The following is a 144,179-nucleotide window of genomic DNA, read 5'->3' as shown; positions in this document are numbered from 1 at the left end:
AAAAAAAAAAAGGGAGGCAAACATAGAAAATAAGGGTTGAACCTATTGTTAGCCCCTGAACAAATGCCAAGGATGGAAAAAAATGCCTTGTTTCAGAATCAATAAAAATAGGTTGATTTTTGAGCTATCAGAAAAAAATAATCCAGGATTCCTTGTACTTTATACATTATTAGTCTTGGGAATACTTTTCTTCAATATGTATTGATCATGCATATTAGTCAAAGGCTCAATTTATTATTAAGCACTTGTGTAATGAAAGCAAGAGCTTCACAAGAACAAAGACTCAAGAAAAAATCCATGCATAAAAGGTGTATCATGTTTGCCCTGTAAATTTTAGCTTATCCTACTAAATGTTATGTCTCAGCTCCAAACACCTTGAAGCATGGTCTTCATGATGTTGCACATGGGAAATCACCTCCAATATTTATGACCAACCTTGAATTGTTCACAATGCACTTAACACTCCCACCCCCCAAAAAAGATCATAAATCATGTACTTGATGCTTCAGATCACCTGTCTAAGGGCTAAAATGAATCACAGATTACCCTATACCATAAAAAAGTTGAACTCTTTCAGTAATTGATTGAGAATTGTCTGCCTTTTTTCTGAGATTCTCTGTACTTACTGGTGGCAAAAAGAAAAGAAAGAATTTGCAAGAACTGCAGGAAGTTAAAACTGGTGGATTGTGGGATTGCAGCTGATCGATTTCTAGTGCTTACAGATTGTGTGCCCAGATAATTTCAAAGCACATGGTATGAAGGGGTCACATCAACCTCATGCCAACATTTTTTTCAGCATCAGGCAAGACTGTCACTTAAGACCTAGCCAAAAGATTTACAATGTAAATGGTTAGTGCATATGGGCATTAGATTGCCTAAAGTCCCCAGCTGCCAGTGCAGACAAAGCTTTAATTAGACAGTAATGCAGGAAAAATTGTGCTAGTATGGAAGTTTTCTTTATTCAGTAGGCAGTTTTTCAAGTACTACTGAGTTGAAATCAACAACCAGCTTGACAAGTAACAGTGGCACATGGTTGTAGATCAGTATTTATTAACTATATTCAAACAGTTAGCTAAAGGTAAAAGTTTATCATTATATCTCAAGAGGCATTTGATACAGTAAACAAGTGAGAACAAGTTTCCTTTAAAAGATTAGATACATATATTTAGAGATCTAATTAGGGAGAAACCTGCTTACATGGCCAGCTTTTAGAGATTCAGAAAACAATGCTCATGAGAGAAATAAGTAATTTTAAGCACTTGTTCTGCAGACAGTTATACCACTTGTGTACTCTAGGCTGATAAATTAAAGAGGCCCTAGGAGTTTAGAAATAGTTCTCAGTAAATGGTATTAAAAATATTAGCTTGTATATTCAACTTTAGTCAAAGCCACCAAAGCAGACAAACCATCTTCAGTATTTTATTTTATTAATTGTGTGCCTTATCCCTTATTTCTTTAATGTGTGAAATGAGGAAGCTGCAAAGAATGCTAAAACTTAAACAAACAACCTTTACCTTACATTCCTAATTCTGGAATACAATGCAAAAGGAAAGTTTGGTGTTTTTGTTTGGTTGGTTGGTTTTGGCAGAAGTATAACCAAGTTGTTTCCAAAAGCCCAAGGTTTCTGAACTATCTGATGCACTGGAACACGTAGTCTAAAGTAGTAGTAAGCTACCCAAGATGGTAAAATCTACACTAGGAACATGGAAATCTGAATCTGATGGCACCAATCAATTATGAAAGTTAATTTTCTGCATCAACTATAAGCAAGAATTTTAGCTGTCCTTAGGTGAAGTAGAAATGGGACACTAAGACAAAGGAAGAATAGGAAAAGATGAAGAAGAACCTTCCTTTCAAAATAATATAGTCTACCTCATAAGACTCTGAGCATTGGTAAGAGAATTCAGGAAAGGGTCAAGGTTTATTGTGGTTCATACAAAAAGCTCTACAGGTGAATCACCCTAAAATACAGAGTCAGATTCTCATATTCACAAAGTCTTTGCAATGCAAACAAGTGTCATAAGATTGTTGCAATACATTTGCTCACATTCTAAGTCCCCTTTTGGCTGTCAAAGCAGATCAAAGAAACCTTGGTATAAATGGAAGTTGGATTTATGTGTTTAATGTACATGTAGGCACGCAAGTAGAAACAGCTTATTGTTGATACGGATATTTGAGGGGTTTCCATTTATGTTATTTTGAAACACTTGCTTTGTCCCATTTATATGTCATTCTCTTTAATTCTGGAGATGATTGAATGGATTAATGTTTTTTCCTTGACAAGAGCAAGAAAACTTTCCTACTTGGTACGGTCTGTACTTTTCCTATGGTAAAAATCCCTATTTTGCAAGTACACATACCTCGTGATCTTCCTCTTTAGAGGCGTGGTTTGATGAAACCTAAAACTTTAAATTTAATGGAAAAACAACATCCAGGACAGTGGTGGGATAAGAATCCCAGGTACTACTTAGCTATAAAATTATGCTACACTGGGAGAACCAACCTTTTGCTGTGTAGCACTGCCAAATGGCAGTAGTATCTACCAATGCTGTGCCAACCTCTTATTACTTTAAAACAGGTAAACACTGAAAATTATGGCTACTAGTACATGTGCCCCATTTCAGAACCTATTAAATTTCACTACTGTTAAGTTCTTCATACAACAGATAAGGCTGGGGAAATAAGTGTGACCAGTGTTTATCTGCCAGTCCTAGAACTTTTAAAAGTTGTAATCCACTTTACTGAAAATTAGATGAATACTAGATATCACAACAGCCTTCAGCTGCCACTCAAAGTTTGATTAAATCAGCACTAAAATTCCAGATAGCTCCAGAACTGCCACCAAAAGCCAATGGTTGCTTGCTCAGGGTCACTCTGCTGCAGTCAGCCAGTCATGCCATGCATTTAAACACAGAAGCAAGCAGTGCCTCTGCAGGTGCTAAATATTTCCCCCTCTGGGCAGTAGTTGCAGCACCAGAGAGTAAGGTTTCCTGTCTTCTTTGGAATAAATACGAAGAAAATATTTTGTTTCATGCTAGGTCATTTGAAAATCTCAGAGGAAATTTAACAGGCTCTACCTATACACCTTACCAAAAGGAATCCCCTATATACACTGTATGCACACGTGCAACAATGGACTGTGTGGTAAGTGAATAGATGAAAGCAATACTTGTCAAGATTTTGTGGGGGTTTGGTAATGTTGAGTTAGCTAATCCAGTCCATGTTCAGTCAAGGGGATTTGACTTGTATGTTTGCCTTAAACAATACGTAATTGTATTACAGAATATTTTCACATCCAGTATGTAATTAACTACTTGCAATGGTACCCAAAATGGGATTAACTGTTATGGTCTTTTAAATTCAGAACAAATATGAGTAAATTAGTGTGAATATTATCTGTCATGGATAATGGGTCAACGTAGTCAATAGAGCATTACACCTGTTTTACCCACATGGAACAAAAAATTGTACCTCAGTTTTAGACTATGGAAGAATTTTGAGTCTTGTAACCATGTCTTTCAATGCATATCATCATGATCTTAGTCTCTTGAATACAGATACACTTGTAAGGGTGAGATCAAACTCATCTGATTTTAAAGGTATTAATCTCTGGTTAGTTGTAGATTTGAGTATCTACAAAGTAGTGTGTACTTCTGAGCAAAGTGACCAGGTTACTGTTGTTACCAATGGAGAACAGTGACAGGATTAAATATATGCAAGTAATGTCATTTTAAGTGCTCAGAATTGTATTACCTAGCATCCAGCTGCTGTTCTAGAAAGTTCTGGATCTTCTGTAGGCCTCCTTTCCTTGCCAGTGCCATGGGTGTCTTAGATGCCCCAAGGCATCTCAGATGGTTCTAGATGCCTAAGTATGGACAAGGACCTCTGTCCACAGTGTTCATGTCTTCACCTAAGATAGTCTTGACCATGGCTAAAGCTGATGAAGAGCAATAGGCACATCTTCCCTGGTATAGATGCATCTTAAAATGACTTGACACTTGTCAAGCCACTGTTCTCTGTTGTCTTTTAAAGGAGAATGAAGCTTACCATGTGAGGCATGGGCATCTATATTCTAGTCATCCAAATATAAGCAAGTGAGTCCTATTCTCCTCTTTCTGGAAGAGGCATCCATGACAAAGGATCAGCTCCTTTTATATCTCTGGATAGTCTTATTATTATGGGACTATCCTCACTAATCTCAATGAGCAGATGCAAAAGAAGAGTGCAGCCACTCACTCACTCATCCCATGTTTGGTGATGTGCTGGATCAATGCATCTGTGTCTGTGAATATGATATTGTTTGATTCAAATGTCAAGAAATAAAAAGCAGGGAGAAAGGACATAATGCTTTGTTTATATCACTTAAAAAGAAAAAAAAAAAAAAAAGGCTAAGTAGTAAATAATATACCTGGGACTTCACAATGTCCAAAGGTAATTTTACAAAATCAGGGTCAAATAAGCTGATATCACTGGAACAGCTGCAGACATTTTGGCTAGTGAGGTTGGCAGAACAGAATTTCATGACTTAATTGAGTAGCTGGTAAAGCTTGAAGAAGGAAGAGAAGAAGGAAACCAGGCTCTTGTTGAGCAAGAGCTGGAAATGCCAAACCCTTTTTTTGCCTTTTTCTTTCAGCACTTGTTATCTGACACTGCCCTTTACCTTGAAACACACAGAAACACCATTCCAAGACAACCAGTTCTTAACATGTCCAGTGACATCCACGCACAGTTCCCTTACTAAATGAAAGCATCAGTAAGACAGACTGGGTTTATGGCACCATTCCTCCAGGACACAATGATTTAACAGCCCTGCACACCTACCATGGACATAACCCTTAAAATAAGGATGCTAAATCAGTCATCTTTCTCTTCAGTGCAATGTGATTAATGGGAATACGTATGACACCTCTGTTGGGTACCTATAGAGAGACCTGAGCCTGTGTGAAGATGTTGGTATGATAAATGTAGTCCTGCTACAAATTAAGTGTATCAATGCAGACAGAAAAGAAGCGGAGTGGGAAAAAAAAAGTTTATCAAAATGAGAGAAATAATTCATAAGAAAAAAATATCATCATCGTGTGGTAAGCAATAAAAGCTGGACTGCTCAGTCACCCAAATGAAGACCTGAAACAGGAACTCACTTAACATGGCCACGTTTCATATCACCTGTCAAACCTGTGAGCCCAGATCCTATCATAAGCCATTTACACTACTGCTGGGTTCATGAAGCTTTTCGTAACTGCTCTGACATTCATTCAGAAGAAATCCCAAATTAAGAAACACATACTCAGTATGATCCACAGAGAGTACCATCAGTCTTCTTACCAGGGTGCTTTCCCCCCCGCATGTTGGAAAAGAGAGGAAGCAGTTCAGCCTAGGTAGTCTGGCTGAACAGCTTTTTGTGTAAGAGACAAAATATTTATCCAATCAAATCGTACATAAGCCTTCTTGAACAAGTGTTAATATCACCTGTTCTGGGAGCAATAGAGTGAAGATGTGTCAGCACAGCCTTCAGGAAGGGACAGCCAGTTGTGTAAGCCTGTAGTTTTCTGAGGGAACTCACCCTAGAATATGCTCCTCCACATCAAAGCCCCGACTGTAACCCAAACCAAACAAATAAAAATCATCTCAGGTATTCCTGCCTAAGTTGTGAACATAGCCCTGAACAAAAGCCTGGGTTTCAGGAAAGACACAACCTTAGAGACTTAAACTACATACCTGATGCTAACTGCAGAGTAATCCGTACTAACTACATATCCTCTTTCCTTAAAGCCAGCTTTTGCAAGTATGAGGATACTGGGTCACAGCATAATCTTGTTTTTCTCAGCACTATTTGCCTTACTGCAGTTTGAAAAAAAAAAAAAAAAAAATCAGGAAAGATACTATTTTTGCAAAGTTGCTTCATTTTTTTTCATTACCAATATAATTATCAGAGAACCTGCAGTCTGATTTTCTATACATTCATACAAAAAAATAATTTATTTATTTATTTATTAATCAAGGTATCTTAAGGTATCTTGCCTAGCCCTAGGCCTCTGAACTATAAGGATCTGATCCGGTATAGTCTGTGTATTACCACTGAATAAAATGAATATCTTTCAGACAATGTCTTAATCCACTTTTCAGAGACAAACCTGTAATGCATAGCCCTCTTACAGGTCTCCATCTTCATCTGTCTTCTACACAGGAAACCTACATAACCTGTTAGAGTAGATCCTTTAGGTGAGAAGATTAAATTAAGTCAGATGAATTCTACCCTCTGTTACACTAATTTACAATTTCATTTTCAATGAAGCAAATACAAGATGAAAACCAAAAAAAAAAAAAAAAAAAAAAAGAAAAAGAAAAAAAAAAAGTAATGAGATCCAATTTCTCAAACATTTTCTTTTCATATCTACCACTTCAATTCTATCATATCACTTCAATTGTATCATGTTCTTTTCATATCACCACTTCAATTCTAGAGGAACCAAATTAAGGAAATTTCTTATCATATGTGCAAATGTTATGCAGAAGCACACTCTTAACTTTTGCTCAGGCAACAATTCAAGGATTTGAACTACAGAAAAAAAAAAAAAGAAGCCTGACATTTAAGCAAACTGACATCTGTTTCATTAACAGACAACCTGGATAATTTGATTCTTGTGTAAAAGCTTTTCTGTCATAACTCTATGAACTGAAGAAACTGTTTAACCAGCTTTAGCAGAATATAATCCCTTAAGTTCAATGTTTTTTCCCTCACTGCACTTAGCAGTGTAAACAATATTATGCTATAATGCTTCCACCTGGAAGCATGGCAGCAGATCCACAATAGCAACCTGTTATAGTCTGCACATGTGAAATTGTTTCTGACAGGAACAAAAAAAAAAAAAAAAAAAAAAAAAAGTAAGGGGGAATGATCAGGAGAAAATTTTGGAAAATATAGGAAATTTGTCAGCTAGACTAATTTGATATATGAATATGATATTATATATATACAATATATATATTATATATTCGTCAGCTATAGCTATAGTCAATGTCAACTGACTCAGCAAGGAATATTTAACATTAAGGTTTGAGTAGTCCTCAGAATATCAACTTCACTGTTTGTCAGTTGCACACTGTGACAACTGGTGGAACAGGTTTTTCAGTAAGTAATTTGTCCCATTGGTTCGGAAATGAAAATATTTAAGATTTACATAGAATAGAGGTGGGCACAGCTTAGAAATGTTAACTGTAGGAATTTTCAGCAACATAAACCTGTAGTCTCCATCATGGACTATATGTGCACCACTAAAAGCCACTGCAGGATAGGTTACCTTGTATAACTAAAGCTATTACAGACCGTCAGTAAACAAGGCAGAAAAATGAAGAGTATATTCTCACAATGTAAAAACCATTAAAAATGACTTTCTCTTAGCCTCACCTCATCAACCCACCTTGATTTACAATTCATGCCCATTCCATTATGTGTTTTTGCTGGCACCTCTGAGAAGAGTTTGAATCTGTCTTTTCTATAACCCCTACTGAAACAGTAAATGGATCCTCCTCACTGGCCTTCTACTCTCCAGGCTAACAAATGCAGCTCTGTCAGTAACTCTAGTTGTGTCATGCATTCCAGCCCCAAGTCATCTTCTTGGACTTCTGCTGAATTTGCTGTAATTTGCAAGTATCTTTCTTGTAATGTGTGCACCAAGTCAACAAGCACTCATACTGAGAAAATACAGGATAGACAGAAATTCTGTGCTAAAAAAAATCAAGTTGAAAACTCACACACACCTGCACTCATGCATACAGATACATACGTGTATATATATATATATGTATATAGTGGTGCCTATTTATTCTTCATTCCATGCCTAAAAATACTTCTCTGTATGTTCTAAGTAGAAAACAGACATATTATATACACACATTTCATTTTTCCTGTTGCACCATTTGCTGGATGAATCAGCAGGAGTCTTCAATCAGTACTTGGTGTTCTAGTTACATATTAATTTTCTGTATGAGTTTCTTAACGGTTTATACTGATGAGAACACAGTGGTCATGAACCCAGATGCTTAGGGTCACACTCTTTAACCTTTTTTTTATAGGTTGTTCTGAGTCTTGGTCTGTTTATTTTTGGTCAACAATGTTTTACACAGATTAAAGCCAAAATAGCCTGGAAGTCCTCCAGTTTTGCTTGGTAGCTTACTCTGTCTTCAGTATCTTACAAATAAATTCAACTATTTGTCAATTGCTTCAGTGGGGATTTTATATCTACTGTATATAGTAGCTAACTGTGGTATTTTTACTTGGGTGGGCAGCCGAGTTCCACCACAGCCACTCTCTCACTCCCCCTCCTCAACGGGAAAGGGGGAGAAAATAGGACACAAAAGGCTCAAAGGCTGAGGTAAGGATAGGGAGATCACTCAACAATTATCACGACAGGCAAAACAGACTCAAAACAGAGAGACGCTAAGATTTATTGCCTATTACTAATAAGCTAGAGAAGTGAGAAACAAAAAAAAAAAAAAAAAAAAACCACTTTCCCCCCATCCACCCTCTTCCACGTCTTCCCCCCAAGTAGCACAGGTGGACAGAGGAATGGGGGTTAAGGTCAGTCTATAGCACTTTGTCTCCGCCACTCCTTCTACATTCTTTCTCTGCCCCTGCTCCATGTGGGGTCCCTCCCACAGGATGTCATCTTTCCTGAATTGATCCAGCAAGGGCTGCCCACAGGCAGCAGCTCTTCAAGAACTTCTCCCATATGGGTCCATACCACAGGGTCCATCCATCAGGAGCAAACTGCTCCAGCACAGGTCCCCCATGGGTGGCAGATCCCCCCGGACCCCTTGCTCCTGCGTGGGCTCCTCTCCATGGGCTGCAGCCTCCTCCAGGCCACATCCACCTGCTCCACCGGGAGCTCGTCCACGGACTGCAGCGTGGAGATCTGCTCCATGTGGGACCCATGGGCTGCAGGGGGACAGCCTGCTCCACCAGGGGCCTCTCCACAGGCTGCAGGAGAACTTCTGTTTTGCTGCCTGAAGTACCTCTTCCCGTTCCTTCTTCACTGACCTTGGTGTCTGCAAGGCTGTTTCTCACTCCTCTCTCTCTCTCCCAGCTGCTGGTGAGCAGCAGATTTTTTTTCCCTTTCTTAAATATGTGCTCACAGAGGCACAAACAACATCGCTTATTGGCCTGGCTCTGGCCAGTGGCTGGGCCCTTATCTAACATGGGGCAGTTTCTGGATTCTTCTTGCAGAAGCCACACCTATGCCACCCCCCCACCCCCCCAAAACTTTGTCATGCAATCCCAATACACAAATGAATCCTAATGAAGCTTATAATGTATCATACACATCAATTTGAAAATATTTTTAGTGGCTATCTATACATATTTATAAATATGCACATGCACACATACATATGTTTATTTGTATAGAGGGCTGCACGTGCAACATCAGCTTGGCTCACATTCATCTTTACAGAACTTGGTGCAGCTATCTAAATAAAAGTTACCTCTTGGTGAAATGTTCTGGGAGAATTTAAAAGTTTGAAAATCTCTGAAGTTTTGTTTGCTGAACATAGTTTTAATACCTGTCTTCTATGCCTCATGACTAAGAAACATCTAAAATACATCTAGATTTTGCCTTTTCCTAACAAACAGCGTAACCATACAAGCAAATGAGAAGGTGAGCCAATGATATCTGTTTAGATAGTCATAGTCATTTCCTGCAAAAGTTAAAGATAAAAGGCCATGTTTGAGCAGTCTGCTGTAAATAGGCAATACTGTTGCAAAAGTAGAAAAGGAAAAGAAAAAAAAAAGTATGCAACACCATGTTGTACAGGCCTGCCAGACTCAGCTTTCTGCTATGAACAGGGAGAAGTATGTCCAGTTTAAGCAGGACCTCTACAATAGATGCAGATACACTGTTTAAATTATAATCCATTATGATTACAGCGTCCAGGTTAGGTACATGTAGTCAGTAGGTATAAAGACAAATTCATGCTGATTGTAGTAAAGTAAGAGAGATCTGTTACTTTGTGTGTATTAAAATCAACAGAAGACTTCATTGGTGCAGGATGAATACCAGTAGGAGTGGAAAAGCACAGATTTTAAATGCACTACATTACTTTTGGGTTTTGGAAGTACCTGCTTCTTCTGTTCGGAGAGTTTCTACATTGTCTTTTAATATTGTTCTATTGTTAGAGAACATTCAAAATAGCCTGTTAAAATTTCTATTTTTCAAGAATAAATTACACGTGGAAAAGATTCATTTAGAAAACTCTTTACAAGTCTAAGCAAATCAACCTACCCATGAGTTTTCAACTTTTATAATTGTCTTCAGAGAACTGAAGTGCAATTCAACTTATCCGCATTTGAGCATACATACAGAAGTATCTATTATCAAGTGAGATACCTAGGTTACCATTACAGTGAGTGAGGGTCAAGTAAGCATAGCCAAAATGAATAGCTCTGCAGACTTTGGTTCACTCAGCAGTATTTGTTTTACAGTTGTAAAATAAAAATTGATCTTCCTTGAAGATATCCAAAAGCCATCTGGACATGGTCCTGAGCAACTTTCTGTAGGTGTCCCTGCCTGAGCAGAGGAGTTGGACCAGATGACCTTCAGAGATCACTTCCTACCTCAGCTATTCAGTGGTTCTGTGAACCCTGGGCAATGCTGGCATTTCCAGGCACTAGTATTGCATGAGTTCAGGAGGATTATTTTTAGTAGCTTAGGGAGACTTAAAATATGTCCACACAGTAAACAAACAATGCCAGGGTATGGACACTGGAAACCGTTTGTTTATGACATTTAACAGGTGGAACAACACCTGTTCCAAAAACCCTGTCCCAAACAATGTCCAGGTATACATCAAGTGTTATCATGGGTCAGAGACCATCCCCAGGAGGCAATTTAAATGTAGTCACCCAGTCTGAAGGCTGAGCAAGCTACCAAACTATCTCAGAGGCAGAGAACAGGCCCTGGCACAGATTTATTTGCTACATTTACATTTACATGCATGTAAATGTAAATATGTATATAGACATATATATTTATGTATGTATACACAGAGAGAGGGAGTGGGAATTGATAGTCTGAGTGCTTATATATGCAAACATACAGTAGATATTTGTAGAAGATAAAGACTCAGAGGATAGACAGATGAGGCCTTAACTCCAGCTCTTCCATTTAGAAATTTCTGTTTACTTTGTCTTTCTTACAATATCCAGTGTCCTGATGCTGGGGTTGATGCGCAAGGAACGCTGTGTCAAGCTGTGAACATTGAAGATAGCCTAGTCTATGGACTGAGATAACCCCTTAAACTTTTAATCTCCTAAAACTTTTGTTTACATTCTGATTAGGTCACAAGTGAAATCCATTTGGTCATGTCAATCTACAGATGACAGGTTGATCATAAAAGTCATCACAGAGCTAAGTACAATTGGTAATAGCAGGCAAATATACTCTAAATTAGAAGTGTATGGGTGGGTAATGCATCTCTGCTATCTGTCTTCAGTAATATATCCTCTAACATTTATGTTTGTTTGTTTGTTTAATTATTCTTAAGGGAATATATGAGCAACCTGCTCGGGGTTTCCCTGCTTGAGCAAGGGGCTTGGACAAGATGACCTCCAGACTTCTTTTCAATCTCAAGCCTTCTCAGATTCTGTAATTCTGTAGACATGTAACAGCGTAATTTATCTGTAAGCACTTAAGGTTCGTATTTGTCTGTTTACCATATTTGCGCCTTTCTTCTGGGCTTACTGTGCAAAACCAAAATTTGTAAATTACATTTAGTATTCATTTTACACATTGGGAAAATGCCATGCTTTTAAACATTTAGATGTTCCTGTGTAGAGACAGGAGTTGGGCTCAATGATCTTTGTAGGATCCTTCCAACTCAGAATATTCTATGATTCTATGATTCTATAATTCTAAACACAAACTAGCTGTTTGAGAGGAGGAAAATACTGTATAAGGAGCTAGCATATAGCTCACAAGTTTATAAACAAAATTAACAGTACTTTCTCCAGACTACTTTCCAGGCTCCATTTGGGATCATTCTTTATGAGAAGTCTACAGCTGCAAAAATTCCAGGTGCTATGGGAGTCAATAAAGAATCAATGATAATTACTGAGATTTGACTGGATATCGAAGGAATTACTCATCTGAAGATGGTGTAACACCAAGTACGTTCTCTTTGACATATCACACCTTATTTAGATTTATCTTACTGAAACAGTAAACTATTTCCTAGCAGAGTCATTGCTTCTTAAAATGAGCCTTAAAATGTTTGGGGAGGTTAGGGGTATTTTTTTTCTTTTATGTACACATTTTTATATAACCTTGTTTAAAGTTTTATTTAATTAGCCAGTTGCTTAATAAATAAATAAATAAATAAATAATCTACACCTGTTTTCAAAATTAATTAATTAATTATTTAATGCTTAAATAAATCTGAGCTGACCACCTGTAGGAACAAAAATCATCATTGAAAATTCAGAAACTTTTGAGTGTTCAGAAGAATTTAAGTTCCTTTACTTTAGTGATTTGTAAGACAGATGTCTGTCTTAGATCTCTGTAATCAATGGAGCAGTACAAGCATTTCCAGAATGCAATGCATCTTGTCCTAAGTTACTCAGCTGGGATAAATCATGCTCCGTTAGTGTCTTTTTCACTTTAATCACAATATAGGGCATCTATACCATTAGTTATATAGACAACAGACTTCAATACACAAAAACTGTAAAAAAATAATCTCACCATTCAAATCTAAATACAGTTATACAAAAAAAAAGGAAAATACCATCTGCTTTGTATAATCCTGAACAATAACAGGCCCTAGTTCTTTTAGAAATTGAGTGAAAATATAAGGAAACATTTTTAATACAACTGTAACTTCCTTTGAGGAAGGTAATTTGGGGCTTTGCAGATCTAGTGAATACAAAGAAGCTATTGAGCGGTGAGACAATGGCAACTTCTTGGGATTACAAGAAATAATAGAGAGAGAACCCACCTTTGTCTATAATTTAATTCCCAGATGTACGGTCTTGTAGCAGCACTAGGGCATAATGAATCTGCTCTGCTATTTGCTTTGCTGCGGGCTTCAAGCCAGGGAGTCATTCTGCTTGAGAGACAAAAGACACTCTGTCTGCATAGAGATCCCTGCATCTTCCCAACATGTTTCCTCATACATTTTGTGAACCGTCTTTCCCCTCCCCTCTCCCTCTGTTATGTTAGCTGCGAACTGCAGTGAAAATCTGTCTGTAACAGACACTCTCAGTACTTGGTCAGCTGTCAGACAAGCATGAGGTGAAAGACTTCAAATATGGCACTGGGCTCACAAACACACATTTACAGAGAGAGAGAGAGAGGGATTGAGAGAGAGAGACATCACTGACTACTGCTCAAGTCCAAGTACAGAAAAAAATAAATAAGAGAGCACTCCTATATAAGCCTGAATTCGCACATACAAATACATGTTTAATGGTTTCATTAAAATTAACTGTATAACATCTAAACTCAAAGGGATGTTTCTTAACCTCTATCTGCAAAGCTAGTAGTATCTCTGTTTTATACCCAGAACTCGTCTCTGATAGTATTCACTGGGGTGGAGATTTTCACTTTAGAAACTATTTCCATTAATACTACTGATGAGACAACTATAATGGAAGACTAGATCACAGAATCACAGAATATCCTGAGTTGGAAGGGACACACAAGGATCATGGAGTCCAGCTCCTGTCTCCACACAGAACCATCCCAAAACCAGATCATGTCTGAGAGCATTGTCCAAATGCTTCTTGAACTCCAGCAGCTCAGTGCCATGACCACTGCCCTGGGGAGCCTGTCCCAGTGCCTGACCACCTCTGGGTGCAGAACCTTTCCCTAACCCCCAGCCTGACCCTCCCCTGTCCCAGCTCCATGCCATTCCCTTGGGCTGGTCCTTTCACTGTCCCCAGAGAGCAGAGCTCAGCTCCTGTCCCTCCACTTCCCTCATGAGGGAGCTGCAGGCCGCCGTGAGGCCTCCCTTCAGCCTGCCCTGCTCTGGGCTGAAAAAAACAAGGCACCTCAGCCGCTCCTCATACTTCTTGCCCTCTAGACCCTTCACCACCTTTGGTTCCCTCTTTTAGATGCTCTCTAATAGTTTAATAAATGAGAAGCCTATGAATGATGAGTAGCCCAAGCTCACTCAATGAGTATGAACTTCAAGTCATCCCAGCATAATCTCCCTCATTCACGTAATTACAAAGCACCTGGATTTTCATAACTTTAGCATGGTTAGCACCATGCTGTTGGGATGTTGCAAAGTTACCACATCAATCTAAGACACATTGCTGTGAAGTCACAGTATTTATCCAACCTGCTAGTGCTCCAAGTGAAATAGCCTCTTTGGGTCTTCTACCATAACAAGAAGGTGTTATCTCCTACCAACACTAGCTGAATCCTTCCTGCAAACACAATGCAGCATTCAGGGAAATTAATGGAAACATCTCAGCTGGTCCAGTCTGAGATTAGGTTTTGACAAGACTTGTTTGTTTCAAGAAACTTTGACCAGTTTAAACTTCTGGACTGCAGCATGCAAATGACAAGAAATTCCTTGGTTTCCTTGTGACTCAGACATATTTTGGATCCACTAGGTTTCATAACTCTATTACTGCTGATTTAAACAAACAAAATGTCTCACACGAATATCTCTTTGATATCTCTATCAAAGGTACTTTTAATGCCTCTGGACCCCTGTGGACAACAGCCAGCTACAAGAGCCAGAACACTCAGGTCAAATGTGGATACCTCCAATTAGGTGTGTGAAAGTGAATCTGGCCTTATTGTCAGTAACTGAAGATACACAAACACCTGTAACTGGAGATACACAAACACCTGTAGAGGCTTGTTCATATTTTTCTAAGTCTAAGAGAAAAAAGGTATTAAAGAAAAATTGGATAAAAGAGTCTGGCTTTTTATCTTTGTTGAGTATGGAGTGAGTGCTAAGGTGTAAACTGGATTAAATGCCTGATGTTTACCCAGCTGAGTCTCCATTTCTTTCCCTCAGGTTAGCTATTCTTGGCCGAGTAAAATGTCCTGGCAAATCTGAGATGCGCAAGGCTGTCAGATATAACAAAAGATCAATGTGAACCTCAAACTTTGTGAACCAGTAGCTAAAGTTAAGGCAGGATATCTTGCAGCATCGCAAGACAGTGTCAGACACTGAAGTTGAGACAACATCTGAAGGAAAGTGACTGAATAAGACAGCCAAATATTCAGCTGCCTAAACTTCAGTATTTAGTGTCATTTGAGAAGCCATGCAGATATGAAAGATAACTTTTAGGAAATCCACAGTTTTGAAGCACAGCTGAAGCCAGGCAAGATAACTCACAATGTCTGATATAATAGGAATGTGATCCATTTGCCTATATATGGATATTTAGGGCTATTTTACAGGATGCCCCACCTAGCATCCCTCTGACATTCCAGAAGGATGCTGTCCCCTAAGTGCTGTGTAATACCTGTCAGCACCATGCATATGTTTCAGATATACTTTATCATAAGCGGCAACAGAGATCCACGTTTCAGCAAGAAAATCCTCTCCTCTTCGTCTTCACTTCAAACTTCCCTGATTGTGTGTAGATACAACCTTGCAAGTCATCACCCACATAGCACAGAACTGCAAGTATCAGCAGTCTGAGACACAGGCCAATATAATCACATCCATGTAGTACAGTGTGCAATCCAAGGCAGATAACCTTCATTCCCAGGCAGTGCCAATGTCTCCAAGAACAGAGATGTGTTTCTTCATGTATATAATCCAAGCTTACTCAACTTTATCCATATTTGTTACTGATGATATCTCAAATAGAATTGTCAGACCATGCTGGTGGATCATACAAGTAAAATCTGGATAATGCAGGCCTCTCCCAAATATTTTTCTTTAAGGGAAAAATAAAATAAATTAATTAAATTAAATTAAATTAAATAATTAAATTAAATTAAAATAAAAATAAATAAAAAGAGAAGGGCTGGCTTTGTGATATAGAAATTAAGTTCCAATTGTGACTGAGCCACAAACTCCCTGCATTTGACAAACAACTGTTTTCCTCATTTCCTATTATATCCTGTAATTAATATTATGTTACTTTTTCTGAGATGATATGGGTGGACACATACATAGGTGTTTATCAAAGAGGTCTGGAAATATCTTTACCACTGAAATTTTTAAAATCCTCGCAGGTCCTTGCCAAAAAGATAACAATTAGCAAGATAGTTACCTCCTGACAATACTGAACTTTTTCACTTTTCTTCAGCCCCTTTGGTCCCTTTTAGTTTCTCCCTGATGAGAGACACTGATAATCTGCAAATATTCATCCTTCTTCTAATGACAAAGACTTTATTTTCACTTCCATATTTTGGCATTATCTTCCCCTTGTCCTGATTCTGTCTGGATTCTGCCTTTTCTCACTCTATTTTCGTAAGGGTAATTTTTTTTTGCCAGCATGAGAAATCAGAGAAAATTGCACATAAAACATAGAGAAACTATACAAATTCCCTGTAAAGAGAAGAAAAGGACAGGTTTATTAAATTAACTCTTCATGACTGTACCAACACACATATGAAGATGCTAGTGCACACCTTCATAGTTCCTTTCCCATGAAGGAAGGAAACTTCCTTTACCCATATCTATTAGTTTATTTCTATTATCTCGACAACAACACTAATTTTATATAACTTTAATTAATTAGTAAAAATAAAAGTAAATAAATAAGAAATAAAGAAATAAGAAATGTATGAGATTTTAATATGGACATCCAAAAGCTGTGAGAGATGTAAGTATTCAATATGATTTTGTTTAGATGTTAGCTTTGAGATGAAATGAGTCTTATCCCAAAGATACCCCTTAATTTTCAAAGTCTATGAAAGGAGCATTGCTCAAATGTAGATGCTTGTGCACATCCTTCAATTAAATCCATTTCTTGTACATAAATGCCTTGGTGAATGCAGTCTAATAGTTTTTGTAATATTTTCTTCAGCACTGGTCATCTTCCTTAATAAACTTTGCGTTTAAGTGAATTCAAAAGCAGTGTAGTTATACAAGCCACTAATACACAAGTTGACCATATTTGTAATGTTGAGTGCAAATAATTCTTAAAAAGAAACACAATGCACAGCTCAGTAACATTGTCTATATCTCTTTCTTAGGCTGTCATCACATTTGACTTAATTTTGGCATGGCAGTTCATCAGATGTGCAGGTAGATATGTAAAGTTTCCAGTATTCTGTATGTCTATTACAATAAAATATGGGGAAAAAAAAAGTTCAGCTTCTATTACCTTTATGTGCATAGGAGTTAGTGTGCTGATGGACAAAATGTTACTTCAGAAGCTGTTTGGAATCATGCCCAGGTACTTGATAGTACTATATTTTTAACCCATAGAATTAAAAGAAATTATTCCCAAGGATTTTGAGTTTTCTTAATAAAACTGGAAGCACATTATTGATAGAAATGATTACTAAGGTTTATGACTGTGGTAAGTTCTTGCCTGAACATTGCCTGTTCATGGTATTAAGACAGAGCCTTTTTCTGGGAGGCAGGTAAAAAAGATTTGGGGGCTTCTCCCTTGCTGTGAAAGGCCAGGAGTCATAAATGCACAGACACTGCACATAGGATGTTGTGATTCAGGCTTGAATGAAGACTCTGGCTTTGGCTTTGAGACAGTCTCAGTCTCAATCCCTTCATGTGTTAACATGTTTACCACCACAGCCAAAGAGATAATGACTGAATTTCCAATGAAGTTGTCTCGAATCAGCACAAAAGACCTGAAAATTTGATCTAGCATTGCAGTGTCTGGGGAACCACAGATGCAGGAGCAAAAAACACTGGCACTGTGATCGCAAAACTCTCCTTGACCACTTCTTTATTCAGAGCCATGGAGATATAAACAAACTTATGCAGGGATATAGAGAAAGAAAAATACAGTTTTGCAATAAAAATTTCTTCCACTCAGATTCTTTGATATAATTATTTTTAAGTCCAAATCTATGTTCTTAACTAGGCTAGTACATTACTAGTCTTAAATGATACACAAGATCTGGTGATATGAAGCTGCACCAGGGCTAGGTCAGGCTGGATGTTAAGAAAACGTTCTTCACCCAGACTGTGGTCGGACACTGGGACAGGCTCCTCAGGGCAGTGGCCACAGCACTGAGCCTGCTGGAGTTCAGGAAGTATTTGGACAATGCTCTTAGACATAGGGTCTGATTTTCTGAGTGGTCCTATGCAGACCCAGGAGTTGGACTTGATGACTCTTGTGGGTCCTTTCCAACTCAGGATATTTTGTGTATCTGTGATTCTAAGATTCTATGATCTTTCTATTTCAGGTACAGACACTCCCTTTAGACTACCTCAGGATTTGATAAAGCCAAAGAGTAGACTGAACCTAAAAAAAAAAAAAAAAAAAAAAAAACTTTGAGAAGAAAGGAAATGTAGCAGACACTGAATTTTGGAACAATCCTTTGAACCTACTGTTTCCTTAAAGTGTTCCATGTTCAGTGAAGGATAACAAATATTCATAAGACTTTGGTAAAGACACATGTCAGCAGAGATATGGAAAATCTTCTTTCAGATAAACCATGGAAATTTGATTTCATTTTCAGTTGCATTTTTCTGTGTAAATGCCTAATAGATTACATCCTTGAAACATGCTTCCAAATAACTGCTGCCAAATGCATTTGCTATGGCAGAGCTCTAAAGTTACTAAATAAAGGAGTTGTTTAACTTTCTAAGTTATGCTTATTTAGAGTTATTGACTTTATTACTCTGGGAAGAACTACAGAAGAGCCTGTGTTTTGTGCTCTCCATGCATAAGTTAGGGATGATGAGGAAGGAAGAAAGATATAATGGCTCGTAAAAGAACCAGTATCTTCTCTAGGATGGAATCACTGTGTCTTGGTGATTGACTGTGCAACCAACCTATTCCTAGAGATACATAGTGGACCCTTCAGGCTGCGGTTTCCCAAAGTTTGTGCTTAATGGGACACTATTGCCACCAGTTTATCATTAACACTGAGGCCTTGGGAAGCGAGGCAAAAATGAAAACTGAGGCATCATATTTCTTTCAGGAGTATTAATATACCTTGTAATCTCAATCATGGCCTCAAAATATGTATCAGGCATGTGATCTGAGGTTATGCTGATCACTAATTGCCTTCTTGAGATAAATGTAGATGATACATAGAAAAGAACATACTTTTGTTCAGGGTTATTAAAAAAAAAAAAATTATATCCTTGAATAATTGAGGTCTTTTTAGTCATATTGAGCATGAGAAAAGAATAGGGCTGATTGTGTCTAAAATACTAGTGGGAAAACTGCCAGAAAGCCTCTTTGCCCTTAAAAATCACTGCATTTATTGAATTTTCCATCTGTGCAACAGGCATGAAGCTCCAGATGAGTATTTGGGCTTTCACTTTGTGTCATGCAAAAAAATGAGACAACTCCAGCCATTCATGATGCCGGACTGCTGAACAGAAGTGGTTGTATGACCAGGCAAGTGAAATTTCTCTCTCAGATGTTTTACCATCTCTGTGTGTCTGCTTTAATCAGGGAGTAGGAATGTTTAGTATTTTCATTGGTGATAGGCACAGTGAGATTGAGGGCACCCTCAGCAAGTTTGCAGTTGACACCAAGCTGGATGGTGCAGCTGACACTTCAGAGGGAAGGGATTCAGAGCGACCTTGACAGCCCTGAGAGGTGGACAAATGTGAACCTCATGAAGTTCACAAGGCCAAGTGCAAAGTCCTGCACCTGGGTGAGGACAATGACAAATGTGGATACAGACTAGGCAACAAGTAGATAGAGAGCAGCCCTATGGAGAAGGACATAGGGACATTGTCTGATGAAAAACTCAACATGACCCTGCAGTGCATGCTTACAGCCCAGAAGGCCAACCTTATCCTGGGCTGTGCCAAAAGCAGTGTGGCCATCAGGGCAAGGGAGGGGATTCTGCTCCTCTTCTCCACTCTTGTGAGAATCCCCCCTGCAGCCCTGAACTCAGCTCCGGGCCCAGCACCAGGAGAATGTGGAGCTGCTGGAGCAGGCCCAGAGGAGGCCCCGAGGATGAACAGAGGCTGGAGCCCCCCTGCTCTGGAGCCAGGCTGAGGGAGCTGGGGGTGGTGGGCCTGGAGAGGAGAACCTCCAGGAGACCTTATAGTGACCTTCCAGTACTTGAAGAGGGCCTACAAGAAAGATGGGGAGGAAGTCTTTACCAGAGTGTGTAGTGATAGGACAGGGGGTAACAGCTTTAAACTAAAGAAGAGAAGATTTAAATTAGATATTTGGAAGAAATTCCTTGCTATGAACATGGCAAGGACCTGGAACAAGTTTCCCAGAGAGTCTATAAATCCCTTGTCCCTATGTATTGGGCTTACATGGCAAGGTTTTCATAGCAAGAGGATGCAGGGTTGGCTCCAAAAGGGGTCCACTGGTGGCCAAAGCTGAGCCAATGAGCAGTGTTGTTTGCACCTCTTTCAGAAACATCTTTAGAATAAAACAGGCTGTGCAGGCACCCGGGAGAGGGTGATGCTCAGCCACATCTTAGGAAACAGGTCATCAATATGCAGCAGTTGCATGGGAACATAGACACTTTCATAACAAGAGTACCCCTCCTTCTCCTTCTGCTCCCCCAGTTTTTATTGGTGAATTTAACATCTTAATATAAGAAATGAGCATGGCAGTAAGAAATGTCCTTTTGGTTGGTTTAGGTCAGCTGCCCTGGCAATGTCCCCTCCCCACCTCTTGCCCACCCCCAGCCTACTGGCTTTGGTGGAGTTTGGAGAGAGTTTGGATGTTGTGCTAACACTGCTCAGCAATAGACAAAACATGGGTGTGATATCAACACTGTTCTAACTAAAAGCTTAAAGCACGGCACTATATGGGCCTCTGTGGGGAAAGTTAACTTCATCCCAGCCAGACCCTGTACACGCTGGAAGTGTTAAAGGTCAGATTGGATGGGACTTTGAACAACCTGATCTAGTAGAAGATGTCCCTGCCCATGGCAGGGGATTACACTGAGGTGATCTTTTAAGGTCCCTTCCAACTCAAACCTTTCTATCGTTCTATGTCAGCCTAGGTTGGTCTCTAGGATGAAAGTGGAGGTACCTGTCTCTTTAAAGACTAAAAACTAAATTTTAAACTGATAAATTTAGCTGAGATTAATCCTAATCTATGGTAGCAATGGTTATTTTCCTCCACTGGTTCCTTATCTATTTTTTTCTAGAAACACGAGTTGACACAAAAACAGGAGCATCCAGATATTTGGAGACTGTCTTCCACACAGAGGAATATTCTGGTGTCAGAGTGAGGTTTGGAGGTTTTTCGTTTGTTTGTTTTGTTTTGTTTTTCCTACAACCTCCTCTCAGAGCTGTGGCGCCAGTGTTCTGCAGCCAAGATGCCATTCCTGTCACATATCTAATACCTGTGAACTTCATGTCCTAAGATGATAAGTGCACATAGATCCAAAAATCAGGTAGATTCAAAAGGCAACTCTATGCTCTCCTTCCAAATTTGGGCCCAGGGTCTTAGTGAAGATAAAATACTGATATTGAAAATAGCAGTTCTCCATAGGTGAGCTACAATGATGTTGGGAACATGCTACAGATACATCTCTTTCCTTGGTTTCCTCACTCTGTGCAACCACTCTCAGTTCTTCCCTGCATGTATAAGGTTCATGTACCTTGTGCATACAATGCCCAAAAATGACAACCCAGCCTGCAGAAACTCTGAATTAAGAGCTACTGAAGATTTCATCTACTGTACCTCCTATTAGGTATTACATAGAGAGAAATGTGTAAGCACAGGTAATAGAGTGATCTCACAGTCCATAGGTGTGCCACAATATATTGTTTCAGGAAAATTACTAAGATATTTTGCAATACTCCTGCAAAGTATACAATTGGTGACCTAAGCAACATCTAGACCGAGCCAACAGAACAATGCTTTCAGAAGGTAATTTAATTATGGTAGGTGTCTAATATAGGAAAGGAGAAAGGTCTCTGTGTTGACTATTGAGACTCCAGGAACCTATTTTGTGCTAGATATGCATTATCTGGACATCTAAAGACACAGAATCACAGCATCACAGAAAGATTAAGGTTGGAAAGGACCTCCAGGTACATCTGTTCCAACACCCTTGGTCAAGCAGGGATACCCAAAGCAGTTTGTCCTGGACCACATCTAGATGGTTTTTGAAGATCTCCAAGGAAAGGGACTCCACAACCTCTCATGGCAGCCTGTCAGGGATTTGCTTTATATAGCTTATTAGTGTTCATACTGTGATGGTTTCTGGGACTCTGTTCTGGGCAGAGAGACCATTTTAGAAATTTCTGTACAAATGAGAACAAATGAATTATTTTCCTCCTAGAGGAAGTATGCTAGCTATCAGACAAGAAAAAAAAAAAAAAAAAAAAGATAAATATGGAGAATAAATGGAATTATTAAATACAAAATATTTTGTAAAACAATACCTATAGACTAAAGTTACCTCCCTGCCATGAAACGTTTTGTAGGCATCAGAGAAAAGAAGAGATTACACAGAAGATCCAGAGATAACTCTGCAAATGTTTACTAGCTACCTTCCTTCAACAAAACTGAAGAGGTGAAAAGGTGAAAAGGTAAAAGTCAGCGCTGGAGGCTGAGGAAATCAAAGTCAGGATCCAAAAACTGGTTGAAAGACAGGTGTCAGGTGACAAAGAGGAACTCTACATATTTTTAAAAATGAAAACAAGTACCCTTCGGCTGATGAGATGGAGTTGGCAAGAAAATTTTAAAAATGATAAGAAATTTAACAATGCCATACATACAGACCCATTATAAATGCCAGATACTTAATGCAATGTACAAGAGAAGTGAAGTTTAGATAATCGTGTTTTCTGTGTGTGTGACCATTTTGCTTTTTCAGTGGATGTGATTTATTTAATCTCCATTTAGACATCTTCACTATAGAAGTCTACAGCTGAGTTAGTTGCTCTGGGCTTTATGTAGAGAAAATGAAGTACAACAAACATAATTTATTTTGGATAAGCAATAGATAATGAAATGTTTTGCATCCTGGAAGTGTCCATTTTTCTCCATATGCCACCAAGGGAGCTGCACCTGACTAGCGTCAAGGACATCACAGAATTCATTTTCCCCATATTTAATGAAAATAAACAGCCAGACATAAAAAATTAGATATTTTCAAGGGGGTGGGGAAAGAGGAAAATCAACTTTTATTAAACATTCAAGAATGCATATATCTTTCATAAATATTTTTTGTAACAGTAAGACTAATACTGGATTTTCTGATTAGGAATAACAAGGCATTTCAGTTGAGTGTAATACTAACATAAATACCAAGAACAGAACAGTGGAAAGAAGTAATATTATAGAAGTGCTTCAGTACTTATCACACTACAGACTGAAGTACAAAAAAGCTCAATATTAATTAGCACCATAATAGAAGTCCAATAGTTAACATAAAAGTTAAAAAAAAAAAAAAAAAAAAAGGAGATTGGGACAAAAGATTGAATACAAGGAGCTCATAGAAAGAGAAGGCACACAATATTTATGGGCATCCTGCAGTGTTTGAATAGTGATTGTTTCATGAGATAAGGCTATAAAGGTCACTGCATGAACAGAGTGACAGAGACTCAGTCCTTATCCTATTCATTTGTTTTCTCCATTCTTTCTGAGCAGAGAGTGTGAGAGTAAGGGCACGTGGACTGAAATATCTTCATTAATCTGGGTGATAAGTCAGAGTACACTGGCAACAAGTTTGCATATGATGGAAATCTGAGAGGAGTGGCTCATGCACCAGCTGGTTGTGCTGCCATTTAGAGGGACCTCAACAGGCTGGAGAAATGGGTTAGCTGGAACCTCATGAATTTAAGCAAGGGGAAATGTCTAGCCATGCACTGAGGAAAAATAACCTCATACATCAGTACATATTTGGGATCATCTGTCTGGAAAACAGCCTTGCAGAGAAAGACTGGGTGGTCCTGGTGGACATCAAGTTGAATATGAGCCAACAGTGTGCCCTTGTGGCAAAGGTGGCCAACAACATCCTGGGCTGTAGTAGGCAAAGCGTTGCCAGCAGGTCAAGGGAGGTGATATTTCCCCTCTGCTCTACTACCTGTAGTGCTGTGCCGTGTTCAGGTCTGCCCAGTGTGGCCTGAGAAGATAATGCAGATAATGCTTGGGAAAGATCTTATCAGTATATACAAATGCCTGATGGGGACATGCAAAGAACATGGAGACAGATTCCATCCTGTGGTATTGAGGGAAAGGATGAGAGGCAGTCATCACAAACTGAAATACTGGAAATTCCATTTAAACCTGAGGGGGAAAAATAAATAAATAAATAAATAAATAAAAACCTTTTTTACAGTAAGGGTAGTCAAACACTGGAACAGCTTACTCAAATAGGTTGTCAATAAAAACCCAAGAGGACATGGCACTGAGCAAACCACTGTAGGAATAGGACTGAATTAGATGATCTCATTAGGTTCCATTCCAACCTCAGTTTTTTTGTGATCCTGAGATGAACATATCTAAGGCTTCCACCAAAAACCATATGCTCTGAGACAGAAAAATTTAGCTGAAGATGAATGAGATCCGAGGCCTGGAAATGGGAGGCATGGAAATGCAAACTAGAACTCTTATGAAAATAAATGAAAATCTTCTATTAGGAGATTGAACTCTAGAGCAAGAGAGTTACTTTCTAAGCCTATAATTATGAAATGTATGTTTTTGACTGTTAAGATAACAGTTTAATTTATAGGAATATATGAAATAACATGACAGAATTTCTATTCAGATAAATGTTATAATAAGGTTATTTTGAATCATACACTCATGTTTATAGGCAGCTGTTACACTTGAAGTTTATTCAGGAGTTCTCAGTGTATTAGGCAGAGAGATTAGAGACATGAGCATAACAGCTAGTCTTAGTCTTAGGATCCACAGTTCACTGATCACCTGAGTGAAACTTTTTTCACTAGCACTGATTATAATTTCCTTACTGTGAGGATGGTCAAACAGTGGAACAGGCTTCCTAGAGAGGTGATTGATGCCTCTCATGTGCTAGAGAGGTGACTGATGCCCTATGCCCCATGCCTCTTAGTGTTCAAAAGTCATTTAGAAAATGCCCTCAAAAAAAAAAGCTTTAACTTTTGATTAGCCCTGAAGTGGCCAGGCAGTTGGACTTGATTATCTTTGTAGGTCCCTTATTCTATTCTATTCTATTCTATTCTATTCTATTCTATTCTATTCTATTCTATTCTATTCTATTCTATTCTATTCTATTCTATTCTATTCTATTCTATTCTATTCTATTCTATCCTATTCTATCCTATCCTATCCTATCCTATCCTATCCTATTTTATCCTATCCTATCCTAGATTTGAGTCAATTTGAGTCGATGTGATTCAATTCAAAAACAAAATTTCCATGGTTATTAATTAAACTGTCATATTAGTTAACAAGTAAAACAAGACAAGTCTCATTCGATGCCTTTGCAAAGTAAGCAAAATAAAATCACACAATCATAGAATATTTTTGGTTATACAGGACCCCTGAATTTCATCTGCTCTAAACTCATCACAAGCTTGAAGGATAGATTACATTGATCATCACCTCATTCAAGTTCGTAGCAAAATTCAGTGTAAAGAGTATATACATTTTTATTACCTGGTCAGAGTCGCAAATTGTGATCTTTACTTCACGTTCATGTCGCAAAATAGTCTGGATCTGTCTTTCCCTTTGCCAACATAATGGCCCTTTGCTATGCTTACTGCCATTTGCCAATGTCTTAATTGTACTTAGGAGCCCAAAACTGGACACAGTAGTCCAGATACAGCCTCAGAAGTGCTGAAAAGTTGGGTATAATCACTGCTCTCAGTACTCTTACTACATAGTGGCTAATGCAGTGCAGTACATGGTTAGCCCTCACTGTTGCAAGTGCACAACATTGACTCATATGCAACTTGTCACCCAAGAGCAGTAGCTTTTTGTTAGAGCTGCTCCCTAGCAAATTGGTCTCTCCCAATTGTTTACTTTCAGATAATTTCTGTCACATCACTTCTCCAGTTTGTCAAGATCTGAATGACAGCTTTATTACCTATCATATTGACTGCTCCCTCCAATTTGGTGTCAACCACAAACTTGCTGACAGCATGTTCTTTCCCATGTAATTGCCAGGCAGCTAATCACAACACTACCATTTTGTCTGGTATTGCAAATATACTGTCTTTCCAGGTAATGCAAGGCAAAAGATCAATTTGAAGACTTACTTCACAAGGGACTAATTTATGTGACTTTATGGAAACCATGAATTTAAATAGAAAGCTAATAATATTTATATATAAATGCAGACAATGGCAGCTGCTGTGGTCAGTACTCTCTCCAGACTGAATGTGAATAGAAACAGTCAAATACACAAATACCCTTCTGATCCAGCGGTATTTCCACCCGTTCTCATCTTACCTAATGTACCAGGAAATGTCGCTACTATGTATTATTTAATATTAGTGTAGACAATAATCTTTTATTCTTTATTCAATACTAGGTAAAACTATAATTTGAAGAAATATTCTTTTCTCTTTCTTTGAATTTTACATTATTGGATTGATATAAAGAAGCTATAGCACAAACGGGAAATTGGCCCGAGATATTTTTACTTCCATGGAAAAATTAATGGGCAAGATTCCAACTTGGTTACAACAATGTCAATCTAGAGACAAGTCAGTAGCTAACTTAGTGTAATTTCATTGCTGGGAATTAAGATCAAGTGTTTCTACAACTGGATGTGTCAAGGCAGAGAGCCTTTGTACCTGGTATTCGCATTGACTTCAAATTTCATATCTAAGTAGCAATACATAGAAATACTCATTTCAGAGTATTTCATCTGTTCCAACACAAGAAGTTGAAGGAAATAAATAAACAATTAAAGAAACAAATAAATAAATGAAACCTCCTTCTTAGAAGTGCACATGATAAATGCACTGCTCCTTCTGGTCACCATTTAGATTTTATAATACCTGTGACACTGAGTCACCTGGTCCTATCAGGAAACAGAAGGACTATAAATCATGCTCCAGTGAAGAACTCCAGTCACTTCCAGAACCACCTGCAGAAGGACAGAAGAAGCTTCCAGTCTTCCTGGAAACCAAAGGTAGGATTTATAATGAATTATTTGCTTAAATTATTACAATTCTAATAATGTATTAATATGCAACCTACTATCAAAAAGCTTCTGGTCTCTTCAACCATTTAGGGCAGTTATAGAAATAGGATTTTATTCAATGAAAAGTTGTCATTCAATAGGCAATACTGTAATACAAGTTGAAAAAAAAAAAAAAAAGTAAAAGAGTGAAAAAAATGAGAAAAAAATAAAAAAGGTGAACAGATGAACAACCAAAAAGAAGTGTAGCTACCATCACTTATTTTCAGAGTGGGGAAATAACCTCCTTGTACATTACCACTTTTGTGCACAGTGGCTGCTAATCATATAATCATTGAATATTCTGGGTTGGAAGGGACCTGTGATGATCATTGAGTCCATCCCCTGACACCACACAGGGCAGCCTAGGAGTTAAATCATATATCTAAGAGCATGGTTCAAACACTTCTTGAACACATGCAGGCTTGGTGCCATGACCACTTCCCTGGGGAGCTTGTTCCAGTGCTTGAACACCTTCTCTGTGATGAACTTTTTACTAATGTCCGATCTGAACTTCTCTGTTCAGATAGACAGAGAAGTCTATCTTTAGGGCTTTAAGGCTTTCCCCTGTGTCCTGTCACTGGTCTCTAGTCAGACTTTATGCAGTAATGCTGTACAAGTGAAATGACAGCTTGTGTTAGTCCATTTCAGGCCTTTTTCAAGGATAATAAAAATTAATGGGGATGTTATTTTGTAATATAAATTCATTTATATGAATAATTTAGGATATAACAGTTTTATTATTTCATGAAGTGAACACTTAGAGAAGGGATGGAAAAAACATATCCACACAAGTTTCTTTCAGTGTCAGGTCTCTGTACACAGATGGAGTTGCAGAAAAGTCAGTAAGACTTGGCACATGTCCTGATTTATGTCTGATTGAGGGGGAGCAGGGGAGAGGGATGGAGAGACTGATTTTAGGACCAGTGCCTAGAAATTAATGCAGAGCAATTAAATTTACATCTCTCAAGCTATAAGCATTTGGTTGAAACCAGTGGGATTGCCAAAAGTATGTTGGTATCTTGGAGCAATCAATCCACTGCTTCTTAAAAAATATTCTAATAGCATTTTGAAAACTGTATCATGCATTAAATTACCAATTATATTTAACTGTGACTTAATTCATTGGAAATATTACAGTGAATTAATATTTTGGCAATCTTTTTAAGTTAGCTTCTTCAGTTTGTTCACAAAATAGAAAGGTTTGCAATTTAAATGAATGGTTATTTTTCCATTGAAACAAAATGTTTAATATAGCATGTTTTACATGCAAAAAGGTTTGTTCTCTATTTGCATACCAGCACGGTTTTCACTAAAAATAAAATAAAATAAAAATGTATTTTTGCTTTTAACTTGAGTAGAGATGAAAATAATTTCCATATCTATTTACTTTTAGTTAGAAATCAAGGGAAAAGGATCACTTTGCATGTTATTGGTACTATAATGTTCTGTTGTTAAACTTACAGGTTAGATGCACTGCAAAGTTTTGTAAAGGTTCTGAGAAATAACTTGTTTAACAAAAAAAAAAAAAATTCAAAAAAAAAAAAAAAAACAACCTTCAGTGATCCTAAAGAGCTTTGAGGAGTCATGCGTTATGTCAAAATTAAACAATGCATAAACAAATACCAAGAATAAGAAATCAATAACTTATACTGTTGATTATCAGAATAGTTCTCATAGATTTCCCAGATCAGCTGGATCTTTCCTAAATTATAAGCACTTGGACAAAGCCACACTGCTTTGGAGACTGTGAATTTGAATGTACAGAAGTGGTTATTCCACCTGCATTTTGTCCTCTGAGCTACAGAGCAGCTCCTTAGTTTCCCAGTGCAGACATGGCCACTGAGCCCACTCTGAGAGGCTTTGCTCTTCAGCAGAGCTGGTGCAGGTCCCCTGCCTGCAGGCTAGGGACAGCATGTCTCCTTCTGTGCAAGGTAAGCAAACTGGTGAGGAAAATGGGTCTTGCTGTACCATTCGGAAAAGGGCAGTGTTTTCTCACATCATGTTCTCCATGAGCAGGAGCACCTTGTGTTTTATATAAAGCAGTTGCCTCAAGGTAAAGGGGCTTTGCTGAGTATGGAAAGATCAGCAAACCCAGCTGGCCTTTCTCCAGGGATAAATTAAAACTAAACCCAGCAGCCCCTCAAGACCAAATAAGAAGTTAACCTAATAAAACATCTCTGTGGCAACACGCCTATAAACTCTCTTGGAGTTCTAAGATGGGAAAACTGCCAAAATAAGTAAATTCCACTCTAGTCACCTGCTTGCCTGCCCAAGGTAGCTAAGTAGAAGCCGGCTCAACATAACTCTTATGACTGATTGCAATCAGACAACAAAATTTTAAAGTAACCTTATTACCCTCTGGATCACTGTCATGGGACAGAATGAAGCCTTTACCCTCCCTCCTAAGCAAGTAGTTTTGGTCAATCCAAAGTCTGGTGACTTTTTTCACTTAGAGAAAGCTCCCATTTCTTTTGTGATTACACACTACATGCACTCAGATTGAATGTTTTCTTAGATAATTACTAAAGTAAGCAAAAATCTTTCTGAAACAACTCTTCCCCAGGATGGTAGTGCTGTTCCATTTCTGGTCCAGCCAGTTCTGTCCCAGCTCATGTGAGTTTTTGAAGTGCTTTGAAGTCATTTAGGAAGGGTTTTGACTCCAGACCTGGAAACCTGAATGTAGAGGTCTGCACATGGGCTGTGTCTAATGACCCTTTCCACCAATGCAGTCCAATCAAAGCAGACAAAGGGGAGAAGGGGGTTTCAGACTAACACAGCCACATACAAGCCAAAAGCAGCATCCAAGCAGGGTGCTTTGCAGAAGTTTTTCTACAGAAAGGGAAGCATGAATGTCCTCTTGTACTGTGAATTTATTTGGAGGTATTCAACTAGGATTAGTCCAGAAAGTATGAGACACAAAGCAGCTGATTCACAGAAATTCTGAAAATGAGAGGAGAAGAGAAGGAAGAAAGAAAGAATCCATTACCTTTCTAGTTGCGGAAAAGCTTGGAGACACACAGGAGAAAAATATGTTATATGTTCAGAGAAATAAAAGCTCCGTAAAGAGAAGAAAAACATAAAAATCCTGTTTTCTCTTTTCAGAGATGATTCTGCCAATATTGTTCCTGTGTCTTGCAGCTGTGCTGTCTCCATCCACTGGACAGGTAGGATATGTTCTTTGTACTGGGAAAATCTGGATGGGGCCTGAGGGACTACAGATCTGACTGAATTATTTTTTTCCTCTACACACCAATCATATGCAGAAAAAGTCTGATGAGATATATAGGATCTGGAAAGCATTTATCCTCAAAGTCAAATTTTCAAAGCAGCAGAGTGCATCCATGCTTGCATAGGCTTGCCGTCACCTAGGAGCTGGATCATCAAGAACTGCATGTCCTGGAATCTCCCACACACTTTCCAAAGATCCAGCCCTCTTCCAGTTAATTCCCCTTGATTTTAAAGACAACAACTGCTTAACAATCTCCGTTTCTCATCCCACAGGACCTGAGCTATGTGCCTCTCCCTTTGCTCACAGTCCCATCCTCTCAACAGGTATCACTGATATCCCTCAAGTGGCTAAATGGACTAACATACTCAACACCCACTTAGCAGTTCCTCCCCACCCACGCTTAATCTGAAGTTGGAAGTTTGATATTTCTACTTCAGAGATATAGATGTGACTGAAGGCTTGACTATGTTTTTTCTATCTGTAACAGCTCAACTAAAACTACTACTTCTTTCTACAAATCTTGCTTCTCTAAAAGCTATGTAAACACTAAAACTTTTTTTAACTACATGAAGTGGAGAGAGCAAATAATGTGCTTTGTTCATGATTAGTCCCTCTGGAGTTAAACAAAAGAGTAAGTTATCACAGGATCAAGACCTTATGGCTGAACGAGATTTAATAGAATATAAATAAAAAACATTAATAGGAAATGTCTTTTAAATTTTGGTGTCTAGAAGAACTACTAGATGCTGGAAAGATAATATTGAATATGATTGGATTATCTTGATCAGTGAAAATAAATACATACAAAGGAGCTTTTGTTACAACTATTGGCAGTGCTATTATACCGCTAAAAATATCGTCAATAATAAACACATTGTGGGTGTTCACCCATGGGCTCAGTTCACTAGTTACCTCATCAAGTTAGTCACTGGTGAGTATGAAGTGCTGTATGACAGAAACAGCATAAGCAAGTAAGACATCATAACACATAATACAGAACAGCCTAAAAAATATGATGGAAATTTTTAATTTCTGCTTTCCATGATGCTATCTAGAAGACTAATGGCAAGGATTGTAAAGAAGAGTCAGAGTTGTTTATATGGCTATTTTTAATACATACAAGAAAATCTACAGCATGAAAAATATTAACACAGTATTTTTTATGCTCTAGGATTGCCTGATAAAATACCACAAGAGGTCTGTGATGATCCTGTGGTTAAACAGAAAATAAATAAATAAATAAACAATCAAACGCAAAAGCCATCAAAGGGCTAGTTTAAAATGCTGAAGAAGAGGAACACGTATATAGAGTCATGTGTTCATATGATTTTTAGATCCTGTTTCCCCAAAACATTATGAAGTACAAATGGTACAAGAGATCTTCCAGGATATTCTAGCCAACCCAGAGGGCTGGCAGATAGGAACCAGTGGTATTTTTATTACTGCTAACCACACAAAGTGCTACTTTGCATGGGAGCACCCCTAGAAAACTTAGGAGACAAAGTACTTCTTCTGTCACAAGGATCAACTCCTTCATTGATATTAGTCTTTTGGTATTTTAATATTTCCTAGACAGTATACAGTATTAGTCACATTCACATAAATATACATATATATATGGAACTTTTGCTTTCAATGTAGGTACCTGACGCTTTCCCTGCTTTGTTAACTACGAATGTTGATCAGCAAAAGCTAATTGTTGACAAACATAATACGCTCAGGAGAGGAGTAAACCCAACTGCCAGCAACATGTTGAGGATGGTAAGTTGTGTGCTGTAAATCTATCGTCACTGAGGAATGGACTGCGTGAGAGCTACAGAACTGTATAAAAGGTCAATTTATTTTATTTAGCAACAAATGCACCCTCCAAGCCTTTCCTAGGGACCTAGCACAGCAACCACCAGGAGAAATATAAAATTGCACAGATGGGAAAAAAAAAAAAAAAAAAAAAGAGTTGGAAGATTTTGTGGTGTATAAACAGTAACGTGTCTTTCTTTTGGAGGAGAAATAAAAGGGAGGAAAAGGAGGAGCCACAACATTGTTCATTCATTTCTGATATATTCTTTGTCATTCTTCACGGTTTCTAGTCAATTCCTGGGTGCACAGTAAATCCATTTCTACTCCCAGCACCACCACTCCTGCTAAAAATAGGGGTTTGCATACAATTTTCTGATTCAAAGTGTAGTTTCCAAGTTTTGTTCCTTCAAGAGGGGTTCATCAGTGCTTAATGCCTGAATGACTCAGATTTTCTTCTTATATTCTTTCTTCTTTTATGAAGGAATGGAACCTTGCAGCTGCAACTAACGCTCAAAACTGGGCAAATCAATGTTCTCTCAATCACAGTCCTCCAAGCCAAAGGAGAACCAGTAAGTAAAGAATGACTGCTCACTGAATGATGTCATATACAATATTAAAGTAAGCAATTTGGGAGCATGGGATTTCTAAATTAGCTGATATCAAAATGAAGCTGAAATAATTCATTTACTTATTCTCATCTTTGTAGATTCATATCTTCTGAGATATGACTACATACTGAGCTAAATATATGTTATAATTTTATAATAGCTTATAATATAATATATATTATAATGTAATTATTTCATGTACTTTTTTTGGTATAACTTTATTTTTATAATTGTGATTTCATAACATGGTGATGTGATTCACATTTCTAACTGAAAATGTCCACTAAGTATGTGACATAAACCAGAATTGGTCAGTGCATATTCCTGTACATTAAATGTAATCAAATGGAAAAAAAAAAATCTTCTAAGACATGGTTCATTCATCCTAATCTTTAGGATTTTATGGACTGAAACTTAAAGCTGTACATTTGTTTTCTAGATTTTTTTGCTCTAGATTTTGTTCAGAAAAAGCTTTTACCCAAAAAAGCTCTTACACTTTTTTGGTACAAGTATTTTTGGGTAAGTCCAATGGAAATTGTATGATATATTGTCACCAATTCATTTAGTTATCAAATTTGTGTTAAATTACCAGTCTCTGAGGAAAAAAAAAAAAAAAAAAAAAAAAAAAAAAAAAGCGTGTAAAATTTCTGATCTTGCATTTCCCACTAATTGCCTTCCTCAAGCACTACTTTCCTTATCAAACTTTTAAGTTGATGGAAAGCACTGAACAATTTTTGAGATTTTTATTTTTGTTTTAATTTATCTTTTAAATTATTTGACTAAGCATTTGAGATATCATTTACATTCAATATGTTTTTATTGGTGCATAGGACAAAAATAGATTTCTAGATGTAAATCTGTCCAGTAAGTAAGAAGAATTCAGTCCTTTTCTCATCTCAGTTGCATCAGTTTTACATGAGCATATCCAATTTTCTTCAGTGGCTGAAATAAACAAATAAATAAATAGTGAGAAAATATACACTTTCAGTATCTCCATTAGAAAGAAGAAAATCTTGATCCAATTTTCTGCCTAAACCAGCTTGCAAGGGCTGGATTTAACTGTCTGGGATGGACGGGGAAGAGAGTGAAGGTCCAAAACCTAAGGTGGTAAGGTGCATAGATACTAAGACAAGATTCAAAACTTTTAAGTCCCCTGGCACCTTGCTTCAACGTACAACTATCTGGGAGGCTCATGACACTCTGAAGTGTCATCAATGACACTTCAGTCATTGGATATTGAGGTTACAGCTACACCACATTAGCAATAGCTGTGATCACTGCCCAGTGTGGTATTTACTGCTGGCTTCTGTATAAAATGTGGACTGACCTTCAGTTCTCATGCTTTTTGTCTAGAAAAAAAAAATGAATCCAATGGTTCTTGCTAAAGTGAACCCCACATGAGAAGTTATGCATGTATAGGAAGGTTGGTCAGGGCACTAGACCTGAATAAAAACAATAGGCAAATACACATGACACAGTAGACACCTTAGTGTGTACCACAAGTAAAGTTTGAATTATTGTGATTTTCCCAAGATTACAGGACTGTGAACTGAATGATGATTAGAGATGCCACCTTCCAAATATTAAAAATACAGTCATGAATCTGTTATAGTGCACATTTGCATGTGTATCTACTGACACCTACAGGGTCTGTCAGCAATGAAAGTACCAGCCAAACAGGTTGGCCGTGCTTTAAATCAGCCAGATGACTTCAGAATTGACAAAAGGTGGTGTCATGGAACCAGAAAAAAATCCCTGCCATCCCTTCTGGAATGAAAGCTGCCAGGGATCTCACAGCAACTTTTACTTGTTCTCACATGTGCATGTTTTCTTCATTTCTCAGTACCTTTTTCTTTTCAGATGTAGATTGTGGTGAAAATCTCTACATGTCAACTGCCCCTTCCTCATGGTCAGATGCTATTCAGGCCTGGTACAATGAGGTGAAAGATTTCAAATATGGAGTAGGAGCAACAACAGAAGGTGCTGTGATTGGCCATTACACTCAGGTAGATGCAACCTCTTTATATTCTATGCTGAACAAATAAAAATCCATGTCAGCCAAGCAATATTTACCCTCTCATCATATTCAAATACAACAAGTACAATAGAGATACGAAAGTTACACCAACAAAAGACAGAATTTAAAAGGCTAAGTGTCATTTCAATTTTTTCTTAAAATATACTAGAAGTCGATGCTTTAGTTTAAATTGCTAGATTACACCAAATCCGGTTAAGTATTAAGTGAGTTCATGTGCAGCAAATGGACAATCTGGAATAGATTTACAGAAGGAGTTAAAATAGCTATAGCCATCAAAACCACCCCACTCCCCAGAAACCACGGCTGGGTGTCATGAGACGTGTCATGGTGCCCCCCACCCAGTCTACTCTGATGGCAGATATTGCGTAGTTTGTTCACTGAGAGAAAGCTCAGTAATTTTGATCTTTTAAAATTTGTAAATATTTGTTGTGCATTCTGCTCTACTGTTCTTCCTATATGGATTGGTATTCTGCCAACATCACCTTTGGTTTTGTTTCCCTTCAGCAAAGTCTCCAACCATGCGCACACTTAGTCACATATATGACATGACACACAACTATTTTTGCACACGGAGTAAAGATGCAAGTATTTCAAAACTTCAGGAAGATAAAATGGGAAAAAACATTTGTTTGTTTAACTTTTGTAAATTTCTCAGACACTGGAAGAATAGGGTTATTGAATTATCAGGAAGGATATATATATACTTATGCTATGATCTATGGAGTTCCATTACTTCAGAGAGTTCCCAGTTGGAAAGTGGCTTATGATAACTTCCTCTGTTCAACTACATATACAAAATTTTACACCATCTTTTGTGTTTACAGCATCTTTTTCAACAGTTGTAATTAAATGAAAATACACTACATCAAGACAGTTTAGCTTAAAACTTTATATATATATATGTATGTATATATGAGATAAAATTTTGTAATTATACCCAAAAATGTTATTTGATTGAGGGGTGAAAGCAGGTAAAAAGAAATGCTTTACCGACAAGTTGGGACTAATATTTACTATAAAGGTTAGATATAAAGAACTTAACTTGGTTGCAAATGTTTCTTTAATGCATAACTTACTTCAATTATTTTCAATTCTATTTGTTTTTCATTCTCCAATTATCTTTATTCTTATATCTGCAGGTGGTTTGGTACAAGTCTTACCAAATTGGATGTGCGGTTGCTTACTGTCCTAAAAGTACCTATCAGTACTTTTATGTGTGCCAGTACTGCCCTGCGTATGTATTGATTCTGCTACTGGAAGTTCTTATTATATTATCAAAATAAGACAGGACATAGGAAATTTGTAACACAATGCATCACTCACAGTGCAGGAACAGGTCTTAGGAACATAGTAAGAATATGGACAGAAACATACCTTTCAAAAGAATCCTCAAGCAAGTAAAAGCATAAAACATAATGCTGACACTGATTTTCAGATTAAATTTAATTTGCCCCAAACCCTAATTCTCATCATAGTAGATCACAGATAAATATTTTCCATATTCTCCTTGAAACATTGGTTCAGAAAGGCATAATGGTACCATAATACTATTTGGGGGGGAGGGGGAAGGATTTTAAGGCAGAATGAGGTTTTATAAACTTTGTCTAAAATTAATTTCCATATTCACATTCTAATATATATCAATAGCTTGACCTATAAATAAAGATTCAGCATATATTTATATATGTATGCATCCATATAATTAAGTTTTACTCTCAGATATGTTATAATCAGTTTATAGTTTATGTTAGTAATGGTTATGTTTCAGGGGGAATAGGGTAGATTTAATGAAGACACCCTACAAAGAAGGAAAACCCTGTGGTGACTGCCCTAATGCTTGTGACAACGGATTATGCAGTAAGTTTTAAGCATTTTAATTGTGACACAGGTAAAGTTGACACTCTAAAAAAAAAAAAAAAGATTATTTTACGCAAATGGGAAGTTTTAAAATGATTTGTTCAAATGTTAGGCCAAATGAAAAGCTATTAATCTCATGCTGTATAGGTTGCCATATTATTACTATTTATCATCTGTTTTATGGAAGAACAATTGCAGTCCCAGGCTTCCTCACATTAGGTGCTTTACCTATGTGGGACAACTTGTGGAGTGAAACCAAAAAAGGAGTCTGTGAGAAGGGTGGGCAAATGTTAAATGGTAGCTGGTTTTATGTACATTGGGATGCAGATACCCTCCACTTTTTGGACCCACAGGGGTATAGATATTCAAGATATTCATATGACCTTAATTAAAGATGACAATGTCTAGATCTCCATACGGAAGCTCTCACAAGTATTTCTTAGTGTAAGAAGATCTATTGACTGCAATGAGGTCAAAATAGCTTGTAAGTTCAAACCTTGAAAAGAGCTAGGAATACTGTAGGTGTGGTCAAAATCTTGGCTGCTGCTGTGGAGTAAACAGCAAAGAGGAAAAATGAGAGATTAAAGAAATATCAATGAAAAATTATTCTGAAAGGTAACACTGTAGATTTTTATGTCCAATTTGTGATTTTGTGTTTTTATTCATTTTCAGGCAACCCTTGCAAGTTTCAGGATCTTTATTCCAATTGTCCTCAATTGGAAAAAGATTATGGATGTGCCAATAACTTTGTTAAGCAGAACTGCCCAGCTTCTTGCCAATGCAAAACTGAAATAAAATAAAAAGCTCATCACTTCCCACACATCCATTTCCTTCATAACTTCTTTCACAAAAGCAAAGTATATCCTACATTCCCCATGCATGCAGAAAAACTGACTTCAGTACGGTGATACATATGAGGAAGAGCTACAGGCCAATGTTATATTCTATTCACATAATGCTCTGGAAGTGTAGTGGAGGTGTTAATTGAAATTTGGCATTTGGATATCAGACATATATAGTGATCAGCTTCTCACATCTTTGTTTTCCGAAAATGTTACTAAAGGAGCACTGTGTTCCATAAAGGTCCATGGTTTTTTATGTTCTTAGCATACTAATGGAACTAATCTTAACTTTATCAACATTTTCAATTTATGTATTGTAAACTGGACCAGAAGATAAATGACATTACCTGAAATATGTAATTCTCAAAGTAAGGTAAAATAAAACAAATTAGGAGAGCAGAGCAGCTTCCACTAATGCTATTCTGGTTTGTAATGTATTGTGTCTTTTGCTGACTTACTTTGTACTTTAAAAAAGTTACATCTATTACTTAAAAAAATATATATACATATATATATATATAGTTCATTATTATTAATGATCCTTTTTATAATGTAAGATTACACTTAGCATAAATACAGATAACCAAACCTGCTCTACAATCAGAAAGAGCAGCTCAATAAAATGGTTTAATTCACAAAAAGAAATTGTTGAAGGGGATGGTTCTTGTGTTTGAAAATTTTCCTTTTAATGACAAGTAAGCGTGTCCTCCAAAGTTATTTTTTGAATGACTGCTTTTGCTGTATCAATCATTAAATTGTTAATTTCTCACTCACCAATTTATTTTGGTTTTCATTCTTTTTTATTACCATGAAACACAGTTCACTTCCATCAACTTTTTGACTGTATGAAGTCTTGAAAGGAACTCAATTCTTTAGCAAAAAAAGCAGAAACCACTAATGTGAGAAACTGGAGTTTTCCTAGTCAAAAAGAGCAGTCAGACAAACAGCTTTTCTTCAGAATCTCTTTCAGAGAGAATGGATGCTTCTACAAATAACATGCAATACCTGCTTCTGTGACCTTTGGGAAGCAAGTGTTCTGCCGCAGAGTCAACAATAGGACTACGTGTTATTTTAGCCTTACCTTACAGCAGTTTCACCTTCCAATGCTCTCTTAATAAGGAAGCTCCTGTCATAATTAAGATTTCAAGTCCCAGAGATTTTGGCACAAGAATTTCAGCACACATTTCTGACTCACTGATTGTAGTGGCCATTTCAGTACGTATTTCTGACTCATTAATTTCAGTGGCATTTCTGCTAGTACTGAAAGGTGAGCTCTAAGTTCAAAGCCTGGTTTCACAATTCAAAGAGCTTATTGTTTTGTTGTTTCTTCTGATATTTTTTTTCCTCATTCATTTCCACCACTTTTTCACTCCATGTTGTACTGCCCTCTCATTTGGGTACCTCTCTACCAGCAAATTAAGCAATGCTGGGATATAGGTATGAGCACTGTACATGAGCGCCTGCACTCTCAAATTGTTAGCACAGATCCAAATAAAAATGATGACAATGCAATGTATAATCCAGTGGTTGTCATGGAATAGGGTAGACCAGTTACACCCCACTCAAAGTCAGTTTACTTTTAGTAGGGGGACTAGAGACCTATTCCCTTCTGTCTTAAGCCAAAACACAAGAAATGATTTCTTGGTCACTCATAACAGGAAATAAAAGTAGTGTAGTGAGGTAAAAATCAACCTTCATTCATCTCACCTCTGAGAGCCCATGGAACAAAAGGTCAATAAGCATAATTTAGATATCCAGGAAGATAATGGACCAAATTGTTTACCAGTCATTTTGTAGTCAGTAGAGTATAAAATACTAGCATAGCTTTGTCACAAGCTAATCTTGCCAACCAGTGCAACTTTCTTCTTTAACAAGGAATTAGATCTAGAGGAGGTTGTCTTGATGTTGGTAGCATGTTTGACAAACCCATAAAAGATCTTTACAAACTAGGGAGATGTGGTTCAAAATAACGTAATAAGACACAACACATACATGCTGTTGAACACACACAACTATGATGTTCCTGTAGAGGGAGCTGGGACCAAGACCTCTAGCCGCTGGGTGTCCTCACAGACTGACAATACTCAAATCAGGAGCTAATTACACAGTTCTCACAAGTAATGCCCACAACCTTTCCTAGCCTCAAGTCACAATCATGGCTTAAGAACACCCACAATATGGAAAACCTTCACCGAATTACTTCCTTGGGTACAAGAGAATCAGACCTACGTTCTCATTTACCATAAGCACATTTAAGGCATTCTTTAGGACAAAAATAAGCTCCAAGTTCCCAGATTCCATCCAAAACACATTAAGAGCCAGTTCTGTTCTATGAAATTTACCAGAATTTTAAACCATTACAGTTTGGTATAAAATAAATAAGTGGTACTTAAAGGAGGCAAAATCTGGAGAGGTAATACTAGTAGATAGATTAGTGATGGTATAAAAAAAAAAAAAAAAAACTAGGAGCAAGAAACCTATGACTTCCAGAGCTAGGATACAGAGACATTAATTTGTTTTTGTTTGGTGCTAGTAAAAGACTTAAAAGCCATTATAACAGATACATCATAATGATTGTGCGGCTGCGTGCATTGTCTCTGATCCTTGCAGCGACTACAGACTCCATGTCAGATCATGCCTTTCTCCTACCACACCCCATTCTTGGGGAGTTTCATCTTTCAAGGTGGCACCCTCAAAACCCTTCCTGTCTCTACAAGGGATCCAGAGCAGACAAGGAACTGCCATGGAAGGAGCAATGGAAAGGGGTTACATGTATTTCCCATCCTCTTCTTCACCTACTTCGGATAGAGTTCTCTGCCAGCATCTGGCTGCTCTAGGACAACAGTGCCTGAAGTATGCCCCATATCATAGACCTTTTTGGCTCATTGTGGACAAGTACACAGTTTAGAGAGTAAGACATATTCCAGCTACAACAAGTCTCTCACTTGTGCAATGGTGTAATGGACAGAAACTTATCATAGGCACAGTTCAGCTAAGCAGTATCCTGCATCCCACCATTACAAAAATAAAGTCCTTTAATGGCAGACAGGCTGAAAAATTCTGTGATTTTGCTCTCTCTATATATTTTGTATTCAACAGTCATAACATCCTTTTAGCACTGAAACAGAAACTTTAATGCCATTTTGAAAATGAATCATCCTTCATTATGATAATGTTAGATATTCTCAGAATGCACGTAGTCTTCTGAAAACTGCAAGATGAATATATTTTACAACCTTTCGTGCTGTAGGCCTTGATTCACTTATTTGTAGAATTTGAAGAAATGTTCTTGAAGCCTGCAAAGCAAAAACGTGCAGTAAGCCTTCAAATGTGTGCCTAAGCCTTGATTGATTTGACACTTTGAAGTGTTACAACATTTCAAAGGTGAGGATGCAAAACTGTGTTGAAATCATGTTATGTGCAGCAGGTTTGAAAAATCCCTCCCGAAACTGAGGACTGCCTCTCACTTAGACTCTCTTAGGCTGCATAATGCAACAATTCTTCCCCACATTCAAGAAAAAGATATTGTGCATGCATCAAAATAAAAATTGTTCTCCATGAAAGGTAGTTGAAACAAAGTATAAATTCATTGGAGTAAAATATGTCCAAGAAGAATCCCTATTTTTTAAATAATGCCTTCATCAAGGAGCTATCTTTCCATAACCTGGCAGGTGGCAGGAAAATAGTGTTTAACAACACATGCAATACATTTATGAGAAGTAAATTTTAGGTAAATGACAATGCACTCCAAAGACTGGCTAGACCTGTTATAACTTCCAAACTATATCAGGCATAATAAACAACAAGAGAAAAGAGACCCCACATTATCTTTTTCAAGACTATTTTCACATTAATAAGCTTTTATTTTTATTTCATTTTTCCTGCACCTCTTTATTTCTTTGCAACTAAAATCTAAGGAAAAAACTCCACACAGTACAACAAAGCTAGGAAATAGACAATCAAGTGGGCTTGATATAAGGAACGCTATATCTTTGAGAGCAGGCACAACAAAACAACATATCTCATAAAATTCTAAAATGTTGAAAACAGACTTCTGATAATGTAATGCCTTCAGTGCATTCCTTTCCGTGCTTTCTTCAGAGAAGAATAGAAAAATAGAGGAAACTATTTTTTTAATCTGCCTGACAGCTTTCAGCAAAGGATGGTCTTTCATGTATCACAAAGGCAAAAATGTACTTAATGCAAGAGACGCATCGTCATTGGATAATAAAGTTCACTAACCTTACTTTTTTAAAATATGCTAATGAAATTTAACATCCTGCACACTATTTTTAATATACCAAATTTTCCCTCTTTTTCAAAATAAACATAGTAATGTTTGAGTAAGGCAAGAAACGTAGGCTTTCCAGTCATTATCAACATCCTGCTAAGCAAGAATACATGAATGCATTGACCAAAATGCCGTAACTTCCATAGTATTCAAATACGGTCTTGAAGAAAATCCTATGTACTGAATGGAAGGACAGCTTTTTGAAATGCTTTCACAAGTAGCTGAAATTGCATGGTAGATAAAGCCTTCTGGTCCTCAATTAAATCTAACTCGATGATAACTATAAAGGGAGGCTACAGTGAGCTAACAAAGATTGTGAGTATAGCACCATAATGAAGTTGTATTTACAATTCTCAAACTTCTGATTTTGATCACTACGTTGGGGAAATGCATTGATTTTTAGTGCATTTTTGGCTGCAGTTTTGTAGGAACATGTAGATTTGGCTTAACCTTTTCTCACATACTCATGAAAACTCAAAAAAATTAATTGGAATCATCAGCTTACACAAGACAAAGAAATATCTATTTTTTATTTTTCCCATCCATTTTTTTCTTCCAGTTCTGATTTGTCCCTCCATACTGTTTGTCTTGATTTTACCTCATCATACAAAAAAATGGTTTTATCAAACAGATTTACTCTGAGCTCATCATCCTCTACATACCATGTTATATCTAGTGCCAAACTGTCCAGTCACGTTATGCATCAGCCACATTTTAAATTCTGCTCTGCAAGAGTAAAGACGTCATCAAAAAATAGAGTGCCCTTAAAAAAATCATGACTGTTGTATTTTGCAACTTAATCATCTGAGCAGAAACATGCCTTTTCCACCTATAAGGAGATAACCTTCATTAATTTCCTAACTAATAATTAGCCAAATACAAGCATTTAGATAAATTATATGCAATCAAAAATGAATATTGTTGTAACTCTTTCTATGCCATTCTCAGGTGGATTTCCTGACTGCTTATGTACCTGTCTGCTCTGCTGCATCAGTGTGCTGAACAAGCAAGAAAGAAAAACTTTAAAGAAAAGAGAAACAATCTAAAGATAGCTTTACACATTTTTAGATTAACATCTTACCATTTTACAGTCACATAAGAAAACAATGGGTGTGTACTCAGGCTTTTATCAGAGATCTTCAGTGACCTCAGCTGGCCCCAGAAATGCTGCAGAACCTGGTGTTTTACTTCCTGAGATCCCATCTTAGCACCTGCAGCCTTCTGTCTAGCACCCAGGTTCCCAGCATGCTATTTTAGGAGAGAGGTAAGTGTCTCCAAATTAGATGCAAATTGCAAACAAAGACTGAGTGAGGAGTGGCCTAGTTCAGTTTAAAAGGAAACAAGGTCTGACATGTTTTAATCTTGCCCCACCCTCTGTGTTTTGGCATGGGTAAGGGTTACAGATGCCCCTTGGCATGGCAGAGAGCAATCAGAGGTGGATAAGGCTATTTCCCCCAGGTATATATTACCCTCTGAAGCCTTTTGTTAGAATCCTTTTATCTGGTTCCTAGCCTCCTCACAAACGAGCACTTGCTATGTTAAGAATAAATGTCTTACCAACCTCTTTCAGACTCGAATGGTAGGGAGTGTCCCTTGATGTAAATATACTTATTACCCTGTCTATAATATACTTCAGCCCTATCTTCCTGGGTTTGACTTTTAGAAGCAGTGTTGTACCAAACAATTTCTGTCATTTTTCCTTAAATTTTGTTATTTCTGCTATACCGGATGTTTGAGGAGGTCAAGAATTGGGGAGCTGGTCTATGATAAAAAATACCCTATAAATATATGTATGTTTTTAATCTGGGTCAGCTCCTTAGCACAATTCAACATAAAGCTCAATATCAAGTCTTTTTTTTTTTTACAACTAAGGGGCTGCAAAGAGGCAGAAATTAGCTTTGTGGGAGAGAGGTGGTTAAAGTCATCTCACCTTTTCCTATCCCTATGCCCCCTGCCAAAGAGTCCTTCCCCATTTCTCTGCAGGCCCCTTTAGGCACTGGAAGGCCACTGTAAATTCTCCCCAGAGCCTTCTCCTCTCCAAGCTGAACGCCCCCGACTCCCTCAGCCTGTCATAGCTGTTAAGCTCTGATATTATGTCTTGCCTAGCTCATGGGTATTTTTTCAGATGTAATCTAGAATTTCTAGTCATTCAGTGCCCTTTGTAAGACAGAGGAAGTTAAGCCTTTCCTCAGTGGTCTTCTGCAATCCCACTCTGTAATGCCAATGTGGCTTCTGCCTTGGTTTCCCTCACATAGGAATCTCAGCCTTGCAACTAATTCAAGAAACAGAACTTAATGTACGTGGGTGGCTGTAGTTCTCAGGTTGATTTTCACTTGATGCTTCATGATGGAAAACCACTGTAGCTCTGGCTGCTTTGTCAGTTACCAAACCAGCAAAGTGATTTTGTTAGCAAGCACAATGCTGTCATGCAACTAGTAGGTACATGCAAAAGAAAAATTCATAAGATGACCTACTAAATAACACCATAAAAGCCATTGGTTTCCTGGGAACTAAAGTAAGACAGCTGTCTGATCTTTCCAGGGTGAAGTGTCAATATTGAGTTGGTAGGGATGCAATCGAAGGCTTACACTCTTCTCGAGGTACTTCTCAGGTACCTCTCAGTACCCTTCTCAGGGTACTTCTCGAGGTACTTCTCAGTATGAATAAAGACCTAAGCATATAAATATAAGGGGAAGATTATCCTATTCCTATTGCAACAGTCTTTCCAAATCAAATGTTCTTCAGAAATTGCTCATGTACATGCTCTTATCCTGTAATAAACATGAAGTAACAAAACCCACAATGAAAAAGAGACATATTGCCTCCTATTTTTTACTGGACACGCAAAGATCACACACCTGAGGAGTGACGGTGGGTAGTTATTCATTGCCAGCTTCGGCTTACCCTGGGTTGACTGGGTTCAGATACTTGCACACTCAGGACATAGACTTCTTTGTGTTCATTTTGTTTTGAATTTATCCTTTTAACTTTTCAATAGTCAATTTTCAATAACCCATGCTGAGATAATTCAGCAGAAAAAAATTCATTTTATTTGCTGGGTTAGTTTTTGTTTAGAGGGGATTACTCCTCTCCTCAAATCACAACCCCAAAAGTGGTACAAAACAGGATCTCAGGCAGTTGAAGGTATTTGATTTAGCTGTATCCTCTACCAGTCCTGTGCTGGTAGGATTAAGCACCCACTTTCACACAAAGACAAAAAAATTCCCAAGGAGCATGGAACAACTCAGAAAGAATTTGTTTCTAGTTTCAGTGTGCCTTAAGACCTGCAGCTTTAACTCTCTAATAAAATATAAAACTGGTCAAAAGAAACACTCGTTAGATTAAACCCTTCTACAACATTACTGCTAAGATTTTACTGCCGGGGGAACACATTACAGAGTCTGCCTTGTATTTATCTCTCAGTATATCAGAGGACTGTGTCAAAGGAAATGATAACTAAAAGATAAGTTAGTTTAAGACTGACAAGACCATTCTGTCTATGTAGCTTGAACAGTAACACACATGTTAACCAGCATCATTAACAAAATTGTGAATAGGAATTGCATGCCTGATGGCACTTCTGAGGAGCAGCCACAACCTAATGAGTGCCACGGGTCTTTGGTTATTGCCGTGTACTGCCAGTTACATCTGTGAAACAAGGTGAAGATAAAAGATAAAGAATAATAAAATAAGATGTCATTAATCAGCTTCTACAAAAGTAGCATATCAGTAGATAGCATTTAATAATGCATCGCCCCAAGCAGCTCAGTGTCTGAACCTGATCTCATCTTCTGCAAAAAGCATCTCCCTTGAGCCCAATCTGCCTTTGTTCACTTTGTGATCAGTAACATCGGACCTGCCTTACTGTTAGTGGGTGGTAGCAGAAGGCTCATTCTGCCACAGTAGATGCACTACCTTTTTGCTGGATTTAAGGAACTAACAACAAACACTTAGATTAACATATCCCCTGTTGAGCCATAGTATTGCCAGCTAGTCCACCCACTAGCAGTTAATAAGTAAGATTGTATGGGCTAGGTGCTGAAGACACCTGTAAGCTAAGATGCACCAAGCAGCATCTGGGTCAACCAATGCAAATGAGCTAACATATTAAAATGTCAGGAATATCAATATGGGGTGTGGGATCCATCTTGATTTACTTTAGACATCTGCAGCCAGTTTAGTCATGCTGAGGGTCTTTACTAGAAGAGTGAGAAATCACTAATTTTGTGGAACAGTTCGTAGGAAAATCAATATTTTTTTTTCTTAAACAGAGGTATCCCTACCATGTGATAGTCTGGATTGGCAAAGATCTGCACATAGGGCCTATGGGTGCTTTGCAGAATATATAGAAAAACTATGTGCTTCTGGAAAAGCAGCAGAAGGACAGACAGGACATTCTGGTGTATCAAAGTTAGCTCTAGATGTCTCTGAGTGAGACAGTGAATTCACAAACTCTGTATACACCTAAAAGCTCAGAAGGCTTCACTGAGAACATTGACAGAGCTTTCCATTAATTGTGATAGGAGATTAGATGCTCAGATCATATCCACGTATAGACACTTACAGTTCGGTATTTTAATCTGCAAACCAAATCCCATTCCACAAGGTCCAACAGAAAATCCTAGGACCTAGGTAACTTGCCTCCTGCCTTAGTTGTAGTTATAAGCCCTCTTCCAGTCCTTGAAGCAAAAACTTACCCATATTTTGAAGAACCCAGATTTTATTTGGACAAGGGAGAAGAGTGCTAGACCCTAGAAATTCATATTAATTCTGGGTAGTGCTCATACACTTTCCAGTAGGAAATCAGGCAAATCATGTTTTATAAACTTTCAGTTCCCTGCTCTGATATCCAATAGAAGGCAAACAAACTCTCCTGAATACATGACTAAGGCATACATAGCCCACAGTACGATGAACCATGGAATAATATACCTGAAAATGACTCATATTGTAATCCTGATATCCAGAAGATGTTTTAAACACCAATTCATGTAGGAACAAAACCAAGCAAAGAAAAAGCCTGCAATAAATAAATTCTAGTTGCTATCCTCACATTGTACATGCCCTTAAGCATACAAACTGACACAATAAGATACAGTAGTATAAGTAAGGCTTTGTAGTCCAGACACACCTGACTTAAACTACCTTGAGGATTCATATTCAGCCTTAATTCAGCCAAGTAACTGAGTGATATAGAAATATCCCCTATATAATTTGTATAGAATACAGTTATGAGAAGCTGTTGACTTGGAAAATGGTCAATGAATTTTGAATTGGATTACAAATTTTCAACACATGTACTAGGTTTACATGGCAAGGGCTTGGTGGCAGGGGGATTGAAAGGGTGGCCTCTGTAATCATAGCCCAGCAGCTGCCCCCATGTCAGGTTAGAGCCAGCTCAAGATGGTTCCAAAAGAGATCCACTGCTGGCCAGAGCCAAGGCATGAGTGATGCTGGTTGGGTCTCTGGGAGAACAGTTTTAAGAAAGAGAAAAAAACTGTTATGCTACAGTGGCTGGCAGAGAAAGGTGAGAAAATGTGGGAGAACCAGCCCTGTAACCCCCAAGCCCAGTACAGAAGGAGGGCTCCAGGCACACAGCAGTTCCCATGAGGCCTGTGGAGAGGCTCCTGGTGGAGCAGGTTGTCCCCCTGCAGCCCGTGGGTCCCACATGGAGCAGATCTCCACACTGCAGCCCATGGAGGAGTCCCCAGTGGAGCAGGTGGTTGTAGCCTGAGGAGGCTGCGGCCCGTGGAGAGCCCCCGCAGGAGCAGGGGGTCTGGGGGGGGAAGCTGCCGTCCACTGGGGACCTGTGCTGGAGCAGTTTGCTCCTGGGGGATGGAACCTGTGGTACGGAGCCACACTGGGGCAGTTCTTGAAGAGCTGCTGCCTGTGGACAGCCCCAAAGGCACAGTTCTGGAAGGACAGCACCCCATGTGAGGGACCCCACATGGAGCAGGAGCAGAGAGTGACCATGAAGGAGTGGTAGAGACAGAGTGCTATAGACTGACTGCAACCCTCATTCTCTGTTCCCCTGCACCACTGGTGGGGAGGACATAGAGTAGGGTAGATGGAGAAGGTGTTTTTAATTTCCTCACTGCTGTAGTCTGTTAATAATAAACAATAAATTACATTAATCTCCCTAGGCTATCTGTTTTGCTTGTGGCAATAATTGGTGAGTAATCTCCCCAACCTTATTTCAGCCCTTGAGCCCTTCTTTTCTTTCCAGCATACTTTCTTCTCCCCCTCATCTTTCGAGGAGGTGAGAGAGCAGTTGTGGTGGAGTTTAGTTGCCCATCAGGGTAAAACTACCACATCACATTTAGTTGTGTTTGTGATTTTGTGGACAAATTGCCTCTCCATAACTCATGAACAACAGCTTGTCCCCCTAGAAAGATTTAAATGATTTTCTTTCTAAGTGATCTGCTGAAAGATCCTGTTTATTAACGATAAACCCACCAATACATTTGTTTGCCTTTAATCAATTGGTAATAATCATAAACAGATGGTCACTACTGGAAAATGGTAATTCCTATACTGAAAACATAAGTCTATCTGCATTGCTTCCAATTTATATATAAATCTAATCACTTCCCAAATAATCCTTTGCCTCAGTAATCCCAGTTTTGATTGCTGAGAATTGCAGGATTTAAATTCAGACTGAAGATCCATTTTATTCACAAGGAAGAGGAAGAATCCAACAGCTAATACATAACAGCAACATAATGCAGTACAATTTAGTGCTGGAAGTTGAAATAAAAGGTATTATAGGTGGGATTCACCTGTTTTAGATGTTGTAAGGATGTGTAGGGACAAAATTAGAAAGGTTGAGATGAGATTGAGCTCATCTCGAGCTCAATCTGGCTACTGCTCTTAAAGACAACAGAAAATGTTTTTATAAATACATTAACACAAAAAGGAGGACTAAGGAGAATCTCCATCCTTTACTGGATGCTGGGGGAAACTTAGTAACAAGAGATAAGGAAAAAGCGGAGGTGCTTAATGCCTTCTTTGCCTCAATCTTTAGCTTCAAGAGCCATTGTTCTCTGGATACCCAGCACCCTGAGGTGGTGGAAGGGGATGGAAAGCAGGATGTGGTCCTCACAATTCACGAGGAAATGGTTGGTGACCTTCTATAGCACTTAGATGTAAGTTGAACGCAAGTTGATGGGGCCAGATGAGATCCACCTGAGGGTGCTGCAAGAACTGGTGGAAGAACTGCCCAGGCCATTTTCGATCATTTATCAGCAATCCTGGCTATCAGGGGAGGTCCCAGTCGACTGGCGGCTAGCAAATGTGATGCCCATCTACAAGAAGGGACAGAAGGTAGGCATGGGAAACTATAGGCTTGTTGGTTTGACCTCAGTGCCAGGAAAGCTCATGGAGCAGATTATCTTGAGTGTCATCACACAGCACTTGCAGGGCAACCAGGCAATAGGCCCAGTCAGCATGGGCTTATGAAAGGCAGGTCCTGCTTGAGAAACCTGATCTCCTTCTATGACAAAGTGATGCACTTGGTGGATGAAAGAAAGTCTGTGGATATGATCTACCTTGACTTCAGTAAGGCTTCTGATGCCATTTCCCACAGCATTCTCCTCAAGAAACTGGCTGCTTGTGGCTTGGACTGGCATACACTTTGTTGGGTTATAAACTGGCTGGGTAGACAGGCCCAAAGAATCATGGTGAATGGATTTAAATCCAGTTGGATGCCAGTCACTAGTGGAGTCCCCCAGGGCTCAGTACTGGGGCCAGTTCTCTTTAATATCTTTATCAATGATCCGGATGAGGTGATCAAGTGCACCCTCAGTAAGTTCGCAGATGACACCAAGTTAGGTGTGTGTGTCGATCTGCTCAAGGGTAGAAAGGCTCTGCAGGAGGATCTGGATAGGCTGGACTGATGGGCTGAGGCCAACCGTATGAAGTTCAACAAGGCCAAGTGCTGGGTCCTGCACCTGGGGTGCAACAACCTCATGCAGCTCTACAGGTGGGGAGATGAGTGGTTAGAAAGCTGCCTGGAGGAGAAGGACCTGGGAGTGGTGGTGGATAGTTGGCTGAATATGAGCCAGCAGTGTGCTCAGGTGTCCAAGAAGGCCAACAGCATCCTGGCTTGCATAAAAAACAGTGTGGCCAGCAGGGCTAGGGAAGTGATGAGAGACGTAGTATAAACAGTACCATTTATTCTCTTTCTGTTGTCAATGAAAAGCAAGGGAAGATGTCTAGAGGATGGCTTGTCTTCCTAAAAGAGAGGCTGATGACAGATATAATGAATCATACACTGAATGTGCCTCAATTCACCAGACAACCATGTTAGGGGACTAATTTTAGACAGCTAAAAGCAATTGCAATGAGTCTTCATCCTTGTAATCAATTAAGTTGTTTGTCATACAGACTATTCAGTCTCTCATGTGAAAGACACCTGGTGAAGAGCAAATTTTTCATGCCATTGCTTCTGGAAGGTGTGTTATATGCATCAACTGGGTTGGTGTACAGCTGTTTGAAGTCAGTGTTAGGGAAGCAACAGGTGTGTTTCAAAGACAAAACAGCAGTTGTGAAGCATGCCTGGATATTCCACAAGACTGATATGTGTAGTATTGCTCATTCTCATGAACAGGTGTTGTGTGACTCTGCAACTGAGAAACAATACTAGAAATAACACACACATTAAATACAGCACTCAGATCTATTGCAGGAATAGGTGATGTGTCATACCAGGGCTATGAGGGCAGTTTTATTAGTCAAGTAGCTGAACGATAAGTGAAGAGCTGCAATTTTGTGTTGCTTCTAACAGAGGAAACATGACACATCCTAATTATGCCTACAGACCCTATAGAGCTATGGAGCAGGTTTAGAGTTACCAAGCAGGCTCCAAAAGAGATATACTTGACGAGAAGAAGAATAAGCTGTGAGTAGGTTTTCTTCCAGGTGACTTTGCACTGCTATTTTCAATAAACATGAACTATTTCGTGTATCTCACACATTTACTACTGTCTAACACATATTTTAGAGAACCCCCACACAATCAATCACTGATATCATTCTACAGTGGGAAAAGTAAATGCTGTCTCTACAGAGAGCTAGAACACTGAAGACAGTATTTACTTCCTTAGAGCTCCCTCTTACATCCTTTCCTGAAACTGTTGGTTTCCTCAACATTCCTAGAGATATAAAATTGTAAATGACTTGATCTACATGATAACTTTTTAAAAAGCCTTCATGACATCAACACAGTCATTTAACTTTGCTACTCACCATCTTTTCTCAAACATCCGCTGTAACAAGAGATGAGGCGTATCCCTCAAGTGCTTCCATTACCTCTAAAGGCACTATTAAGGAGAAAAGCTCTGAAGCAGACAACTAGCTTCTGGAGCTGGATGAGAAGACTCTCACCTGAGAGAGTCTTCACCTAGATGATACTATCACCTAGATGATACTTTTTCAGGGACAGGTATTTACCATTGTCTGAAAACTCTGGAGATTTGGGTGGAGACTAGCTAAGAAAGGTGGCTCAAATGGCAGCAGGCTTGGCTATTAGTAGGTGTGTCCCCTGCAGGGAGTATAAGCGTTTGGCTGAAAAGCAAGAGACTGAATCAGGGAGATCCTGGCAGGCAGTTAAATGCAGAGAGATTTTCTGAAGTTAGTCCAGAGAAGTTTAAGAAAAACATGAGGATAATTAGCCATGAAACACTCTAGAGAAGTGAAAAGACCAATCCCAACAAATGACCTAGCTACAGATTGCCTACATTCAAGTCCTGAAAGCACAGAGGTCATCCCCCTCACCCTGAAGTGCAACAGTACAAGTTTGCAGGAGACTGAACCTGTCTTGATTGAAAAACAAATACATACTTCTATTTCATTCTTACACCTGTGTTAGCTCATCTTGGCTCTCCCTTGTTGTCTTAACAGGGACCAGGTTAAGACAACCTTAAGCAAACCCCACCACCTCTGTAATTCCACTTACTATTTGACAGAGGAAGGGAAAAGTGTTTACTTTTTTGGTTTAAGAGCTGCTGTGAGAATTCGTCACTTTTGATATAGTGCCAGAATGTTAACCATTTGATGTAGCATGCTTCCAGTCTCTGCTGATTCTGTTCTTATACATTTTGGTAAAATTATCAGAAGGGTTTATTTCTTCATTATTTTGCTTTTGCCAACTATTTCAGTAACTAGAGGATGAGACTACTTTTAACAAATCATCCCAGAGCAGAAGAGGCCAAGGGGAGGCCTCATGGTGGCCTGCAGCAGCTCCCTGACAAGGAGCGCTGTGCTCTGCTCTCTGGGGACAGTGACAGGACCTGAGGGAACGCCATGGAACTGGGACAGGGGAGGGTCAGGCTGGGGGTTGGTTGGGCTGCAGTGCACCAGAGGTGGTTGGGCACTGGGACAGGCTCCCCAGGGCAGTGGTCATGGCACCAAGCTGCCTGAGTTCAAGAAGCATTTGGACAATGCTCTCAGACATGGTCTGGTTTTGGGTGGTCCTGTGAGGAGACAGGAGCTGGACTCCATGATCCTTGTGTGTCCCTTCCAACTCAGGATATTCTGTGATTCTGTGAAATATTTAAGAGGTAGCTCCTTCTTTATAGAGCCTGTTAGGAAATGCATCTACATTTTGTATGCATAGATTTAAAAAATAATAATAATAATAATAATCCTCTAGTTTTTGCCAAAATTTTTCTTCTGAAAGCTTTGACATCCTTATGTATAAGCCTTAAAAAATATCCTTTCTCTTCTGTTATCAAAAAGCAGACTACTTATGAGTAATAAACATAAAATTGCTTAAAAAGTCCTTATAGTGGTAAACATTCCTTACAGTTCAGCTAAATAACAGGTTCTTCAATGTCTACAAATCTCACTGCAGATATTCGCTTTTGTTTTTTATTGATACAAATTCTTAAGCACCAAAACTCAATCCAAGCTGCATCAGCTCCAAAATAGATTTGATTTTATAATTACATGTATTCCCATACACTAATATAAAAACACTAAGCAACCAAGGGAATGGAATATTCCATAAAAATGCTAAAATCTGGTGCTCACCATGGTGACCCTTTCTCCTTGGTCACATAGACACAGATCTCTTCAATCCCAGGTTAAGCTCAGTCATATCCTTGCTGCATGCACTGTGTATAATATTATTGACTATTTATTTTACGTACACAAACCCAAAACATCTGTCATACTGCAGACTTGCAGTGCCCATCAGCTGGGCAGTGGGAGGGTAGCAGATAACACATAATATTGACAGATGTGTGACAGGGTGTCTCTGATCCTGCAATTTTCTGCTTGCCACATTTCAGCTAGAATTGTACAGCACATGCCAAACTGTGCAAATCTGCTCAATGTTGTTCAGAAATTTGATTTCATTAAAAATAGAGGAGTGCCCTCTGGTGGAAAAATGAACATGGGAAGCTGAACTCTCGGTGTTACTGAAAATTAGCATTTTCAGTAACAACTGAACATTGACAACTCCAAAACAATAACAACAATAACAACAACAATTCAGTTTGCTGATAAAACAAAAGAAACTGTAAGGTTCAGGCCTGTTCTTAGTTACACAAAGAGAAATTTTCACCTAGAAATAAGAGAGTTTACTAAAAAATGCCTCTGTTCAGGTAACCTGGAGAATATTATTGTTATTATTGTTGTTGTTGTTGTTATTAAATATTAATTTAGGTTTCATCTTCTTTACTACTTTAAGAAAAGTCTTGGGATAAAGCTTGCCTTGGTATACCAGGGATTCATATTTAATCTCCTGAAACTTAAAAATTAAGATGAAACTTGAAAAGATGACCTGCTTACCCAAGGTAACACACTTTATCCTGAATATATAATTTAGATGGGCTTGTAGAATATGGAGACCTGCATTAGATGACTAAATTTTCTCTACCAGTATGGGAGAGCTAGGCACAGCTAAAAGGGTATCCTTTATTGACAGTATACCACAAAAACTATTCTTGCAGCCAGGGGCTATCCTGACCCTCTCCATGGCTCTTTTTTTGAGTTTAGTGAACATCCTGTGTATGTATACATAATCATAAAGCAAAAAATAATCTCCTGTACTGGCAAAATTGGGATGGGAAACAGTCTGTGTCTCTTTAACGGGTGTAAATTCCTCACATTCAAGCAAGAATGGAAAATAAATAAATAAATAAATAAATAAATAAAATCTACCCACCACAACAGTAAATGCTGGTAGCTTAACCTTATGACAGAGAAATTTTTCACATCTAGCAGTATCCCTTTGTGTTCAAATTATATATATATATAAAGGTAATAGACATACATGCAGAGCTTAGTTTTCCACGATGCTGAATCTTTTGGCTTGAATATAAAAACTCCTGGGCTTAAAATTGGATGTATGCTTAAGTATTTTTCTGGATCACGGACCAATGATATCAACTGTTTGTGCTGTAAAAATTTTAGCCAAAAACTAGTTCAGTTATGCCAAGAAGTTTTGCACAGTTAAGATCCTTCCTTCAGTCTTAGTCATCATTATCATAGAAGAGCAAAGTACTCAAATGTGTGCTATCATAGAGTCAAAAATATTTATTAAATATACTGCTAGTGTAGTCAGAACAGGATCGATTCGATAAAAGAAATATCACGTGTCTTTTAATATCTTGCAAATATTTGCAACAGGTCTTGCATCCTGAGGTAGAGCTAAGGCCACAAGCAGTTTGGAAAAATTCCAGCATGAACTTGTTTCCAATTTCTGAAGTTTAAGAAAGCAGAATTATTTTTGTGCTAATCTTTGCTAATCATTTGGCTGCATGCAAAAGCATAAAGACTGGTTTCAAAAGTGAGAAGGTTGTAAAACCTGATTCTTGGGTTCAGAAAGGGTTTGCCACCTGCTTTCTGTAGCTGCTAACAATACCTGCAGCACTACTGTAACAAGAGTTCACCCTGTCTTGTCGTCATATGAAATTTTCTACTTAAAACTTATTGCAGTATGCTTTGGGGGAAAAATATGTCATCATTTCAAAAATATATACATGCAAAGTGATGTCAGCTCTGCCTTGTAAAGCAAAAAATATTGTTTGTCTATCTTGAGGGCTTTAAGGATTTTCTTGTAGACTTCCAAGGCTCCAGACCAGTTATAGGCCATATCTCTTGTGAGACAGATTTTTTTCTGTGGCCAGGATGTGCACCGAGACACTTGGTTTGGAGAAATTGCAGACCCTTCAAATTCAGAGAGCAGGACAGGAAGGCAGGCGCCTTTCTCTTGCTGTGGGTCTATGTGTTTTATCAAATAATAAATAGATTTGGTGTTGTAAATAACAGAAGAGTATGAACAACAATAGCAGGTGGCATATGTACAGTGCAGCTTTTATAATGTCTATAGAGAATGATATAACTGGAAATTGGAGATAAGAAAATTCAGAAGAAATGAGTAAATTTTTTTCGTAATAAATACAGCCCTACTATGAACCAGTTGCTGCTTACATAGAATAAGATAACTGTGTATTATCAGCAAACAAGAAGCAATATTAATGATATCCAATCAAATTCCACACATGAAAAAAACATCAATTAATGATAAAGAAATAAAACTAATATTTTGTGATCGTACACCTTCTGGCACTGAGCTTAACTTCAGGCATTAATTTCCATTCTCACATACCCTACTTTAAAAAAAAAAAAATATCTCTGAATTAACATAATCTTAAGCATTATTCATATTTATATAAGATTATGTGGATAAATAATGACAAAAAGTATATCAAATAGCTCATCCTGCTGCAAGGAATGAATATCTGGGACTGTGTTGGTTTTTATTAAATATGCAGTTGTGTGTTTAAAGTTTGATTTTATTTTATTTTATTATATACTGTCAGAGACTAATTGCTTGGCAGGCCGAGCAGTGTGCAGTTGCTTCCCAGAGCCACATCAGCAGAGTATAAATTCAATATAGGTGAAACCATTTTAGGTAAGTGCTCTAGGTCTGTGAATTCTGCATTTGGACTTTTCAAAGTTCCTTACAGCTCTATTTTTGATTTAAGCAAGTATTCTGAAATTGAAGTGCAAACTGCTCTTCATTGCTCACCATTTGTTTATCAGCCATAAAGAAAAAATGAAAAGAATCAAGAAGGAAAAACATACAAGGCAGGGTACTCGAAATTAAAATAACAAATTTATAGAGACTGCTAGAAGGTGGTGTCACCATTTCAAGAAAAAACAAAGCAGCAGAAGCCAGTATTGGGATTTCAGCTGCAGTGATATTAACTTTATCCTATACAGCTTCTCATGTTGGAAGCAAGTCTGTATTAATATAATAAATTTGTGTTAATATAAAGCCTTTCTGTCTGAATGTCATTGCATACAGATTTTAAGCTGCAATCAGATATCAAACCCTGAGCAAATCTACTACACCAACACAAAATAAGTAAATAAATAAATAAATTAATTAATTAATAACCTTTCAGAGTTGGGCTTGCAAAGAGGTGAGGAAGCCCCTATAATGCCATCCACCTCTCTTATCCCCAGGATGGCCATCCTCTAGGGGCCAGCGATATCCCATTCCATGTTATGTCACACTTAGCAATGAAAGCTGGGAAGAAGAGGGAACTATGATTATGAAATTCTGTCCTCCCAAACACCTAATATGTGTATTGAGGCTCTGCTTCCCAAAACATGGCTGAACATTGCGCCCAGCTAAAGACTGTGTGTGCAGAGCAAGTCTGTAACAACACTTCTCTGCAGGGTATGGCTGCGCTCCGTTAGAGGGCAATGCAACACCATGCTCATTAGAAGATTACTGTCTGGAACTGCTTTCCCGGTAGGAATATTCAACAATGCACTTAGTGACCTCTGCTTGCTCCATGCTAAGAGGTTCGGCTGGGGTTTCATGCTGTATGCTTGGGCATTCCTGGCTGCAAGGAAAGAGACGGAGAGGAAGCTGTGCAGGGAAAATGCTTCTCTGTGCTGGCTGCCCAGAGACAATATCCCACCGATGGTACCATCAATGATCAATCCAAAATCTCTGCGTAGACTGGAAGCAGTTTCCTAAGCCTTTCTGGAGGTGTCCACCACCGCAAATTGAAGGAGCTGGCACTGCTGGCTATGCCTTTGGCCAGGGTCCCCTATGGGATGGACCAGGGAAGGATGTCTGGTTTCGATGCTCCATGGCACACTGGTGAGCAACCTCTCTTCTCCAGAAGAAATCTGGTATGACTTGCTGGATATGCTAAGTACAGATGAAGTGAATCACCTTATTTCACAGAATCCCAGAAAGATTGCAGTTGGAAATAACCTCTGGAGGTCATATTATCCAAACTCTCTGCTCAAGTAGGGAAGCCTAGAGCAGGTTGTACTTCTTTAAGCTGAACAAGGGCAAGACAAAAGGGAAACCTTCAAACAATATTTGGACTGCACTGAGACCTTAGGGTGGAGATTTCTTTGAACCCCTTACCTAACTCTCCTGGATCTCCAGAAGCATAGTTTCTTGGTGTTTTAAGATTGTCTATCTCCTGCTTGATCAGTTTGTGCCTGAATAAAGATGCCAGAGCAAATAGACCCAAGAGAGGTGATAACATTAAAGGTGACAGAACAAGGAACTGGGAAGCTGGAGGCATCCCCTCTAAACTGCATAACCCTCACCGTGGTCCACACAGCTGATTGATATTATTGCTACTGTGCATGGTTTTTCCTGTGTTTTCCTGTGCCTTTCACACAGGAGAGAAAAAGAGAAGATTTAGGAAGGGAATTCAAGGAAAGCAACTGCTTTACTCTGAAACTTAGGCTTTCAGATGATGACGTTTTTTAAGGTAAATATACATTAACTGTTTATTTGATAAGCTGAACAGAGCTTGCAATTTGTTGCTTGGCACTTAACGTGTTCTTGTAATAAGTGAAAAAATGCTCTGGTTGTACAAGAGGGAATATTAAAGAAAAATTACTTCAGCAAACAGAAAGTTTCCTGGTAAACACTCTCTAGCTCCGTAGGAGTGGTACTTCAGTGATCTAAAGTGTTTGCTTTTTATAGAGCAAAGGACAAGCAAGACAAAAGTGTATGAGACTAATCTGCAGATCTATCTTATGAGAATGTCATGACGTGGAAGTTTTTTCTCTCTCTCCTGAAGCTGCACAGATATGGGGATGCCCAAAGCAGTGTGGTGGTTTCAAACCAATGGCCAACTAAACTCCACCACACTGTTCTCTCACTTCCCCTCCTCAAACAAAGAAAGAGAAGGAGAAGGGGGGGGAGAAACCATAATGGAAAATAAAATGACTCATGGGCTGAGGTAAGGATAAATTAATTAAAAGAAAAAAAAAAAAAAAAAAAAAAAAAAGGAAAAAGAAAAGCAAATGTTGCACAGAAGCAAAGCATGAAAACAGCTATTCTCTACTTCTCATTGGCAAGCAATGTTCAGCCATGTTTTGGGAAGCAGAGCCTCAATACACATATTAGGTGTTTGGGAGGACAGAATTTCATAATCATAGTTCCCTCTTCTTCCCAGCTTTCATTGCTAAGTGTGACATAACATGGAATGGGATATCCCTTTGGCTGTTTTAGGTCAGCTAGCCTGGTGAGGTCCCTTCCCCACATCTTGCCCACTCCCAGCCTACTGGCTTTGGGGGAGGTTGGATAGAGTCTTGATAAAATATTTGTGTTATACAAATGCTATTCTGGCTACAAGTGCAAATCACAACACTATGTGGACTGTTGTGAGGAAAGTCAACTCCATTCCAGCCAGACCCTGTAAATGTAGTTGTATACAGGGGAAATGCAATAAATCTCCACATACGTTGTCTTTCTTACAATAGAAAAAAAGACAAATCCATCTTCAAGATTAAAGATCAGAGAATCACAGAATTGTAGTTGGAAGGGACCTCGAGAGATCATTGGGTCCAATCCACCTGCCAAAGCAGATTCCTTAGAGCAGGCTGCCCAGGTAGGTGTCCAGATGGGCCTTAAATATCTCCAGAGAAGGAGACTCCACAACCTCCCTGGGCAGCCTGTTCCAGTGCTCTGTCACCCTCACCGTGAAGAAGTTCTTTTGCATGTTGGTGCAGAACTTCTTGGGCTCCATTTTGTGGCCATTGCCCCTTGTCCTGTCCCCACAAACCACTGAAGAGAGGTTGGAAAAATCCCTCTGTCTCCCACACCTCAGGTATTTATACACATTGATGAGATCCCCTCTCAATCTTCTTTTCTCCAGGCTGAGCAGACCCAGGTCTCTCAGCCTTTCTTCACAGGGAAGATGCTCTAGGCCCCGTATCATCTTTGTGTCCCTCTGCTGGACTCTTTCCAGGAGAAACCTGTCTTTTTTGTACCAGGGAACCCAGAACTGGACACAGTACTCCAGGTGAGGCCTGAATATAGTACTGAATATAGTACTGAATATAGCACCGAAGATATCACTGAAGATATCACTGAAGATAGCAGTGAGATGGCAGAGAGGTATTCAATTAAGATGAAATTCACCACTGATACTTAAGAAACTAATCAAACAAATCTTTGAACCATGAACGACCAACTTCATAAAAGCAACCCCCTGACTGAAGAGGTGGTTTAGAGCCTTGGGAAGAATGAATATGTAAATTCATTCTAAAAATGGAAATGAAGAATCATAGTAACTTTGGGCTTAACAGCCTGTTTTGATACAAAGAAAAATCCTGGATCAAATTATTGGAAAAACAAATAAATGCATAAATGCTTTGTTGAGAACAAAACACATGTAGGACGTCAAAGTTCCTGTCAGTCATCAAGAGAACCTGGCCCTACAGTGACTAAGTCCTTAAAAGGGAACCATGAGTGCACAAAGCAGAAGTGTGAAAAACAGGTTACCCTGCTGCTGTGGCATGCAGACTACCTGCACACAGGATAAGAGCCTTCTTGTGTTCAAGTGGAGCTAGGCAAAAGAAAGAAGATTAATAATAAATAATTAAGTCTAGTGACTGGATATGGTAAAGTAAATATAACCAATAAGAATTAGGCAAGGAGAGGGGTGGTTGGGGATGTAATGGCACTTATATCTATCATATCAGCAATGCCACATAAGTCCAAGATTGCATAGGGAATGGTATCAGAAATGTCATGTTTTCAATAGAATAGTGAAAGCCTAGGCTTGATGGAGAACATGTAATTAGGGAAGGACTGTTTATTTGAGAGGAGTTTGATCAAAGAAAAGAGAGTGCAAAGGCAGTTTGGGATGGTCCCAAACTCAGAAAAATTGAAAATAAGGAATAAAATCAAATCTTCTTTGAATCTTCTGGCAGTAAGAGAGTGGATACTTGCAGACATCAGTGATGCTATAGAATTTATAGAACTGTAATTTCATAGTGGCTCCATGTGATTCATTAGATTTAAGAGCTATAATTAACAGTTTCACAGCTGTGTATAATCACCTGCACAGCTACATATCAGTCAATTAATATTAGTAGCTTGTTCTTTGGTTAATTGGTATGGATTATTTTGACTACTTAAATTACTGATTTAGATTACTTACTGCTTTGTGTGTTACCTCAAGGCAATTTCACTGATCAATAAACAACTTAATCGGTTTGCATCAGGTACACCTGAAGTTTCCAGTCCAGCAAGGGTGTATCTGCTCTCATCTGATAGATGGATAATTGGTAAAATGAGTAAACTGAAAGCAATGGACAAGATGTACTTCAACTTTGATAAGACTTTTAATATTTTCCTATATGTCATCGCATATAAACAAAGAAAGGGACATGGTTTAATGGTTTAGGGACATGATTTAGTGATAGACTTGGCAGTGCTAGGTTAACAGTTGGATTTGATGACCTTAGAGGTCTTTTCCAACTTAAATGATTCTATGATAATCTGGTTTAGAGCTTAGATTAAATGTCCATGATGAGAACACACACTTAGCTGAAACTCAGAATGTTTCAATTTGCATATCACTTAGTTGTGAAAAATTCATATCAGGTAGTGGCCCTGAGGGCTCCCATGCTGTGTGAGGCAATCACTATTTTCATTGTTTACTTGAATAGTTGAACAAGGAGTTCAATCGTAAAAAGTTTTGCTGGCACCAAGCTGGTTGAGGTTCCATATTACGTAGAGGATTGGACTGGAATTCAAAAAGAGTATAATAAATTGGAAATGTTGTCTGAGATGATAAAAGATGAGGCAAAAGAATAATAAAGCATATAAATGCAAGATGGAAGACAACAAGCTAGAACACAAAATGGCAGGAAATGACCTAGAGGTTTAAAAGCGGATCAAAGGTTTACAAGGGGAAGAGCAACTTTGGTCGTAGGCTTGCCAAGCTAGTGAAGAGGCCTTCAAATTAAAGTTGCCTGGGGGGAGGAACCTCAACCCATCCCACTCCTCCCAGTTTGATGTCAATGTCAGCAATGCCCAGAGCCTGGAGAAGGATCACAGGTGAGAAGGAGAGCACCTGAAAAGCTGCACAAATGAATTACATCCACCCCAGTAGCTTCATCAGGGGTCCAACTTAAATGTCTTTATTCTAATGCAGGTAGCATGGGCAATAAAAAAGAGGAGTTAGAGATGTGTGCACATCTGCAGGGCTATGACATCATTGGCATTACTGAGAGAAGGTGGGATGGCAGATCCTCCTGGAAACTATGCACATGGAAAACACAGAGGTGACTGGTGACATCCAACATGGCTTCTCTAAAGGCAGATTTTGCCTAACAAATCTGGTGGCTTTCTCCGATTGTTACAGCATTGGTGGACAGGGGAAGAGCAACTGACATCATCTACCTGGACATGTAAAAAACATTTGACACTCCCCCATGATATCCTTGTCTCTAAATTGGAGAGATATGGATTTCATGGAAGGACCCCTTGAATAAGGAATTTTCTGCATGGTTGCACTCAAAGCATTGTGGTCAATGGCTCAATATCCAAGTGAAAATCAGCAACAAGTGGTATTCCACAGGGGTCAGTATTAGGACCAGTGCTGTTTAACATCTTTGTCAGCAATATGGACAGTGGGATTGAGTGCACTCTCAGCAAATGTGCCAATGACACCAATCTTTGTTAGGAGGTTGACACGCTAGAGGGAAGGGATACCATCCAGAGGGACCTGGATAAGCCTGAGATGTGGGCCTGTGCAAACTTCAGAAGGTTCAATAAGGCCAAGTGCAAGGTCCTGTATCTGAGCTGGGGCTATCCTGAGCACAAATACAGGCTGGGCAGAGAATGGATTGAGAGCAGCCCTACGGAGAAAGACTGGCGGTGTTGGTTGATGAAAAACTCAACATGACCCTACAGTGTATGTTTACAGCCCAAAAGGCCAACAGAATTTTGGGTTCCATCAAAAGCAATGTGGCCAACAGGTCAAGGGAGGTTGTTCTTCCTCTCTATTCTGCTCTCCTGAGGCCCTACCTGGAGCACTTCATTTAACTCTGGTGCCCCCAGCAGCACAAGAAGGACATGAACCTAGTAGAGAAAGTCTAGAGGGGGACCACAAGGATGATCAGAGGCTGGAGTACCTCTCCTATGAAGACTGAGGGATTTGGGGTTGCTCAGCCTGGAGAAAAGAAGACTTCAGGGATACCTTACAGGAGCCTTCCAGTACTTAAAGGGAGCCTAAAGGAAAGCTGGGAAGGGACCCTTTGTCAGGGAGTGTAGGGATAGAACAAGGGGTAATGGCTTTAAACTAAAAGAGGGTAGATTAAGATTAGATATATGGAAGAAATTCTTTACTCAGACAGTGGTGAGACCCTGGCACAGGCTGCCCAGAGATGCTGTGGGTGCCCCATTCCTGGCAGCGCCCAAGGCTTTGAGCAACCTGGTCTAGTGGGAGGTGTTGTGCCCATGGCGGGGGGGGGGGGTTGGAATTAGATGTTCTTTAAGGTCCCTTCCAACCCAAACCATTCTATGATTCTCTATTCTACAATGGATTAGAGATTTAAAAAAAAAAAAAAAAATCATGTTTTTGCATTAACCACCATCCTGTTAGTAAGACCTCTACTTTAATTGTTTTATTTTGTTCACGATCTGTAAGTCCTAAATTGACATATTGATATTGCAAGTAAATTCATAATATATTGCTCTGTAAATATTAGTACAGAGATACAGAGATGACTCAGTATGTAACAACTATACTGCACTTTGTGGAAATTCCTCGCATAGCTTTTTAGAACAGAGATTTGCAAGTTCAACCTTGTTGGGCTAAGTAATTTGCTTGATAGCTTAAAATACTGCACAAATGCAGTAAAAAAGAAAGTAGATTCTTTCCTGCAGATATTTGAAGTTTGCAGTTCTTTTGTACTAGAAGTTCAAAACTGTAATAATTCCAATAACATAATTTCCCCATCTTAAGCAATATGGCCCCTCAGGCAATGGAACCTTTAGTGAGGGTGCATTTGGCCACACATTACATCAACAGCTTTCAGAAGAAATATAACAAGAAGCAGCCTGAGCAACAGGGACAGAGGGATTTATTTATTCTTCCTTTCTGAGGAAGAAGAAGGAACTTTACCAAGATGAATATATAGTCAGGAAAAAATAAAATAAAAATAAAAATAAAAATAAAAATAAAAATAAAAATAAAAATAAAAATAAAAATAAAAATAAAAATAAAAATAAAAATAAACTGCAATACTGCAATAAGACACAATCCAGAAATCAATACATCTCCTTTACAACATAAAAAACATTTTAAAATATAATAAGATAATAAGAATAATCACACCAGCAGAGAATATCAGAATGGATGAGGTTGGAAGGGCATCCAAAGATCATCTGGTCCAATGACACTGCCAACCAGGGTCATCCAGAACACATTGTGCAGGATGGCATCCAGGTGGCTTTTGAATACCTCCAGAGAAAGACTCCATAACCTCTCTGGGCAACCTGTTCCAGTGCTCTGTCACCCTCACAGTAAAGAAGTGCCCTGTCATAGTAAGCTGGAACATCCTGTATTTCAGTTTGTGCCTGTTACCTCTCGTCCTGTTGCTGGGTACAACTGAGAAGAGTCTGGTTCCCTCCTCTTGACACCTTTCCCTCAGATATTTATATACATTGGTGAGGTCTTCTCTTTTCTAGACTGAATGGGCCCAGCTCTCTCAGCCTGTCCTCATATGACAGGTGCTCCAGTCCCCTCATCATCTTAGAAACCCTTCAATCAACAATCATCTATAGCAGAAATCTACAGACACAGTCTTAAGATTTCATCAAAATGCTATAAATGACAATATTAGAATTTTAGCTGCATTTAAAACAAGAAGTATGAAAAAGTCACCAGCCTGGGACTCCCACAGTTGTTAAGTACTTTCCCCAAACCAGTCCAATCTCTATTTTTTTCATGCAGTGCATTGTTTCCTCAAGATTATGAGGTCGTACCTTGACAAAGTACTTAAATAAATAGCCAGAAGTTAGTTTTCAGATCTAGGTAGTGACTGTTCCATTCTACTACCAGATAAATGCTGACATCAATCCTATTCCTAAACCTCTCTCACCACAAACGAACTGAATGCTGCCCAGGGTTGCACTGTAATAAACCATTCTCAAAGAAAAATACAAATGTGAAGCATTATTGAAGAAGAGCACTAGGATCTGTAAATATGCAGTGCCCTAACTTGTTAATTACAGTGCCAAACTGTTCTGTAAAAACTAAATAAGCAAAGAAATATTTATTGAAGTGTCACTTTATGGGAGACAGTTTTAAAATTAAGGCTCAGACTTTGGAAATTAGGTTTTTGTTTTTGTTTGTTTGTTTTGCTTTGTTTTGTTTTCCTGAACAGATTATTAAAGTAATTGCTACTTTGGGGTGTTCTTTTTCTGTTGCTGAAACAGAGACCTAATTGTGGAATGTCGTTTGTGATAACTAGGTATGACATTCTCTTTGCCATTTCTCAAACAAATTAGAGAAGAAATAATTCACACTGGATCACCCCAATCATCAGGGAACAATGTGTTTAATTCAGTCTATTTACAGGGAAATTAAAGACAAAGAGAAGTGCACAACATTGTTAGATTTCCATCTCCTTCACCAATGTGAATAAAATACTTCACCCACAGTGTAGGAAACTCGGATCCCTGTCCTGCCTCAGTATGCTGAAGCACATATCCCTCTAGGAAGAGTGCCCTGATCACCAGGGATTAGAGGTAGTTTGTGCTCATGAACATTTTCTTTCCCTCCCCTGCAGCCTCTTTCTGTTGGAAGTGGCTAAGATGCCCAAACACAAGTGTCTCACACCATATCAGATGACACAGTGTCTATAGTACATCTGTGTGGATCTGGCAGATCACTTTTGAGAGACCCACACCCTTCTGGAATAGGAGGAAAAAGCAAGGCAAGACCTACATGGCACCCACAGACACTGCGGGCACCTGCATCTAAATGTATAGGGCCTGCAGTTTCTAAAGAAACACTGCAATATATCTGCCCTGCTTCCAAGGAAGTATTTAAGCTTACAGCTCCAGACTTGAGGTCAATAGGGGCGAACAGGTCCCCCAAAATAATGTATAGGCCACTTTTGGGGAACTCTATTAAGAATGGCTATGTCTTCTCTATTAAGACAGAGGGAATTAAGATGGATTTCATGTTGCGTCCTTGGGTGTTTTAATCCCATTCTAGTAGGAAAAAGGAATAGTGTCTAAACAGCTCTGAAAAATTATTTTCAGGCAAAACATGCCTGATGTGACCTAAACTACCAGTAGTTTCAGAGTAACTAAAAGAGTTCTTTTCATCTAGGTCACAATTTTACAAACAAGAATACAAAAGAAACACTCCTCTACCTCTAGCATTGAACATTCTGGACCAAAATAAGTAAAAATAAATAAATAAAATATTCATAGATTTATAACCTGATCAAAAGAAGTGACATAAAATTAGACATTGTGTACCCAGCCTGAGAAATTGGTTTGTAGCTGTCTCATCGGCCAAAATACACTTCTGACCTCTCTACATGCAAGGTCATCCCGATTTTTTCTGTAATTGTTTTTTTTTGTATTTTTTCACTGGACTGAAAAGCTCAGATTCAAAGCAATGAAGACATATACCAAAATAATAATTTCTCTTTAGATTAAAGCATCCAGGTAAGGTATTCCCTTTCCTCTGAAGAGGTTACTCTACAGTTTCTGAGTCATCTAGCTGAGGAACGACTTCTTACAGCTTGCAAAGGGGACAGATTAAAATGTGTTTCATGACAACACCACAATATATCCTTTCTCCGTAGGCTTCACTGTCTTCAAAATCAGTGAATATCAGGCTAGCTAACTGCCCAACCCAAGCTGACATTAAAAAGTGGCATGCTTTCCATATCAGGGGAGGTTCAGGTTGGATGTTAGGTTCTTCATTGAAAAGACAGTACTGGCTCCCCAGGGCAGTCAGTGGTCATGGCACCGAGCCTCCCAGAGTTCAAGAAGCATTTGGACAATGCTCTCATGCATAGTGTCTGATTTTGAGGTAGTCCTGCGTGGAGACAGCTGTTCTACAACCTCTTCTTCATGTTTGGTGTCACAGATAGGACACGAAAGATCTACTACTTCCAACGTCAGAAATAATTTTTCAACTACAAGTTGACTCGCAGCTGGCATGCTTTCCTTCACTGGGCCACAGTTTTTCTATTTGTTTGGCAAACACACTTAACTGCTTAGTTTGAGCTGGATGGATCAGAAATTAAACCCTAAGAGCTTCAACCTGCAACAAATTCCCCAAGGCTCTTGCTGCACTGTTTGCAAAGTGCTGATCATAGACTTCTGCCCTTATGCTATGGGTTTTATGAACTGTTAGCCCTGTGTTTCCTACCCTATCCATTTCATCTCTGCACCCAGCTGCAGCCTCTGCAAACCCACATCCACAGCTGTTACAGCAAAACTGATATTTTCTACCGCTCTGCAGTTACATAAATGCAGTGAGGGACAGGATTCCCACCCCCAAAATCCTAAATGTAAAAAAGACACTAGCCAAAGGTATTGAGCTGTTAAGAGCTGAGGACAGTAAAAGAGTTAATACCTATTTCTTTTTGCACTTGCAAACTGCAAATCCAGTAACATTTTGCAGTAACTTCTCACTGCCAGCAGTAGACACGAGGAAAAGAAAGAGTAACAGCTGTTTTAAGAGCTGATTGCTAAATTACTTGTCTAGCTGTTAGCTGTGTAGTCAATGGACACAAGACAAGCAAAATTTTGTTCTAGTCACCTGAAAATCTCATTGTCATGCTTCCTCTACAAAGCATAACTGCATGTGGGTATGAATTCAACAGTCATGCTCAATGGTGTCCTGTTTCTTATCTGACCTTCCTTTCAGTATACTTGTATCTTATTTTTGCATGGTTCCCTTTTTATGTCTCCTTTCTTTTCCCTCCTTCTCAGTAGTTCCTATTCACTAAGTTTTGTGTGAAGGTTCCAACACGTCCCAACATGTACCTGGCAAACCGAATTAGAAGGAGTCACTGTTCCAGGTTTTAAAATAATAAAATACTGCAGAAAGTCAAAACACAGAACAAAGATGACAACTTAAACCAGCCATGGTCAGTAAATGCACTTGAATTTGTAATGGTAGGTGAAACAAAGCTATGAGACACACAACTCTGAACGCAGTTTTTCTGAATTAGATTAATTTTTTATATAGACATAATTTATGAGAAATCTGTCACAAAGAAAACAGAAGGATGGGAGTATTTATTTACTGTTTATGTAACAATTTCTGGCTGAAAAAAAAAATAGGGACCATGTGGAACCATGTCAAAGGCCTTACAGAAATACAGGTAAATGGTATCGGTTGGTCTTCCCTTGTCAACGGGTGCAGCCACTCCATCATAGAAGACCACCAGACTGGTCAGGCACAATTTGCCCTTGGTGAAGCCATGTTGGCTGTCTTGGATCACCTCCTTATCCTACATGTGCCTTGACATCGCTTCCAGGAGGATATGTTCCAGGGGGAATCAGGTGCTACTGATCTCATCTGCCTTTCACCTAGAGATCCACTTGAATGTAGGTCAATGAAGACAACAAGTACATATCTTAGCATAAGATAAGACTTTCCCAAGACACCCTTGATAGTCATGTCTAAGCATTTAATTCAGTTGGGAGCCCAGAACCTGCTGGGGTGTCTCAGAATATCCTGCCAGACCTCAAAGTACCCTATGGAAGGGAGCAGGTCTTCTCCATGCCCTGTGCATCTTTAGCAGTGCACTGTGCTTTGCACATCTTGTTTCATATGAAATGGTGCCAAGAGTTTTTATATAGGATTCTACATTTAGATTTAGGTCTGCACAGACATAGATCTACAATGGGTGAACTATGCAGGCATCCGCATACCCTTTTTAGTTAAATACAACTAACTTTCATGACTTCTTTCAAAAGAGTCTGTTCATCTGATTCATTTATTAAGAAATGGATTTGCTTTTCCCCACCTTGATCATAGAAAAGCACTAACGTAAGCACATGTACTTAGATATCATTGACATTAGTGTGAATAACTGGGTACTTTCCAATATCAGAAACTTGCAAAAGTGTATCGGTTTCAGCCAGGAAACTTTTTTTTTTTTTTTTTAACAATTATTTTTCTACAGCTCATTACAGCACTCAAGAAATCAGAGTGTTCCAAGCTCTGCTTCCTGCACTGTGTGTACATTTTCTATCAAATCATGCCTCTGCAAAAGGCAAAGGCATTACAGGATGCAGGAACCAGAACTATATGCCTCCCTTTACAGTGCTTTTTATCAGGACCTTTTTCATGCAATTGAATGCTCCCTCTTGCCTCTTTTCCATGATTTCTGCATGTCAGACCATGGAATGGATTAGTTTCAGTGAGGTGCATGGAAAGCCCTCTTAATTGAGTTGCACTGTGACAGGTCATGTAATGCATCCTCTGGTTATGTAGGTTTTATATGTCCTTTATGAAGCAGGTCCCCATTTCAAAGTGTCATTTCTATGCTGTTATGAACATGATGAGAAGCTGCGGTACAAATAAGCTTGGCTGTGGCCAAATACAGGACGTTCATTAATTATTACAAGTCAAACTGTGATTAATCAACAATATCATTTCCAGGTGATTCTTCATGCTGGTATACTGTGACTTTAGGTGGAGCATCTTTAATGCATCTTTTCACTGCTCCAAAAGTTTCTCATTTGTTTACTGTGGCCAGTCCAATGGAACAGTCTGTGTAGAATTCACTGACTTTTGAATCAGATTTTCCTGTTTTCTTCTACATTTTAACACACTTTCAGTCCTAACAAGTCCAAGATATTTTTTACCAACTGGACACTGTTACAGAAAGACCAGACCTCTTATGTTTTCTACAATATTGTTTTAGTATACTTTTACTTCAAGCACAAGAAAAGGTTAAAATGCTTATATGTGGTATGAATGGCTGAAACATTTTTCAAGAATTCATGGCAAAGGGCCACATGTTGCCCGTCATTATTATTATATTTAAGAAACACCTTTTCCCAGCAAACTCACGTAGCAAACAAAAAATGCATTCATGAAAACCTTCAGTTGTTTGTATAGCCTGTTTTAGGCAAAGGTGGCTGTAGCTGAAGTCATTAACTATGTAATCTGGAGCTGAGCCCTTATGGGAAGCAGTCACACTGCAGGTCTGCAGGCCTGTTTCTGAGGGTGGACCTGAAAAATTACTGATAGCCAATGGTGCCTGAAATATCTTCTTTGCAAAGGGAAAGCAAATTTCAGTCTGCAGTTGTGCCAGAGTGGGCAGCTTCTGCAGAGTTGGTGCATCTACTTGGACTGAAAGGTGGAGGAGAAAAGCCATGGTGAGTGGCTTTCTTCTCCAAAAGCTGAGGGCAGACATTACAGCATGTGTTACTGTGTGCAGGGTGGATTTACTCTACCTGTTCTCCACACTGGTTGAACACACAGCTCCTCCAGATCAAAGACAATGTAACAGTATTAGTAGAGTGCTGGAATCACAATTTTCAACACACAAGTTGTCAGTGCCCAGCATCTCAAACCTCTGGTAGTCCAACAGCTTTCAAAGAATCTCAGTGCTTCTACATTTCTGTACCTTGCCTTTGCCTTGGCTAGCTTTTAGGGGGGCATTTATGCCCATGTAAACATCTGTTAAAATTATTACCCCATTGTTTATCTCCTTGTTAATAGTTCTACTCTACATATGGAGTGGAAGGTGATTTGGGTTGTATTAATTAATAATGTTCCTTTTTGCAAAACAAAATTAGCTAAAATAATCAGTACTTCAAGGTGTTTTGTATGGCTAAGAAAAACATCTATACAAAACCTTAACACACAGAACAGAATGAATTTTAATCAAAGGCACTAAGCTGTCATTAATTTCAGTGGGATTGAAGAATTGAAGAAACTGGAATTTTGCCTGCATTGCTTGGGTTCAAATCAGTCTCTTATAGTTCAGATTTACATATGGGCTGGAAGAACTTCCACATCAAAAATCTCTCAAGCTGAATTTGTTTATGTTTTGAACTAACTAACTTTCCATAGATGTATCTATGTTAAAATAAAATAATAAATTTAAATATATATATATGTATATATATATTTGCAAAATCTTTTGGAATTAATCTTTTTTTTTTCTTTTTTTTTTTAATTAAAGTGCTCCACCCTTTCAGGTAGTCCACTTAAGGGAGAGGGAATTGATATGTTAAATTACTCTTTGTACCATGGTTCCGGATGTCAGTTTTATTAATCTTTGTTTTCTTCCCAGTTATTTAACCCATAGACCATGATTTGTAGAGTAACTGACAGATATTCTTTATAAAATAAATGGATTTGACTATTTAAACAGGTGTGGCATGTTTTAAAGAAATGGTTGCAGTGGTATTATTTCATTTTAACAATACAAATAAAGCTCAGGTGATTGTAACAAACTACTGAAAATTACTGAGTGCAATGGATGGGGTGATTCAGAAGGGAATGTGTGCTTCCAGTTAAAGTCTTCTACTCAAGCTTGGATAAACACTGTCTACATGGTATTGGGGGGAAAATGGAACAATCTTCCAAGACATTGAGTATCTGATGTTGCCAAACTCTGCCTTCCCTCACAGTCAATAGAGATGCAATCTTAATAGCAATGGTAGGCAATTTATTGGGTTTTCTTGTGATAATAACTGTAGTTATATATATTAATAACTATAGTCTCATCAAATTTATCACACACACACACAAAATAAAATAAAATAAAATAAAATAAATAAAATAAAATAAAATAAAATAAAATAAAATAAAATAAAATAAAATAAAATAAAATAAAATAAAATAAAATAAAATAAAATAAAATAAAATAAAGTTACCACAGAGAAAAAAGCCCCCTTGCCCTTATCTCAGAACTTTGAAGGATATGGAAGACCTTATCGCAAGTAACTTCCCATAGTACTGCCCGCTATACAAATACAGAACAAAAGCAGCTCTGTTACAAAGGAACTATAATCCAATATTAAAATGTTACCAACAGCAACAGCTGCAGAAATTCTGCAGAAAACAGGAAATATTGAAATAAAATTGAATTTGTAATTTATAGACAGTAAACTCAACTGAGCATCAGCCAAGATGGTGCTCAGTGTAGAGACATCACAGCAAAGGCAAGGATGAGGAAGAGAACCGCATGTAAAGAATGAGGAGATGTTTTTTGACCCCTGAAAGCCAACAGGTACCACAGAAGGAAGCAAGACAAATTGTATTTAAACAGAACAGAGCTGAGCATTGAGAATCTGCCAAAGCAGATTTTGTGATACTACTTCAGGGACAGTGGAAGTAAAGGTGCCATGAGGTGAGTTAAATGATACTGTCCTGGAGAGAAAAAATAAATACAAATAAAAATAAATCAAACACAATTCAAACATCTCTTCAGACTGAAGGGGAAGAGATACACATATGTAGTCAGTCTACAAGTAGGTTACTTTTGTGCAACACATGGGATGACAGTCTTCTATTGTGCATATAAGTAATGCCCAGTGCCACAGCTTTTTGGTCTCAGTGACATAATGCAATACACATTTTATTTAGTAAATGAAAGTTCAGGAACAACTTGGAAGAAAATATCACTGTGTTCCCCAGTTTGTAGGTCATTCTGTGCATGGCCACAAGGTGACTGGCTGACTTATGTTTCTGCCTCAAACAATTTATATCACTCTTTTGCTAGAGACAGAAAAAACAATTACCAAGCAGCTAACCCAAAACTTGAGCTTTCATTTTGTGAACACAACTTCGGCACTACAGCCTGCTGATCAACCTACAAGCTTTTTTGGCAAAGTCATTTTGTGTTGCAAAATGGCTTCTTATCTTCCCTTTCCTTGCCCTGTAAACAAGAGAGAGAAAAAAAAATCCAGAGCAATGCAGTTAGATTGTTTCATTTTCAGTCACCTGTTTCTTAAGATAAGTTCATTCTTTTCAAATGTGCAACCCCAAAGCTGATGTCATTTATCTGCAATAAATATTGACAAAGAAAGAGAAGTGAATGTATATATATATATACAACCCCAGAGTGAGGAAAGCCTCTGACTTCTACCACTCTTCCCAAGAGAGAAGTCTACCTAGACAAAGGTAATGTATGGAGAATTTAATTTATTAGAAATTTTATCCATAGAGTCACTTGGTCAGCATTAATTGGGCATTGTGTTGTGCATGCTAACTTAGTTAATATCTAAGTCTTACCAAACCTGGTAATTAAAAGAAAATGCATGCTTCTATTAATTTTAAGAATTTTTTAAAAAATTACATTTTCTGCTTAGAAAACATTCTACTCATCTGGGTGAGAAACACTTCACATGACGTCTAATTTGCGATTCTTTATATCAAAAAGTAGCACTTGGTCTTGCTTGCTTCATTCTTCAAATGTGAACATATATTAATCCATTTTGTATTTGATTATAGTCAATCACAAGAAATGTTTTTTTTTTTAATGAAACTTGAATTATTGTTATGTGGAATTTATTTATCTGGAATGTGGGTATATATCAGTACAGCTAGACTCAATATTTTGCTATCTATAGCTGTCAAGTACTTGTCCAAGCTTTCAGGTATATACTATTTTAAAATATCTATTATATCTTCTCATATACAATAAGATGATTGTGTCTTCTTAATGCAGAATGAAAATTTTGTTACAAAATGAAATTTATAGATGCAAACTCAAAGACAGTTAAAAATATATATATATCAAAGTAACTGAAGTGAAAAATATCCTTACTGTTGTAAACTTTCAGACCTGTTATACCCTGAAAGTTTTATCAGCTGGCAGGAAAAAGTCTCTTCTGAGGAGTGAAGTACCAAGATTAAACACACACACACACACAAAAAAAAAAAAAAAAGTCTGCACTGTATTTTTCAAATATAATTTGTTCCTAGCTTTTTAACTAGAAGATTTTTAATATTGTTTTAACATTTGATGAAGTTGCATGAAACATACGAGTTTTCAAGCAGAGCTACATAAAAGTATGTTGCTGGTATTTGTCTCTTCAAAAGTGTAGAAGTGATTTAGCTGATCGACTAGTATAGTATTGGCATGGAAGTATCTGGGAACAGTCATCTTCTGATTTTGAAACTAATGCCAAATAAATTTGCTCTAAAAGATGAATTTGATTGTGTGGTCTGACAATTGAAGATGTGTGGTATTTTCATCAAATTTACTTCTGAAGCTAGAAATGTTTTATGTTTCCAGTTGCAGCACTTTTTTTGTAGTCACAGAAAGATCTTGTTTCTGTATGTTGAAGTTCTGCATAGCCAAGCATCAAAAAAAAAATTCTGATACACCGATTCATGCCTTATGTTTGTTCATGAATGGTTTCTTGTGACTATTAGCACAAGATATAATTTAGTATTAGCAAGATCTTTTGGCTAGGCATAGCCACATGGTACGTTTATGTTCTCTGGTTGAGTGAGCTCCAATCACAAGGGAAAGTGTTTCCTATGCTGTAAACTACTGTAGAATACTCATAAAATGTAAACATAAAAGGGATCTCAAGCATAAGGAAAACTTCATGTAGGCCATTACCATGCCCTCTGCCCAGTGCTGAATTTTGCTTAGAGATTTAGCTCCAAACTAGAATTATAAATGGATCTACATGTGCCCTGCCAGAGATCAGAATGCACCTCAGTGAAGATGAAAGTAATGGAGTTGATGCACTATTTAGAAATGGAAAAAAAAAAATAAATAAATAAATAAATAAGTCTGGACCCCAATCATTATTTATTATTTTTATTATTACTGTTATTACTATAATAAACATAAATTTCTCACACCACACATGTAGAGCTGACTCACACACAGAGGAGCAAGAAAATCCTCTGACTTCAGTAACATAAACCCAACATAAATGAAAGGGAAATTATATCATAAATCTAGAGACAATTTCAGATATTAAACAGTTAACAGGATATTAAAATTAATAAACAGCTAACAGGATATTAATAACAGTATTACTGCCATCTCTTCAAAATCATCATTCTAGGAATAAAAAATATTTACACCACTGATTAAAAGAAGAATTAAATATAAGTTGTTTTTACAGGACACTGGAAACTTGCTGTTAATTCTTTGTGATGTTAATCAATCTTTTGGTTCTTGCCATAAGGAAAAGCTCTTTACAGTCTTTCTTAACTCATTCTTCTCACCTAACATAAACATGTTTGTTTAATCACTTAGCAGAGATGAATTGGTGAATCTACTGTATTTTCATAGTAGATTTACAGTTTTAACAGTTCTTATACCAATAGTTTCCCTGTCAAGCAGGATTTCCTAGATCTCTACCACTGAACTGTACTGCTCACACTGGATTTTCCTCAGAAGCCGGATTTAAGGTTTATTATGTTCAACTAATTTTATTACACATTTTCCCTACTTCCTTCATTCTGTTTTAAGATAAACTGTTGAGTTCAAAGTCTGTCTCACCAAGGACTTTGCCAAATCTTCATTCTTTAACAACTGAAAAGATGTAATTTCATGTATGTCTTCAGTAGCAAAAAGATATGTAATATTTGATTTGCTTCTTCTGACATGTAGAAAAAAATATTTCATGAATATGATTGGGTTTTAGACTGTGTGCATGCTGTGGTATTTGCTTCTAAAAAGTATCTTATCAGCTAGAGACCAATTGCAACAGTATTGGCTGAAGGTTTTGTTTATGTGCCAGATGCTGCTTGAGGGTGATCAGCACCATCTGATTGAGAGATTATGATGCTGATTTGATTGGGAAACAGGGAGAAGGAAAGAAATGGAGACAATTGTTGATGTGTGTAAACAGTACCCCACTCCAGAATAAAAGTTCCCAAAACAGATGATGCTTGCTTGAACAGCACATTGGTGTGGCCCCAAGTGAATGTATTAATCACAGAATCACAGAATCACAGAATTTCTAGGTTGGAAGAGACCTCAAGGTCATCGAGTCCAACCTCTGACCTAACGCTAGCAGTCCCCACTAAACCATATCCCTAAGCTCTACATCTAAAAGTCTTTTAAAGACTTCCAGGGATGGTGACTCCACCACTTCCCTGGGCAGCCTGTTCCAATGTCTAACAACCCTTTTGGTAAAGAAGTTCTTCCTAACATCCAACCTAAAACTCCCCTGGCACAACTTAAGCCCATTCCCCCTCATCCTGTCACCAGGCACGTGGGAGAATAGACCAACCACCACCTCGCTACAGCCTCCTTTAAGGTATCTATAGAGAGCAATAAGGTCACCCCGAGCCTCCTTTTCTCCAGGCTGAACAAGCCCAGCTCCCTCAGCCGCTCCTCGTAGGACTTTTTTTTTTATACGAGGAGGCAAAGATGAAAGAAATACTAAAAATTCAGGGCATTTTGAATAAAGAAATCAAGAGGAGGTTGATCTATCTGTTTTAAGAAACATGCAACTTTATACTACTTGTGGTCTCTGCCTCAGTACAAGGTGGAGCCTTCTCTCCATATGAGATAGCGGTGACCATTCACAAAAAAAAAACAAAACAAAAAAAAAAAAAAAAACACTCTGTGGTGTGTTTGATTTTGAGGCTGTTTTGCATTTTGCTTACATATCACAGAAAACCACAAGTTTTATGTAACAGATATTAATGGTTTTTTGTTTGTTTGTTTGTTTGCTTGTTTTTTCCTTTGTAGAAATGGGTCCAATAACTGCAATCCTTTGCCTGGTTGCTTTGATACACCAAGCTGATGCAAAGGTAGGACCATTCATGTATGCAAAACAGTTATATTGCGTATTGCTGAGGACATTGTCTAGATATCTACATGAGCGGGTTGAGTGATCTCGAACTCTGCAATTCAGGGTTGAAATTATTATTTGCACATCCTTTCCACAACAAAGATGAACTCCTGTTTTTCTAAGATTTATGTATTAAAATTCTGCCTATCAAAAAATGTTCTCCTATTTACAAAAATAATTTTTAAAATACATTTTCCGAAAAGAATATGAACTGATACTGCTCTAAAATAATTTACCTAAGTATCAGATATTTTATCTTCACTTCTCTTCAGAGAGGTGATCTTAACCTTGTAAGATGTAGTAAGATGTAAGGTGTACTACTATGTACACATTTGGATGTGAGCTATTTATCAAGATATGCTTAATAAGGGATGAAAAGAAATAGGTTCTTTAGGAATGCTCATCATCTCTTTCTTTAGGAAATAATTCTTTACTCTGAGGACGGTCAAAGACTGAAACAGGTTTCCTAGAGAGGCAGTTAATGTCCCATGATTGTCAGTGCTCAAGAGGAGTTTGGACAATGCCTTCATTAATATAATTTAACTTTTGGTTGGCCATGAAGTACCCAGATAGTTGAATTAGATTATCTTTGTAGGTCCTTTCCATCTGAAATATCCTATCCTTCTTTAACAAAGCTCAGGTGACCTATGTCTTAAATTGCTTGTTTAACTGATTATACCAAGAGCTTAAGATAACTGGCCAAGATGTAGTTTCTACTACTGTAAATGCCATAAATTGAACAAGATGTACAAAACCTCTTGAGGGAGGTTTAGTTGCTCAAGCAGAAATGTCTCAGTGCAGTTTGAGATTGCCTAAGGTGCCTGAGACATTCATGAGAGGCTCTACAGGCTGTACAAAGAGCTTTAACCTTCTGGAACAACAGTTAGGGCTCTCTGGGCATTTAAAATGGCATTAGGTGCCATTCTAGGTCACTGACAACAGCTTTTAAAACCTAGAATTGAGCTCTGAAGTCAAAGCAGGGGGAAGTGAGATTTATTCATATTATTGGGACATCTTAAAATTTAGTCTCTCTCATGTTGTGGTTTTCTCATTGACCATGAAGGCAAACTGAAATGACTTTTAGAAATTTACATCTATGGTATAGATGTCTAAAATTAAGTAAGATGAATTTGTTCCTAGCATGCAAATCATCACACTAATGGTGAAATTCATCTCACCAACCTAAGTATCAAAATATTAATCATCTAGATCTCTCCCAGGCTCTCACTATAAACAAAGGAAGGAGAAAGAGGTACTTCTAGGGAATAGCTTTTCCAGTCTGAAAAAGGAGTTTGGGTTTTGTTTGATGAGCTATGTCTGCCCTCTCCAGTAATGACTAAGAGTAAGGTGTCTAGCTTAGACTCAGAGGATTCATTTTCAGATATTAAGCAGGAAGAATCCCTTCCCAAGGAACATTCTAGTCTGAAAACTCTAATGTGGGCATTGCTACCATTGTTCTTTGCCAGGATTCAAAACCTGTCATCACTGGATAAGGGGCAATTTAAATTGTTCATTGCCTTCTTGATCTTATGTATTTCAGAAGATGGTCTGCAAAGGGCTTTAAATTCTGATCCAGCTTCACATATTTCCAAAGCCTGCAAGTGATGAGATCTAGGAATTTTTTAGTACTCACAGAAGGTCAAAACCAGTCATGACATTTGGTTCCAGAGCTAAGCTTTCTCCATGAAGAGTAGAAATCTTTCTTTCTGAAGGTAGAAATACTAATCACAAATTTCACTTAGGGTCACATCTCTTTATTAAATATATGGTTCAAATGAAGGGAGGGAGAAAAAATAAATAAATCACCAGTTACAAGAATAGGAGAACCAATAAAGGAAAGTTAGAATTTCCATGCAGCTTTACTTTGACAAGAATTTCACAGTCTATCTTGCTTAGTAAACCTTGGATAACTGGAACAATCATTTACTGTTTTCCAGGTGTATCAGAGTAAACAAGTGGACACACCCCTCTTTCCACCTTTTCCCATTAAAAACCCAATACAGAAGCCAGTAAAGAAACCAATACAGAAACCAATACACATACCAGCACAAAAACCGATACACAAGCAGATAATCAGACCAATACAGAAACCAGTACAGCTACCACCAATAAAGAAACCTCAGCAACCTCAGCAACCAGCACAACAGAAATACAATGGTTTTCAGATGCAAAGCAAACAACAGATGCTTCAGCAACAAAATATTATTCAGCTGAAAAACAAGCAAGTCATCCTTAAAGAACACAATCAAATAAGAAGATCTGTAGTTCCAACAGCCAGGAACATGCTGAAGATGGTAAGCTATGCATATCCACTACCCTGCTTTCCAGATCATTAGCAGAAGATTGTAGCCTTCTAAAAAAACCCACACTCAGTGAGTAGATAGGGCAAGAAAGGTTCTCTGGGATTCAGATTAAGAAATCAGAATTTTATCCCTGTGTTTCTGCAGGCTTCATGCTTTAAGTCTGCACACTTCAGTGCTGTAAGCACTTGTAAAATTATTGCAAAGAACATGCCCCAAGCACTGCTCAAAACCTCTCTCATAACCAACATGTCTTAGTTTCTGCAGTTAGAAAAACTCAGTTAAGCAACATGGCAAATCTCCCTTATCTAGGGACATCTGTCTAGAGAAAATATAAACACAGGCTTACTGCAACCATATCCATTTATTGTTGTTAAACCTGTATTAATATAGCCTGCAAAGTGAATCACAAATTCTTGCCTTATGTTTTCTCATTGCAATAGGCATAAACTGCAATCTTTTTCAGGGAAAGCTTTTACCTTGGAAGAAAAGAAACATACGCCCTGAATGAAGGAAAGTGGGCAAAGCAAGGGTGGAGCTGGGGTACCAGCAGCATTTTTCTGAATTAAACATAATGGGGAAGGCAAAAAAAGGCCTAGACCTGCATAGCTATCTGGCCTCAGATGAACTTGTTTTGCTCGTTGCTGTTACCATACACATCACTCTTGATATTTTTGTTATACCTATTCAATGGGCAGAGCTTCTCAGTGCTTTATGGTTAAGTCTGCATGGTAAGACTTGCAAACATTCCCCTGCTTCAAAGACTGCCTGGTGTCTATCACTACATCTCAGCTCCACCTAGGAGCTGAAGCTCAACTCTCCTAGGCTTGAAGCTCAATTTTGTACCGTTTGCACTGTATCTTACAAAGTTAATTCAGGCACAAAGGTAAAAGAAGGTAATAGTATGTTTTAACATTTCTATAAATCAGGATTTTCTGGAGATCTGGACTGTGATATTCTACAGAATTGCTCGATCTGCAGCCCTTAAGGGCTGAAGAAACATGGTGCCCATGCCCCATGCCCAGTAGTGTAAACTGGCACAGCTCCTTTGCTTTCTTTTAAGGAACCCAAAGCATTCAGCACTCCAAGTGCAAATAATTCCCCATGTTTTTCTTCTCCTTCATGGACTGCACAAATTTGCCTGTGACTTGTTTCTTCCTTTGTGTCTTTCAGGTTTGGAATGAGAGAGCTGCTAAAAATGCTCAGAAATGGGCAAAGAAGTGTGAAATGGAAATCAGTCCAACAGATCAGAGAGTTATTGACGGTACATAAACAACATCGATCCTAAGCTTATGGGTTAATGTTGATTTGCAGATGAACCTTGTTCATGTGAAGTAGAAATATGGATACATTTTAAGATGTCGTAGAATATCTTTGGAGAATTATTAAACACAAAAACCTCATCTTTGTCAGAGAAGGTCCCTGAAAGACAAACTGTTGGAGCTTGAGAGAGGGAAGCTGTGTACTTGCCCTGTTCTTGTACCTGTCTTTAAGTACCCTCTTTTAGCTCCTAGCTCCTGCTGGAGACAAGATGACATAATAGAAGACTGTGGGTATGACTAAGTACAGACATTTTTGTGTAGCACATTGTAGTTAAAAGCTCACCAAAATCAAAGTAGCATTCCCTGACACTTTCATAAGATCAAGTGTACTGTCCTCTTTAAAATCACAGGGGAAATAGGTTGGCATTGTAGACCCTTTGTTTAGGATGTAATTACACTCTCCCCGTCATACCTTCCACCCTACAACTTGCTTCCTTGCTATGTAATAAAATATACCTACTTTACTACTTCAGGCATCACCTGCGGTGAGAATATATTGCTCTCATCTCAACCAAAAACATGGGCTGAAACAATCCAAGTCTGGAACAGTCAGGGCTCCAATTTCAAGTATGGTTTTGGAGCAACTACAAAGAATGCCAATGTCAAGAGCTATGCTCAGGTATGGATAATTGAAGCAAACTGCAATGATACACTAGAATTACATGTGTACAATCAAGGTTGCTGAGAGGCGTTTATTATCAGAAGAAAAAAAAAATGTCATTGATGAGAATTCAAGAAAATATGTCTCTGAAAAAAAATATGTTTATTTTTGATTCTACAGCTAGTGTGGTATAACAGCTACCAGGTTGGATGTGCAGTTGCCTACTGTCCTAGAAACCAGTACAACTACTTTTATGTTTGCCATTACTGTCCTCCGTAAGTATTGCCTTTTTATTTTCTTAAGATGTGATAATTCTGGATATGTTTTCAAAAACTCCAGTAGTCCATTGGTGATTTGTAGGATCAAATGTCTATAGTTTCTTTTAGCCATTTGTAATTTTGAAAACACGCATATGAATTGTGTTTTTAACATTAGATTAAATGTTAATATTTATTTCATTTCACACTGAAACAGAAATTTGGGAAATTTTAGCATTTGAATAAAGAAAGGTCTGTGTAAGGATCAGGCATCATGCTATAAATTTGACCACAAAGAAGACAAACAAAAAGTGAAAGCCAGCAGCAAATAAATATTCACAGAGGTAAAGAGCATATCTCTGACTCCTTCATGTCAGAAGGTGGCTGCTGAGGTAATTTTCTTATGAGCCACAATGTACTTGAAAGCCATTAGAAAAGTACAGCCAGGAAGCACATAAGCATATAAGACTTTTTAAACTGATAATGTTACACAAAGGCAAATAGTCAATTAGTTTTCGTTCCCCAAACACCTATTTGATTTAAAATCAACATTCTTGTATTCTATGCATAGCTCAAACTGAAACATGAATATCTATGAAAATCGTCATTTTATCCAAAATGTGTGGATGTCTTTCATTGGGATAAAGAAAGTAAACTGTCAGTGGCTCAGACCTACATCTTGATCTCATTTTGTGTTGTGTTTCTTTCAAATTTCAGAGGAAATAACATAATGCAAGTGGCTGCACCTTACAAAAATGGACCAAGATGTGCAGATTGTCCCGGCCACTGCGACGATGGGCTTTGCAGTAAGTATTTGCCTCCTTACAACAAACATTGCACTACCTCAAATAATGACATTCCCTTTTCCTCCTTCATACTTACCTTTTGCCAATCTGCAGGTAGGACGTCATAGAATTGCTCCTTCGTTTTCCTTCTACACATGATATTGATTAAATAGAATAGCCTACCATAAGTGGCACGATTTTGAGCGGGGGTGGGGGGGGGGGGGGGGGAGGAAAAGGAGGGGGGCACCAGATGAGCTCCAGAAATCCCTTCCAGCCTCATCCATCCTATGCCGGTGGGTGCGTTGTGTTGCTGTCAAGCAATGACTATGACTGATCACATCGCCAGTCTTCTGCTGCCCTCTTCTGGAAAACTCAAGACAATGTCTTCATGTGCATGTGCATCTTCAGTGCACGTACATACAAATCGTGAAAGTTCATATGTTTATGCCCATGTATAGATAAAGAGCTCCACATGACCTATATTGTCGACTTCCACGTGGAGCAACTCCAAGCATAAAAATAGACAGGAACTGTAACATACCACCTTTCTGTCTGTTTTCCCTTTTACATAATATTCAAGCAATTTGAACAGCAGAGCAAAGGTATAAAGGCTAAGTAGGCAAGAAAATTAATGAGAAGATGCATGATGGAAAATGCAGAAGTATCAGACCAGCACTGTTTTTTTTTCAATCAATATTTCATGGTTTTTTTTTTTTTTTTCTATCTGTTCTATTTTAGCCAATCCTTGCAGGCATCGAGATGCATTTCCAAACTGCAAAAATATGAAAACCTTGTTTGGCTGCCGCCATTCGGTGGTGAGAGAGAAGTGTGCTGCTACCTGTAAATGCAACACTCAAATCGTCTAATATCCTGGTGGATGTCATTGTAGCTGCTTTGGGACTTACTTATTGGGAAAAAAAAAAAAAAAAGTAGAACTAACCACGAAGCACGTTCACGCTCAGTATCAGCTCAGATTGACTTGTATGTAAACTTTTTTTTTGTTTTTTTTATGAAATCGCACAATTATTTCAGTCCCAAATTAGTCTAGAAGCTCAGATAACCTCTGATGTTATTTTAGGCTTTATAGAAATCATGATTAAGCTACTAATGTGTTACTTTTTGGTTTTCCTTTTGGTGGATCTTCCACTGATTCATTTCCTTTTAATGGGAAATACACTTTTAAAACACGGAAATATGTTAAATTCCACTTAACTTTCTTCTGTTACCTTTTCTTCAATTATAAATGGAATACATTCCTGCTAAATAAAAATATGTTCACAAACAGAGCTTTTCATTGAAGTTGTTTATAATTTTTCCATTTGGAAAATACTTTATGAGTATTTCAAAGATCTGCAAAATTTTATGCAAATGAGGAAAAGAAAATAAGAGCCAAAAGCATTATTTTGCACAGCCAAAATAAGAGGAACTCCTCAAATCTGCCAGCTTTTGCCCTGTGGCCTTAACACAAATCTGATACATCTTAATATCCAAGTGATAAATTATATATATTTTTTCTCATATAGCACCAACAGTCAAGAAATTAGAATCTTTTTTAAACCATATATACAAAGAAAGAGATGGCCTTTCCATACTCTCTATGAGTAAGTCCCTCTCTTGCTTGGAATTTACATTGAGATATATATTTATATATTTCTATCTATCTATCTATCTATATACACATATATATGTATATATATATATATACATACACACATATATGTATAAATACAGCCTCAAAAAAATAAAAGGGAAAAAAAAAGTTCATGTGTCCTAAAATACTCATTAATAGGGGGATATTTCCTCCAGAACTTCCAGAAAATGCTTAGACCAGATTACACCAGCAACATGAATGTGAAACAGGCTGTGATTTTATCTTCATATCCAATACATAAACCCACACACATTTTTTTTTCTTTAATAAAAAGGTAGATATATAGGAAACAGAAGCTCTTCATGCTTCCAGTTTATAAATTATGACAGATATCAAAAAACGTGCAAAGAACTAAAAAGCATATTCTCAATAAACATAAGAGATCCTTCCCACTAATCTTCTTCCTGATGGCCCTCCCAAGCCTCTGCAGAGCAAACACCACATCCCAGTGCCAAGCAGGGTGCAATGCGGTGCCCCATCACACCTCCAGCTGCTCCTGAAGGTGATGCTGGTCTCCTACAGGTTCTGAGTCACATTTGCCAGCCCTGTGAAAGACGGATCCCTCTTACTAACTTCCCTTGCCGTTTTAGACCAGCAAAACTTTGGTCCATAGGACTGCAATTCTAGTTCAAAGCACAAGAGGGGGAACCATACCCAAACATTCAACTGTATCAGTTTTCCATTCTGTTACCTGTATGAAGGGTTCCTCCTTTTACTAGAAATTGAAGTTACAAATCTTCCCTGATTGTTTTTAACACTTTCCTGCATATCACTTATTACGTAACACTGAACAAAGAAATAACCACTACATATAAAAATACTTTGGAAGCAATTTCTTCCTCTTCATTGCTTCATCCTATTTCTGTTGGCCAAATTACTACCATATTAAAGCCATTTATATGACCAAATTAAGGCAATATTTTAATTTCTAGGATATCTCTTGACTAATTTTGGCAGCTTTGATTTTCTCCCTGTCTGAAGTTCTGCTCCAACTGTCAGTATTCAGGGTTCCTGCAGCCACAAAGATGTTTGTACAAACTGTATTTGAAACTGAAGCTTGGTGAAAATTTACTGAGACCTATGGTTTTCTCAGAAAACATTATTCTAAAATATATTTAATAAAAAAAAAAAAAAAAAAAAAAAAAAGCTCTCTTACAGGCAGGCACATAATTTTGGCAGAAGTCTTAGGAGTTTTCTGGAATATTTTCAAGATTTAATTTCTCCTTACAATCAAGGTGATGGGAGATGAAAATCCTTCCATCCATACACTTTCCTCCCTCTCCATCCTAATGAATATTTATGGATGAATTATCAGAGATAATTGAGACAGCTCCCTCTCCAAAGAGACAACTGTTGTGCTCTGAATATTCAGTTAGGGCATCTGACCAAGGCAGCAGCAGGAGCTGGAAGAGGTCACCTGCATCAGGAATTGTCACCCTGGAGCATCAGGTATCCTGCTGGGCTACTGAAGGCATTATCCTTCTTACTTTCATAGGTAATTTTTAAAAATTCTAGTTCTTAATTGATGTGGAATAGGAGGAATAGCAGGTGAGATGAAATGCTACCAGGATGATTATTTTTCTCAAGACTGCAAAGAAAACTTGGGTCTCTGACTTAGATTTAGCTGTTCATGTCCCTGGAAAAGATGAGATGTTTCTGAATATGAGTTTCCCATAGACAGGTGAAGTAAGAGAAATATGACATTCACTGCTAGATCCAGCATGTCAAATAATGCATTTCTCCATTCTCTGACTATTTTCACAAACTTATTTTTTTAGTGATACTCTTGAGCGTTGTTTCCTTTCTGGTAGAAGCATAGATTTTTTGATATTTGCTGAGAACTCTAATGATTTTTCAATGTAATTCAGTTTTTGTAATTCAAAAAATAATAACATCAAAAATTTCTTACAATTTCTGTTCCAGCTTCAGACATACTCTCAAGACGTACATATGCTGAGAGGTGATAAGAACAACTACTATGGTACAAGCCTTATCTGTGGACAATGATGTAAGAGCTCCTAAGCAGCTAACTTACATGACAAGGACTTTAAGCACAGTTTTAAACAAATATTACAAAGTGACATTTAACAGTCTTATGCTTTTGAAGAAAGAACACTTATGATATTTAAAATATGTCAACTGCAGTCATCATATTTTAGGTGTCTGAGAATCAGCCTTGAGGCTAAGCAAAATGGAAGGTCTTTCTCCTCCAGTGTCTTAAAGTTTTGCTGAAAGCCTAAATCTTCCCTGTTTTTCTCCATCTGTCTGATAGAAACAATAGCTCTTTCCATAACTTTTGCCTTAATATTCCATACATATAATAACACCAGGTTTAAGAAACTATAGCTAAATCTTTCTACCAAATAGAAAACAAGGGTTGGAAACACCACAAGGTGATTCATGTCAAGATGCCAGAAATTGTCTAATCACTGAGAAAAGATAGATCCCACCAAAGACTACGTCTTTTCACTTACCAGAGAGAGAGCATAGATGACAAATTTGCACTGGATGCTTAGCTTTTAGATGGACACTCATAGGTGAAATGTGCACCATGTCAATTGTGCAACCCTCTACGTGCCCCCACACCATTATTATTCCTTAAGTCCCACCAAAAAAGATTGGGTTCTGGTGTTGCAAGTTGGTCATTTGATGAGAATAAATATTTAGATTATAATCTGTAAATGAATATAAGAAATCTCAGGGACTGTGGGTAGAGATAGAGTTCAGAATTGAAAGATGAGAACTTGCTCAAAAAAACTGTGCAGAGACAAGATACTTGCCTGACCACCATGGTGGACCACCACAGCGCAGCTGTAACATCTCATACCTGATCAAATGTGGATGTGTTTACCTCAGGCATACCTTTCCTATAATGTCTGTATACTCTAGGCAAATTCACTTATTATTTGCTCTGAAATCCTTATCTAAATGTCCAAGGAAGCCCAGATCCCAAACTTGGCCTAAGCCATCACCTCAAGTGTGCCCTGCAGCACGCTATACAAACACACTCCTGTCTGCAAATAAGTCCTTGACAAGCCACCAGAAATTCCTCTTGTCAGAAGACTCAACTGGTGCCCAAGACACAAAACTGTAGCAAGATCCTTGAGCGAGACCATGTGGCAAAAAGCCAGCAGAGCCAGGACAGGACGAGGGTGTTCCCCACCCCTGTTCCTGGCTCTTCTACACCAGGCTGCCAAAAAATGGATTCCTCTAAGTGCAAAGGCCACGGTTAAACTGTGAAAAACAAGAATTGGGACCTTCTCATTAAAAAGATATTTGACAGATCCTGTCTCCTCTCCAGGCTGCAGGAAAGACTTTTAACCTGTCTGCTTCAGTCTCTCGCAACTGCAGCACAGAGATAAACTGACATAGCCAGGGGTGAGAAAGATTAATTAGGGAACACTGAGAAAGCGCCTGCGAAGCACTAAGGCCCAGTAATTATAATATGGCATTCTGTAGCCACACCTCCAGTATAATTCTATCTCAGTTTAACCACAAGTCAAGGGGACATGGGAGCAAGGAGATAGAAGTGAGGAAATGCCACTCCCTCCCACGAGGCGACATCTACAAGTTCATGGGCTGGCCACTGGTCTTGATCTTCTGGTTTGGGGGCAGTGCAGTGCAGCCATCGGGCTGTTCCCTAGGATTTACAAAGCTCTTCTGAGTCTGGCATCTATAAGTCTTGTGGAAAAATAACTTTTAGAAGATGAGCTAAATTGGCATGGAAATAGTCTTGCATATATCAGTGAAATTGCACATTAACTATTTGTTGCATTTACTGGTGAGCAACCCAGTGCAATGTGTGAGAATAGCTCTCTAAAATGCTTATCGCAATTTATTTCTTTTTCCATAGTAACTGAAATGATCATTTCAAAGCAAATGACATTATTGCCTTTCAATTTGGCATCATCAACACTCCTTCTCTGCCTTCTTCTCTTCTCCTATTTCTGCATAAACTGTGGAAGTAAAAGATGAAAACCCAAGCTGATAAAGTGAAATAAAAATAAGGGTTTTGTTTATTTCATTGACAAACTTTGAATGAAACACAATTTTATTTTTTTTTATTCAACATAAAACAGATTTTTTTTTTTTATTGTTTTACTTTAGGACTTGCTTAACTATTCACTTCTCCAAAGGACCCTTGTTTTTAAAATAGGCGTGGAACTTACAAGGGAAGTCGCTGACATTTTTCACACCAATTCTAGTTAAGATCATGAACTTTCTATTCAGATAGATGACAGGATGAGAAATTTGTTCTTGATCACAAAATTCAGAAACAATTTAGTCTCCATTTTACCCACAAATCTCACCAGTGTCGTGAGATATAAAAAGTTAATTTTCAGTCTACTAGAACTTGCACATGTGTATTAAGACAGGTTCAGAAGAAATAATAAATGAGATAAGGAATCTATATACAGAACTAATATGCAGTATTAAATGTGCTTATTTAATTGTACCAATTCATCTACTGATAATCCTGTTCCTATTCAAACCACTTCTTGTACTTACTTCACTTAGGACTTGATAGAACAGGGAAGTCATTTCCCAGTGTAAACATATTCCAGAAACCTACATTGAAGATAACAAAGTCGATGTAGGTTAAACCATGTTATTTTTGCTTACTGATATACAGCATTCTTCACACAGATATTTATGACAACCACAATTTGAAAGAAAGCAATTCCTGGATGTTAAAAAATATGTTTATTTTGGCAGAGTTGAAATTTAGCTCTTGTGATTTTTGTGCAAGTTTGAAAGAAGGACAAGTAAGGGAGACTCTAAGCACTTCTGCTTCTAAAACACAGAAATTACATGAATCCAACAATTTCACAGCAAGAATGGATTCACCTCTTGTACAGAGGTGGCTGTGGAATTCTGGCTATATGATGTAATATCACCCAGCAACATATCAGAAAATGTGAAAGTGTCTCCTGTTTTGTTGAAGTAGAATCCTAACTTAATGCTTTAGGAGTGGTGCCCTGTGCAAGTTTCACTATTATGTGTGTCAGGAGATGTTTCTTGAAGTACTGGTTGCTGCAATTGAAAAATATATGCATATATTGTTTTTTTGTTTGTTTGTTTTTCCTTTTTTTTTTCTTTTGTATAGGGAGGGTATTGCATTAGTAATGAAAAACTGTGTTTTATTAAAAGAAATCCGGAAGAAAAATGAACTGTTTAATATTCTAGAAATTTATCAGGAGACCAATTAATCATTCAGTTTAATCACAAGTTCAAAATGTGCTTGGCATCATTCATTACCAATCTGTACCTTATCAGCAAGTCCCCTTTAAATTTTTTTCACTCTTGAGGTTGACTCCATATATATTTATCATCCTGATGAGGAGCATAAAATACAGTACTGCTCAAGCACCATCTGAATGTTAGAAATGATTCATGAGAATATTTTTGTCAACTCAGAGGTGTGAAGAGTCGTTGCCTTTCAACATTTATGTTCTGGCAGGTGTTTTAGTGCACAGAAGCTTATAGCAGCAGAACACATCCTTCATGGATTTTTTTTCAGTGTTATCGAATGAACTTTTTTGCTACTAGAAGTTGTGTGTCCAGCTAGGAGGGATTTGGCAGGATGCTCCATTGGTATGTAAATAGACTTCTCATCTACAGGTAGACTAGCTCAAAGTCAAGTTCTATTTTCACCACTTAGACCTGCAAGGCAACGAGAGTCTAATTATACAAGAGTCTAACCATGAATATGTTCAGTAAGAGTCAGAGCCTACTAATTGGTTTTAACAACAGTGGATGTCAGAGAGAGTCAGCTTCGTTCGATAAGGTCCAAATGAAGATCTGGAGGCAGCTCCAACAGGCTCCAACTCTTCTGGGAAAGTAAGGTGCAGCTTTCATCCTTTTAGTTCAAGGCAAATTCTAGGTATTTGAGACAATGTCAGGAAATGAGGGAAACACCCTATGTCTGTAAGTTTGGTAAATCTGGATACATTTTACTGAGAAGTCTTTCCAGATCAAAATCTGGTTTTGAGTCTCCTCCCTGCTATTTTTTTCCAAAGCAAGCATTATTGTTCCAGCAGTGTGGTTATCTGGCAGGGTTTCCTGGAATTCTGTGGTTTGGTGACTGTCTAGAGAACTATTGTTGCAGGTTAATGAGTTTTATTTACCACTTTACTTACCTAGAGGAGGAAGCTGAACCCTTTATGATTTCTTATTCCTCATTCACCTATATTGACTGGATTGTTTACATGCAGAAATGGTGTTATCTAGTACATTGCTCTCTCAGCTATTCCTAGGAGAAATTAAAGTAGACCTTGTTTAAGATGCCAATTTATTTTCATTGCATATTTGACTTTAGCTATAAATTACAGGCACAGGATGGTGTGGACATCTTCAGGATGTGCTCAGAGTATTAGTGCCTAAAAAGTTTTTTTTTTTAAGCCTATTGGAGACAATGGAATGAGTAGGTCTGATCAGTATCTTCCAGTCACAAAAAACATGGGACATTTAATATGCCAACACACACCCAAACTTCTCACTGCTGTTCACAGTGAATTTTCTGATAAGTCTCCTTACTATTTTATGAATGGCATTGGACATTGAAATCAGAGTAGTAACCTGACCAGGTGTCCTGAAGACTTCTCAAAACACAGACTGATGCTTTGACACATCTTCATAACACCCTCATCTCAGCAAACTAGATTTGCAGTCAAAGCACCGGAGCTGGAACATAACAAACAGGAGTCCTTTTGCCTAACTTTTTGAGGACACTGGAATAAGTCAGGGCCTGATCCTCAGACTGCTGGAGGTTAATATTTTAATTTGTTTCAGACACCTGAACACAGAAAACATGTTCTCTCAAATTAATAATAGACCACACAGCTAAACTAAGTTCTAAGTACTGTGTGTATTTAAGGTGGGATTCATCTTGCCTGACTTTAAAAGTCTGAGGAGTTAGTCCTTTTTATAGCTGAGAAAAAGAGCAAGAAAGAGAAATTGAGAAAGAACTTCCACCAACTTTTTTGCATCTATATTAGGATAAATTTAGTTGCTCAAGTAGCTATTTCCCTGATAAAGGGAGCACCAACTTACTAGGATAAATGTAGATATTTACAGTGTAGACATTTATTTCTGGCATGTTGAGCTAGAAGCGAGGAACTCCACATTTTCCCTGTTAATAATACAAGAGTTATTATTGCAGAAATCTCAAAGGCATTTGAAGTGTGCTAGTATCTCTTCTCTTAGTCTTTTCTTGTTATAAAGAAAAATAAAACTTTCAAATTTTCTTTCTAGGTCATTGAATAGAATGCAGATATGCTGCAGGTGGGTAATTACCCACTTTAGACAATGGTTATTTGTCCAGTTCTAAACAGCTGCATTTGCAGTCTTCTTGTGGTCAATAGGGAGAAGAAAAGTGAAAATGGTCCAGAACTTGTAGGATGAGGCATAGGCTTGGAGAAACTTCAGACCATAAAGGAGTCACTAGATGTTTAACATGTACTCAGTTTTCTGTGCTAATGTGGGAGGCAGTGCCCTGTAGCTTGAAGCAACTCTGCAGGGGGAAAATCTGGATGTATTAATTATAGAGTGACTGCAAGCCTTCAAAGTGATGCTGTGGTAAAATGTTACTTTAGGATATATCGCACATTCTCCAAAACAGAAGTTTTAATGTTATCTTACAAAACATTGGTGAGAATTGATTTGAAATCCTACTTACAATTCTGGTTATTTCTCACAAGGTGAACTGAACTTGAGCCCAATAAGAGATATTAACATATTCAGGAAAGCAGACAGTCTGCAAAATATCAAAAAGAAAAAGGAAAAAAAAAAAAAAAGAAAAGAAAAGGAAAAAAAAAATGCGGGGTGATATGATTGCAGTCTACAGATATCAGAAAGGTGAAGAAAATGAGAGAGATACAAGCTACCAGGTATTTTTGTCACCATAAATAGCTATGTACACTGTATGATGAAAATTAGTGCAGAAATAAGCTCCTAAGCATTAAAACTGGAAAGAACATCAGCAGCATCCCAGCATCCCAGAAGAAGGACATAAAACTTAACTTCACAAATAGAGCGCAAAACTGTTATGGAGGGGACTTTGTGATAAGCTACCCACAATTCCAGGAAGAGCCCTCAAAGACCTAAAAATTCCTTGTTCCTCAACAGGCAACTGCTGACTGATGGAAGAGATAGAAAATGCAATGACAATAAATAATGTGTTGTGGAAGCAGACACTGTGCTTCTTCCACAGATAAAATTGGCTGTTCATAAGAAAATAAGTTCATTAAAAGAAATGGGAAACAGAAATGGGTGAAAAGTTAGGATGGAAAAGTAAAGTGAGTGCAATCATTAGAATGTGAAGGCAGGGAAAGAAATAATGAAGTACATGTAAGAGGGAGTTCATCAAGATAAAAATGCAGAAAGTTCTCTGGAGAGGCAAAAATCATAAGAAATATGAATGAACATCCATCCAAACCTAGTATTTAATAACAGCTATCATTGAACCACCACCTGCCTGAGGGAACCCCATTTTGTCTCATTTTGTCCCATCTGTGTACCTGTTTCCAATCCTGCTTTATGTCCTGCCTCCTGGATGGTCCTTTTACACTTCCCCTTTTATGTATGTATGTTTTTATTTATTTATTTTGTAATCAATAAACATAAATACAGTTGCTTTTGAAAAACAGCAATAATCCAGATATTTTTTACAGAATATTGACCATAATATATCACAAACCAAGCTTACACCTTTGAAGGTCAGTTTATTCCTGTAGTCTCATACTGACTAACAGATGATTGCAGATCTAGCCAAGCAGATCAGTTAAACTAAAGAGAATGAAATATTTGTAACCAACCTTACAAGAGCTATTTAATGGTGGTAAGCGTTTATTTTAGATGCACCTGGAAAGTGCCTAAAAAGATCAAGGCATCTAGCTAATTATGGCATGAAAACCTCATATTTTCCACAGGTTGGCATGAGCATTTCAGAGACTGGACTTTTCCATTGAGATTATTTTATATACCTGTATTATATATATATAATATAATATAATATATATATATATATATATATATATATATATATATATATATATATATATATATATAATTCATTGTAGTACCTCCAGTGCTGGCTTGGCCCGGATGGGGCGTTGTATTTTAGATAGTAAGCTGGGTTGCAGTTGTTTATTGAAATATTGCTTGGCCCATTGCAAGGAAATAATAAATTCATGTCAGTTCAATAGCGCAGAGCTACTTCTGTGTATTTGGTGATTTAGTACCTACTTCCTGGTAACTAACAAAAAAAAAAAAAAAAAAAAAAAAAAAAACAGTTATATAAATTAATTATGAAGTTCACAAATAATTTTCTCCATATGGTCTGCATTCATACTGCAAACAAAGAAGTCCCTATTTGCCTAGCATTAAGGGATCTGAAGAAGAAGTTAGTTGTACACAGGAAGAAATAAACAATGTGTGATTTCTTGTAGGAATTTATTTTACGTGCAGACTGTTCTACCCACATTTGAAGCTTGTGCCAAAGTCATACTGACAAGAATTTGTGGATCAGTGTTAACGTATGTGCAAAATACATAGTTTATGCTGTTTTCTAACGTTTGGTGTGATTCAAAGCTTAAAACACTCGCTGAGCCATTGAAATCTGATATGGACTACCTCTCTCTTGACAAATCCTCATTTAGGTCAGACCAATTATTTCATGAGTGGCTGCTAAAAGGCATCTTACTGCTGTGCCACTAACATTATAGCTCAGGCTCTGAGAGGCTGATGATTATATAAATGATGATAGTACCACACATAGCAGGAGGTCTTCTGGGATCAGCTCCCTGAAGCCTGTTTCCTACAGTCTCAGACTGCAGACACCCTCTCCGGGTCTGGCTGCCATGGATGGGCTGTTTTACAAAAGTAGCACTGGGAGCTATATTATCCAGGGAAATTGGAGCTAACATATCTTTTCATTGAAGAATATTCCCTAAGCACCCTCTTTGACTCTTCATGCATGCATTGCAATTACTGCTGCAAACTTCACATTATGTAGCTCACTTAAGATTGCTGTACCGTTTGTGTACTCTGCAAGATTTAGTGGAAAGAGGAGTACTTAACCTTCTCAATGGGAGCGCACGATGAAGTGGCAGAGACAGGAACAGCCCTCTTGCCGAAACGGAAAGCACGCGAAGTTGCTTGTAGTCATTGCTCCCATCACGTAGCCTTTCTGTATAGCAAATTGGAGCAGGTGGGAACTTTGCAGCAATAGCACAGCATTGTACTGAGCAAAACTGCAACCGTAAAAGACCGGGGGAGGGGGGGGAGGGGAATGGGGGGAGTGAGAATTTTTTAACCTGAAAAGGGTTGATCTAATTTTCAGTAAACATTAAAATGCAAATCTGAACTGCTATGTAAAGGTAATGAAATGGAAAACTTAAAACTTAGAAACACAGAAAAATGGTAAAAATCTTGATATGAAAACACAAATTTCCTGGGCCACAAGACAGGAACTATAATGCAGCATGTCACAGACAATCTAAACAAATGAATATACATACATTTGCAGCTACATCACTTAATATCTTAGCTTTGCAGATTCATTATTTCTCAAAAGCACTTTTCTTTGCTATTATTCCTCATAGGGAAACAGATCCACTCGCATATTTACAAATAGTATCCCAGACTTAAAGCTTTAATCTCATTTACACTGCTTTTCTTTGCTTCCTTGAGAAAGTAGATAAAGCTTTAAGGTGTATGTATAGCATCCACCTTCCTGTATTAGTCATTTATTTATTTATTTATCACAGGAGCAGTACAAACTAGCCCTTTTGTAAGGGAGCATGAACCCCTTTATTTCTTGTAAACATCGTTCCTGCAACTTTGGGATACACCTCAACCAAAAACTTCTGCTTGTGCATTTCATTCCTTCTTCAGCATGCTCTTGCAGTAAAACATAAAACAGTGAACTCACTGTGATTTTAAATAGGAAAAATAAAAACCTAATAACCTAAAATAACCTAACTGGCACATTAGTGAGTATAGGAAATCCCTTGTTTTCCCCACACTATATAAAAACTTGTGTTAGGGGCTAGTGTGAGTGATATGGATCCAGACAAGACAAATTTATTGTTGTTATCTGGGGAGTCAGAAAAATACATTCAATGTCACTTTCCCCTTCAAGGTGAAGGAAACTACTTAAGGACTGCATATACAAACCTTGTTTATTGAGCTGAGCTTTCAACTTGAGATGGAGTACGTGTCAGGAGTTGGACTCTATCATTCTTGAGGGTCTCTTCCATTTCGGGATATTCTGACCTGTTGTGCTGACTCAAAACATTACAAAAGTTAATGAGTCATTAAATAACTCTTCTAATGTGACACCACAGAAATGGGATAAATGTTAATGTTCTCAAAAAAAAAAAAAAAAAAAAAAAAGTATTCAGCTCAAAGTTCAGGAGACCAAGAAATATTTTCTGTCACAACATGAAGACAAGATGTACCTTATCCTACCTTTCTGGTTGCAATGTCAACCCTAAAAGCATGTACCAAGAAGTAGTTTATAGATTGGCATGCTCTCCAATTCATGGTCAAGGTATAAATCCATGCTCAGGGATACCTATAGCTCAGACTTAAATAAAATGAACTCGGTGTTTTAGCCACACCAGCTTCTTTATCAGGCTACACTGGGCCTCTTCTAGGAGACATCCTGAGACTGATTTGAGTCTGAGATACCCAAAAGACCTGATCAAAAGGGCATCAAGTGCTAGGTCCTTGCATTCATTTGGCCTATTTAACCTGTTTGAGATACTTTAAGATGAAATCAGTTTCTCTCAGAAGATCCTATTTCTCATTCCTCACTTATAGGCAAAGCATTATTAGGTTAGATACAGAAATCTATGGTGTATATCTGGTAAGATGAACACCACTCCTAATTGTGTTTGAGGAATAAACTTCCTGTTTTTTAGGAAGATTATTAAACACAGATTTTTTATTGTTCTTTAGGTAAGGATATTGCTCAAACTACTCCTTTATCTCTTGCTTTTATTAGTTTGGAAGATCGAAAGTTTACCATAACTTTTCACGCATTTATATTAAGGTTCTGATATCTCACCAGCACCACATTTTTCTGTGAGACAGAGAAGTAGGATGAAAAACCCTACATCCATTTAAGACAAATACTCAAAATTAGGTGATAGATCCAGACATGCAACAGTACTTAACAAAGAACATCCTCACTTTTTCCAGTTCCATAAGCAGTTACGATTGGGCTGAAGCTAACAGGGAGACACAAAGGAATTTTTTAACACTAAAGACTGGCTACTCAAGATGTGTACATTTCCAATTGCACCATGGAGCAGTTAAATGCACATGTAAGGACTGCTGGACTTTGAAATAAGATGTTGTATGTGGCTGCTTCCCATCAACTGGCAAGGCTGTGTCAGAAACAATACAATTATAAATAAATAAATAAATGCGGGAATGTTAGAAATGATAGAGACTGCCATTGGCAAGACTGTTGCTTCAGCTGTGAAAGAAATCAGGTCATCAAGCAGGATCTACTTTCTCCTGCAAAGCTTCCATTCTGATGTAGAGCTGCAGGATCAAGATTCATTTACTCAGCACAATAAATGAAATAAATATTGGAGTACATAAAAAGTACTTTTCCAAATAAGAATTCATCTAGGAGACTATTCTGCATCCCTGAAAGAATTTAATCCCATATCACATGGGATTGCTCATATCATGTGAGATATTCACGGGGAAAACATGAGGCAACAAACAATAAGAGATATTCGTCGTTGAACTGTAAGTTTAAACAAAAACAAAAACAAAAACAAACAAACAAAAAAATATACTCGTGGTTTTGTTCTCATTTAATCACTTCCTGTGCAAATGAAGGAGCTTACAGCTTTTTATAATCAAATGCTACCGTCTGTTTTATCCTGTAGCACAGCAAAGATGATCAATAGCTTTTTAACAAAGCTCTGCTTCCTCTCTTTGATCTGTTCAAATTAAATACTTCTTGTTGAATAATTTATTTTCAATTCCAAAGCCACAGACATATTTCCAAAGAGAAAAGGCTGAGATCATTTTAAACTTTGTACAGACAATGGTTTAATTTTACCTTTATGCTAGAAATCTGAGCAGTGCCAGGACTTTTATCCTACCTGAGATGACAACACCAGTGACAAGCCAACACAGTCCAAAAATTAGCATGAACAGGACACCATACCTAAAAATCACCTTGAGCCTACCACCCAGCTTGGTGGGCTGAAGACTGCAAAATATGTAAATCAACCTCTTTTTCATGAGATAAATTTTCATGAGATAAAGTCCCCTACAATACAGTTTTGGCCTGTCTTCTGAATGTGGGATCATAGGAGGCCAAGGTATCAACATCACGTCAATAAAATGTTATCCCTAAACCCACAAAACTTTAAGATTCAACACAAAGTTCGACAACCAGTGTGGATCTCAAGGGTAAGTGATCATCCTCTCATAATTTTAGTGTAGTGAAATTTATTTAATTCTCTTATTCATGAGACAGTTTTAAAAATGAGCTTTTTTAAACCATGTAAGAAATTTGGTGTGAAAACTTTGGTTGTCTGAACTAAAAAAAATAATCAAAAAGCAGTAATTTAAATTGAAAAATATAAGTTTTTTTCAAATTCTTCTTTTTAATATTCTACAGCTACAGAAATCCTTTTTTTTTTCTTTTGAGGAATTATAATTATTTTATTTTCAACAGCAGTTCACAATGAGAACTTGTGTCCTCTTTATGCATGCTTCATTCAATATGAATGAGATTCTCTTTGCTCGTCTTACCTTATTATCCACAGATAAGAGATTGTCCATATTTCATATAACATGAGAAGTGATTTACCTCTCAAATGAAACCTACAGTTTGGAGAAATGACTGACTACAGGAAATACAATTGGCTGTAGCTGTGTTCCTCACTAAGTGCGACAAATCAGGCTATCTGAGTTTTTCTTCTAGGCTACTTCCTTTAATAAGACAATAAGAAACATATCTGTTGCTAAATGAGCTGTTTCGCATTACCAAGTGAGAAATGTGTAAGCCAGCATTTCATACACAGAAATAGCCTTGGAAATAAGAAATTGCAATATTGGCCTGTAGTGTTTCCCTCCCATAGTGGGTGTGTCGTTTTTTTGCCTCTTTTTTTTCTATATCACCCAGATCCACTGAATTAGGCAGCTCTGCTGAAGGAGACCACCCTTTATCAGGCTCTTGCAGCCTCTGACTCTCCTGCAATGCCTTCAGCCCTTGACACCAACATGAGGTTCAAGTTCTCGATCTTCGCTCTTCTTCTACAAGTGGCCATCATTATTTTGTTTGGGATATTTGTTGAATATAAAACTGGCAGTCAATTGGAAATATTGCACCCACGTAAGTATTGCTGAGATTTATAGAAGTTAGAATTTCTTTAAACTAATCCTAACCAAAATTTCTGAATAACTTACAAGACTGACCATCATAGCTTGAAAAGGACAGCAATCCTTAGGGCAAACAAGCCTTTTTATGAGGTGTGAAAGCAGCAGACTTTAAAGATAAATTCAAATTGAGTGTATATAAAGTTCTAATAGTAACTAGGGACTGAGAAGTTAGATGTTTTGGGAGAGTCCTGAAAATAGTTTTAGTGTTTGCATAGCAGGTTAAAACTGGGAGAAATAAGAATTTCTTCAACGTATTTAAGCATTTTCCAGAGATGCATGATGATGTTCTTGCCAGTCCTTCAGTTCTGCTTACTGTATTAAATGGTGTAAAATAATAGAATATTTCATTACTATTATCCAGGTTTCAGAAGGTTGTCTTTTCAGAACATGTAAATTGGGCAGCATAGTCATCATCAGTACAAGATAAATTTGCAGAAACTGGACTCCATCAAAGGCAATAGTTTTTGTCACAAGGTGGCTAACTTACTCCTACCTTTCAAAGCACGCTAGTGTCTTGGCTGAACTTGGCAGTTCAGCCTGCAAATTTTTCTGTTGATTTGTTGTTCTGCAAAGGCTCAATAAATTTCAGGGAGAAAGCACTTAGTGTGAGAAGTAGTTGCTGACTTCTCCCATACTCACTCCCTCTTCTGCAAAATGTTGACCATTGTAAATAAATAAGTTTGCAAACAAAACAAATTTGCAGAGGAGCATCCTGTGTCTTGCTTGTAGTAATGAATGTTTGTTGTTCTTCTTGGCTCGGACATCTTAAAGTTTGTGGTCCCAATTGCAGTTCTCTTAAGAATGATTAAAACGATGCAGAAATTCTTGCCTGTATGTAGTACTCAGTTAATTTTGAAAGGCCTTTCTGTGACTTTTATGGGGAAGGTGGTCTTGGGGTCACTTCAATCCTCATTGGTCATACATTTTATATTCCCATAGCGAACACTGTCCAGTTAAGACAACAGTGAATGCCTGGCATAATTCAGATCCAGAGGCAAGTCAGCTGATGAACGATGGACTAATTACTCACATTTCCTATACTGCAATGTAGCAGTATCCTTGATATTAATTTTGTGCAGTAGATTAAATTGCTTTTAGTCATATATATGCTAGCAACTTAGCCTATGCCAGAGCTCATTCTCTCCCCAAGATAACTTGCCTATGTCCACAACTATACCAGAAACCACACTAATAATTTAACAGTAATTGTTATACAATTGTACTGGTGCAGTATTAACAAAGCTATTTGCTAAAATTCCTCTCCACCTATCTCTTGTCTGGCTGTCCTCCAAAACATAACAGCAAATACAGCCACAGAACTGTAGTGCTTTGGGCATCCTGGTAAAATTTAAGAAACCAGAAGGATATTTTATTGGTCTATGTTCAGACTCAGATTAAGGTCTATTTGCCCTGAAAGAACACGGAAAAATACCTTTTCCAGGCTGAATATCATACCTGCAATAGCTGGTACTAAATTGTTCAGCATTTTCTTGGCATTTGCTTTACCAAGGAAAATGAAGAAAGGTGCTCAGTATCCTTGTGCTTATTTCAGTAGTTTAACAGTCATCCTTTGCAGTTGTGTAGTACATTTCTTGTTAAACCTCAGATCTTCTGGAGGAATACTGCCTATGCCATTGTAACTGTCAGATATCCAGTTAGGGATAACATAAAATGTTTTCTAATACCAATGTGACAGAAAAATTGCCTCGTCTTCCTTTCTGTCTCTCATGCTTTTTGCTCAGAAAGTATACAACTGTGTTATACAGTCCCCCGGTTGTCCACACTATTGAACTGTCAGCAAGTTTCTGGAGTGGTTTTGGCCATTTGACCTTCACCTCCTCCTAGGTTTGACATTAAACATAACATATAACAGGGACTATTCACAATAGGTTGTAAAGGAGGGAACAACCTTTTCTAGGAGGGAAAAACATGTATAGATGTGAGTTGAGCTATGCCATTTGCCCTTTGGCCAGAGGATAGACCTCAGGCTGTTCGGTTTACTAGTACAGACATAAACTAAGCAAACACCGCAGACTTAATGTTGGACTTGCAGATGCTGATATAAGAGTAGATAAATCTGATTTACTGTAAAAAAGTGGAAGAAAAACAGGATTCTCCAACATTTGTATTTTCATTTGTGGACCCTCTTCTAAAACATCCCTATCTGCACAAGAGCGTAATTTGCTGAAGGACCTGGCAGAAATTTAATGCTACCATTGTGTAGATATATTAAGACATATCCTGAATCAGGACTTCCACTGAGTTCCCAAAATAATGACTTCAAGCTTTTTCTCACGTTTCCCCAAGATGTTTTGAGATGGTAACATCATCTGTACCTCACAGATTTAGTTGCACCTCCCAGGCACCAATTTATACTCTCAGCATTGCAGTGCTGGGCCTGTTTTTGTACAACTTAAATACCTCAGCACCGTAAACCCAAGCTTTTCAGTATTTTTGGATTCATTCTTCAGAATGATGAAAACAATTGAAGACGACCATAATTTTGCATTCGGTTAAAGAAGGACTTAGCTGAAATCATTCCCAAAGCATAGCTTTGCATTTTCTCTATTTCTGGAGGATGTCAGTACAGGCATAGTGGATTGGATGCACAAATTTAGGTCTGCTGTGCCAGTAGAATGAGAAGACAAGGGGTTGTGAAGGTTTTGGAAGTACTCCTAGAGGATTTCTTTGTTGCTAGCAACCAGAATTTAATGTAATGTGATTGGTCTTTGACATGTGGCTTTAAAAAATAGTATTATACACATCTCTTGTTCAATATTCTAAGGTTTACTCCTTTCAGCAGAGCAAAATTGCACTTTAAGTATAAACTTAGCGGCCACAAGCATCTTTGCATTGAGACTGACCATAATGCAGAGACCTTGCAGTGAAATTAATATGTTGGTCTAGGACAGCCTTAGCAGAATCATGGGCAGTGGTTTTATTCAGGATATGCTTGAGTGTTTTTCCCACTCTTTCTCTTCCTGTCTCACAGGGCAGACGTGCTATGTTTTGCTAAACACAACTAGTTCCTGAAACAGCTAATTCTAAATTGTGTTGTTTCTACATCATTTCAAATCATTCCAGACCTTATATTCTTTAAAAGAAGGCATAAGAGGTAGTTCAAGCACAAGTTACAGGCTATATCAGTTGGAGATCTTCGCTCAGTTTGTGAAATATGTTGCTTTTAATCTTCAGAACTAGGGAAAAAAATATTTAAGTGCACTTCAAATGAGAGCTGAGCACACAGAAGCCTTGTTGAAGGGCTTTGAGAATTAAAAACCTCCATCAAGGTGCTTTTGAAGCCTGTTCTTTTGCTCATATGTAGTGTCAGGTTACTTAAACATCTTCTACTAATCTAGACATGATTTACTGAGATTTTATATATAAGAATGGGATTGGTTTGATGAGAGCAATTTACCTGTTTTTTCTGTGATGATTATAAGCAGCAGATTGAAAACAAGAGCAAATAACATGCTGAATGTTAACAAACCATTATCTCCTCTGGAAGACTGGAAAGACTTGCTGATTGTCCTGTGAATATGTATACAATTCACTAGATTATTCCTTAAGCTTTTCTGGAAAGTCCATGGCATAGGCTAGTTCCAAGAACAAAAAGAGCAGCAATGGTTCGTTTCCAAATGTACCTCTCATTTTGTGTATGAAACTCAAGAGTGATATAATCTGAGAACTGTTGCAGTCATATATCACTTTGATTTATCATGCTAAGAGGTTATTTAATACATATCCATTTGTTTCTGCTAAAGCGAAATAAAACCACTACTTTTGTAAATGTTGCCATGCATCCTATAGATTTGCCCTCTAGTTCTGTATTTGTCCATTATCATTAAAAAGCATCAACACACATATAAAGTAATTTTGCAAGAATCAGACAAACAACCTGAGCCATTTCTCACACATGAAGGTATAGGTCTTGAATATATGAAGGTATTTAGCTACAGGTTAGTAGCTAAAGGGTCACTCACAGAAAATTATTTAAAAAAAAAAAAAAAAAAAATGTGAGAAGAAGGCTTTACAGAGGTTCACAGGCAGAAGTACCAGCCAACAAATATACTTCAATAACCTTTCCTAAACATCTTGTACTGTCTCCCTCGGACACAGAAATATGAACAAATTAAGCTGTGTTTGTAGTCCTGCATAAGGAAACTAAAAACTTTGCTTCTGGTATTATCAGGAAGGTTGTATTAGCATGGTTTATACTGTTCTCTACCATATTTTTCCATCCCTTGCAAGGTCCCTTGAAGCAAAGAAATATGTTGGGCTCTAAAATATTCATTTTCACTCAACATTGCAATACAAAATTTCCACATGCATCAAAAGAGTAGAAGCCCAAATGGGAGACTTGATTGCGTATCTCTTAAAACAAGTAGTAAGCAAAACACAGGAGTTTGAAAAGTACTTCTGGAAACTGAGTAACACAGAGGAAAATGAGGAACTCCCAAAGGACTGTAGGAGCCTCAGAAATCCGTATCGCTTCAAATTAATGAAGACAGTAAATAAACATCAAAATGTCCAGCCTAAAGAAGAAACAAAATGATTGAGCATGTCTGAGAAACACCTGCATTTCTACACTAATCTCAGATATGTGTAGACCACTGTAAAGGATATTACTGTACGAATGCTTGCATTTCAGTACTAGGTCAGGAGTGGAATATGACAACGCAGTTTGAGTTTATTAAGAATCTCAGGTAACTTATTATACTTCTGGGCCCTCTTTTGGCTAAACGTGGTAATGCATATAGCAAAGCATGTTGAAAGTTGAATGTTGAAATGTTGAAATGTTGAAATGGGAAATGTTACTTCAATCCAAATATTATACTAAAAAGGTCAATGTCTCAAGTTTTCAATACGTTTTCATGTAAGGAACAGCAAAATAGAAATGGAAAGAATAAGTTTTTCTCTGAAAAGGTTCTTACCAATGGGAGAAAAAAAAAAAAAAAAAAAAAGAAAGAAAGAAAAGAAAAGAAAAATAACCAACAACTGGTATGTTCAGTGCTCATTAAATTACAAAAACAACTTCAGACTAACTATTTTTTTTAAATATCCCTATTGTGGTGATAAATTTATGTTCTATTTAAAAGCTTAAAAAATTATTAAAAAAAAAAAAAAAAAAGGCATAAAATCATAGTAAATTAAAAGTACCCAAGAAAAGAACTCAATCTTGTACAGAGCTATGTTAGGAATCACAAGCATACTTTTGCACTGTGCCAACAAGCATTCTCACAAACAAAAGTCATGCACATTTTTGGAGTTAGCCAGAACATGCTGGATGTAACAATCCTTATTTGGGGGGAAAGAGAAATTTTCTGTAAGGAAAGGAAGCTGTGATGTTCTGGGCAGCTTCAGGCCCAAGTGACAGTTCTAGGTACATTATGTTTGCCAGTAGATTGACCTAGTGCTCATTTTGTAGAGATATAGCAAGATATAAAATCAATAATTTTCCAAAAACTCAACTCATAGTCTGATCAGCAAAAATAGAAGGGTATGTCACATTGATGATATGAGTTTAAAACACATTCTCTTTTCAATTAAATCTTCTTTTGTCCCTAGCTAGATTTGCCCCTTTTGTAGTCACTGTGTACACAGACAGTTTTCTTCTTTCAGTCTTTCAGGATGTCCATGTGATGATATTTGTTGGATTTGGCTTCCTGATGACCTTTCTGAAGAAATATGGATTCAGCAGTGTTGGTATCAACATGCTCATAGCAGCCTTCGGTCTTCAGTGGGGCACCCTGATGCAAGGATTTTGGCATATGGCAGATGGGAAAATTCGTGTTGATATTAATAGGTACATATGAATTTTCCTATAATTACATTTCTATCCCTTAAGATATGAAAGGAAGACATAAAACTATAACATCTGCGAGATCAGTCTTCTAAGCTCACTAAAATTGGATAGAGTATCACTATCCACCTCTCAACATTCATTTCCCAAGGGGGAACATCTGCTGCATTGAGCCAAGGGAACATGGGGTGAACTTTGAACTGCTAAGTTTTATATGAAACATAAGCCATATAGAGACACTGCTTTGAATCTCTGGAGCTGTGCAAGCTGGGAAATTTTCAGCAGTAGTACACAAGCTCTCCAGCTCTTTCCTGCATTCAGCAGGAGCAAAAGGATTTGTCCTTTTAGGACACATGGGGCCACAAAGGAAAGGCTGGCGCAATGTGTCAAGTCCACACATAAGGTGTTCTCCTACTTCTGGAGGAATTATTTGCACAAGCATCATACTCTAATAGGCTTTGGACCCCAACCATGGAATAAGAGATTTCACAAGTAACACCTCCAAACACTTTTAATCCTTCTCCCACTCATGTCTTGTTTCTACCAATGTCTCAGAGTGTTCTCCACATCTGCAGTTCGGCTTTTTGAGAACAATTGTAGACAATTTTAAAAGAAACATCATACAAAAACTACTGAGGCACATGCAGAAATAATACGAATAGCTCCTTGATGCTTTCAAATAGGCATTTGATGAAAGACTCATAGTTAGAGCTGGAAGTTTTGGTCAATTTGTGTTTTTATTGATCTCTATCATCCTCCATAACCCATTAACACTGGTCCTTCCTGACAGTTAAAGCAAACATGACACAAAGTGACAGAAAGACCTGCCAAGCTCTTGAAATGAGCTAAGCTATCTGACCAAAACTAAGAGTTCCCTCTTGTCTTTGAAGTTCAAGTAACAGTCAGACCTGGAAATATCCCTGCATATCTTCAATACACACACTCTAAATTTTCACTGTAATTTCAACCAGCTGAGCACATGTAAGGTATAAGCAGGAGATAACTTTCCCACATTTATTCCTCAGTCATCTGTAAGAGGACAAAACCCCTCTAGGAAATTTTACTTTACTTTTTATTCACAAAGATGATTTTATGTTTGAAGAGTTAAATCTCTATCATTTAGTGATATAACAGGTTTGAATACAGATTATTTCAGGTTCCATTAAACTGATTTTCCTTTCTGCCTTTCTTTTTTGTTTGTTTTTATTTGTTTGCTTAACTTCAGCATGATAAATGCAGACTTCAGTACAGCAACTGCTTTGATTTCATTTGGAGCTGTCCTGGGGAAAACAAGCCCTGTTCAGATGCTGATCTTGACAATTCTGGAGATCACAATTTTTGCATGCAATGAACATCTAGTTACAGAAATATTTCAGGTACAACTACTTAGCAATAATTGTTTTCTGTTTAAAACATGATTTCACTTTGTAACACTTCCAGTTTCTATGTTCTTGCTTCCACCATAGAAAACAAGCTATTAAAAGTTATGCAGACTTCTCCTTCATCAAATCCTCACCTTTTTGTTGTATAAATTTCTTGGTATTATTTTGGGTCCCTGATACAGGCCACAGATGTTGGAGCCTCAATGACAATCCATGCTTTTGGAGCTTATTTTGGTTTGGCCGTAAGCCTAGTCTTATATCGTCCTGGTTTGAAAAACAAGCATGAAAATGAAGAATCTACCTATCACTCCGACTTATTTGCCATGATTGGTAAGTAAAAGAAGCACAGATAGAAATAGCAAAAAACTGATCAGTTTTCCATCCCTTTTTAATCCATGCATTTTAATAATTGCCTATTATTACCTAGCATTCATTTTCTTAAGTACATTCCTAGAAGCATAGTCTTTTTTTTTTTTTTTTCCTGAAACGTGCAGTTTTCAGGGAAACACATATTTTTGCTTTTCTTTCCTAAGAAGATCAAATTAAAGATGAATGCTCATTGTACATTAGTGGTGACTCCCTTTTTTGTGGTATCTTCTGTTATAAGCAACATTTGCATAGAAATAGGCCATAATTAATGAAAGTATTTAGACCTCTGCTCTGTCCCTATGCCCATATGGTTTGCTGAATGGGACAGTCATCTATCTGTGCATGAGATCTGTTCATAGATCAATTTATCCACTAAAACTATCAGTTAAATCAATAAATGACAAAAGATTTTTATGCAAACTCTTTTGTTAATACGTCATATTCTTGCATTTTTACAGTGATTTTGAGTTCTAACAGCATGTGGACAAAGGGTTACAACAGTCTTCCAGTAAGATTCATCAAATGTCAAAATCCCAGCTGCCAGTGTCAAATGCATCTGCATATACTGTTACTTCTCCCAGCATTTTGGTTGTTTCATATTTCTTGTTGACCATCTCCCTTGTTTCTTGTAGTTAGTTCTGTTGTGTTGGATCTTTCACAGGGAAATGCCCCTGTGACTGAATAGTCTTTATTTTGTGTTGGCTTATGTCCATTCAGGTACCCTGTTCCTTTGGATTTTTTGGCCCAGTTTTAACTCCGCTATTGCACATGACAACAGGCCTAAAGCAATTATCAACACTTACTGCTCCTTGGCTGCAAGTACTGTTGTAACATTTGCCCTCTCCAGCCTGGTGGATCAAAGAGGCAAATTCAGCATGGTAAGAGTCACACCACAATCTATCACCTCTCTACAAGTCACCCCTCTACAATAAGGATAATTAGGATGGTTCCCAACTGTTTACAAAATTAGGGCTATTATCCTTCTAAAAGCTACAATGTCAGATTGGACCCTGAGTCAACACACCCCACTTTAGGCATGTGATCTGGTTTCTCAGAGGGATCACTACATCTGAAGAGTAGAAAGCTCTTGGACATCATCATGATGGTCCCACTCCCTTGTTCTCTCTTGGCCACGCAACCTGCTAGACCACAGAGAATTTGGTCCAACATTCAAGTGGACTTTTGTGTCTTATTCCAAAGACAATCCTACATGGGTCATTGTTTTGCAATAGGCAAAATAGGTCTCTCGATGTCGTAGTGCAGCTGCACAACCAGGAAAACCAAACTGGGTTGGGTTGCCAGAGTCCCATATTTTTGTTACCTTACTGTAAAATTCAGCCCTAGGTTTTCACCCAGTTCTTTCAAGCAGTTGTAGTGCTCATCTAAGCCCAGTGTGAGCTGGCACAGTTCCATAACCTAGCAAAATATTTTCATATGCCGATGTAGGATGCAATTTTTGCTGGCCTTGCCTGGTTTCCTGGTAGGTCAAATGACTTTTAGTGACTTTGCAAAAAATGGACTGCATTGCACTTGCCCCAGTTAAACTGGCTTAGAGCAGCTTTGAACCAACACTCTCAGTATGTAAAAGGGAACTCCATTTGAAATTCCTGCTTATTCTTCATTGGAAAAATCCTTTGCAAGTCATTCAGCCCCAGAACAAGCCTCTATTCAATGTCTAGCATCTCCACTTCTATATACTCTGTGCAGGTTCTTGTTCAAAACGCCACCCTGGCAGGAGGAGTAGCAGTGGGTACCTGTGCAGATCTGTTAAACCATCCTTTTGCTGCTATGTGCATTGGGGCAATTGCTGGAATCATCTCTGTCCTCGGATTCCATTTCCTGACTGTGAGTACCTAGGACCTGCCTCTGCTCTCATTTATTTACTACTTCAGTGACTTTACTGAAACTCCCATAGTTTACTAGAAAGGAAGTTTAACAACCGGCTGATACACTACAGAAAGTAAGTTATAGTCAACTAATATTTTGAAGTGGATGTAACTTAAATACGTGCTTATGAGATAAATTCATTCCATCATCTAGCTAAAAACATAGAAAGATTGCATAGATATTAGAGTTGATTAAAGCTAGAATTTCTGTTCAAAGGAGCTGCTTGAATTTTGCTCCAAGCCCATGTTTTATGAACAACCTCCCCCAGAAGAACTGTATTTCATATCAGTGAAATAGTACTAATTAAATTTCAGTCTTTTAAAGTATCTAAATAGTTCTGTAACTGAAAATGCTTTTGAAGTACAAAATGGGAGTCTTTCTTTCTTAAGTAAAACAAAATATTCTGACTAACACTCTCTAAACTGGCATTTCATACTGGAGAAACATTCTGGAAGAAAATACCTGACTAGTAGACTTACACCAGGTACATATGCGTTACTTAGCCACCACTGTCAACCTTTACCAGAGCGGCTGAAAAGATTGGAAATATCACTGAAGTTTCATGTGTTCTATTTGTGTTGGTAACTTGGACATTTCTACCATTATCTGTACTCACCTGATTTTTTTCTCCATATATGACATCACAATCAATGAGAAGGTAGCAGGTTTTAAGGCTAAACTTTGTGTACATTTAAAAGGTTAAATTGTTTCTTGTTCTATGTTACTTTCTTATATCATTTTAAATATCTGATGACATTTCTAATATCATTCCATAGATAATGGAGACCATAAACTCACCATAAACTGTACTGTTCCCCTCATTTTAGCCTGTTTTGGCATCCAAGCTGAACATTCATGATACTTGTGGAGTCCATAATTTACATGGTTTACCTGGAGTACTGGGAGGTATTGCAGGCATCGTAGTAACCGCGATACAAAGGACAAATGGGTAAGTTATAGAAAGAAGAAAGAAGTTCCTTTTAGTAAAGGTTTATTCTAATGTTTCATTTTCGTTGGATCTCATTATGATTTATTTTCAGCAAATTCAGCTTTGATTTGGTGCTGGACATGGTGCTCTGGTTTAATTAGAACTCTTCTTGATATCCTGCCTTTAATGTACAGTTTATATGCAAACCTTGTTCCACACTAAAAGCTCAAATAAAAATTCTAACAGTCATTAAAGAAACACCATTCAAAAGTAGAAAAGTCATTACCATGCTTCTACAATTGTAGTTCAGGCAACTGTAAGATTTCCAAGAAAACCCCAATTGGCAAAATGGGCCATTTCCACTCTCTTAAAAAGACCACAAGAAGATGAAAAGGAGGTCTTTTTGACAAAGAGTAACTTTTTATAAAGGCTTAGAAGATATTAATAGCCTTTTCAAAGAACCAGCTATGCTTAAACTATAGCCTAAAACAAAACCAAAACATATTCAGTCCCATATTGTTTTGTCTTGGCCACAGCAATGACAGGTATCTTCCTATAAGTCATCCTATCCAGCAGAGAGCAAACAGAAAGTTGTAAAACCAAATCTCAGCCTCAGAGTTTAACAGTTGATGGTTTGCTTTTCTGTCCTTTTTAGGAAAAGTGCCCTGCATACCCCTGGCATGCAAGCTGCTGCCCTAGGCAGTACAATTGGAATTGCACTGGCTGGTGGTGCATTGACAGGTCAGTACAATACAATGATTGTACAATCATACAATGATTGAAATATGTGACATTAGAAGTGTGCTTATAGAGAATTTCAACCTATCAATAATTTAACTAGAAAAACAGAAAATAGAAAAATAGAAATATTTCATGATAGTGCACTAGCAGAAGCTTAAATATGGAAAAGACAGTTTTCCAATCAGTCTTCAAATAAAACCAAGATCTCTTACCTTATACACAATTCAAATATATTGGGTAGTATATAGAAATCAAAATTATTATTCTGGATGAAGTTCTGTTCTAGATTCAGAAACTTCAGATTCTGAGCAGAAACTAGTTTGAGATGAAGACATCTACCTTTAGGGATCACATGTTCCCATGTGATTCTGTTATTAGGTGTCTTGTACTATTTGAGATGCCACAGGGTCTCTGAGACATCTATGGTGGACAGGTAAATATGACACAGGATTTACAGGAGATATATGTCTGGCCCAGGCCCAGAAGGAACTCAAAGAACACTAGATTTCTGCATGTATTTCCAATCCCTTCTGCCTTATAATATGGAGAAGAATCAGCTGAAATAATTTAGTGGTTTCTTTTATCTAAATATTGATAACTAAACCACTATAAGATACGTCATCCTAAAGCTGGACAGTGGTGGCTTCCTTAGTCTAACGTAAAACCTATGCAGATGTGTAGCCTGTTGTCGTGGTTTAACCCGGCCGTTAGAACAGAGTTCTAACTGAAACCAGGACACCTGTGTAGAGCATTTATAGCATTTATAGCCTTCTGATCTCAGGAGCTACTGATCTCAGACAGACTTTCATCATGCAGTTGCAATATATGATGTCCGAACACTGGTAGCTTGACTATATGTGAGCTGTTTTCCTGAGGACATGGGGGGGGGGGGGGGGGGAAGTTTATTTCCAAACAAAAATTCAGACTGAAACAAAACTCCTGTCTAAAACCTGGTGTGTGAGCAATTAAAGCCAAGTTGTTACTAAAGTCAACGTGAAAAAGCCAGTGTCACTTCTTATAATCAGAAACCTGGTAATGGGAGGCTTATAAGACTCCCCACAGCACATCTGAAGAATATTTTTGTGGTTTTTTTGCTTGTTTGTTTGTTTGGTTTTGTTGTTATTGTTGTCATTGTTGTTTGGTTGTTTGGTTGGTTTTGACTTTTAATGCTCTTTTACCTGTAGGTGCTATTCTAAAGCTGCCCTTCCTGGGACAAGCGTCTGACAAGAACTGCTTTGATGACTCTATTTATTGGGAGGTAAGATACAAAGCACTGTCAAAAGGAGCATTGTTTTCGTTATGTTGGAAGAGGTACAGCACACTTAGGTTTGCACAAGCCAGCTTTCAAAAATGTTGCCCTGCCTTAGGCCATGAATTTATCAAGTCCACCTTCATGATCTATTCTGGACTTGCTACCTGTTCATGCCTTTTACATGGGACAAACCTTGAACAAAAAGCAGAAAGTCAGCCAACAAACTGAGACCTGAGTGAAGCTCTTTATCCCTCTTTTAACCACTTACTGTGTCCAGTTTCCTCTTCCCTGTTGTAGTTTAAACACATGATATTTGCATTCTTGGCTAAATGGCGCTGCTTTTCTAATGTTATCTAGAATTTCATACTGAGTTAAATTTAGAGTTAGTTAATTTCTTCAGTATTTGTAGAGACAGTCTGTCTTAGGCTGAGAAGAAGCTCTTCTGCTTTCTGGTTGAATGATCTGACCACTGAGGTTATTGCTCAGAACTGTCACTATTGTTTTATCATAGAATCATAGAATCATAGAATATCCTGAGTTGGAAGGGACCCTTAAGGATCATCAAGTCCAACTCTTGACACTGCACAGGTCTACCCAAAAGTTCAGACCATGTGACTAAGTTCACAGTCCAATCTCTTCTTAAATTCAGACAGGCTCGGTGCAGTGACCACTTCCCTGGGGAGCCTCTTCCAGTGTGCAACCACCCTCTCTGTGAAGAACCCCCTCCTGACGTCAAGCCTAAATTTCCCCTGCCTCAGCTTAACCCCGTTCCCGCGGGTCCTGTCACTGGTGTTAACGGAGAAAAGGTCTCCTGCCTCTCGACACCCCCTTACGAGGAAGTTGTAGACTGTGATGAGGTCTCCCCTCAGCCTCCTCTTCTCCAGGCTGAACAGGCCCAGTGACCTCAGCCATTCTTCGTACGTCTTCCCCTCCAGGCCTTTCACCATCTTTGTAGCCCTCCTCTGGACACTTTCCAACAGTTTCATGTCCTTTTTATACTGTGGTGCCCAGAACTGCACACAGTACTCGAGGTGAGGCCGCACCAGCGCAGAGTAGAGCGGGACAATCACCTCCCTTGACCTACTAGCGATGCCGTTCTTGATGCACCCCAGGATACGGTTGGCCCTCCTGGCTGCCAGGGCACACTGCTGGCTCATATTCAACTTGCTGTCTACCACGACCCCCAGATCCCTCTCTTCTAGGCTGCTCTCCAGCGTCTCATCGCCCAGTCTGTACATGCAACCAGGGTTTCCCCGTCCCAGGTGCAGGACCTGGCACTTGCTCTTACTGAACTTCATGCGGTTGGTGATCGCCCAGCTCTCCAACCTATCCAGATCCCACTGCAAGGCCTTTACACCCTCATTTGAGTCCACAACTCCTCCAAGTTTGGTGTCATCAGCAAACTTGCTCAAAATACCTTCTATTCCTACATCCAGATCATTTATAAAAATATTGAAAAGTACCGGCCCTAAAATGGAGCCTTGAGGGACCCCACTGGTGACCGCCCGCCAGCCTGACGCAGCCCCATTTACCATAACCCTTTTGGCCCTGCCTGTTAGCCAATTGCTCACCCATTGTATGATGTTTTTATGAATGAAGACACACATGATGGGGCTAAAAAACAACTACACCTGAAGGAGCCCTGCTAGGATCCCTTTATACTCAATTAAGAGAGAGCTTCAGGCTGCAGTTCATTTGAATCATTCCAGATCTCTGTTAGGGTTACATGAATTAAAATCTAGAAAGTCTGTCTATTCCTCACTGACAATGAAGGACCCTTCATCACCTAACTCAGAGATAAAGGTCTACACTGTATATAAATTCAATGTAAATAAAATGTTGTGAACCTCAAATGACATTTTATTATTTTTAAATGAATTAAACTGCAGTACAAACTATGCATTTTGGCTTTTGGTCAGAGAAAGTTTGTGGTCCAACAGGAAGTTATAAGCCAAAATATCAACTGTAGGTATGACAATCAGGGGAAAAAAAATAAATAAATAACTTTTAATGGCAGGTCTGTAAACTATTTGCTGTTGGACCTTGGAAAAGACACAAGCAATGGTTTTATATAAATGATAAAAAATGACAGGAAAATTAGAATATTAAAGTGCAATTGAATACTTCACAGTCTGTATTGACCAGTGATAGTAACACAACCCTGCTCACTTGAAGGTTCTTTAATGTCAGTAAACTACTCACTGTTAACAGATACATAATATATACTAAGAGAATGACCTTCTCAGTGCACTTTAGTCTCCTCCTATAACAAAAGAAAATCTATCTCATCAACTGAACTGTTCTCTGTTTTTCATGACAGGTTCCAGAAGAAGAGAAACTGCACGTAGTTCACTCCAACAACTATGATGAGCAGAGCAGATTTGAAGCTACCATGTAGAAAAACAATTCATCTGTAGCATACATCCTAATGATCCTCATTTCAGTTTCTAAAGCTAAAAAACAACATTCAAGTACTGTCTTAACCATGCTTGTTTTTCTAGAAGGGGTTGTAAGTAGCTATATTTTTGTAACATAAAGCAAGCTTGATTTTAACATACATTGCCATTATGCCAAGTTCTAGTGAATCAATTAGATCTTTCCAACATATTTGTTCATCTAGAATGAAGAGAAGAATGAAGAGAAGAAAAAAAAAAATTGCTTTACAGTTGTTTGTATTTTACCATTTGTTATCAAGTCAATATAGCCATTGAAAAAAAAACTTTGTTTCAAGCCTATAACAGGATGCCATATTTAACTGCAAGATTTCTGAATTACAGTCACATCTTTCAACTGCATACAGGTAATCAAGCAGATGGCAATGAAGAAATGAATTAATATTGTTTATTTGGATTCTAACAAGCTTTTCACTGGAGAATCCCAGATTAACATTTTAAGAAAGTGTCTTCTCCTATTGTTGGATAGGGGAGAGAATGTGCTGTATTTTGAAGATTGGTTGTGACAGGAAACAAAATATCGAAATAATTTGCATAGTGAAACATCAAATACAGTGATTGACAAGGTACACTAAGTAGTAAAATTCGTATCAAGGTTATTTGTTAATGTATTCATTGCAAGGAGAAAAAAGTGAAATGGTGAAAAAAATCACTCTTCGCATGTATTTATTTAGACAGTTTGAAGGACAAAATAGGAGAATTGAGTAGGAATTGAGCTATGAAAAATAGGTAATTGTGTAACACTGTCTTACTAAGGTCCATAATAATGAGTGAATGGTAGCACTGCTAATATCAACAGACATAAACTGAACTAAATGTTAACTTCAAGAAAAAGTGTGAGTTGCTAGGAACTGGTCAGAAAGCAGCTATCAACCCACAGAAGACTCAGTGGAGAACTTTGCAGTCAATCACCACCTTTGAAGTCACCAACTCCTAAAAAAAAAAAAAAAAAAAAAAAAAAAAAGAGAGAGAGAGAGAGAGTGAGAGAGAGAGAGGAAAGGGAGAAAAGGAGAAAATTGAAACTAAATTAAGGTAAATTAACTCCGCCTGAGAAGTGATGATAATGACTGCTCAGTTAAGAGATAGAAAGACTGAGGGAACTGAATGAACTCAATGAAATGTTAGTATCCGGAAGCAGAATCACACATTTGTGCCTAATTACTTGAGGTAATCCACTGAGAGATGATTAAAATCTAGATGGATCACAGTGCCTCCGGACATCATTCAGACCACAAAAGCTACCAACATCTCAGAATGACAATCTACTGGGGATGAACTTTCTAGACTTCTTTATATTAGTATATTTCAAGAAAAAGAAATAATAGAAATAGAAATAAAATAGTTCAGTTGGAAGAGATCTTCAAAGATCAAGTCCGGCTGCCTGACCACTTCAGGGCTGCCCAAAAGTTAAAGTTTATTGCTGATGGTATTGTCCAAATGCCTGTTGAGCATTGACAGCTGTGGGGCATCAACCACCTCTCTAGGAAGCCTGTAGCCGTCTTCTTTGGCACCCTCACAGTAAAGAAATTTTTCCTAATGCCCAGCCTGAGCTTTCCCTGGTTCAGCTTTGTGCTGTTCCCTCATGGCCTGCCATCAGTGACCAGGAAGCAGAGGCCAGCATCTCCCTCTCCATTCCCCTCCTCAGGAGGCTGCAGAGAGTGCTGAGGCCACCTCTTAGCCTCCTCTTCTCCAGACTGGACAAACCACATGTACTAAGCCTCTCCTCATAAAATATGCCTTCCAGCCCTTTTACCAGCTCTGTTGTTCTCCTATGGATGGTTTAAAGGACCTTAACCTCCTTTTTATAGGTCTGAGCTCCTTCTGTGGAGCCCAGAACTGCACACAATATTCAAGGTGAGAATGCACCAATACTAAATACAGTGGGAGGATCACAACTTATGACCATCTGGCTCTGCTGTGTTTAATGCACCCCAAAATGCAGTTTGATCTTTTGGCTGCCAGGAACACTGCTGGCTCATGTTGAGCCTGCTGTTGACGAGCACCACCAAATCCCTTTCTGCTGAGGTGCTCTCCAGCCACTTGCCTCTCATGTTACAGAATCACAGAATCACAGAATTTCTAGGTTGGAAGAGACCTCAAGATCATCGAGTCCAACCTCTGACCTAACGCTAGCAGTCCCACTAAACCATTTCCCTAAGCTCTACATCTAAACGTCTTTTAAAGACTTCCAGGGATGGTGACTCCACCACTTCCCTGGGCAGCCTGTTCCAGTGCCTCACAACCCTTTCAGTAAAGAAGTTCTTCCTAACATCTAACCTAAAACTCCCCTGGCTCAACTAAAGCCCATTCCCCCTCGTCCTGTCACCAGGCACGTGGGAGAACAGACCAACCCCCACCTCACTACAGCCTCCCTTGAGGTACCCATAGAGAGCGATAAGGTCGCCCCTGAGCCTCCTCTTCTCCAGGCTGAACAAGCCCAGCTCCCTCAGCCGCTCCTCATAGGACTTGTTCTCCAGGCCCCTCACCAGCTTCGTCGCCCTTCTCTGGACCCACTCAAGCACCTCAATGTCCTTGTAGCGAGGGGCCCAAAACTGAACACAGGTTTTTTTCGAGGTACGGCCTCACCAGAGCCGAGTACAGGGGGACGATCACCTCCCTAGCCCTGCTGGTCACACTGTTCCTGATACAAGCCAGGATGCCGTTGGCCTTCTTGGCCACCTGAGCACACTGCTGGCTCATATTCAGCCGACTATCCACCATCACTCCCAGGTCCTTCTCTGCCTGGCAGCTCTCCAACCATTTCTCTCCCAGCCTGTAGCTCTGCTTGGGGTTATTGCGCCCCAGGTGCAGGACCCGGCACTTGGCCTTGTTGAACTTCATGCAGTTGACCTCAGCCCATCGGTGCAGCCTATCCAGATCCTCCTGCAGAGCTTTCCTACCCTCAAGCAGATCGACAAACGCACCTAACTTGGTGTCATCTGCAAACTTACTGAGGGTGCACTCAATGCCTTCATCCAGATCATCGATGAAGATATTAAAGAGGACCGGCCCCAGCACCGAGCCCTGGGGGACGCCACTAGTGACTGGCCTCCAACTGGACTTGGCTCCATTCACCACGACTCTTTGGGCCCGGCTATCCAGCCAGTTTCTAACCCAACGAAGCGTGCACCAGTCCAAGCCAAGAGCAGCCAGTTTCTTGAGGAGAATGCTGTGGGAGACGGTGTCAAAAGCCTTGCTGAAGTCAAGGTAGACCACATCCACAGTCTTTCCCTCATCCACCCAGCGCGTCACTTTGTCATAGAAGGAGATCAGGTTCGTCAAGCAGGATCTGCCTTTCATAAACCCATGCTGACTAGGCCTGATCGCCTGCTTGCCCTGCAAGAGCTGCGTGATGACTCTCAGGAGGATCTGCTCCATGAGCTTCCCTGGCACTGAGGTCAAACTGACAGGCCTGTAGTTTCCCGGGTCTGCCCTCCGGCCCTTCTTGTAGATGGGCGTCACATTTGCTAGCCGCCAGTCAACTGGGACCTCCCCCGATCACCAGGACTGCTGATAAATGATGGACAGTGGCTTGGCCAGCTCCTCTGCCAGTTCTCTCAGTACCCTTGGGTGGATCCCATCTGGCCCCATCGACTTGTGCACATCCAAGTGCCGTAGCAGGTCACCAACCAGTTCTTCATGGATAGTGAGAGCCACATCCTGCTCCCCATCCCCTTCCACCAGCTCAGGGTACTGAGTATCCAGAGAACAACCGGTAAATGTTGTGCCTGTGTCTGATATTACTCTGTCCCAGGTACAGAACCCAGCAGTTGCTTTTGCTGAACTTCATGCTGTTGCTGGTTGCCCAATGCTCCAGTCTATCTAGATCCCTCTGCAAGGCCTCTTGTCCCTCCAGGGTGTCAACAGCACCTCCCAGTTTACTGTCATAAAAAATAGCTAACATTCCACTCCTGCATCCAGATCATCATCCAGATTGATAAAAACATTGAACGGGATTGGCCCTTCAAGAGACCTGAAGAACTCTGCTGGCGATTAGCTGCCAGCCAGATGTAGCCCCATTCACTACAGCCCTCTCTACCTTCAAACCAGTTCATCACCCAGCATAGCGTGAACTTGTTTACCTCACTGTAGGACAATTTGTCCAGAAGGATGCTGTAAGGGACAGTATCAAATGCCTTACTAATAAAAATTAAAATTAAAATTAAAATTAAAATTAAAAACATTCCCACTTTAGAACTAAACTGTGTCCAGCATTTTCTTCAAAGATGCAGAGATAATTACTATATTACGAGTGATGTAGCAACTGTGATCACTTCTAACAACATTACAGCAAGTTTGACCAATGATCCTTTTGCCTGACCTAATTTTCTCCTGTTTTTTTTTTTTTTTTTTTTGTGTGTGTGTGTGTGTTTTTGTTTGTTTGTTTGTTTTTTTTTGTTGTTTGTTTGTTTGTTTTCCTTGAGTTCAAGTTAAGTGAGGAAGACTGGGGACAGTGAAAAGAATGAGTCTTGCTCTACCAAGTCTTGCTCACAAAGATAACAAAACACCACAATAATTTTGTCATGTTCCTAAAAGAACAAGTCCTTTTTATGCAATATGTAAAATAGCACAAAGCAGTGCAGTATTTGACTGTCATAAACTTAACAAACATTCCAGAAACAATTCAGCTAATTAAAGACATCTGCTTAGAGACATTGCCTTTCAGACTTCAGAGGAGCCACAAATATTGGTCCAAAGCAGGACATTGGACAAACTTTTATTCAATCTGTACTTCAAAATGTTCCTGAGTAAGGAAGAAACACTCACAGCCTGTCACTCATGTCTGCAATTATTAAATCATGGAATCATTAAGGTTGGAAAAGCCCTCCGAGATATCTGGTCCAACCATCCCCTTACCACCAATGTCACCCACTAAACCATGTCCCTAAGCACCATGTCCAACCTTTCCTTGAACACCCTCAGGGATGGTAACACCACCATTTCCTTGGGCAACCTGTTCCAAAGCCTAACTGCTCTTTCTGAGCAGAAATGTCTCCTCATTTCCAACCTAAACCTCCCCTGGTACAACTTGAGGCCATTCCCTCTAGTCCTATCACTAGTTAGCTGTGGAAAGAGGCCGACCCCCAGCTCCCCACACCTTCCTTTCAGGCAGTTGCAGAGAGCATTAAGGTCTCCCCTGAGCCTCCTCTTCTCCAGACTAAACACCTCCAGTGCCTTCAGACACTCCTCACAGGACTTGTGCTCCAGTCCCTTCACCAGCTTCATAGCCCTGCTCTGGGCACACACCAAAGCCTCGATGTCCTTCTTGTAGTGATGGGCCCAAAGCTGAGCACAGCGCTCGAGGTGCGGCCTCACCAGAGCAGAGTTCAGGGGGACAATCACCTCCCTGTCCCTGCTGACTACACTATTACTGACACAGGCCAGGATGCCCTTGGCTTTCTTGGCCACCTGGGCACACTGCTGGCTCATGTTTAGGAGACCATTCATTAGGAACACCCTACTCAGCTCACACACTCCCTGCTGGCACTGGAGCAACCAGACCTAATGGAAGAAACCAGCAGGGCTGAGCTGGCAAGGGCAACAGGGTTCGGGGTTTTGTTTGCTTCTCCCATTGCATTTCTGGAGACATCTCCAGCTCCCACAGCACCCTTCCAATAACCTGGCAAGTCTCATATGGGCAGGCAAATGCTGTACTTGTTCTGAAACTCTGCATGGGACCATGTCCTAGTAAACAACTCAGAACTGCCACTTCCTTTCATAACCTAAGAATTGTTATCTGACTTATCCCCTGTTAATAGTTAAATCCTAGCGATGTGTGGAAAGAAAGACAGACACAGTGCCTTTTTACCTGCTTATGGAGGTATAGTAGAAACGTGCCAATTAGCACACAGCTGGCCATAAGCCCTGGACTTTTTCTGGGACACTATCCAAGTAAGTGAAACGATATGATCTTTCCTCCAATGACCCTGGTGGCAGCAGCAGACTCAAGGCCAGATGGTATGAGAGCAGGTTTGCTTTAGCTCCTCTTCCAGGTTCTCAGCCAGGTTCTTATGTTCCTTTCCTCTAGGTCTCTGCATCTCCAGTCCTTGGGAGTCTGACTGCTCTCCCCTGCTTTTCAGCAAGTCTCTGCAGGGATCAGGGCATTTTTAAGAGTCAAGGACAAAGGACTCAGACGGGGCACCTTAGGTCACATAGCCTCCACATTCTTGCTTCAAAGCCATGTACAAGTTTCTGCTAGAAAGCTCATACAAACACTACCCTGAAGGGTGCAGGTTTTCTTCCCCAGTCAGTCTCAATGAAAGCCCTGGATGGTTTCTTCTGCATGGCTTCTCCTTTTAGCACTCTCTCAAATTCTGATTTGAACAAGTCAGACTGCACCTCAGCCATCTTTCCTCAACAAGCAGAGGCCATCTTTTCTCTATTTCCCCCTCAGCCTTGGCTCAACACTCAGAGATAATCCTACAATCTCTTCTTACAGTCTCTCTGCCTGAAATGATTACTGTTGGATGTCAAAAGCAAGTGCCACTGATAAAGATAAATGAATCCGGGCCCTAATGTGCAATGTTAGGTCAACCTGCCTGAGTAGGTGACCTCCAGAGGTCCCTTCCAACCTCAATACTCTGTGAAAATTAAGAACATGAGTTATCTGATCATTTTAAGCTTCTGATTTTTGAAGGTAAGTAAGGTGGCCTCCAGGTGCCCCTTGCCCTGCTCTCACTTTAAAGGAATGTTGGGCCTTCATATCAATACATCCTTTACCACTTGGTCAGATCAGTGTGACTCCACATTTCACTCTGAATACCACCTAGATCAAAGATGTATGTGCCTCAACATATTATTCAGCTAGCTCAGAGGACAGTGCATTGAGTTCTTCCTTTCTTAAGCAATCCTGATTAAGGCAGCTTTACACTCTAGGAACCACAGCACATCAGGGCCATAAATCCACAGTCAGGTTACTCAGGTGAAATCTTCACAACAGTCCTAGCTCCCCTTTCAGCTAACCTTCTGTTCGTGGCAAAATCTGACATCCCTAATATCTTCCATAAAGGAAAGGGAAAGCCTGAGCTTCTTCCCTCTTCTCCTACTTCATGCCAATTGGTCCAAAAAGAAACTTTGCTGTGGCTCTCTTGGGCTTAGAAACCCAAATTCCTCTGTGTTACTGCAGTGGTTATACCATTTACTTAGCAACTGAACACACACCAAATCTGAAACTGAGAGCAAGAGATCTCTGCTTAATGCTAGGACCTGAATGTAATGTCCCTCACTTTGCAGTCTCATCTCCCCTGGCTGTTGGCATCAAAATGGATAAGGACAGATCTGATAATGTCAGAGTAAAGGCCTCTGAGGACTGATCTCACTGACCTCAGCATTAATAAGAAGGCAGCTTTAGGTTCCCTAACCTTCCTGTGGAGAAACAGTAATGGGTCAGCTATAAGTATAGCAAGCTATAAGTAATAATAAGATCAGCTATAAGCACAGTATAGAAAGAGGGAAAATTGGGAGAGAACAAGAACTAGTGGACATAATCTGAATTAAGGGATGTGAATATAATTTTACAATGATAAAAAATAGAGAGCCTTGGGTTATATTGCCTGAGGAAAGTTTGGCAGTTTTAAAGAAGATGATGACACAGCAATGCTTAATACCATAGCATAAAGCATTTAAATGAAAAGGATGACCCTTGCATCTCCTTTGTAGACATGCTTTACTAGTTCTCAGTGTCTCTCCTTTGTGGACTAATGCTTTCAGTTGCAAAGTTCAAGGCACTGTTTGAGTTGCTATTTCTAAATTTACACCCCCAGACATCTCTGCCAATGTATGAGACTCATTGTTAATTCTCTCATTAAACAGTAACCAGGATAGCGTAAAGTGAGTGTATATGTTGGTGAGAGTGCTAAGTAAGTATTCTTCAATGGTAAAATCCCAGAAGGGAGCTGAAACTTCTACCACTTCTTAGAGGTTAAGATCATACCTCTGTAAGCGTAGAAGTGCCATTACTGCTTGAAACAACTTCTGACAGGAGATTGCTTGAATTTTCATCTCCTCACCTAAGCTTTTACAGAAAGATAATGGATTGGGCCAGCATTGTTCCTGTGGGGTTACTGTTCGTCCTCATTCTCCTCCTGATTGTGAAAATACAATATTTCCAGAAGAGCCATGTGAATAAGAACCTTCCCCCAGGACCCAAGCCTTTACCCATCATTGGAAATCTGCACATCTTGGACTTGAAGAAACTTGACAGGACAATGATAAAGGTAACTTCTGTAGTTCTCTTTCTCAGAGCTCTCGCTCTAAGGCAGAGTTACAGATACAAAGTTTTCTCAAGGCATGGAAATCACAAACACAACAGGATTTATTCTCTGCAAAACTGCTATTCCTATTATACGATATTGTGCTGGTGCAGGGGAATTGGCTTCCAGCCATATTAACAAGAGAATTGACCAACTTCTGTTGAACACAGGAAATGCCGGGGCTCTCCAGGTAAGAGTAACTAGAAAAGAGGGGCCATGGATCTCTTATTCTTAAAGGAAATTCCACCAGCAACTGCTGGAGAACAGAGCTTTTTGGAAGATGTTTGGAAGATGTTTGCTAGATTCAGACATCAGGGAACTGACAGCAAACAAATTCTTGATACTCTCCCTTGATGGAAAAATCTTCCTGGTTTCCCAGAGTGAACTAGGAAATGAACTAGCACTGCTTGTTCTTTCATAACTTATGGCAGTAAACTCCAGGAATTTGGGGAAGATAGTGTGTGACAGTCAGATAGGGTATGATTTTTGGTGTAGACTCACTGTGCTATTCCTCAAAACCACAAACAGCAAATCTAAGTATTTCAGGGAGTTTCTGTATCCTACCATTTACTACCACCTTGGAAATCAGTCTCCTTTTGGGTAGGTGAACATTTCCAGCTGTCCTTTGTGAGTTCTCTGCTTCTAAATCAAAAGTTAGAGAGACAGTGCAGTGGACACAGCCTCCTGAAAGTCAAATATCTAGCAGAGAAATCAAATATCTGACAGAAGATTACAGACCCCATTGTGATTCTTTGTATTTATTAACAATAGCTCCAATATTTGTATGACAAATTCTCAATATTTTGGGCAGAGGATGAAAAGCCGGTGCCATGTGAAAAGAACATTGAACCCGATAAAAAACAAGTATTTTTAACCTTGCTGAAAATCATTTTCTTTCTTCCTTTCATCCCACTAGCTGTCTGAAACGTATGGCCCAGTGTTCAGAATTCAGATGGGACCAAAGACAGTGGTGGTGCTATCAGGATATGACACAGTGAAGGAAGCTCTGGTGAACCATGCAGATGCATTTGCAGGGAGACCTAAAATACAAATCGTCAAAGAAACAGGAAAAGGAAAAGGTGAGTGCACTGTTCTGTTCCCCACACACCTGCCTTCTACAAAGAAAGATAACAGGACGAGGTTTTCTCCATGAAAGGGGAATGCAGAACCTCTCACTTTGTTTTGCTAAGCGTATGAAGCAATTTGAGTGGTATGTGGTGATATCCATCAAGGATAACAAGAGATGATAACCTTAATTTACACACAAACACCTCATTTAGAGGTCTGAACCAGCTGCTGAGATTTAGAGATGTCATGTTGAGGAGCTGTGCAATGGGTTGACCTTCATTGGATGCCAGACAGACACTCACAATCCAGATTCTCTCTCAATTCCCCTTCTCAGCAGGACAGGAGGAGAAAATACAGTGGAAAAGCCTTTGGGTCAAGATAAAGACATGGAGATCACTTACTAACTGCTGATATAGGCAAAACAGATTCAGCTTGGGGTGAATTAATGTATTTCCAATTAAAAAATAGAATTAAAAATTAAAAATTAAAAAATAGAATAGGATGATGAAAAACAAAGACAAAGCAAAAACACCTTCACCCAACCCATCCCTTCTTCATAAGCTCAACTTCACTCCTTGGCTTCTGAACACTCTCTGGCAGTCAAATGGAACTGGTCCTGACACCAGGACAGGCCCTGGCCTCTTCTTACAGAGCCACCCCTGCAACCCCTCTCTCTACAAAAACCTTGCCGAATAAACCCTAAACAAATTGGCAGAAAAGTGTCTGTTATATCAGTAGCACTACCTCAAAATACTCCTGTGAGACTGATGTTATTGAAGGCCTATTTAAAAAAAAAAAAAAATAAGTAAATAAAATCAAGTTTAATTTATATTTTCCTCTTTAAGGGAAAGTAAACAATAATTCAAGACTTCAGTATTTTTTCCTAAGAGGTACCCCTCTCTTGCTCTGAGTTCTGGGCTCTACAGATATACCCTCTGTAGTATACCCTCTACAGATGTTAGACACTGAACAAGAGCTATTGATTCCCATAAATATTGATGGAATATGTGGAAATAGGGGCATGAGTAACTACTATGTCATTAATTGTCAACCTATCTGTAAATATTGTTTTTCCTCCCTTGAAACAGTTTCTTGAACAGGACTAAAAAAGAATAATGATAGGTGTAAGGAAAGTTAATAGTAGTGTCATCATGACCAAAACTTCTCTGAAGATGCTACTGAGAATTCTCTGAAGCTTTCTTTTCATTTACATGGAGACACAATCTGTTTTGAGAGCAGCAGAGTGATTTCCCTGTCCTTATCTCAACCCATGAGCCTTTCTTCATCTTATCTTCTCCCCCTGTTCTTTTCATGAAAGGGATTGAGATATCAGTGTGGTGGACCCTAGCTGTCCATCAGTGTGAAACCACCACAGGGTAGATTAGGAATCTGCTGAAATTTCTGTTTATGTGCTTTCATTTTCATTTTCAGGAGTTATATTTTCTTATGGAGAAAACTGGAAAGTGATGCGAAGATTCACTCTTACAACCTTGCGAGACTTTGGAATGGGAAAGAAGGCCATAGAGGATCGTGTTGTAGAAGAGTATGGATACCTGGCAGATGTTATAGAGTCACAGAAAGGTAGGGAGATTATTACCTCCATAACATGTCTCTGACTTTTCTCAGAAAACATTTTCAGGAATGCCAAGATTTAAGGCTTCAAACACTTTCAGAGATATACCTTTTTCCAGCATCTGTGCTGGATGATGAGTTTACATGAGTTCTGTCTTTCTCACAGTCTCTCTAACTGGCAATTGCCTGACATGCAAATGAAAACGATTATTGAGGCCCTGAAAGTCAAACATGGAGGCAAACAGCACTGTTGAGGAAAGGGATATGTTCCTCCATGTGCACTACAAATTACAGTCTTTGATTGATCAAAATGCATAGGGAGAAAAGCAGAAGCCAACTGCAAAGACTTGCATATCTAGACTGAAAAATTCATTGTCCCTAGAGGCACACATCTGTGAAATCCCTTCCAGTAGGAGAGAGATCTATTTATAGATGCCACCATCATCATCCAGGATTGTTTCTCACTAGGCTCAGTTACCAAGAGCAGGAATTAGAATGGAATCATAGATTCATTGATTCGTATAACATTTTGGATTGGATCATCTAATTTTAAAGATAATCTAATCCAAACCCCCTGCCATAGACAGGGGAACCTCAAAGGGGTTGCTCAAAGCCCCATTCAACCCAATCTTGAACCCAGCCTTGACTTTCCCCCAAGGATGGGTCATCAACAACTCCTCTCGGCAACCTGTTCCAATGCCTCACCACCCTCTGAGTGAAGAATTTCTTCCTAATATCTAATCTAAAACTATCTTATTTGAGTTTTAAACCATTGTCCTATCACTACATACCCTTATAAAAATGAATAAATTAAAAGTCTCTCTCCATCTTTCTTATAAGCCTTCTTTAAGTACTGAAAGGCTGCAATAAGATCTCCATGGAACCTTCTCTTCTCCAAGCTAAGCAACCCCAGCTCTCTCAGCCTGTCTTCGCCGGAGAGGTGCTCCAGCCCTCTGATCATTCTGTAACTTCAGCAGGCAGCTGTTTCAACCAAGTAGACTTGCCATAAAAACAGATTTCTGTATCACCGTTCTAGTTAGGCTTCAAGTCCCCACCCCAAAGCCCTGAAAGCAGCAGCTGTGTCCGGCTGCAAAGTTGCACCAGAGGGACATACTGTAGAACTGAGAGCCTCAGCAGGAAAGAATGTGTGACCAAGAGCTACTTCTTTAGGAAATTTGACTTAAATGTTCTAGACAAGCACAGTCCAATTCTCAAATATTGGTAGAAAGGGACTGCCCAGGATAGCACTAACAGGGGAAGTGGCAAGCGCTAAGTGTTTTCCTTATACTTGGAAACTTTAAGACCATGTATGACCAAGTAGAGCAGAACTGGGGAAGGGCCATAAAGACCAAGACCACAATGGTCTTGAAGAAAATGGAGAGGAGCACAAAAACTTGCTTTCAGTCTCAGGTCTGTCTTAAAAGCTTTTGGTGACTTGTGAACTAGGAGGTGGGGGAAACTTTCATCCTGACAACTCTGTGCCTATTGTATCCCGAACTTTCACAAAGCCTCTGCGTGCTATTGTAATATTTTAATTAATTACAATAACCATTGACTATGTTGTTTGCACCACCTTTTCCTATGCTAGGGAAGCCCCTTGAGATGACTCTGATAATGAATGCTGCTGTTGCTAATATCATTGTATCCATATTGCTTGGAAAACGGTATGACTATGAAGACCCCACATTCAAAAGACTCCTGTCACTGATGAATGAAAATATCAGACTTTTTGGAAGGCCACCAGTTTCGGTAATTCATACTCTTTGAATGTTGCTCTTCAAAATCACACACTACACAAAGCATTAACAGTACACCTAGCTCACTTCTGATCATTGCAATTCATTTATCTGTACATGACAAATGCATTCTGAAATGGCAGAAAGAAGACCTCTGGTGCTACTTATGAATTTCTCTGAGCAGCATAGCCTGGAGATTACAAGTTCCTCATTTCATGAAGAATTGAAGAATATGCAATAAAATACAAGGAGCATGTCCCCAAGTGATAGAAGTTGATCATTATTCCCCATCTCCCATACAAACAATATAAAAAAAAAAAATGAACATGTCTGTAACTGTCTCTAAAATAGTAACTTTCTTTTGATACATCCAATTTCAACAATGTGGAGAGGGAGGGATGAGTTCTCTAGGATAGGAGAGCTAGAAAACTGTGTCAAGGACATGCAAACATTGGATTTCTAGGCCACCATCAGCTAATGTGATTAATACATAGTGTAAGAGAGAATAAATTTAACCATTTTACATAGCTGGCCAGAGAAGGAGGACAAAGGGTGTTTTGCATCATGAATATACACCTTTTTTCCGTACGGGCTTTTGTTAATACATACTGTTGAACAGCAGTACATTTACTTAGCAGTTGCTTTTTCTTCCTCTTCATCTCTGCATCTTGTAGCTGTACAATATGTTCCCAGCCCTTGGATTCTTCCTGAAGGACCGCAAAGCTTTTCTTGAGAATGTGAAAGAAGTCAATGCTTTTATCAAGGTTACTTTCATAGAACACCTTAAAGTCCTGGACAGAAATGACCAGAGGAGCTTCATTGACGCTTTCCTGGTCAGACAACAAGAGGTAATTGAATTCCAGCAGCTCCTTCAAATCTCTTCACTTTCCTTTCGTCTTTACAGCTCAATAAGTATTCATCAGAAATCTGGCATGTGCTAAAGTCCTACTAACAACTGTGCTAGAGTTGAAAGACTGTGCAATTATTTCAGCGAGAAGATAAAATGATCACAGGCAAGCATCTTCCCTGTGTCCCCATTAATTTATAAGGAAAATACAAAACCGAGCAAAGTATGAGAAGAAATCCTTATTTCTAATTTAAAATCCTGTTCTGTACCCCATCATTTCTGATTCTTTTTTTATAAACTATTGTTCCCCTTCATATACGCATACCCTGGGAAAGCTCTAGGACTCTTCAGCACGTTTGTTGTTTTCAGTTGGCATCTCACACAAAATTTTATTTACCTGCTTCCACAAATAGTGGAACTTCCACTTTAGTTCTACAGGTCTTGTAAAAATGAAGCAGGGTTTGTACCCAGCCCTCAGCTCCAAGAGGCATGGACTGGTGATGTTTCAGCTCAAGCCTGTAGCAAATATTGGCCACTGGAACTCAGGGGAACAAGAACCATCTTCTAGGATCTTTTTTTGGTGCTAGTGGCAGGTAAAGGCAATATCACAATGAGCCAAGTCCCCAGTACCTCTTGAGCTCACATGAAAGCCCAGCCCTGACAGCAAATCTGTTTTTCCTAAGAAATTTCATTCTGTAATATGCTCTGCTCCATGACCCAGGAAAAGAAAAACTTGATTTAATTATTTGGGTGGCCCCAGTCATTCCTGTTATTACTGAAATTAACCTTGCTGACTCGACTGTGTGTTCTTGTGGGTAGCAGAGACAGTCCAAGCATTCGGTGCTTCAAGACTCAGCTTATTATAGATTTCTCAAGGCATCACTTCAAAACCTTCTCCTTTAAAATTTTAACTCCTCACTGAGGTTTGCATATGACTTTTTTTTCCCCATTCTCTGATGAAAAACCACTTGAATCTTTAACCAGATGATAAACTATTGTTTCATTTCTCCAGGAGAATGGAAAGGACAATGTTTTTTTTGATAATGAAAACTTAACTGAAGTTGTGAGAAATCTGTTTGCAGCTGGGACAGATACCACATCCACCACTTTGCGCTGGGGCCTTCTGCTCATGATGAAATATCCTGAAATTCAGAGTAAGTGGAAACTGGGCATTCAATGGTTTCCTTCTCATCGGGTCACCTTGAATGTGACTTCAGACTAAACAGGGTAGAATAAAAATGTGAATTCTCCATATCCCATTATTCTAACACGATAAAGAGATGTTCGAGCAGTCTATGTATGATCCATGTTTCTTTCACAGAAAAAGTCCAAGATGAGATAGAGCAAGTGCTAGGATCAAACCCCCCACGAATTGAGCATCGGACTCAAATGCCATATACAGATGCTGTTATCCATGAAGTTCAGAGGTTTGCTAATATCCTGCCATTGAGCCTGCCTCATGAGACTACTGAAGATGTCACTCTCAAAGGCTATTTCATTCCCAAGGTGAGATGCCAGCAGCACTCCTTTCCTTCTCTCCATCCCCAGTGCATCCCGCCTTCAAGTCTGGCATCCGGAGATGCTCACTTACTGCAGGGTTCTCACACACTCTTACCTTGTCAGGAGTTCCCCAGCTAAAGTGTGTTTATTCAGCTCCAACACTCATCATCACTCTGATGGCCACACCACCGCCACTGTCAATGTAGTAACTGCTCTGCCTTGGCTTGCAGGGAACCTACATCATCCCCTTGCTGACTTCTGTCCTACGCGACAAATCCCAGTGGGAGAAACCAGACACCTTCTACCCTGAGCACTTTCTCGACTCGGAGGGGAAGTTTTTAAAGAAAGATGCCTTCATGCCTTTTTCAGCAGGTACCTTCTATTCCATTTTTAGGGCTCTGAAAGGAACTGTGCATCCAGAAATCCTTCCTTCCCACTGGAGTTGATCTCTCCTCTCCTCTCCTCTCCTCTCCTCTCCTCTCCTCTCCTCTCCTCTCCTCTCCTCTCCTCTCCTCTCCTCTCCTCTCCTCTCCTCTCCTCTCCTCTCCTCTCCTCTCCTCTCCTCTCCTCTCCTCTCCTCTCCTCTCCTCTCCTCTCCTCTCCTCTCCTCTCCTCTCCTCTCCTCTCCTCTCCTCTCCTCTCCTCTCCTCTCCTCTCCTCTCCTCTCCTCTCCTCTCCTCTCCTCTCCTCTCCTCTCCTCTCCTCTCCCCTCCCCTCCCCTCCTCTCCCCTCCCCTCCCCTCCTCTCCCCTCCCCTCCCCTCCTCTTCTCCCTTCTTTTCTCTCCTCTCTTCTTCTTCCACTTGCTAACTTTAATGGTCCAGCTTTACCAAAGGACCAGGACTTTTAATTCACCCCACTAGAGGGGTGAATTAAATTTAATTCACCCCCACAACTACAGAAGCATGTCCCACTGACTCTCTTACAGTCCATTCTGCATTTCATTTCAGGGCGGAGGATCTGTGCTGGTGAGACTCTTGCCAAAATGGAGCTCTTCCTCTTCTTCACCAGCCTCCTACAGAGGTTCACCTTCCACCCTCCCCCAGGAGTTTCCACCTCAGACCTGGATATCTCTCACACTACTGGGCTTACCGTTCCCCCAGTGACTCATGAGGTCTGTGCAGTGCCACGTTCCTAGGGGTTTTTTCATCTTCTTTCCCTGAAAAACCCAGGTGAAATATCTTAGTCTGTCTCTAGTCCCACTCGGGAAGTTTGCTACTTCTGAATCTGATAAGGGATGTTTAATCCAAGTACACCTTGAATCACAGCAAGAGGTATATCACTCACCATTATAGCAGGCAGCAGTTCTGCCATTCAGCCACTCCTTGAACAGGCAAATTGATGGTCTTTGTAAGGATGAATCCCATGATGAGATAGCAAAGTCCATTTCATTCAGTCCATTCCTACACCACTGCATGTTGCCCTCAAGGAAAGAGGCTGAGGTTGGACTCTGGGCCACAGCTCACAGGGTTTGGCACAGATCACACACACAAGTCCTCTCCCCTTCCACATCTCCATCGCAGCTTCACCCAAACTGCCCAGCGAAAATGATCCATTACACATTTTGTTGCGACACCAGTGTTCTGAATGAATGCACACACACACACAGAAATGTAGAGAATTATATGTATGCTGATGAGAATGACAAAAACACAGAAAAACAATAAATCATTCTCCATTTCAAATCAAACCATTGCCAATGTCATTCTTCAAAGCTAGAAGATCTTCTTTTGCACCTGAAATGGCTTCTGAGTAAGTAGCTGTGTTTGGAACAGACAACCGGTGCTGTGCTTCCAGTGGGAACTGGGCAAACCAGTCCTTCCTTGGTGCCCTCCAGGCCCCTCCAGCTTCTTTATTAAAGAACCATGCTGTAGCTTTTTAGTCACAAGAATATCTGCAAATTTACATAATCTTCCTGGACTTCAGTAAAGCTTTTAACACTGTTTGCCATAAGATCTCCATAGAGGAGGTGATAAAGTAGGGGCTGGATGAGCAGACAGTGAGGTGGGCTGTGAACTGGCTGAATGGATGGACCTAGAAGGTAGTGTTACGAGGTGCAAATTCTAGTTGGAGGCCATAACAAGAAGAGCACCCAAGGATCAATAAGGGGTCCAGGCTTGTTTAACATAATCCTTAATGATATAGATGAGGGGGGAGAGTGTACCTTCGGAAAATTTGCTCTTGACACAAAACTGAGGAGTGACTGATATGCCAGAGGGTTGTGATGCCACCCAGAGGGACATGGGCAGGCTGGAGGAATGGGCTGACAAGAGCCTCATGAAGTTTGACAAGAGTTTGACCTCATGAAGTTAAACTTGAGACAGCAGTATGCCATTACAGCAAAGAATCATCATATCCGTGGCTGCATCAGGCAAAGTATTACCAGCAGGTTGAGGGAGGAGACTCTGTCCCTGTACTCAGCACTGGTGAGGCCACACATGGAGTAGTGTGTCCAGTTCTGGGTTCATGTTGTGGTTTAACCCAGCAGAGAGTTAAGAACCACACAGCCATTCATTCACTGCTACTAGCTCTTCACTCAGAGTTCCAGAGACAGTTTGGGGACTGGAGTATCTTGTGAGGAAAGGCCGAGAGAGCTGGGCCTGCTTAGCCTGGAGAGGAGAAGACTGAGAGGAGATCTTACCAATGTATACAAATGTCTTGGAGGAGGGTGTCAGGACAATGGGGCAGACTCTTTTCGGTGTCTCCAGAGACAAGACAAGAGGCAAAGGGCACAGACAGAAACACAGGATGTTCCAACTGAGCATGAGGAAAAACTTCTTTACTCTGAGAGTGACAGAGCACTGGAACAGGTTGTCCAGAGACATTATGGATGGTGTCCTCCTTTGACATCTCCAACAGCCACCTGGACATGGTGCTGGGCACCCTGATCTGGGTGGCCCTGCTGGAGCAAGTGGGTCGGACCCAATGAACCTTTCCAATCTCCCAGAAAGGACCCAATGGTCCTTTCCAATCTCAGTGACTCTGTGACTCTGTGATTTGAAATTCCCAATGAATCCAAGGGGAGCAAAGTTATGCCAATGAAAAAGCACTTAGAAATAATCTTTCTCTGATTTCAATGCTCAGGGTATCAAGGCCGTGTCTGAACTAATGACGAAAATCTAATTAATCAGTAACCTGCAGGGCATGCAGAATTTATGACTGTTATAGCAAACAGCAGGTTCATGACCTGTGGGCGTCCAAGGGCTTGGACTTTCATTCTTGAACACTGAAAGATACACACTCCCCCAGTCACACAAGCTTAGCATTTACCTGCCTCCGTACCATACCAACAATTCATTAACAAGCACAGGGGAAGAGAATAAACCAGTCACTAACCTCAAGAAATACCTTCCACTGAGAAAGAGGCTTATGGACTAGGGTTTCTCACAGCAAAATTTTGCAGGAAGACAGAGATCCAGAGTTCACATTTTCTCTTTTCTCTAGCAAATACTCAGCTGAATAGAGATGGACTGGAGCAGCAGCACTACCGTGGGTTTAGTGTTCATCCTGACTTTTCTGATCATTTTGAAAATTGGAAGTTTCTTGAATAGCAACCGGAGAAAGAATCTTCCCCCAGGACCAAGAGCATTACCTATCATTGGAAATCTTCATTTGTTTGACTTGAAGAGACCCTACAAGACTTATCTACAGGTAGCCATTATCTTTTCTACTGGTCACATAATTACATGTAGCCCCACAGTCCAAGATATCAGAGTTTTCCCTGATATGTTGCTTCAGAGGTGACCCATAGCAAGGGAAAGGAGACAGTTATTTGAGAAGGAAGCTCTGAATGCAGCAAGATTTGTTCTTTACTGTAACACCTTCTCCCTTCACTGCAACTTCATGCACTTCGGTTTCAGCTTTAAACTTCTCTCAAATTAACAGCAAGTCCTAACTTTATTTTTGTGGTAATTTTATGAAAAAAAATGACAAAATGATTTGGATAAATCCATCTACCTTCCATTGATCGATATGCCTAGGGTTGTGATTGTAGCCTCCTGTCTTCACTGATTTAACAGCCCCTGTCATGTTTCTTTCTTCCCTTCTTCCCCCCAAACCTTCCCCCAAACCAAAAGGGACTGTAGTTGCCAGAATATACAGAAAAGATCCAAGCAAACCAAAGAAAAAAAAAATCTCTTGCTTTTTTTCTAGTGCTTTGTTTAGTTTACTGTAGCTTAGTTTACTGTAGCCCCTCCTGATTTTGAGTCAGAAGACTTCTATGAACCTGGTTCTTTATTTATTTATTTATTTATTTATTAGACATTGAAATTTCATATATCTCTTTGCTGATGACTTTAAAAGGGATATCTAACGTACAAGTCTGTATGTATGTCACAACCACAGATCAAAAGACCACTCAGATGCAGTATCTAGCAAATTATCTGTAGCTATTCAATGAAGCTTAACTGGGTTGGCAAAAGTCTCTGCTTTAATTCCAATGCATCTATTATAATGGGAAAAGTTTGTCCTCTAACTTGAGCTTAGCTCAAGGTTTAAATCTTTCATATACTTAGTGTGTAAATGAATCTGAAGTCATTGAAATTAAATGTTCACCCAGAGCATCAACACTGCAAATCGTGGAAAGCTGTTAGAGAAGAACACCCTTTGAAAAAATCAATTTCTGCTACAGCTACATTAGTCTGGGATAACAATATTATCAAAGAAGCTACCCTTAATTCAGCCACATGTCACTGCTGCGGTGTCATTTCATATAGTTGGCTGCACTTGCTTACCAGCTGTTGATTACTTTGCATAGCAATGCTAAATAGTTGCCTTCTCTGTGAAAACACACCAAAAAATAAGTGCAGTCAGGAAAATCAAGAACATTGAGTCAAGTGAAAATAATCCAAGCTAAAAAGGTACCACCCTAGACAAAACAGGGTCTCTGAGACCCTCTTTGTAGACAGATTCATGTTGATTGTAATCATATGCTAAAAGTGAAAATTTATCTGATGCTAGATCGTGGCCCAGAAACAGTTATTTTTTACACAGTAATGGTAACAAAGGTTTGCATAGGTTTAGTTTATGAGTGTGGAGCTGCCTAAATGAAAGAAACACAGTAACATAAAAATCAGTGTGAAAAACTGAGTCAAAAATTGAATTTACATGGGATTCAGAGGGAAGTCAGAGCTGTTGGCACAAAGGAAACTCTCAGTGGCTTTGATTGTTTGGAGGTTTCAGGTGTTAACACTAGGCTCCACTCCTAACTGTGCTATTCAGTCATTAATCATCATAATGTCTCTATTTACATTAATTCTCATTCTCTGTCCTAAAACATTTCACATTTTTGTAACTTAGGGGCTGGATGGGAAGATAAGTAGCACTGAAAAGGTGGTTAATTTGTTTGTAGGCCGTACAAGTTGTAAATCACTGTTATCTTCCTCTGTCAGCTGTCAGAAGAATATGGTCCTGTCTACAGTGTTCAGATGGGACAAAGGAAAATAGTAGTGCTTTCTGGGTATGAGACAGTGAAGGAAGCTCTTGTAAACCAGGCAGATGCATTTGCAGAGAGACCTAGAATCCCGATCTTTGAAGATTTGACCAAAGGATATGGTGAGTTGTTTTTATTTTTCCTATCCAACTTATTAAAAAAACATATTTCCTACAGAAAAATCAGAGGCTAGCATGCCACTTAGAATCAAAATCAATATAAGGCATTGGAAATACACGTGGAAAACTATAACCAAATAGTTATTCACACAGTAATAACAGAAAACAGATAATGCCCTACTTTCAGGATCTAGAGCAATGGCATGCATGACAGAGAAGGCATTTCTAGTTTTCCTGGTATGATTCTGTACTTTGGTTGTTTGTAGCTTACCATAGAACCTCTTTTTCCTGAAATCGCATGAGTGTTATACTTCTGCTTCTCATTTGAAGTGGTGAATAGTGTTCTTAAAATCTAAATGTGGCATTAGAATGGAACACAAGCAGAACTGAGGATTTATTTTAATAAGTGAAATATTGTATTCCAAGCTGGGTTTCCAAATAAGAATTTCATGTTCAAACAAATTTAATTTTGCATCAGAAAATAATATTTATCTCTCCAAAGACACTCAGACAAATTCAGGAATAATTCTCCAAGCATTTCCATAATTGCATCTTTTAATCACATTATTGCTTGCATGTAAGCTTGTATATGTATATATATATTATTTTTTTTTTCAAAGAAAAATATAACTGAAGTAGTCAGTTAGCTAGTGTATAAAAACTCCAGTGAAAAACTGATTAGGAGGGTTTAAGACCTTGGCTAAATTTAAAACACATTTGTGCCTATTCAAGTGCTTACTGTAATCATCAGAGACACAGGATCTCAGTTCAGTAGTTCAGTCCCACTTTCAAAGGATGATGACTAGAAATTTGAACTTGAATTTCCAATACTCTCTCAGTGACAAGTGTCTCTCATAGATATATATTATTCTTGATTAAACATATTTTAAACAGTTTTTGTTTTATTTCAATAAAACCTATTGTTGAAGTCTGAACATCCTGAAAGAAAAGTTGTTTTTCTTCCTCATCCAGATGTAATCTAACCTGTTTTAAAAGTTACTGTTATTACTATCTACATTATGTGTCTGCAAATTAGGTTTTTCAAATCTGCTACTGCACTGAAATCTTCTCTTTGTGTTAGGGCTTGTTTTTGCCCATGGTGAAAACTGGAAAGTGATGCGAAGATTTACTCTCACAACCTTACGAGACTTTGGAATGGGAAAAAGGGCCATTGAGGACCGCATCGTGGAGGAGTATGGGTATCTGTTAGACACCATTGGGTCACAAGAAGGTGGGTAGATGAGGCATTCTTCAGATCTCTAAAGTTTTGTTCAAGTACTTGGCTTGTACTTGTACTTGGCTCAAGTACAACGCTTGGCGTTAACCTCAAGTTCTTCATATGTTGTACAGCTCAGGCTGAGACATTTTTCTGTTGGTTTGGTATGGTTCTTTAATAACGAATAATAACAAAAATAAATAGCAATAATTCGTATTAAATTTACATAGTCTTTTGACACCAGGTAATCTCTTTCTTTGTTCATTGTGTAGGAAAGCCCTTTGATGCTAGTAAAATAATTAATTCAGCAGTTGCTAACATAATTGTGTCAATATTACTGGGAAAACGATTCGACTACAAAGATTCCAGATTTATAAGACTTCTACAGTTGACCAATGAAAGTGTGAGGCTTGCTGGGAAACCTTTGGTTACGGTAATGTAAACATTTTTATGTTGTTGTTCTACTGGATGCCATGGGAACATAGTAACATGGGTAGTCTATTCTTTGTATTAAACAGAAAAATCTGAGATACTGAGAGATAATAGGTTTACAAGCACTTCCTGGGCCAAAACAAAGCTTAAGAGAAAATGTGGCAATCTTAAAACCCACAACCAAATCCCCAATCTCTCAAAGACCTACTTAAACTATAGTTTGATGAGTGCGAAATCTGGACTGATAAAATCAGACTATTCTCCCATCTTCCTTGCTTTGAGCCATTTTCTCCCTTGTGACTGAATTGTTTGCAGAGTACTAACATAAAATGGATCACAGAATCACAGAATTTCTAGGTTGGAAGAGACCTCAAGATCATCGAGTCCAACCTCTAACCTAACGCTAGCAGTCCCCACTAAACCATTTCCCTAAGCTCTACATCTAAACGTCTTTTGAAGACTTCCAGGGATGGTGACTCCACCACTTCCCTGGGCAGCCTGTTCCAGTGCCTCACAACCCTTTCAGTGAAGAAGTTCTTCCTAACATCTAACCTAAAACTCCCCTGGCTCAACTTAAGCCCATTCCCCCTCGTCCTGTCACCAGGCACGTGGGAGAACAGGCCAACCCCCACCTCGCTACAGCCTCCCTTGAGGTACCCATAGAGAGCGATAAGGTCGCCCCTGAGCCTCCTCTTCTCCAGGCTGAACAAGCCCAGCTCCCTCAGCCGCTCCTCATAGGACTTGTTCTCCAGGCCCCTCACCAGCTTCGTTGCCCTTCTCTGGACCCGCTCAAGCACCTCCATGTCCTTCTTGTAGTGAGGGAACCAAAACTGAACACAGTACTCGAGGTGCGGCCTCACCAGAGCTGAGTACAGGGGGACGATCACCTCCCTAGCCCTGCTGGTCACACTGTTCCTGATACAAGCCAGGATGCTGTTGGCCTTCTTGGCCACCTGAGCACACTGCTGGCTCATATTCAGCTGACTATCCACCATCACTCCCAGGTCCTTCTCTGCCTGGCAGCTCTCCAACCATTCCTCTCCCAGCCTGTAGCTCTGCTTGGGGTTATTGCGCCCCAGGTGCAGGACCCGGCACTTGGCCTTGTTGAACTTCATGCAGTTGACCTCAGCCCATCGGTGCAGCCTATCCAGATCCTCCTGCAGAGCTTTCCTACCCTCAAGCAGATAAAGGATGGATGTAAGGAAAAAAAAAATAGTAAAATAAAATAATATAAAATAAAAAGATAACGGGCAAGAGAGATTAGGGAGTTTAATTTTCTATGAGATCACTTTCCCAGTGCAGTGTATTGTTCTGGAATTTGGATGCTTATGTTGGTACAGTCAAGTTTGATACGAGGAAAGGAACACCTGAGAAGGGAAGACAACAAGGCTCGTGGGTTTTGTTTGTTAGTTTGTTTGCTTGTTTTTTCTGGCAGCAATGCTGACTGAAATGCCCACTGAATTGGTCTTTAAGAAAAGCAATGAAATCCTGTAAGCTGTTGCTTCTGAGGGAAAGGGGAGCACTGGGTTGCCTCTCAGCTTGGTAAATGCAGCAGTCATGATACACCACCAGGGCAGGTGTCTAAACTTCCAGTATATATAGACCATAACAATTTTTCTAGACAGGAGACAGCAGTGACTTTTTAGCCTAGAGAAGACTTGGGGAGCGACTTTTTCAATGTCCGTAGATAGCTGAAGGGAGGTGCGGAGAGGCCAGCGCCCAACTCTGCTCAGCAGTGCCCAGGGCCAGGCCCAGAGGCCCCAGGCCCAGCCTGGAGCCCCGGCGGCTCCCCCGGCCCCTCAGGCAGCACTTATCTAAGAAGCTCTTTAGAGCTGTTACTCCTCCCTTGGTCCAATTCCAAAAATCATGGCAGAAAAGAACTGTCAGGACCATGGAACATAAATAGCTTTTGTCCCAGACACTCTTATCGCAGAAAGAAAACAGAGATCTGTCTCTACACACACACCTTGTAGCGCACGACCAGCAAGCCCAGCATTCTCCCAAAGTATGTTTCACACTTATATAGTGACAGGACAACACAGGACACCTTCTCAGAGCATGGGACAGGGAGAAGCTACAGATTTCATGGCCTACCTGTACAAAAAGATACAGAATATGTTTTTGCATGCTTCTGCTACACAGAAATGTCTCAATGAGTAACAAATATGCTCAGCTAACTGCATGCAATGCTGCCACACACCAGATTCACTTCTCTCCCTTTGGGCTTTGAAACAGGAAAAACTGTTAGCAGAACAGCTGGTCAAATAAAATAAAATAAAATAAAATAAAATAAAATAAAATAAAATAAAATAAAATAAAAATAAAAACTTGCTGGACAACATTTCAGTTAGCTTGTGGTATAGGTTCTTTTTTGTAAAAACTTGAAGTTTCACAAGTTTTAGACATTTCATCAGCTGCACAGATCCTACTGTATACATCTGTGCAGTTCTGGTTCCATTCGCCAGACAGCAAGGATTTAACATACCACCATTTATACTGTTGTAACAGTGGCAAAACACAGCTTTTTACTCCAATTTCTTCCTTGTATTTTGAAATATGATCCATATATGCCTGTGTGGTGACACAGACAAAGAAAATGCATGTGAAATAACTGTGGTAGTCTGAATTATTGCTGTTACTTGCTGCTTTCAACTGATGGTAGAGGTGGTCTGCAAGGAGGGAAAAGTTGTCAAGAACATACAAGGAGCTACACAATCAGTCCAAAGATCTGTCCCACCACTGGCCAGCGGCAGATGTTTATGTCACATCTATGCTTCTCCTGCAAAATAGTCTCTCAGCTTCCAGTAACTTGAGGCTGAGAGGTTTCCTTTGTGGATTTTCATCCAGTCATGTTCTAAAGAAGAAAATATTAATCTTAAGCCTTTGTCTTTGTATCTGCAAAATGGGCACAATATCATTCATTTGTTCCTGTAAAATGTTTTCAGACCTTTGGCTGGTAAATTTTATCTAATGCTTTTCATTCTTGTAGATGTACAACATCTTCCCATACCTTGGATTCCTCCTAAGGGCTAACAAGACTCTTCTCAAAAATAAAGATGAATTCCAGGCTTATGTGAAAGTTACTTTTATAGAACATCTCAAAACTCTGGACAAAAATGATCTGAGAAGTTTTATTGATGCTTTCCTTGTTAAACAGCAGGAGGTAACTGAATCGTCTTTTCATTTCTTCAAACTTTTGCGGTTATATGAAGACATTTACAATTTCCTTTGAGTCCTAATAATTATGGCTATATGTCCTAACATAAATCCTTCTAAACTTAATTTCTTTCCTTTTATTTACTTGTACAGTTTACCAAGGCTTTCCATCCTTCTTTCCATCTGCTCTGACTGTTTTTCTAGCTTTTCTGACTATTTTAAAAACATAATGTATTAAAGCACTGCCTGGGCTCTAGTGGGATCCTTATTTGGGGGCTGTTATATATCTTACTTACCTTTTTCAGAGGAAAAAGAGCTCTCTTTGCAGCTGGCCCCAATAAGGGCAGAGATCATGCAAAACATAAAACTTCTTTCAAAACTCTTCTCTGGGTACAAGCCCAAAGCACTTTGTCTTTCACACTTAAAAAAATAAATAAATAAATAAAAATACTTTTAGTAAAAGTTTAGCTATCTATATTGCTTTAAGTTTTTCCTTGCTTTAAGTTTTCATCTTTTTACCTCATACACTCCTTTCAGGAGAAATCCACTTCCAATGGGTATTTCCATAATGACAACTTGCTAAGCTTGGTGAGCAATTTGTTCACTGCTGGCCTTGAGACAATTTCCTCTACACTAAACTGGAGCCTTCTGCTGATGCTCAAGTACCCTGAAATTCAGAGTAAGTAGTTTTATGACAGATGCTCTTATACTCGGGAACTGAACAGGACCCTTGAAGGTCAACATATCTCTTAACACACCAAGTTTTAAAAAGCCAATACTTTCAGTTAATTATTATCCAAGTGTCACTATGCCCTGCGGTTGACACCCAGTGAGGGGCACATTGGTCAGCCTATCAGTAGATAGACAGGGAAATCAAAAAGAATCCTGGAAAACATTCACCAAAATATGATTAAAATGTAGCAAGTGAAGGAAAAGGAAATATGGTTTTCTTCTCTCTATCTCTCTCTTTTTCTTTTTTTATTAACCTTCTCTGGATTGGGAGCACTCTTAAATTATCCATTTAAATTAACCAAATCCAGGTTTCTTAGTGGCAAAGAAATAATCAGAATTTACGGTTTTCAGCTGAGGTCTTTTATACTTTTACATCAGTGAAGCCCAGTCTGTCTCGGGGATGAAAGAGTCCTTGTCTGTTTCTTATATTGTATTCCCTCATCAGGAAAGGTTCAAGAAGAGATAGAGCAAGTGATAGGGTCAAACCCTCCACGAATCGAGCATCGAACGCAAATGCCATATACAGATGCTGTTATCCATGAGGTTCAACGATTTGCTAGTATCCTGCCATTGGATTTGCCTCATGAGACTACTACAGATGTCATTCTCAAAGACTATTTCATTCCCAAGGTGAGATGCTTACAGGACTGCTTCTTTTAACATTTCTCCAATCTCAAACCTGGTTAATGTGATATATATGAACATTTCTGTGATGTCACACAATGGAAGCCAGAATAATCTCTTTGTCCAGGCTGATTTCTTCACATTAAAATCTTATTGTCATTACTGCCAACAAACTATTTTTGCACAGAATAACTCCACTGTCTTGTTTTGCAGGGAACCTACATCATCCCCTTGCTGATCTCTGTCCTGCAAGATAAATCCCAGTGGGAGAAACCAGAGATGTTCTATCCTGAACACTTTCTTGACTCCAAGGGAAAGTTTGTGAAGAAAGACGCTTTCATGCCATTTTCAGCAGGTACCTTCTGTTTTCCAGTTATACTGCTGCAAGTACCAGTCTTAGGCAATTCAGACTAGTGGTTCTTCATTATTGAAGCCTGACCTCCCCACACTGCCTTTGTCATGGGTCCATTTTCACAACTCATTTCTCAGGGTGCATTTCTGAAAATAGAATGTCTACTAATTCTTTCAGCCTTTGGTAGTTATCAGTTCCCCTGTATTCAGTGATTATAAAATAGAATTTGTAGTGTCTTTTTAAATGTGAGGGAGGCTTTCAGAAAATTCCATGATAGTTTAGGTATGACATTTCTGCTCTATGACCTGGGCATCCTTGTTTCTGGCCATTTTTAAAAGACCCATTCAAAAAGTCCTCAGCAGTATCAGCCAAACAAATCTTCATATCCTGTGCCAAAAGAGAGGGGTTTTATTATATAAATACCCAAGTTCTCTTTAATATTAGTGAATGTAAAGGGGTTGCCTTTGAGTTTCCCACAGAGAGTGATGTTCACCTAAGCTTACACACCTGTATCATTTTCCAAAGCATGAGAGATTCCTACCTTCACAATGACTGCACCTTCTAAGGCATCTCTCCTGTTTTTCAGGCTCTGTCATTGTTAAGTTCCTATACATCAGTCCCTGGCCAACATATCCACAATACTCTGCACTTTTTATGGACCTTATTTGTGTTATTTTTAGTTGTTTGTGACATTTGAATATGTTTTTTCCTTATCATACTCAACATACACATATAGTAAAATCAATTTTTTTCATAAAATAATTTATGATATTGCCAATTCACAAGCCCTCTTTTTCAGATTTATGTCTAAATCTCCCAGCTGAAATCACGTCCAGGAAGCACCAGGTCTGGACATTCTCTGGAATGCTCAGTTCATAGTACGGCCATGCCTTAGTACCTTGTTTTCCACTTTCAGTCAAGCAAGGGAGTTAAAATCAAATTTCACTTCACGCCTGTGTTAGTTCTGGCCTTGAATTATCACGCTTTGATTAAGGAAGTTTATAAATGTATGAATTTGTCCAAGATTGAGAAATATATATATATGCATGGTGGTTTTGGAGAAAGGCTTATATCAGGGATTCCATAGAATATCTCCACCACCTCCCTGCTCAGTCCTACCCTAGCTAACATATGTGTTTCCAAGGTCTTTTTTGATAAAGTGTAATAAAAATAAAAATTAAAAATAAAAATACAAAAATGCCTGTGACTAGGCTACACTAGACAAAGTCAAGACAAAAACAGCCAAAGTTGGCCTGGGAACCAAAAACTGAACCAAACCAAAATAGAGAGGGGAAAAAAGCATATTTTGTTGAAAACTGGAATTAAGAAATTCAGAAATTCAGATTGCATTTGCATATATTTATCCCAAAATACAAACATATACAATACAAACATATAACCAGCCCATTTTTAGGAAAAGAAAATAAAATAATTATTTGGCTTTATAATCATATCTGTGAAGACTGAGTATCCTCTCTCTCAGGCTCTTGTGCACTTTTGAGTGCTACTTTTTTCTTTTATACTGGGGACATGACATTTCAAGGCACTGTTCTTCCTCAGAATAAAAGCTGCTTTTTTTAAGAAAAAAAAAAAAAAAAAAAAGCTGTTTTTTATTTCTTCCAGCCATGGAAGAAGCACGTCACACAGCCTCTTATTGTCCATTCTGCATTTCATTTCAGGGCGGAGGATCTGTGCTGGTGAGACTCTTGCCAAAATGGAGCTCTTCCTCTTCTTCACCAGCCTCCTACAGAGGTTCACCTTCCACCCTCCCCCAGGAGTTTCCGCCTCAGAACTGGACCTCAACCCTGCTATTTCATTTAACATTATCCCCAAGCCCTATAAAATCTGTGCTGTAGCACGTTCATAGAGCTCAAATCAGTATAAATTTGACTTGAAAAATATATGACATTTTCATGATTTCTTAATCCTTTGGCCAAAATCATTCACAACATTACGTCTTAATAAAGATCTTCAGTACCTCCAAATGAAAGTGGTGGTGTTTTATTTTTTATTTACTGAGGGAGGGCATTTCCTGTGGACCAGAAGCCCACGCTTAATTGATGACACAGGGATCAACCTAATAGATGACCTAAACTGGGCTAAATAATAGACTCTCTTTCTTTCTCTGCCCCTGAATTGTAAATGTTAACTTATGTATGAAAATATTGGGCAGGTTCCACCAAAGGCAAGGTTTGAAAAAGGAAAGCTCTACAGAAAAAGTATTAACAGTCAGTGAGCACATTTCATTCTCATTTCATCAAAGTACTCCAAACAAATCAGATGTTTGCATTTTTTTCTCATATTAGCTTTTAAATAAAACACATATACTTCTGTAATACAAGAAATCCAATGTAACAAGAAACCTTGCATTTATCTTATAACGATTCTGAAGGCATAGAAAGAAAGTGATAATTGAAGGCATGATCACAGTGCATGAAGAAGTGGAAGGTGATACAACTGCACTGGGTTTTCCTGAGAGTGCACTTTTTTATTTATGTAACAACCAATTTTATCTAACCACCTTTGTAGATACAGATAGACATGTCCTCCATAAACCTGTTAGCTCAGGCTTTTCCATGTATTTACCTTCAAAGATGGACTTCCAAGACTAATTTTCTTTTTCTATCTCTAACATTTCTGAAAGAAAAAAATAAAACACAACAACAACAACAACAAAACTCAGTTTAAACACTATTTCTTTCCATTTTGGAGATTGGAGACAAAATTATGATTTATTTTTTTTTCATGAGCAAAACAGGCCCCTGTCCATTACACGACCAAGCACTGACTGAGGGTGCCCAACCTCCATTATTCAGACTTTTTATACACTCCCAGGGCACCAAAGTACCCTCATTTCACTGCATGGCCAACCCATGACGATCACAAGCCTTATTATTAACCCCTAAAAGGTACATTCTGATTTGCTCGCCCAACACATACATCTCACATGAAACCTCAGTAGGGCCCCTTAATGTCTTGCTGTGACATATTAGTACCAGCAAATGAGGGAGCTGGAGCTAGTTAGGAGAGGTGCTAAACACCCGAACTACAGCATGAAGTGCTCAGTTCAGCTTACAGCAACTGTCTTCATCTCACGACTGTGTCACGCCATCTGCTGGCAGCTCTAGCCCTAGATCAGCCTTCCAGTTCACCAACACACACGTGAAAGCTACCACCGTAACATTTAGCCCGTTGCATCCCAATATAACATCAAAGCCGACTAGTTTAATGTTTATTAAACTGATTTAATGGACTACATCATCTCTGAGATGTACGATGGCCATCATTTGACTGTTTATTTGAGGATGCTGAAGGCTTTTTGCCAGGTTTTGGCACCAGACATGGAGAAACTAAATCTCCATCTCTAGGTCTTTTCTAGTTTATAAGGTGGATGGGATCTGAAAGATGGAAATGCCAGACTGTTCCTGAATTATGGCAGAGTAGGTTGGTGTTTGCAAGATCATCATGATGAAAACTGTAGCAAGGGCTGTCATTCTTCCAGGCAAGACCCACACACTTCAGAGTAAGGGAGAAGTCAGTTGTACTCAAATCAGGGTATTCATCCCCATGCAATGTCCACCAAAAAGACCCACAGTTATAATCATGACAGTACTTACTCTGTTGGTCTGCCCAATCACCTTGGACTGTTTGGGTTCACTGCTTTCAAACACATGGGCTCTCTGACCACTGAGAAAAAATAGAAACTCTCCCTCCAGCACGTGACACTTGCATCTGTAAAGTGGAAATTTCTTCTTTAATTTACTCCCTCTTTCTTCCCTGTTGTTTTCTCTTTACAACAATGGAAGGCTTAAAATGCTAAGAGTAAATTAAACAGTCCCACAAATTTATTTCACAAATATAGATGTATCCTATAGGTCTGCCACAGACTACCATTTGCAAAGAAAACAGAGTTGTTTATTCCTTATGGCAGATTACTTCTAAGGAAAAACCTTAATCCAAGTTGACCCGAGTCCAGATGGCTGTAAAGGTTATTCCTGAATATTCCGTAACTGGATAACCTCAGTAAATAAAGCATGCAACCATAGCAAATATCTGTTGCTTTTGTAATACACCTTCTGACTTTCTATTAAACATTGCATAAACACGGTTTGCAAATTCCAGATGGCAGAGGGCTAACACCTCCTGGTGACAGCAAAAGGAAGTAAAAACTGACGGAGAGTCAGCACAACCCCAGGTCAATACTTCTCCAAGCCTCCCCTTCTGCTCTCTCCCAGGAGGCAGTTTGGGAGTTGAGAAGTACTCTTGGTCCAGTCCCAATGTCCTTCAGCTGCCATCCAGCAATGCCTGGGCACTTCAGCAAAGTGCTGGTGCAATGAACATCATTGTTTGTTGAATGATCACCATAGGGTGCATAGGGGATCTTTCCCTCACCAAATGTGAGTGAAACACAACTATCTGTGTGCTTATTGCTTTTCCTCCCTCTTCTATTGACAATGAAAAATAAAAAGGTTTTGGAATAGACACTGCAGAAAGAATTTTCCTCAAACCTACGTCTTTATACACCATTGGAAACCTGCTCATCACAGATCAGAAGGGACCCTACAACATATTGCTTGTGCAAACTTTTTTTCTTCCTGTTGTCCCACTGAGCAGACAATGAACATTTGTGGTGGTGCCTAAGCCAAGGGCAGAACAACATGTATTAAACTGAACACCACCTGAAAGTGCAATAGAAGGAAAACTTCAAATACTACACAGTACATGCACTTTACTATAGACACTCTTTTATTATACCACCATGTCATTTCTGATTTCTCTCAAAAATATTTTTGGCAATTAAAAGTGATCACTGCAGTTATAAAGAATGCACATCACTTGGGGATTAATATACAAAGGTTGACCAAAAAAAGAAGGGGTTATGGAGAAGCAGAACATGTATGTCTCTGAGAATTTCTGGCAAGGACATCAAAATGCCTAAACTGTGGCCACAGCCTGCCCCAGTGCTGTGTCTGCAGGCTCAGGATGTTACTTTTTCTTTTCTAGAAGAAAAGCCATTGTCTCTTCACATACCAGATGGCTCCA

The 144,179-nt window shown here is 38.9% G+C and overlaps 4 protein-coding genes and 2 long non-coding RNA genes across 11 annotated transcripts in view; 4 read left to right on the top strand and 2 right to left on the bottom strand.

The window, feature by feature from the left end:
- Positions 1–26,998: 26,998 nt before the first annotated feature.
- LOC311433260 (uncharacterized protein) lies at positions 26,999–82,083 on the top strand (the record flags this gene model as incomplete). Its single annotated transcript, XM_084512183.1, has 17 exons — positions 26,999–27,173; positions 30,327–30,388; positions 30,726–30,776; positions 32,095–32,214; positions 32,732–32,819; positions 34,719–34,864; positions 36,036–36,130; positions 36,665–36,753; positions 37,426–37,533; positions 40,313–40,448; positions 48,911–49,004; positions 77,890–78,246; positions 79,426–79,516; positions 80,048–80,193; positions 80,356–80,450; positions 81,150–81,238; positions 81,956–82,083. 17 exons carry the CDS (start codon positions 26,999–27,001, stop codon positions 82,081–82,083), a joined length of 2,070 nt encoding a protein of 689 aa, XP_084368309.1.
- A 2,000-nt stretch (positions 82,084–84,083) lies between these two features.
- RHAG (Rh associated glycoprotein) lies at positions 84,084–112,700 on the top strand. 3 transcript variants are annotated; one of them, XM_084513941.1, is made up of 12 exons: positions 84,090–84,363; positions 84,792–84,876; positions 97,030–97,239; positions 102,909–103,092; positions 104,315–104,465; positions 104,654–104,801; positions 105,558–105,718; positions 106,548–106,685; positions 107,555–107,676; positions 108,311–108,396; positions 109,581–109,654; positions 111,969–112,700. In XM_084513941.1, exons 3-12 carry the CDS (start codon positions 97,104–97,106, stop codon positions 112,044–112,046), a joined length of 1,278 nt encoding a protein of 425 aa, XP_084370067.1. In that variant the 5' UTR covers positions 84,090–84,363; positions 84,792–84,876; positions 97,030–97,103; the 3' UTR covers positions 112,047–112,700. The 3 variants fall into 3 exon arrangements, with proteins under 3 accessions (XP_084370066.1, XP_084370067.1, XP_084370068.1); XM_084513940.1 differs by lacking the exon at positions 84,792–84,876 and having other exon boundaries at positions 84,084–84,317; XM_084513942.1 differs by lacking the exon at positions 84,792–84,876 and having other exon boundaries at positions 84,246–84,363.
- Positions 92,305–98,655, bottom strand: LOC311434073. 3 transcript variants are annotated; one of them, XR_014691243.1, is made up of 3 exons: positions 98,553–98,655; positions 94,047–94,153; positions 92,305–93,057 (listed from the first exon to the last, which is right to left on the bottom strand). It is a non-coding gene; the product is annotated as an uncharacterized lncRNA (long non-coding RNA). The 3 variants fall into 3 exon arrangements; XR_014691244.1 differs by lacking the exon at positions 98,553–98,655 and adding an exon at positions 96,657–97,017 and having other exon boundaries at positions 94,047–94,157; XR_014691245.1 differs by lacking the exon at positions 98,553–98,655 and adding an exon at positions 96,657–97,017.
- A 7,261-nt stretch (positions 112,701–119,961) lies between the features above and the next one.
- On the top strand, positions 119,962–128,764 carry LOC311434060 (cytochrome P450 2K1-like). The gene is made up of 9 exons (XM_084513910.1): positions 119,962–120,317; positions 121,270–121,432; positions 122,853–123,002; positions 124,582–124,742; positions 125,404–125,577; positions 126,589–126,730; positions 126,898–127,082; positions 127,307–127,448; positions 128,025–128,764. Exons 1-9 carry the CDS (start codon positions 120,132–120,134, stop codon positions 128,210–128,212), a joined length of 1,491 nt encoding a protein of 496 aa, XP_084370036.1. The 5' UTR covers positions 119,962–120,131; the 3' UTR covers positions 128,213–128,764.
- A 1,535-nt stretch (positions 128,765–130,299) lies between these two features.
- LOC311434071 (cytochrome P450 2K1-like) lies at positions 130,300–141,121 on the top strand. The gene is made up of 9 exons (XM_084513939.1): positions 130,300–130,725; positions 132,465–132,627; positions 133,706–133,855; positions 134,113–134,273; positions 137,262–137,435; positions 137,966–138,107; positions 138,606–138,790; positions 138,998–139,139; positions 140,816–141,121. Exons 1-9 carry the CDS (start codon positions 130,540–130,542, stop codon positions 141,001–141,003), a joined length of 1,491 nt encoding a protein of 496 aa, XP_084370065.1. The 5' UTR covers positions 130,300–130,539; the 3' UTR covers positions 141,004–141,121.
- Positions 141,122–142,785: 1,664 nt separating this feature from the next.
- LOC311434455 overlaps positions 142,786–144,179 on the bottom strand; it is a 4,966-nt gene continuing 3,572 nt past the window's right edge. The window contains exon 3 of one of the 2 annotated variants that reach the window (XR_014691508.1): positions 142,786–142,868. This is a non-coding gene — a long non-coding RNA (uncharacterized lncRNA). Of the gene's footprint in view, positions 142,869–144,010 lie in introns of those variants that run through there. The other variant, XR_014691509.1, reaches the window with a different exon arrangement.

Source organism: Aythya ferina (genome assembly GCF_964211825.1).
Source record: "Aythya ferina genome assembly, chromosome: 3".
NCBI classification, from domain to species: Eukaryota; Metazoa; Chordata; class Aves; order Anseriformes; family Anatidae; genus Aythya; species Aythya ferina.
The sequence above is the reverse complement of the archived record's forward strand: the minus strand, read 5'-3'. Positions and strand labels throughout refer to the sequence as shown.

Bases quoted from the DNA above. Each gene is read 5' to 3' on its own strand.
- LOC311434071 (XM_084513939.1), top strand. From the start codon at position 130,540: ATGGACTGGAGCAGCAGCACTACCGTGGGTTTAGTGTTCATCCTGACT. The intron at 137,436-137,965 runs GTAACTGAATCG...CACTCCTTTCAG, and splicing joins TCCTTGTTAAACAGCAGGAG to GAGAAATCCACTTCCAATGG. The intron at 139,140-140,815 runs GTACCTTCTGTT...ATTTCATTTCAG, and splicing joins TTTCATGCCATTTTCAGCAG to GGCGGAGGATCTGTGCTGGT.
- RHAG (XM_084513940.1), top strand. From the start codon at position 97,104: ATGCCTTCAGCCCTTGACACCAACATGAGGTTCAAGTTCTCGATCTTC. The intron at 107,677-108,310 runs GTAAGTTATAGA...TGTCCTTTTTAG, and splicing joins GCGATACAAAGGACAAATGG to GAAAAGTGCCCTGCATACCC. The intron at 108,397-109,580 runs GTCAGTACAATA...TTTTACCTGTAG, and splicing joins GGCTGGTGGTGCATTGACAG to GTGCTATTCTAAAGCTGCCC.
- LOC311434060 (XM_084513910.1), top strand. From the start codon at position 120,132: ATGGATTGGGCCAGCATTGTTCCTGTGGGGTTACTGTTCGTCCTCATT. The intron at 126,731-126,897 runs GTAAGTGGAAAC...TTTCTTTCACAG, and splicing joins GAAATATCCTGAAATTCAGA to AAAAAGTCCAAGATGAGATA. The intron at 127,083-127,306 runs GTGAGATGCCAG...CTTGGCTTGCAG, and splicing joins AAGGCTATTTCATTCCCAAG to GGAACCTACATCATCCCCTT.